This window comes from Ranitomeya imitator, chromosome 3 (genome assembly GCF_032444005.1).
Source record: "Ranitomeya imitator isolate aRanImi1 chromosome 3, aRanImi1.pri, whole genome shotgun sequence".
In the NCBI taxonomy this organism is placed as follows: Eukaryota; Metazoa; Chordata; class Amphibia; order Anura; family Dendrobatidae; genus Ranitomeya; species Ranitomeya imitator.
Window position 1 is genome coordinate 26812520 of NC_091284.1, and position 113079 is coordinate 26925598.

A 113079-nucleotide genomic window follows, 5' to 3' on the forward strand; every position below is an offset into this window, starting at 1 on the left:
ACATACAGGGTTATAGATATCATTTACAGTAAACAAATTTACGATCAGACTGGTACAGAGGAGAGAGGAGATATGGTTCCAAAAAAAAAAAAAAATCCAATTTAAAAAATGATTGTTAGAAAATTCTTTCAAATGCAAACTAATTATATCCTGCACGCCCCGCCAAAAAAAAAAAACCATCACTGCTGCCCCCTACTGTCCAGACACCGTATCTGTCCTGCTCAGTGCAGACGGTGCTCGGTACACGGATCGTCTTGGCATGTCTCTGCGGCTCCTTCTGCTCCATATGTCGCTCTTCCTACAAGTCGGGGACGGTCAGCGTGAGTGACCCCCGTGGGTTCTACCCCGTAGTCGTTGTCTTATTTTCTCGGCTTCTTTGCTGTCTGCTCTCTGCTGTTTTTGCCGTGTACATATGTATGTAGCAGAGCCGAACACTTCTTTCACCTGTTGGCTCGGATCACGTCTCTTCCACTTATGTAAAGTTATGTGATAATAACTTAGCATTTACTTTATTTAATTTTCTATTTTTTTTTTATTTTTTGGCTTTCTGAATCTTTCTGAATCACTCAGGCTACATTCACACCAGGAGTTTATTTATTTATTTATTTTTTTTAAAATGCAAGTTACCTATTTTATTTAATGGGTGCCGAAAATCTGCAACATCAAAAGCTCATTGTGGGGACGTAGCCTTGATACTGTTCCTTTTTTTTAATAAATGCATTTGATCCTATATTTTTTTTGTGGTTTTTACTGCAATATTGGAGTCATTTGCGCCATGGTCGCCTGTTTATTGGGCGATACCTGCGTGTTTCGTGACTGTCGAAGAGCCGCGGGGATTTGTAAACAATTTTCGAGCACGGCGAAGACGCTCGGTTAGCATCGGAGCATGCTCATATAACACCTTATCCGAGCCCATTCGCTCATCACTATGAAATAAACTTTGCACATTTCTGCTCACATAGTAAAATGGAGCAATGGTTTTCACTAGTCCGTGGAATCAAATTAGTGTGATGATGGAAAGAAGCGATGACAAGGTGTTTATATTCCCTACATTTTGCTTCACTCATTCTTATTTCATCTCGTTACTTAATTATTATTATTTATTATTATAGCGAAATTTATTCCATGGTGCTTTACATGTGAGGAGGGGTGTACATAATAAAACAATTAATTCAATTCTATTCATAGTTCTCGGAATGAGCTCACTGACAGATCTCTGGTAACTCCTCCGGTAGACTCCTGTGTATGGTGACATAGAGGCAGTGGAAGCTAAAGGGGGTCACCATTATTTTTTTTTTAAGGAAGCCCAATTGCGAAATTACTTTTAGGCTATGTGCACACGTTCAGGATTTCTCGCAGAAAATTCCTGAGAAAAACCGGACATTTTCTGCAAGAAATCCGCAAGAAAACCGCATGCGTTTTTGCTGCGATTTTACCGTGGTTTTGACGCATTTTTGCTGCGGTTTTGCCGCGTTTTTTTCCGGATACTTCCCAATGCATTTTGTAGTGGGAAATCCGCAAAAAAAACCCCCGCAAAATTAATGAACATGCTGGTTTTTTACCGCGATGCGTTTTTTTTCACGTAAAAAAACGCATCATGTGCACAAAACATGCGGAATTCATTCTAAATGATGGGATGCTTATTGTATGCGGGGTTTTTTGCGATTTTATAGCGTTTTTATCGGAAAAAACACACAAAAAAAAACGCAACGTGTGCACACAGCCTTAGCAAATTAAAAAAAAACCTCCAGTCTCTCTGGTGCCACCTTGTGGTGACGGTGTGTAACTGCATGCGTTGTGCAGATCGGTGGCCCGGTCTCTGCTGTTCCTGCTGCTCATTTTGTCCCTTTTACTACGAGTCGGGTCCTACCCGGGTGAGCGATCTGAAAATGAACTCTGTAGTTTCTGCCTCTCTGTTTGATCCCTTCTCCATGTCCTCTGCCATTTTCCATATGTACTGAATGATCTATCGGCTCAGATCCCATCTGCCCGTTACTTTACCGTATGGTAATGCATTTAGCGCTTACTATCGAGGTTTTGGCTTTTTGAGCTCTGTATTTCGTCACTTGTAGAAACGGCTTTACAATGTAATTGCTCCTATTTTTTGGCACATTTGGCTTCGAAATGCAGGTGCAGGTGCTGAGCCCGATCCATACACAGAAGTGTCGGCTGTGTTATACAGCCGCCACCTGCCTCTAATACAATGTCTTTTTTTTTCAAGGGGATTTCATATGGAATCCACCTGAAAAATGTGCGGCAAAATGGTAGCGAAAAATTGAAATAAGGCAGAACGCCATGTTCCAGCTTGTGTCACTTCAGAGTTCGGAAACCCTCGAGAGGTTAAAGAAGCCCCATGTTCATTGTCCAGGTGCCGTCATTTATTGTACAAGAGACAGGGAAAAAAAAAAGACTGCAAAACCGCGGATGGCTTTTTTTTTTAACGCAGCTTTGTGAAAATTCTGGCAGGTCCATGGTCAGATTCCAAATGTTGCGTGCATATACACAAAGACCGTGTTTACTTAAAGTTTTGTTTTTAAAGAGATTTTGGGACAGATCAGATCCAATACCTCCTCAAAAAAAAAAAACACGGAAAAATTTTCCAATTTTATTTATTTATTTTTTTGAAAGTGATTGTTTGTATAAATGAGTACATGGTGGCAGAAAAAGAGAACACACACACGTATTAAAATACAGAACACAGAACCCAAAAAGGGTTCTAAATAAGATGAATCTAGCTGCCGGACAAGAGCCAGGAAAAAAGGTGATGTAAAGAATATCAGTAATCACCCCAATCGATGTATATGATCAATATTGTAAGAGATACTACGACTGGGATGAATTGGAAGTCCGGCCTATAGTTAGTATTAAAAGTATAGATACGGTATCACACATGCCCTATATAAAGTATATACAGTCCATCACCTCTTGGCACACAGGATGCATAGATTTATAAATGTATACAAAAATGTAAAAAAAAAAAATTTGGGGTATGATTTATACTTGGATCAAGAAAGGTCCTGCAGTCAGGGTGGAGCTCACCCCGACGCGCGTTTCGGTGCATCCATCAAGTGGTAGCATCAAACTCGAATGAGAGGGAGTCAGGTGGACGCTGACGCATGTAACCTTGGGAAAACTCCGGAAGTCCGTCAGCACACTGTGTCATGCAGTCAAAGGCAGGCCGCTCAAGGGTTAATTATTATTTTTTGTTTGTTTACTTTTTACTTTTTTTTTTTTTCTAGAAATGGAACTCATCATCAATCAGCAATTGTATCACCCCCCCCAAAAAAAAATGACCCACTGGTATCCCACCACTTAAGAGAATCTGTCAGCAGGGTGTTGCTACCTAATCTGAGAGCAGCATAGAGACAGAAACCCAGATTCCAGTAATGAGTCACTTACTAGGCTGCTTGCTATAGTTTTTAGAGTTTCACTGGAGGACTAGTATACCCTACTGCCATGTAGTCCTCCATATTCATGGGCACTACGGTATATAGCTTATTGCCTGTGCATAGCGTACAATCAGTGATGTGGGCGGGGTTATACAGTGCACAGCATTCAGAGCACTGCTAGAGCTACAGCAGATAAAACAGTGATTTTATCAAAACTACAACAAGCAGCGCAGTAAGTAATACATCGCTGGAATCAGGGTCTCTGCACCTACATTACGCTGCTTTCAGATGGGGTGTCAAAAACCCTATGACAGATTCCCTTTAAATGCAGCTGTCAGCGAATTAGATAGGCTTCTGTATGGACATAACCTATAACCATGTGCTATGAGGCTATGTACATACAAAGATTTTTGATAGATTAAAAAATCTTTTTTTTTTTCCAAGTTAAAAATGCTAAAGAAAAAAAACCCTCTCTTTTTTTGTTAAGTTTTGAACAGTGATTCGCTGGATTCCCCAAGTTTTAGAAATTAGGGAAAATTGAACTGAACTTTCCAAAGATGTCACAAACCACAGCTAATTTATGTTTTAATTGCGTGGGGGCAATAAGTTTTTCGCACAGGGCCCTGTGGTTTGGGATTTATTTTTCCCTTAATAATAAAGACCTTCATTTATATTGGAAAGGATCACCAAACCAGGGATTCAAGCTTGAGGAGGCTAATTTGCATATTCCAGGTGCCTTCTGGGAAAAGCGAAGAGTCTCCCTAAGCTAGAAGATCGTTGGGTACAGCCGGGACCAGCTGCTTGGAAAGCATCACCAGCGAAGAATTTTTGCCTGTAGCTACATGTTCACAGATCGACCAGAAGAACAATCCAATTTCACCTGTCAGAAGTGTAGACTAGTGGCCCTTTTAGAAGAAAAGGTGCGGGGTCTGGAAGAAAGAATAGCAACTTTGAAACTCATCAAAGAGAATGAAGACTTTCTAGACAGAACAGAAGCATCTCTACTGGTCACAGAAGGTGCAAAAAGTGTCAGAGAACCTCCAAAAGCAGATGAGTGGAAGCATGTGACCAAAAGAAGCAAGAAGACCATGGAGAAATCACCAACCACACAACTGAAGAACCGATATCAAATCTTTGTAGAGGATGAAGATGGCACACCTAAGGATGAAGCAATACCAGCAAGCAAAAAAGAAAAGGGCACACAGCAACAAGTGACAGCAAAAAGTACAGCCAAGAAGCAACGAAGAGTGGTGGTGGTGGGAGACTCACTACTGAGAGGCACAGAAGCAGCCATCTGCAGACCGGACATAACTGCAAGAGAAGTATGCTGCCTTCCAGGTGCGATGATCAAGGATGTGACCGATAGGATACCAAAGCTCTTCAGCTCCAAGGACGTCCACCCATTTCTTCTGATACATGTTGGCACCAATGACACGGCAAGGAAGGACCTACCGACAATCTGCAAGGACTTTGAAGAGTTGGGGAAGAAAGTAAAGGAACTGGATGCACAGGTAGTTTTTTCTTCTATCCTTCCAGTAGACGGGCATGGCACCAGGAGATGGAACAGGATCCTTGATGCGAACAACTGGCTAAGACGATGGTGCAGACAACAAGGATTCGGATTCCTGGACCACGGTGTGAATTACTCGTACGATGAACTCCTCGCCAGAGATGGACTACACATCAACAAACCTGGGAAACACACATTCGCCAGAAGACTCCCTACACTCATCAGGAGGGCGTTAAACTAGAAGAAGAGGGCACGGGAAGAAAAACATTAGACTCGAACAAAGAAGATCCAGGAAAACATACTCAGAAGGGAGGTAAGAACATTTCTAAAACAATCCACAGCGAGGAGATTGGAACAAAACAAAATCCTCTAAACTGCATGCTCGCAAACGCCAGAAGCCTGACAAACAAGATGGAAGAACTAGAAGCAGAAATATCTACAGGTAACTTTGACATAGTGGGAATAACCGAGACATGGTTAGATGAAAGCTATGACTGGGCAGTTAACTTACAGGGTTACAGTCTGTTTAGAAAGGATCGTAAAAATCGGAGAGGAGGAGGGGTTTGTCTCTATGTAAAGTCTTGTCTAAAGTCCACTTTAAGGGAGGATATTAGCGAAGGAAATGAGGATGTCGAGTCCATATGGGTCGAAATTTATGGAGGGAAAAATGGTAACAAAATTCTCATTGGGGTCTGTTACAAACCCCCAAATATAAAAGAAACCATGGAAAGTCTACTTCTAAAGCAGATAGATGAAGCTGCAACCCATAATGAAGTCCTGGTTGTGGGGGACTTTAACTACCCGGATATTAACTGGGAAACAGAAACCTGTGAAACCCATAAAGGCAACAGGTTTCTGCTAATAACCAAGAAAAATTATCTTTCACAATTGGTGCAGAATCCAACCAGAGGAGCAGCACTTTTAGACCTAATACTATCTAATAGACCTGACAGAATAACAAATCTGCAGGTGGTTGGGCATTTAGGAAATAGCGACCACAATATTGTGCAGTTTCACCTGTCTTTCACTAGGGGGACTTGTCAGGGAGTCACAAAAACATTGAACTTTAGGAAGGCAAAGTTTGAACAGCTTAGAGATGCCCTTAATCTGGTAGACTGGGACAATATCCTCAGAAATGAGAATACAGATAATAAATGGGAAATGTTTAAGAACATCCTAAATAGACAGTGTAAGCGGTTTATACCTTGTGGGAATAAAAGGACTAGAAATAGGAAAAACCCAATGTGGCTAAACAAAGAAGTAAGACAGGCAATTAACAGTAAAAAGAAAGCATTTGCACTACTAAAGCAGGATGGCACCATTGAAGCTCTAAAAAACTATAGGGAGAAAAATACTTTATCTAAAAAACTAATTAAAGCTGCCAAAAAGGAAACAGAGAAGCACATTGCTAAGGAGAGTAAAACTAATCCCAAACTGTTCTTCAACTATATCAATAGTAAAAGAATAAAAACTGAAAATGTAGGCCCCTTAAAAAATAGTGAGGAAAGAATGGTTGTAGATGACGAGGAAAAAGCTAACATATTAAACACCTTCTTCTCCACGGTATTCACGGTGGAAAATGAAATGCTAGGTGAAATCCCAAGAAACAATGAAAACCCTATATTAAGGGTCACCAATCTAACCCAAGAAGAGGTGCGAAACCGGCTAAATAAGATAGATAAACCATTATTTCTTATTTTTAGTGACTCTATAGCGACAGGGTCTGTTCCGCAGGACTGGCGCATAGCAAATGTGGTGCCAATATTCAAAAAGGGCTCTAAAAGTGAACCTGGAAATTATAGGCCAGTAAGTCTAACCTCTATTGTTGGTAAAATATTTGAAGGGTTTCTGAAGGATGTTATTCTGGATTATCTCAATGAGAATAACTGTTTAACTCCATATCAGCATGGGTTTATGAGAAATCGCTCCTGTCAAACCAATCTAATCAGTTTTTATGAAGAGGTAAGCTATAGGCTGGACCACGGTGAGTCATTGGACGTGGTAGATCTCGATTTTTCCAAAGCGTTTGATACCGTGCCGCACAAGAGGTTGGTACACAAAATGAGAATGCTTGGTCTGGGGGAAATTGTGTGTAAATGGGTTAGTAACTGGCTTAGTGATAGAAAGCAGAGGGTGGTTATAAATGGTATAGTCTCTAACTGGGTCGCTGTGACCAGTGGGGTACCGCAGGGGTCGGTATTGGGACCTGTTCTCTTCAACATATTCATTAATGATCTGGTAGAAGGTTTACACTGTAAAATATCGATATTTGCAGATGATACAAAACTATGTAAAGCAGTTAATACAAGAGAAGATAGTATTCTGCTACAGATGGATCTGGATAAGTTGGAAACTTGGGCTGAAAGGTGGCAGATGAGGTTTAACAATGATAAATGTAAGGTTATACACATGGGAAGAAGGAACCAATATCACCATTACACACTGAATGGGAAACCACTGGTAAATCTGACAGGGAGAAGGACTTGGGGATCCTAGTTAATGATAAACTTACCTGGAGCAGCCAGTGCCAGGCAGCAGCTGCCATGGCAAACAGGATCATGGGGTGCATTAAAAGAGGTCTGGATACACATGATGAGAGCATTATACTGCCTCTGTACAAATCCCTAGTTAGACCGCACATGGAGTACTGTGTCCAGTTTTGGGCACCGGTGCTCAGGAAGGATATAATGGAACTAGAGAGAGTACAAAGGAGGGCAACAAAATTAATAAAGGGGATGGGAGAACTACAATACCCAGATAGATTAGCGAAATTAGGATTATTTAGTCTAGAAAAAAGACGACTGAGGGGCGATCTAATAACCATGTATAAGTATATAAGGGGACAATACAAATATCTCGCTGAGGATCTGTTTATACCAAGGAAGGTGACGGGCACAAGGGGGCATTCTTTGCGTCTGGAGGAGAGAAGGTTTTTCCACCAACATAGAAGAGGATTCTTTACTGTTAGGGCAGTGAGAATCTGGAATTGCTTGCCTGAGGAGGTGGTGATGGCGAACTCAGTCGAGGGGTTCAAGAGAGGCCTGGATGTCTTCCTGGAGCAGAACAATATTGTATCATACAATTATTAGGTTCTGTAGAAGGACGTAGATCTGGGGATTTATTATGATGGAATATAGGCTGAACTGGATGGACAAATGTCTTTTTTCGGCCTTACTAACTATGTTACTATGTTACTATGTTACTATAATCTGCATTTTGTGATTTCTTGTGTTTTATCTTTCTCTAATATTTACTTTTGCTTTGTGATCTGAAACATTTCAGTGCGACAAACGTGCAAAAGAAATCCGGGAGGGATCAGGGAGGGGGCAAACACTTCTCACACCTCTGTATGTTGTATATCACCAGCCATCAGCATTTTTGACTTCATGAAGGTGGATGCCGGAGACTAGCCAAGATCCCAATCTACACATGCGCTTGTCCGGCGGCCATTTTACTGAAGCCCATTGCCAGTAAATCAATGCGCAGAGCGGGGACTCCACCCGTGCCTCACTGCCAACATGCCTCCTTCCAGCCCAGGGCCTGGAGCATTGCCCCACTTCTACCACCACTGCCGGCTTCCTGCAGCAGGGACCCTGCCTCTTGTGAGTCTCACTCCATCACCGCCGCCCCCTCGGTAAGCTACATTCAGACTATAAGAAGCACCCCCATTTTCTTCCCAAAGTGCGTCTTATAGTCTGAAAAAATACGATAATCTGTCTTAATGATGCACTTAGAGCTCCCCTGTTGGAAGGAAATGGGCTTTGTCCTTCCTGGCAGCCTCGGGCTTTCAATCATAGGGGTGCGGCCGGAGCTGCTTCAGTCACCGCTCAGTGTATAGAGCACGGCGGCTGTAACCAAGAACCTGGCACCGACTGACAGCTAGCTCAGCAGTGCATCAGAGTGAGATGTGTCAAAAACTTCCAATATTTGTAAAAATCTTATTTAACCCCTTAACGACCGCCGATATGCCTTTTAACGGCGGCAGTTAAGGGCACTTAAACCACAGCGCCGTTAATTAACGGCGCTGTGGAAAAAGTAAATAGCGCCCCCCCAGAGTCCGATTTTCTCCGGGGTCTCGGCTGCCGGGGGTAGCCGAGACCCCAGAGAACATGATTCGGGTCGGTTTTTACCGACCCAGCTTTTGCGATCGCCGGTAATTAACCGTTTACCGGCGATCGAAAAAAAACAAAAACGCGATTTCCCTTTTAATTTCTCTGTCCTCCGATGTGATTGCACATCAGAGGACAGAGAAAAGGGGTCCCAAATAGCCCCCCGATACTCACCTGTCTCCAACGGTGCTCCTCATGGCTCCCGATGGGCGCCGCCATCTTTTTCCGGGGGTAGCCGAGACCCCAAAGAACATAATCGGGGTCGGTTTTACCGACCTGTTATGACCTGGTGGTCAGGACAACAATGGACCTGGTGGTTATGAGAACACGGAATGACCTGATAGTTACTGATAATAAAGGACGAGCTCTGGGACGTGGGAACTCTGCTGACCGCAATCCCTAATCCTATCAAACACACTAGAAATAGCCGTGGATTGCCCCTAACGCTCCCTATGCAACTCGGCACAGCCTAAGGAACTAGCTAGCCCTGAAGATAGAAAAATAAAGCCTACCTTGCCTCAGAGAAATTCCCCAAAGGAAAAGGCAGCCCCCCACATATAATGACTGTGAGTAAAGATGAAAATACAAACACAGAGATGAAATAGATTTAGCAAAGTGAGGCCCGACTTACTGAACAGACCAAGGATAGGAAAGGTTACTTTGCGGTCAGCACAAAAACCTACAAAAAGACCACGCAGAGGGCGCAAAAAGACCCTCCGCACCGACTCACGGTGCGGAGGCGCTCCCTCTGCGTCCCAGAGCTTCCAGCAAGCAAGAAAACAATAAAAATAGCAAGCTGGACAGAAAAATAGCAAACAAAAGAAATACAAGCTGGAACTTAGCTTCTGCTAGGAAGACAGGTCACAAGAACGATCCAGGAGTGAACAAGACCAATACTGGAACATTGACAGGTGGCATGGAGCAAAGATCTAAGTGGAGTTAAATAGATCAGCCAGCTAACGAATAAACCTCGTCACCTGTGGAAGGAAACTCAGAAACACCCACCAGAGGAAGTCCATGGACAGAACCAGCCGAAGTACCATTCATGACCACAGGAGGGAGCCCGACAACAGAATTCACAACACCGACCCCTGTTTTGCGATCGCCGGTAATTAACTGTTTACCAGCGACCGCAAAAAAAAACAAAAAAAAAACGATGTGTAATTCTCTGTGCTCTGATGTGATCGCACATCAGAGGACAGAGAAATATGGGGTTCGGGGACCCTATTATACTCACCGTCTCACTCATCTGTCGCCATCTGCCGGCCGGCAGGAGAAAGCAGTTGGGGCTAAAATTAGGGTTAGGGCTAGGGTTAGGGTTGGGGCTAAATATAGGGTTAGGGTTGGGGCTAAGTTTAGGGTTAGGGTTGGGGCTAAATTTAGGGTTAGGGTTGGGGCTAAATTTAGGGTTAGGGTTGGGGCTAAATTTAGGGTTAGGGTTGGGGCTAAATTTAGGGTTAGGCTTCTTTCACACTTACGTCAGTACGGGGCCGTCGCAATGCGTCGGCCCGACATACCGACGCACGTTGTGAAAATTGTGCACAACGTGGGCAGCGGATGTAGTTTTTCAACGCATTCACTGCCCAATCTATGTCCTGGGGAGGAGGGGGCAGCGTTACGGCCACGCATGCGCGGTCGGAAATGGCGGACGCGACGTACAAAAAAACATTGAACATTTTTTTGTGCCAACGGTCCGCCAAAACACAACTGATCCAGTGCACGACGGACGCGACGTGTGGCCATCACGTTAAGGTTAGGGTTGGGATTAGGGGTGTATTGGGATTAGGGTTAGGTTTGAGGTTAGGGTTGAGATTAGGATTAGGGGTGTGTTGGATTTAGGGTTTTGATTAGGGTGATGGTTAGGGTTGACATTAGGGTTGTTTTGGGGTAAGGGTTGTGATTATCGTTAGGGTTGTGATTAGGATTATGGATCGGGTTTGGATTAGGGTTAGGGGTGTGTTTGGGTTAGGGTTGGAGCTAGAATTGGGGGGTTTCCACTGTTTAGGTACATCAGGGGGTCTCCAAACACGACAGCCAATTTTGCGCTAAAAAAGTCAAATGGTGCTCCCTCCCTTGTGAGCTCTGCCGTGCGCCCAAACAGTGGGTTACCCCCACATATGGGGCATCAGCGTACTCAGGATAAATTGGACAACAACTTTTGGGTCTAATTTCTCCTGTTACCCTTGTGAAAATAAAAACTTGGGGGCTACAAAATCTTTTGTAGAAAAAAAAATATTTTTTATTTTCATGACTCTGCATTATAAACTTCTGTGAAGCACTTGGGCATTCAAAGTTCTCACCACACATCTATATAAGTTCCTTTGGGGGTCTAGTTTCCAAAATGGGGTTACTTGTGGGGGGTTTCTACTGTTTAGGTACATCAGGGGCTCTGCAAACGCAACATAATGCCCACAGACAATTCTATCTAAGTCTGCATTCCAAAACGGCGCTCCTTCCCTTCCGAGCTCTGCCGTGCACCCAAACAGTGGTTTACCCCCACATATGGGGCATCAGCGTACTCGGGATCAATTGGACAACAATTTTTGGGGTCCAATTTCTCTTGTTACCCTTGTGAAAATAAAAACTTGGGGGCTAAAAAATCTTTTTTGTGTAAAAAAAAAAAAAAATTTATTTTCACGACTCTGCATTATAAACTTCTGTGAAGCACTTGGGCATTCAAAGTTCACACCACACATCTAGATAAGTTCCATGGAGGGTATAGTTTCCAAAATGTGGTCACTTGTGGAGGGTTTCTACTGATTAGGCACACCAGGGGCTCTGCAAATGCAACATGGCGTCCGATAATTTCAGCCAATTCTACATTGAAAAAGTAAAACGGCACTCCTTCTCTTCCAAGCTCTGCCATGCGCCCAAACAGTGGTTTACTCCCACATATGGAGTATTGACGTACTCAGGAGAAATTGCACAACAACTTTTGTGGTCTAATTTCTCCTGTTACCCTTGTGAAAATAAAAATTTGGGGCAAAAAGATCATTTTTGTAGAAAAAATGTGATTTTTTATTTTCACGGCTCTACGTTATAAACTTCTGTGAAGCACCTGGGGGTTTAAAGTGCTCACCACACATCTAAATAAGATCCTTAAGGGGTCTAGTTTCCAAAATGGTGTCACTTGTGGGGGGTTTCCACTGTTTAGGCACATCAGGGGCTCTCTAAACGTGACATGGTGTCCGATCTCAATTCCTGCCAATTCTACATTGAAAAAGTAAAACGGCGCTCCTTCACTTCCAAGTTCTGCGGTGCGCCCAAAAAGTGGTTTACCCCCACATATGGGGTATTGTCGTATTCAGGAGAAATTGCATAACAAAATTTATGGTTACATTTCTGTTTTTACACATGTGAAAATAAAAAAAATGGTTCTGAATTACAATGTTTGCAAAAAAAAGTTAAATGTTCATTTTTTCCTTCCACATTGTTTCAGTTCCTGTGAAGCACGTAAAGGGTTAATAAACTTCTTGAATGTGGTTTTGAGAACCTTGAGGGGTGCAGGTTTTAGAATGGTGTCACACTTCATTATTTTCTATCATATAGACCCCTCAAAATGACTTCAAATGTGATGTGGTCCCTAAAAAAAAATGGTGTTGTAAAAATGAGAAATTGCTGGTCAACTTTTAACCCTTATAACTCCCTAACAAAAAAAATTTTGTTTCCATAATTGTGCTGATGTAAAGTAGACATGTGGGAAATGTTATTTATTAACTATTTTTTGTGACATATCTCTCTGATTTAAGGGCATAAAAATACAAAGTTTGAAAATCGCAAAATTTTAAAAATTTTCGCCATATTTCCGTTTTTTTCATAAATAATCGCAAGTTAATATCGAAGAAATGTTACCACTAACATGATGTACAATATGTCAGAAAAAAACAATCTCAGAATCAGCGGGATCCGTTGAAGCGTTCCACAGTTATAACCTCATAAAGGGACACTGGTCAGAATTGTAAAAATTGGCCCGGTCATTAAGTACCAAATTGGCTCTGTCACTAAGGGGTTAAGGGATCTGTATAAAACATCTGGATAAGCAAAGTTGTTGAGGAAAAATAATAATAAAAAAGACTTGGAGAACTTAAAAATGACACAAAACAAATATACAATAAGGTGCATACTTTAAGTCTACCACAAAGACCACATACAGTGGGGCAAAAAAGTATTTAGTCAGTCAGCAATAGTGCAAGTTCCACCACTTAAAAAGATGAGAGGCGTCTGTAATTTACATCATAGGTAGACCTCAACTATGGGAGACAAACTGAGGAAAAAAAATCCAGAAAATCACATTGTCTGTTTTTTTATCATTTTTTTTGCATATTATGGTGGAAAATAAGTATTTGGTCAGAAATAAACAATCAAGATTTCTGGCTCTCACAGACCTGTAACTTCTTCTTTAAGAGTCTCCTCTTTCCTCCACTCATTACCTGTAGTAATGACACCTGTTTAAACTTGTTATCAGTATAAAAAGACACCTGTGCACACCCTCAAACAGTCTGACTCCAAACTCCACTATGGTGAAGACCAAAGAGCTGTCAAAGGACACCAGAAACAAAATTGTAGCCCTGCACCAGGCTGGGAAGACTGAATCTGCAATAGCCAACCAGCTTGGAGTAAAGAAATCAACAGTGGGAGCAATAATTAGAAAATGGAAGACATACAAGACCACTGATAATCTCCCTCGATCTGGGGCTCCACGCAAAATCCCACCCCGTGGGGTCAGAATGATCACAAGAACTGTGAGCAAAAATCCCAGAACCACGCGTGGGGACCTAGTGAATGAACTGCAGAGAGCTGGGACCAATGTAACAAGGCCTACCATAAGTAACACACTACGCCACCATGGACTCAGATCCTGCAGTGCCAGACGTGTCCCACTGCTTAAGCCAGTACATGTCCGGGCCCGTCTGAAGTTTGCTAGAGAGCATTTGGATGATCCAGAGGAGTTTTGGGAGAATGTCCTATGGTCTGATGAAACCAAACTGGAACTGTTTGGTAGAAACACAACTTGTCGTGTTTGGAGGAAAAAGAATACTAAGTTGCATCCATCAAACACCATACCTACTGTAAAGCATGGTGGTGGAAACATCATGCTTTGGGGCTGTTTCTCTGCAAAGGGGCCAGGACGACTGATCCGGGTACATGAAAGAATGAATGGGGCCATGTATCGTGAGATTTTGAGTGCAAACCTCCTTCCATCAGCAAGGGCATTGAAGATGAAACGTGTCTGGGTCTTTCAACATGACAATGATCCAAAGCACACCGCCAGGGCAATGAAGGAGTGGCTTCGTAAGAAGCATTTCAAGGTCCTGGAGTGGCCTAGCCAGTCTCCAGATCTCAACCCTATAGAAAACCTTTGGAGGGAGTTGAAAGTCTGTGTTGCCAAGCGAAAAGCCAAAAACATCACTGCTCTAGAGGAGATCTGCATGGAGGAATGGGCCAACATACCAACAACAGTGTGTGGCAACCTTGTGAAGACTTACAGAAAACGTTTGACCTCTGTCATTGCCAACAAAGGATATATTACAAAGTATTGAGATGAAATTTTGTTTCTGACCAAATACTTATTTTCCACCATAATATGCAAATAAAATGTTAAAAAAACAGACAATGTGATTTTCTGGTTTTTTTTTTCTCAGTTTGTTTCCCATAGTTGAGGTCTACCTATGATGTAAATTACAGACGCCTCTCATCTTTTTAAGTGGTGGAACTTGCACTATTGCTGATTGACTAAATACTTTTTTGCCCCACTGTACATCCGGGAAACTGGAGAAACAACAACGATGAATCAGCCTATAAATCTATTCTTCCCCAGGTTACCTGCTTAGCTTCAGCTGTTGTTTTCCATTATTTGTACTCCGTTTCTATGTTCTTTCTTAAGGTACTTTCTTATCTTGAACATAAGTGTTAAAAAAGCAAACAGAGGTTAGTAACTCTTTAAAAATTGTTTGAAAATTATTTTATTGAGAATTTAATAGTTTTTCTAATACAAAAATCAGTAAAAAAAAAAACTAAACTACTTGATATTGCCACATCCACAAAAATCAGTTCAATAAAAACCTAAAATTAATTAAGCAGACCCCAATGTGGAGGGCTAGCCAATGTATGAAGAAAGCAACATAAAGTACCAAAAAAGAAACTCATATACTTAAAGAGAACCTGTTGTTATCAGGAGTTTGCTAAAGGCCCCTTCACACTAAGCGATGCTGCAGCGATACCGACAACGATCCGGATCGCTGCAGCGTCGCTGTTTGGTCGCTGGAGAGCTGTCACACAGACAGCTCTCCAGCGACCAACAATGCCGGTAACCAGGGCGGCGCTTAGTAACCCGATGTTTACCCTGGTTACCATCCTAAAAGTAAAAAAAACAAACACTACATACTTACCTACCGCTGTCTGTCCCCGGCGCTCTGCTTCTCTGCACTCCTCCTGTACTGTCTGTGTGAGCACAGCGGCTGGAAAGCAGAGCGGTGACGTCACCGCTCTGCTTTCCGGCTGACCGACGCTCACAGCCAGTGCAGGAGGAGTGCAGAGCACAGCGCCGGGGACAGACAGCGGTAGGTAAGTATGTAGTGTTTGTTTTTTTTACTTTTAGGATGGTAACCAGGGTAAACATCGGGTTACTAAGCGCGGCCCTGCGCTTAGTTACCCGATGTTTACCCTGGTTACCAGTGAAGACATCGCTGGATCGGTGTCACACACGCCGATCCAGCGATGTCCACGGGAGATCCAGCGACGAAATAAAGTTCTGGACTTTGTTCAGCGACCAATGATCTCCAAGCAGGGGCCTGATCGTTGGTCGCTGTCACACATAACGATTTCATTAACGATATCGTTGCTACGTCACAAAATGCAACAATATCGTTAACAATATCGTTATGTGTGAAGGTACCTTAAGTAAACTACAGGCATTGTCAGATTGGCACCGTTACACTGATTAAAATGATACCTGGTTTGAAGAAATCCATCCTGTGGTTGTTATTAGGGATGACCGAGCAAGAAAATGATCAAGGCTCATTGTTCGAACCGAGCAATTCCTAATGCTCGCATGCTCATTTTGAGTAACAAGTATAATGGGAATCAACGGGAAAGCCGAGCTTTTTTCCAGTAGACCCTAGAAAAAGTTCTGGGGGCAGTGAAAATGTTCAAATGGATGGGAAAAATATTAAGAATTGATAGTCCTCAGTGGTTGATACCTTTTAATGGTTAACTGAAAAGATGGTAACAAGTCGCAGCTTTAAAGAAAACTCGGGTCCCTTCCTCAGGCATAGATTAATACAAAATCTGAAGAATCATATTTATACACAAGAGGACATCGAAATAATGCAATAGATAAGACAAGTGACGTGAAGCAGAACAATCATTATGGGAGAGGGATAAACAGTTGTGGTCGTAAATATTGGAACAGTTCATAGATAAGGAGTGTGAAAGTTTTCTTGTCCTGTGATTGAGGACCGGAGTCCATGGTCTAAGATCTGAGGAGCACATTCTTTAGCTGATGTAAAAAGACTTAAATCCATGTGACACATTCATTCCTGCACTGAGTGTGTCAAAGGTTGTCATGAGTTTATACTCCCAGACTTATATCTGTATTCTCTGAGATTTGAAGTTACCTTTTAATAGCAGTAATTTCATGTCCATGGTGCTGTGATGAGGGATACAAAAAAGTTTGGCCAAAGGTAGAGCCATTCTTTTTTCTCTTACTGTGTGGCGGTGAGAATTCATCCTTGTTCTCAGTTTCTGCCCTGTCTCCCCCACATACAGACCCCCAGTTGGACATTTGGTACATATAATTAAGTACACCACATTAGAAGTGACGCAGCTGAAAGTGCCTGGTATCTTGTAGTCCTGATGTGAATTGGGGATCTTTATCTTGTCCGTGGTCATTATAAATGGACAGGTTTTACATTTTTTCTGATTGCAAGGAAAGGTTCCTGCAGCTGTTGGAGAGGACAGGGAGCTTCTGACAATGATGCTTCTTAGATTTGGGGGCTGCCTAAAACACAGTAGTGGGGGGTCTGGAAATATGGATTGTAAGCGGGCATCTTTTTGTAGTAAAGGTTGTAATTTCCGTGCAGTTCCCTTAGCACCTCCAGATTTGGAGGTGACTACTGGAGGCACCCGGTTATTTTCTTCTTTAGCTTTGTAATGTAGCAGGTGATTTCAATACAAAATCTTGGACTGTATAGTCGGTTTCTCTTCTTCCTTCTTTTTATCATATCTACAGGGTGGGCCATTTATATGGATACGCCTAAATAAAATGGGAATGGTTGGTGATATCAACTTCCTGTTTGTGGCACATTAGTATATGGGAGGGGGAAAACTTTTCAAGATGACCATCAAGATGGTGTTGCCCTCTTTATGCACTGAAGATGGCACATTCCCTGAGTTTTTCCAGCAAGATCGTGCACCACCACATTATGGGTGTCAGGTCCGAGCATTCCTACATGAATAGTTTTCCTGGAAAGTGGATTGGTCGTTGTGGGCTAGTTGAATGGCCACCAAGGTCTCCCGATCTGACCCCCTTAGACTTTTATCTTTGGGGTCATCTGAAGGCAATTGTCTATGCTGTGAAGATACGAGAGGTGCAGCATCTGAAACAACGGATACTGGAAGCCTGTGCTAGCATTTCTTCTGCGGTCTTGCTATCAGTGTGTCAAGAGTGGGAGAAGATGGTTGCATTGACAATCCAACACAATGGGCAGCACTTTTAACACATTTTATAAGTGGTCATAAACTTGTAAATAACTCATGAAAGAATAAAGCTACGCTAAAACCAAGCACACCATTGTTTTTCTTGTGAAATTCTCAATAAGTTTGATGTGTCCCATGACCCTCTTCCCATGGGAAAAAATAAAGTTGGATCTGAAATTGCCGACTTCAAAATGGCCGCCATGGGCACCACCCATCTTGAAAAGTTTTCCCCCTCCCATATACTAATGTACCACAAACAGGAAAATGATATCACCAAACATTCCCATTTTATTTAGGTGCATCCATATAAGTGGCTCAACCTGTATAAGAAGTGATGAGCGAACGTGCTCGCCACTGCTCGTTACTCGCCCGAGTATCACTATGCTCGGCGTACTCGGCGAGCAGCGAGCGTTTCCGGGATTATTCGGCGGTAACTGGTGTCTCCACCCAGTGTTTTTGGTGGACTTTAGAGACCCAATCACGGTGCAGGGATTGTCTGCCAGGCCATGAAACGCTGCAGCCATCTTTGTTGTGGTTGTGCAGTGATTGGCTTGGCTGCACAGCATCATCCCGACTATAAGAGACCTGGCGCCGCCCTGCTTGCCGCATTCATCTCCGGATTCAGCGAGAGTAGGGAGAGCTGGTGCCGAGATCGGGTCAGAATCGTGGTTTTTAGAGTTATTGTAGGTCTGCAACTGTTACATCCACAACTCCTCAGAAACCAACAGTCCTTTTTAGGGCTAATTCGTGGGTCCTGAGATTGCAGCGCTAGGCAGACACGGCATATCCACATCGGTGCAAGGCCTGCAGGCACCGTATGTGCATCCATTGCTCCCACTGCATCCTTTCCAAAGCTCCATAACTGTCTGCTGCTGCTTATTTACTATATACCTAGTTGCAGTTTTCATTTAACAAAAAAGAGCTCATTTATCTGCGTGCCCCAAGTTTGGGCATTTTAGGCCAGTTTTCCAGAGTTGTTGCTGTCCGTTACTCTGCTTATATACAGCACTATTTAGCATTTTTTAAAAAAGGCCACATACTTGTCTGTGGTATTTACGTGACAGCCCTCATATATTTGCGTGCTCCAAGTTTGGGCATTTTAGACCAGTTTTTCACAGTTTTTGGTGTCCATTACTCTACTTATATACAGCACTATTTAGCATTTTTACAAAAAAAAGGCCACATATTTGCCAGTGTGTTATTTTCGTGACAGCCCTCATATATCTGCGTCTTCCAAGTTTGGGTATTTTAGCCCGGTTTTCGACTATTTTTGCTGTCTGTTACTCTACTTATATACAGCACTATTTTGCAGACCAACCCAAAAGTACAGGCCTTATTGTTATGAACTGGTGATTCAGAACCACAACAGACCTGGTGGTTAAGAGCACACAAAGTGACCTGATAGTTACTATTAACATAGGACGAGCTCTGAGACGTGGGAACTCTGCTGACCGCAATCCCTAATCCTATCACACCACACTAGAGGTAGCCGTGGAGTGCTCCTGACCAGACCTAGGCGCCTCGGGCACAGCCTGAGAAACTAGCTAGCCCTGAAGATAGAAAAATAAGCCTACCTTGCCTCAGAGAAATTCCCCAAAGGAAAAGGCAGCCCCCCACATATAATGACTGTGAGTAAAGATGAAAATACAAACACAGAGATGAAATAGATTTTAGCAAAGTGAGGCCCGACTTACTGAATAGACCGAGGATAGGAAAGATAGCTTTGCCACGCAGAGGGCGCATAAAGACCCTCCGCACCGACTAACGGTACGGAGGTGCTCCCTCTGCGTCCCAGAGCTTCCAGCAAACAAAAGTAACACAAGCAGAACTTAGCTTATGTTAGTGAAGACAGGCCACGAGAACGATCCAGGAGAAAGCAAGATCAATACTGGAACATTGACTGGAGGCCAGGAACAAAGAACTAGGTGGAGTTAAATAGAGCAGCACCTAACGACTTAACCTCGTTACCTGAGGAAGGAAACTCAGAAGCCGCAGCCCCACTCACATCCACCAAAGGAAGCTCATAGACAGAACCAGCCGCAGTACCACTCATGACCACAGGAGGGAGCTTGACCACAGAATTCACAACAGTATCCCCCCCTTGAGGAGTGGTCACCGAACCCTCACCAGAGCCCCCAGGCCGACCAGGATGAGCCAAATGAAAGGCACGAACCAGATCGGCAGCATGAACATCAGAGGCAAAGACCCAAGAATTATCTTCCTGACCATAACCCTTCCACTTAACCAGGTACTGGAGTTTCCGTCTCGAAATACGAGAATCCAAAATCTTCTCCACTATATACTCCAACTCCCCCTCAACCAAAACCGGGGCAGGAGGATCAACGGATGGAACCACAGGTGCCACGTATCTCTGCAACAATGACCTATGGAATACATTATGGATGGAAAAAGAAGCTGGAAGGGTCAAACGAAAAGACACAGGATTAAGAACCTCAGAAATCCTATACGGACCAATGAAACGAGGCTTAAACTTAGGAGAGGAAACTTTCATAGGAATATAACGAGACGACAACCAAACCAAATCCCCAACACGAAGTCGGGGACCCACACAGCGCCTGCGGTTAGCGAAACGTTGAGCCTTCTCCTGGGACAATGTCAAATTGTCCACTACATGAGTCCAAATCTGCTGCAACCTATCCACCACAGTATCCACACCAGGACAGTCTGAAGACTCAACCTGCCCTGAAGAGAAACGAGGATGGAAACCAGAATTGCAGAAAAACAGCGAAACCAAAGTAGCCGAGCTGGCCCGATTATTAAGGGCGAACTCAGCCAAAGGCAAAAAGGACACCCAATCATCCTGATCAGTAGAAACAAAACATCTCAGATATGTTTCCAAGGTCTGATTGGTCCGTTCAGTTTGGCCATTTGTCTGAGGATGGAAAGCCGAGGAAAAAGACAAATCAATGCCCATCCTAGCACAAAAGGCTCGCCAAAACCTTGAAACAAACTGGGAACCTCTGTCAGAAACGATGTTCTCCGGAATGCCATGTAAACGAACCACATGCTGGAAAAACAATGGCAGCAAATCAGAGGAGGAAGGCAATTTAGACAAGGGTACCAAATGGACCATCTTAGAGAAGCGATCACAAACCACCCAAATGACCGACATCTTTTGAGAGACGGGAAGATCCGAAATAAAATCCATAGAGATATGTGTCCAGGGCATCTTCGGGACCGGCAAGGGCAAAAGCAACCCACTGGCACGAGAACAGCAGGGCTTAGCCCGAGCACAAATCCCACAGGACTGCACAAACGAATGCACATCCCGCGACAGAGACGGCCACCAAAAGGATCTAACCACCAAATCTCTGGTACCAAAGATTCCAGGATGACCAGCCAACACCGAACAATGAACCTCAGAGATAACTCTACTCGTCCATTTATCAGGGACAAACAGTTTCTCCGCTGGGCAACGGTCAGGTCTATTAGCCTGAAATTTTTGCAGCACCCGCCGCAAATCAGGGGAGATGGCAGACAAAATTACCCCCTCTTTGAGAATACCAGCCGGCTCAGGCAAACCCAGAGAGTCGGGCAGGCCCGACTTACTGAATAGACCGAGGATAGGAAAGATAGCTTTGCGGTCAGCACAAAAACCTACAAACAACCACGCAGAGGGCGCATAAAGACCCTCCGCACCGACTAACGGTACGGAGGTGCTCCCTCTGCGTCCCAGAGCTTTCAGCAAGCAAGAAAAACCAATATAGCAAGCTGGACAGAAAAAATAGCAAACAAAAGTAACACAAGCAGAACTTAGCTTATGCAGTGAAGACAGGCCACGAGAACGATCCAGGAGAAAGCAAGATCAATACTGGAACATTGACTGGAGGCCAGGAACAAAGAACTAGGTGGAGTTAAATAGAGCAGCACCTAACGACTTAACCTCATCACCTGAGGAAGGAAACTCAGAAGCCGCAGCCCCACTCACATCCACCAAAGGAAGCTCATAGACAGAACCAGCCGCAGTACCACTCATGACCACAGGAGGGAGCTTGACCACAGAATTCACAACAGTACCCCCCCCTTGAGGAGGGGTCACCGAACCCTCACCAGAGCCCCCAGGCCGACCAGGATGAGCCAAATAAAAGGCACGAACCAGATCGGCAGCATGAACATCAGAGGCAAAGACCCAGGAATTATCTTCCTGACCATAACCCTTCCACTTAACCAGGTACTGGAGTTTCCGTCTCGAAATACGAGAATCCAAAATCTTCTCCACTATATACTCCAACTCCCCCTCAACCAAAACCGGGGCAGGAGGATCAACGGATGGAACCACAGGTGCCACGTATCTCCGCAACAATGACCTATGGAATACATTATGGATGGAAAAAGAAGCTGGAAGGGTCAAACGAAAAGACACAGGATTAAGAACCTCAGAAATCCTATACGGACCAATGAAACGAGGCTTAAACTTAGGAGAGGAAACTTTCATAGGAATATAACGAGACGACAACCAAACCAAATCCCCAACACGAAGTCGGGGACCCACACAGCGCCTGCGGTTAGCGAAACGTTGAGCCTTCTCCTGGGACAATGTCAAATTGTCCACTACATGAGTCCAAATCTGCTGCAACCTATCCACCACAGTATCCACACCAGGACAGTCTGAAGACTCAACCTGCCCTGAAGAGAAACGAGGATGGAAACCAGAATTGCAGAAAAACAGCGAAACCAAAGTAGCCGAGCTGGCCCGATTATTAAGGGCGAACTCAGCCAAAGGCAAAAAGGACACCCAATCATCCTGATCAGTAGAAACAAAACATCTCAGATATGTTTCCAAGGTCTGATTGGTCCGTTCAGTTTGGCCATTTGTCTGAGGATGGAAAGCCGAGGAAAAAGACAAATCAATGCCCATCCTAGCACAAAAGGCTCGCCAAAACCTTGAAACAAACTGGGAACCTCTGTCAGAAACGATGTTCTCCGGAATGCCATGTAAACGAACCACATGCTGGAAAAACAATGGCAGCAAATCAGAGGAGGAAGGCAATTTAGACAAGGGTACCAAATGGACCATCTTAGAGAAGCGATCACAAACCACCCAAATGACCGACATCTTTTGAGAGACGGGAAGATCCGAAATAAAATCCATAGAGATATGTGTCCAGGGCATCTTCGGGACCGGCAAGGGCAAAAGCAACCCACTGGCACGAGAACAGCAGGGCTTAGCCCGAGCACAAATCCCACAGGACTGCACAAACGAACGCACATCCCGCGACAGAGACGGCCACCAAAAGGATCTAACCACCAAATCTCTGGTACCAAAGATTCCAGGATGACCAGCCAACACCGAACAATGAACCTCAGAGATAACTCTACTCGTCCATTTATCAGGGACAAACAGTTTCTCCGCTGGGCAACGGTCAGGTCTATTAGCCTGAAATTTTTGCAGCACCCGCCGCAAATCAGGGGAGATGGCAGACAAAATTACCCCCTCTTTGAGAATACCAGCCGGCTCAGGCAAACCCAGAGAGTCGGGCAGGCCCGACTTACTGAATAGACCGAGGATAGGAAAGATAGCTTTGCGGTCAGCACAAAAACCTACAAACAACCACGCAGAGGGCGCATAAAGACCCTCCGCACCGACTAACGGTACGGAGGTGCTCCCTCTGCGTCCCAGAGCTTTCAGCAAGCAAGAAAAACCAATATAGCAAGCTGGACAGAAAAAATAGCAAACAAAAGTAACACAAGCAGAACTTAGCTTATGCAGTGAAGACAGGCCACGAGAACGATCCAGGAGAAAGCAAGATCAATACTGGAACATTGACTGGAGGCCAGGAACAAAGAACTAGGTGGAGTTAAATAGAGCAGCACCTAACGACTTAACCTCATCACCTGAGGAAGGAAACTCAGAAGCCGCAGCCCCACTCACATCCACCAAAGGAAGCTCATAGACAGAACCAGCCGCAGTACCACTCATGACCACAGGAGGGAGCTTGACCACAGAATTCACAACAGTACCCCCCCCTTGAGGAGGGGTCACCGAACCCTCACCAGAGCCCCCAGGCCGACCAGGATGAGCCAAATAAAAGGCACGAACCAGATCGGCAGCATGAACATCAGAGGCAAAGACCCAGGAATTATCTTCCTGACCATAACCCTTCCACTTAACCAGGTACTGGAGTTTCCGTCTCGAAATACGAGAATCCAAAATCTTCTCCACTATATACTCCAACTCCCCCTCAACCAAAACCGGGGCAGGAGGATCAACGGATGGAACCACAGGTGCCACGTATCTCCGCAACAATGACCTATGGAATACATTATGGATGGAAAAAGAAGCTGGAAGGGTCAAACGAAAAGACACAGGATTAAGAACCTCAGAAATCCTATACGGACCAATGAAACGAGGCTTAAACTTAGGAGAGGAAACTTTCATAGGAATATAACGAGACGACAACCAAACCAAATCCCCAACACGAAGTCGGGGACCCACACAGCGCCTGCGGTTAGCGAAACGTTGAGCCTTCTCCTGGGACAATGTCAAATTGTCCACTGCATTAGTCCAAATCTGCTGCAACCTATCCACCACAGTATCCACACCAGGACAGTCTGAAGACTCAACCTGCCCTGAAGCGAAACGAGGATGGAAACCAGAATTGCAGAAAAACGGCGAAACCAAAGTAGCCGAGCTGGCCCGATTATAAAGGGCGAACTCAGCCAAAGGCAAAAAGGACACCCAATCATCCTGATCAGCAGAAACAAAACATCTCAGATATGTTTCCAAGGTCTGATTGGTTCGTTCAGTTTGGCCATTTGTCTGAGGATGGAAAGCAGAATTCACAACAGTAGCGAACCGCTTAGTGCGCTTAGGACAATCGGAGATAGCATGAGTGGAATCACCACAGTAAAAACACAGCCTATTCCGACATCTGTGTTCTTGCCGTTCAGCTCTGGTCAAAGTCCTATCACATTGCATAGGCTCAGGTTTATGCTCAGATAATACCGCCAAATGGTGCACAGTTTTACGCTCACGCAAGCGTCGATCGATCTGAATGGCCATAGACATAGACTCATTAAGACCAGCAGGTATAGGAAATCCCACCATGACATCCTTAAGGGCTTCAGAGAGACCCTTTCTGAAAATTGCTGCCAGCGCACATTCATTCCATTGAGTGAGCACAGACCACTTCCTAAACTTCTGACAATATATCTCTACCTCATCCTGACCCTGACACAGAGCCAGCAAATTTTTCTCTGCCTGATCCACTGAATTAGGTTCATCATAAAGCAATCCGAGCGCCAGAAAAAACGCATCAATATTACATAATGCAGGATCTCCTGGCGCAAGGGAAAATGCCCAGTCTTGAGGGTCGCCACGTAATAAAGAAATAATGATCTTAACTTGTTGAACTGGGTCACCAGAGGAGCGGGGTTTCAAAGCCAGAAACAGTTTACAATTATTTTTAAAACTCAAACTTAGCTCTATCTCCAGAAAACAAATCAGGAATAGGAATTCTTGGTTCTAACATAGAATTCTGAACCACAAAGTCTTGAATATTTTGTACTCTTGCAGTGAGATGATCCACACAAGAAGACAGACCTTTAATGTCCATCACTACACCTGTCTGAGGAGCAGAGTGTGAAGGCTTGGGCGGTGTTGTACTCTGTCTCTGTATTATGAAGGTGTTTTCTCCTGCCAATAAAAGCGGTGCTGCCATAAAGCGAGGAGCCATGTGCCCAATGACCACCAGAGAGCGAGGCACCGTGCGCTCCATGAACGTGAGTACAGCGCACGTGCGCAGTAGAGAGAGACAGTTCATGCTCTATGTTCAGCTTTGCTAAACAATAATTAAAGGGCACAGAGGATGTTGGTATGGTCAGCAAGTTACTCCCTCTGCATTTTCCCAAACTTTGCACTCCTTGTGAGAGTTCACCATGCCTCAGGGCAAGAGCGATGGGAGGGTCTGAGAAAACTCTCCCCGAACTTTGCCAGTGTTCCACTGCCTCTGCTGGATTGGAGTTGTGTCTCTCTCATCTGTACTCCTTACTTGGCCACTAAACTGTGACCTCTTCTGCATGCGTTTTCAGATGAGAATTTTTTAAATAATTCAGCAAGAAGGGCCCTATGGTCCTCCAACATTGTAGTACACCTGTCTGCCTCTGGAAAAGGAGATCTAAAGTTCTCCTTGTAGCGTGGGTCTAGAAGTGTCAACATTGTTAACAACAATCAGTATTGCCTGTCAGCCAAAATTTTGAGAACGCAAGGGTGACGGGAAAGGCAGCGTAACATAAACTCAGCCATGCGTGCAAGACCGCAAACAGTCGATACTTCCATGTCCTCACCAAGAGGACAACTGACCATGGTCTCCCCCTTCTCCTTGTCCTCTGGCCTCCACGACTTTATTTAATTCTCAGTAATCTCATTGTAAATACTTCATTGTAAATACATTCCCTTGTAGTTTTTATTTCCCCCCACCTCATTGTAGATTGTATGTTGTCACAAGCAGGATGTTTTTTTTGGTTTTAATTATTGTTATCGTTATTACTTAGTGTAGATTGTAAGCTGTCACGAGCAGGGTATTTTTAGTTCTGTTTAATTATTGTATTATTGTTATCGTTGTTACTTAGGACTGTTGTGTTTGAAACTATAAATATGTTGATGCTATATAAATAAGGATAAATATTAATATTAGAACACAGAAGCAGGACGGAGATGTTAATTATGGCGTCAGTGCCACTCACCATCTTGGTGAATTCAACAAAGTTTTGGAGGATGGTACATATGTCTGACATCCATGTTCACTCCTGAGATTTTATGTGTAAAGTCAGAACTGAACACCGATGGCCTTGTCGATGCCGATAGTCAACAACTGCCCTCTTCTGCTCACAAATGCTTTCCAAGATATGCAGTGTAGAGTTCCAATGCATGGGGAGGATATCACACACCAGTCGGTGAGACAGAAGCTGCAAGTGCTGCAGAAGCACGTCAAGGGCGGATGAAGCTCTAGCTGACTTTCTAAAATAGGTATGCAGAGCCTCGTACTTTTCCTAGCAGATTTGCCACCTCCGTGTAGCTTTTCAGAAAATGTCAAACAATGAGATTAAGCACATGGACCAGGCATGGCACTTGTGTGAGCTCGCCTCAACACAGAGCAGCCACCAGGTTCCAGCCATGGTCACACGGGACCATGGCTGGCAGTAGGTTCAGCGGTGTCAGCCACAGATGTGCCTGCTCTTTCAGGGATGTCCAGAAATCTTCATCATTTTGCGGCTTGTCACCTAAGCATATTAGCTTCAGTATAGCCTGTTGCCGCTTGGCTGAGGCAGTGCTGCAGTGCTTCCAGCTTGTGACTGATGTGCTACTTGCGGAGATGGAGGCTGAAGAGGAGGAGGTGCAGGAGCTGAAGACTGTGGGGGCAACCCAGATTTACGTACAGCCTGCAATACTTGGGGTTGGTCGGACGCGCACCATACCAAGGTTGGACTGGGTCCCTGCTTCCACTATGTTAACCCAGTGTGCTGTTAGTGTGACATACCATCCCTGACCACAAGCACTTGTCCATGTGTCTGTGGGTAGGTTGACTTTATCAATAACAGCATCTTGGAGGGCATGGGTAATGTTTTGGGACACGTGCCTGTGTAATGCCGGGACACCACACCGGTGCAAAAAGTCCCGCATGTTCGGGGCTTCGGGGTGATCCTCGACTCTGCCCTCTCTTTCAATATACATATCCAACCCCTTGCCTCCTCCTGCCCAATACAACTCAAAAACAGTTATAGGATCCGTACATTCCAAGAAACTGCAAAAATGTTTGTGCATGCCCTCGTGATCTCCCGCCTCCACTATTGCAACCTTCTACTATCTGGCCTCCCCTCTAGCACTCTTGCACCACTCCAATCTATCCTAAAGCCTGATGCCCGAGTAATCCAACTGTCGCTCTGTTATTCCCTGGCCTCTCCTCTCTGCTAGGCCCTTCACTGAGTTCCAATTGCCCAGAGGCTACAGTTCAAAAGCAAAACCCTAACTATGACATGCAAAGCCTTCCACTACCTGTCTCCATACATCTGTAACATGGTCTCCCAATGTCCGACTGGGTCATGGCTTCCTCTACGCTAACCCAGCGTGCCATCAGCGAGATATACCATTCCTGCCCACAAGCACTTGTTCACATGTCCGTGGTTAGGTGCACTTTCCTTGTAACAGCATTGTTGAGGACCCGGGTAATGTTGGGGGACATGCCCTTGCTTGTGTAATGTACTTGTGACGGCAGACTGGGCAAAATTGTGGCGGATGGGTAACGAGTACCTTGTGATGGTCACCGCCATCAGGTTGCTGAAAGCTTAGGTCTCACACGGACCTAAAATGCAACTTTTCGAGTGCAATCAGATGAGAAATGTGTGAATTAAGTACTGTGGCGTTGGTTGCGTATTTCCGCTTGCATTCCAAGGACTAGGGTATGGACAATTGAACGGTGCGCTGGGACAAGGACGTGGACATGCTTGTTGATGGTGCTAGTTGAGTATGTGTGTAACTGCAGATACAGGGCATGAGGCATCTTTGCATGCAGCATGGACAGGGGATTGGCGTGCACGCCCAACATCGGAAGAAGCAGTGGTATCACCCGCAGACATTGTTCATGGAGCCTTGTGTTCAACCAGCAAAATCGGGTGCTTTGCTGCCTTGTGCCTGGTCATGCTTGTGGTGGTTAGGATGGGAGTTTTGCTACCCCTGCTGATGTGGGCATGGCTGGTGGTGCAAATTGCCTTTTTGGGGTTATCGGCACAATCTTTAAAAAACAACCAGGCTGTTACGGGGACATTCAGTGTCTCCCTCTCCCACACCACCTCCTCACCTCGACCCCGGTCTTTCGGTGTTCCCCAAGGCTCAGTGCTAGGACCTCTACTCTTCTCCATCTACACCTGTAGCCTGGGCCAGCTGATGCAATGGCACAGTTTGCAATATCATCAGTACGCGGATGACACGCAGATTTACCTATCTGTACCTGACATCACCTCCTTAGGCCGGGATCACACATGTGAGAAACATGTCCGTGTCTCGCATGTGAAATCCAAGCTGTGGCGCCGGCACTCCAGAGCGGAGCATGCGGCTCCATGTATTTGGTATGCGGCCGCACGCTCCGCGCCCAAGTGCCGGCGCCACAGCTTGGTTTTCACATGCGAGACACGGATGTGTTTCTCGCATGTGTGATCCCGGCCTTACTGACCAAAATCACATGTCTTTCATCCTTCTTTTCTGCTCGCTTTCAAAAAGTGGACATGTGCAAAACAGAATACATCATCTTTCAACCATCTCAGGCTAAATAGACATGAGAGCTGTGTATGCATCAATCGATACCACTTTAGTTAGAGGGAAAGTTTGCTCAAGAGAAAATTATTTTCCAGACATTCACAGCCTTTTTTGCACATTTTTGCAGCTGTGATCTTCATGTTCTTGGTGTGGATGTGGTAAATTTGAAAGTGGTCATCAATACCATCATTGTCCATATCTCGTAAAGAGGAAATCTGGTGTTTCCCAGGGTCGTGGTTATCTACATTTTGTGACATTCCTTTAACAGTGTTCGTTACACTAGAATAAATAATTGTTGACTGTGACATTTGGATATTATTGGCAATATGTATGGGTGAAGATGAAGAAGCTTGTGCCACGGGTGTGTTTATAGTTACGGACGGTGCACTGCTCTTTAGTTTCAATAGATTTTTATTTAGAAACTTTTATTTAGGACTATTACCAGGACTTACCAGGCAGGCACTACTCCTAATAGCCAGTTTCCTACTCCACACTGATGAGGGGCAAATACCCCGAAACAGTTATCTGTGGATGGATACCATGTTTTGGCATAGGTGGTTTTCCTTTTTGGATGCTGCCCTTCCCGTGGTTGTTCCTTCCCGGTGAAAGACCTGGCTATTTATTGCTTGTGTTGAGAAACACGTGATGGTGTCTCCGCGGCTTTTCTACATGCATAAGGGATGGGGGCAGAGTTCTGGATCACTGCGTTGAGAAACACGTGATGGTGTCTCTGCGGTGTTGGATGTTTTGATCTCCCCGAGGTCATTCATCCTTATGTTTATACTTCTTAACTCTGTCTCATGCAATGTCTCCTGTTTAACTGCCACTAGATGGCCAGGGTGAGCGTGCTCTGTACTGTTATAGGCCGATGAAGTTTGGGCAAGGGTCCTGCGATGGCACTAGTAGATTTTTAAAAAAGGTACCCCATTGGGATATTGTTTGGCAGCTCATGCACTCCATTTTATGAAGTCTCAATGACCCACACCACTACATTGGGCCAACTTCTTAACTCTGTCTCCTGCAATGTCTCTTGTTTAACTGCCACTAGATTACCTGGGTGAACGTTCTCAGTGCTGTTATAGGCCGATGAAGTTTGGACAAGGGTCCTGCGATGGCACTAGTAGATATTTAAAAAATGTACCCCCATTGGGGAATTGTTTGTCAGCTCATGCACTGCATTACAAGTCTCAGAGACCCACACCACTACATTGGGCCTAATTCTTAACTCTGTCTCCTGCAATGTCTCCTGTTTAATTGCCACTAGATGACCAGCGTGAACATGTTCTGTGCTGATATAAGCCGGTGAATGTTGAGCAAGAGGGGCTGGGATGGCAATAGTATATTTTTAAAAAAGGTACCCCCCATTGGTGAAACCATATCCTTGTTGGCAAAGACTTCATAACATTTGTGTACCTTAAACAGCTCACTTGAAAAGCTCCTTTTTGTGTTGCCTGGTTGCTCTCATTGGACACAATACACTTCATATAAATTTGATAAAGCAATGCTGTTAATTTGGCTCAGTAGTTCATTACAAATATTTCTTTGTCGGCTATATTAGTTTCTCTCCTTGAGAGCCATAACTTTGGCTGCATCAAATGTACAAATGGCGAATATACAAATGGCAATTTGGAATCCAGATTAAAATACTGTATACCGAATGCATTCAGACAATTACATAGCTGCATTTCTTGTAAAAAATTTACAGATGTGACAGACAATGCTCATAGTGACACAATCTTGACAAATGTTTGTTTGGTCACTTCACAAAAAATTCTAAGCCTCTATATGTTTGCTGTTTGTCATTATAAAACATTAAAGTTTACTGTAACTCTGCCTGTGGTGGTTTGATCTAAATCCTTGTGGCTTTCATATTCTAGGGGTTTATGGCCCCTCGTCTGATGACTCCATGATATCTCAGTTTCATACAACCTTGAAAGCTGGCCACTTGAAGGGCTGGGTGAAACTAGAGTTACTACATAGTGTAAATCACTATATAAGACCAGAGGAACATGACTAAGACAGATGCCAAAACTGGGGTACCTGTACATGTACAGTGTGCTGATACCTGCATATTTGGGGATGCCCATGTAGTGTAGGTAATCTCCCAGGGGTTCTCTGTCTTGGGGTTGCTTCTCTGATATTCCAGGCGGATGATGTTTAAAAGCCTCTTGTTCATGATCTAAGTATACTGTATGTACTTAATCTTCATATATACGTAATCCTTATATGTATTTATTAACCTTTGTATGTTAATAACTACATATACAAAAGTGTACGCACTCACACTATTGAATCATACTATTCCTTGAATTTTGGACTTTGCAATAAAATTGCGTAGTATTGCAAGTATTAGCCTTCTTTAAAGCCGTATCTGAACCTTTGTGTTAAAAACATGGCAAATAAAATTGCCAAATTCTCCTGTAAATAATTCTGCAAAGAGGGAACCATCATACCATAAAAAAATACAAGTGGATTTTCATGGGCCCATCCAGTATGTGGGTTCAAAGGCATAATGGGGAGCATTTGACTATGCAGCAAGGCTGGCCTTGCTGCTAATCTGTAAAACAAAGGAGTACGGAGTACAAAATGCATATTGGGAAGTGGATTTTCATGGGCCCATCCAGAATGTGGGTTCCAAGGCCTAATGGGGTGCATATCACTGACTATACAGCAGGGCTGGCCTTGCCGCCAATGTATAAAACAAAGGAGTATGGAATACAAAATGCATATTGTGAAGTGGATTTTCCTGGGCCCATCCAGTATGTGGATTCAAATGCTTATTGGGGTCCATATGAATTGGTAGCAGGGCAAGCCTTGAATTCAATGCAACATTTTTCAGGAGTCCCCCCTGGACATCTTATGACCGGGGTATTGTGGTGCGTCGTAGTTCTTGGCATCCCATCCACTCACAGCATAGGCTACAACTACAACAGCTTAGGAGACCCACTGTTTAATAATGGCCCTTTAAGAAGATTAATGCCGCCTGATGCACCAGTAAAAATAGGCTCTGTGACTTTGAGAGTCCCTCCTTCGTAAATGAAACAAGATGGGTCTGATTGTGTGTCACACACCACATGGCCAGCTAGGGGTGCTACATATTATAATGACATTTCCCAGTGAATGCATTTGTAGTGGTTGAAAGCAATGTTAAAGTTGAAAAACGCTTCAAAAACGCAGCGTCTGAACTAAGCCCAAGTGGGGAAGGAAATTTTCGGTCTGGGGTGAAATATTTGGCCTTACAGGCAAGTCATTAACCTGCAAAGGATGGACCTTGACATATTTCCAAGCAAAACCCGTTTTGGTTTCGTTTTCATGTGTTTTTTTGTGGCACCCGGAAAAATGGCGTGAATCTCGGAAAACAATGATTAAGGCTGTGAACTAGGAGTCAGGAAGGCTTCCAGGGGCGATCCCCATGAGGTCCCTGTGTCATTTCAGCAGTGTTTTCATCATTATCAGATGCTTTTAGACCTTAAAAGGACCCCCGGGGGATCGCGGTAAAAATACTTGAGTCTTCCATAGACTTGCATTGGGCTCATTGTTCTGGCCGAGTACCGGAGTATTCCAATCTGCTCGACCCGAGCAACGAGCACCCGAGCATTTTAGTGCTCGCTCATCACTATGTATAAGGTATAGAAATCCATATTAAGTTATTAAGCAGTGTTGATGAGGAGTAGTACTCCTATAGGCTAAATGGCTTTCTGAAAGGCTATGTGCGCACAATACGTTTTTGATGCATTTTCGTGGCTTTTTTTACGCTCGTAAATGGTCTAAAAACGCAACGAAATACTAAGGGTAAGTTCACACTGGGCGTTTTTGCGGCTTTTATTGCTGCTTTTTATTATGCTAATTTTCAGCTGCTTTTTACAGTACCAGCATTTTTGTGCTTTGCTAAGGTTTTTTGACAGAGCATTTCACTTCTTTCAGCGTTTTTGCAACGTTTTTCACCCATTGACTTTAATGGATGGTGAAAAAACGCTGCAAATACTCAGGTTGACATTTTTGGCAGCGTATTTGCTGCAAAAAAAAAAGTCAAGGACAGCAGGATGTGACCTCACACTCGGCTCTGCTACCTCTAGATGGCAGGTTGCATGATGCGTCCATACAGCCTGTGTCATCTAGCAGAGCGGACCTGAACCCCATTCACTTAAATGAGGGGCCCGACTATACAAATTCTCCCCGTGAACCCGCCTCTGACCCGTGCGACTTTCTCACGGTGCTAGTGGGGCACTGAGGTCACCGCAGTTCAGCCCGGCTGGGAACGCAGCCTCAGTGACGTAATTGCTAGTCACTGAAGCTGCTCGCAGCAGCTCATCCACCAGTGTTTCTCAGCCTGGATGGTCGCATCTTGTCACGGTCCAAGTTGAAAACTATTTCTCACCCAGACATGGATTATGGCGTGGGACAGAACGATGGAGAGGTGAGGGATATAGTTGTTTTATTATTTTTGGTTTATTACAGTAGATTGAGGGCTTCAGTGGAATTAGGTGAGGTCGTAAGTATGGTTTAATTGAGATTATTAAAGGAGTCTGTCATTTTTTCAATCAAAGGACTTTTTCTGGGTGTCTGTGTTTTCAAACAATGTGACTATGAGGTTAGTAATGGGGCCTCTCCATTACTAATCTCTGGGCTTGATGTTACCTGACAATACAAAGGTGACATCAACCCCCCCAACTATCACCCCTCTTCAACCGCTACAGGGAAAGTGGGAAGAGCGAGGCTAAGTGCCAGAATTGGCGCATCTTAGAGATGCGCCTTTTCTGGGACGGCTGAGAGCTGATGTTTTTAGCATTGGGGGCCAGTATCCATGGCCCCTTCCTAGGCTATTAATATCAGCCCGCAGCTGTCTGCATAGCCTTTGCTGGTTCTTAATTATAGGGGGACCGTACATCATTTTTTGGGGGGGTCCCCCATTTTAATAGCCAGTAAAGGCTAATTATACAGCTGTGAGCTGATATTAATAGCCTGGGAAGCTCTATGGGTATTACCCCCTTAACAGGCTATAAACATCTGCCCCAGTCGACGGCTTTCCCTCTGCTGGTTACTAAAATTGTGCGGGAGCCTACGCCATTTTTTTCCTAAAAATAATCTTTTATTAATTAGATATATGTACAGTAAGCTGCACACACACTGCACTAATTGTATTTGTCACTGATTTCTTTATATCTACCTATTCTACTTGTATGTATTTACTATGTGTGTAATCCATCTATTTTATCCTGTCGGCTCCTGCAGTGATTATACAGAACCTGCTGTATTGCCGGCTTTTCTTCTCTCTATCTATGTAATATAAATACATATATATGTGTGTGTCACTGACATCTATATATATATGTATTCTATATCTGTAGATCTATTCTATCTATTCTAACCTGTCAGTGTGATTTTACTGTAGCGGCAGATGAATGGCCGGCTTTTCAAAGGATCTAGAGGTACGGATCTACAGGAAGTAGTTTTTTTTCTCTGGGGGACTCAATTTTATTAGCATACACAAAGAGACACACGTTAGCCCCAAAAACGCATGAAAAAATGCGCCAAAACTGCAACAAAAACGCAAACAAAAATGCACCATAAAACGCACCAAAACATGCGTTTTTGTCGGAACTTCTTTCCAGCCAAGAAATCAGGTTTTGCTGCAGAAAAAAACGCAGCAAAAATGCCTAGTCCGTATTTGCAGCGTATTTCCCCGCCGATCAGAAGCGGTGTTTGCGGCCCTGTCATGCATATGACAGCGTGTCAAACACTAATGTCGGGCCCCCCATTCAAGTGAATGAGGGAGTCCGCTGCTGGATGACGGGCTGTATGGAAGCATCATGCAGCCTGCCATCTAGATGTAGCAGAGTCGAGTGTGACGTCACATCCGGCTGTCCTTGACTTTTCTGTAGCAAATACGCTGCAAGAAAAGTCAACCTGCGTATTTGCAGCGTTTTGTCACCATCCATCCAAGTCAAAACCGCCGCAAAACGCTAAAAAAAACCACGAAAAATCCTGAACTTGGGCACATAGCCTTATGGCTCGCAGCGCCTCCTGAAGATTAAGGGCATAGTCCCGTATACTGTCCTGCACCCTTTGTTTGCACCCAAAGAATCTCATTGTTATCTCTGCTGCAGTGCGGGTATCAAATGTGTCCTTCAGCCTGGCTAAGATTTGCTTGACAGTTCTTTTATCAGTGTCCAGCCAGGAATTTACATCTACCTGGGCCGCACCAGTTAACTGGCCAGTGAGGATGCTGACTTTCTGACTCTCAGACAAGTGATACCCTTTAAACAAGCTACATAGTCTCTCTTTGAAATCGCTCAGGGTGTGCGACTCACCTGAGTATTGCGGTAACCAGGTCGCTCCCAGTATGTACGGCATTGATAGGCAGTATGGGGGCTGCAGCTGTGGCCGCCGTGGGATCTACACCTGGGTTGGACATGTTCATCCCTCCTAGTGAACCTCAGCCAGGCTCTGGATATCATTACCGTAATAGGCGGCTGTTCCACACTCGGGATCAATTGAGCTCCTGAGGGTTTCCAAGTCGGGGCCTTCTGCTTCCCACCGGCTCATGTCCGAGCGCGCGGCAGGGCTTCTCTCTGCGCCTTTTCTCCTTCGCCTCATTGGGGGACACAGGACTGTGGGTGTATGCTTCTGCCGCCAGGAGGCTGACACTAAGTAAACGTGAAAAAAAAGTTAGCTCCTCCTCCGTCGTATACACCCTGACACTGGCTACTGGAGACTCCAGTACATGCTTAGTGTCTCAAGGAGGCACACCTCTGGGATCCCTCACCGGACTTGGCCCTGACCACCCTGAGGTATTTATACCCTGGGCTGTACAGGTGCCCGTTTGATGTCCGTGTGACCCCTCTATTTCTACACCTCTGCTCCGCTGCGGTGATAGATGGAGTGATAGACGGTCCCTCTCCTTATCCTGGGCAGATAATGGAGCTAGGGTGCCTGCACCGTTGTTTGCCTCCTCCCGCTGGATTTACGCCGGTGGTACTGGGGAGAGTGGCAAAAAAGGGGGCTCCTGACAAGGCGCACAATGCATCTTTAAAGATGCTGATTTACCTGGCGCTCCTCCGGGCGTTTTTTCTGCATTAATTACGGCGCCGCAGTCCCTAGGCTCTGCGGCGGTACGGTGTTCCGGTGTCTCGGCAGCGCTGTGCAGCAGCTCCTGCTGTATTTGTCCTGTGCCGCGGCAGTGCGGTGCACCCGGCGCCATGGTACCTCCGGCGCCGCTTCACCGGCGCTGCGGTCGGTACTGCCGGCGGTGCCTTCCAGAGGCTTCAGGTTCCGGCCTGGCCTCCAGCAAGCACTTCCAGGTCGCTCTGACCCGGGCTTCCGCCCAGCAGACCGTGCCGTGAGGCCCCGCCCCCTCAGGCGCATCTACTTCCGGTTTTGTTTTTCCTTTTTTATCAAAGGAGAAATTGAGGCCCCGGCTTCTGGCCTACTACAGGCCGCACCGCATGATGGCGGTCCCGCCCCCTGAGGTCTGCTGGGGATAAAGGTGAGCTCTTTTTGGCTCCGCATCGTGCGTTCGTTTTCATCGCTGTATTCGTGGGGACACAGGACTAGGGTAAGTGCTTCCAGCTGGCAGAAGCATTATTTTTTTCCCAGTCTCAGACCCTTAATTTTGAGAATCCTGGGTTTCGGGAGTCTGTATATAGCCTGATTGAGGCTGTCAATCAGTCCCTGGAGATAGAGGACGAGCTCGCCTCATCCTCAGATCATAAAATCTCATTTAAACGGGCCAAACGGGCTCATAGGGTTTTTTCCGCTCACCCTGAGTTTGAGGACTTGATTCGGCATAATCGGGAGCACCCGGACAAGCGTTTTTCAGGGCAAAAAGCCTTGAAGGTTAGGTACCCATTTGCTACTGAGCTGTGTAGTAAATGGGCAGAAAATCCTTCTATAGATCCTCCGGTGTCCCGTTTAGCCTCTAACACATTGCTATCTCTCCCTAATGGCTCATCGATTAAGGACCCTACGGATCGTCTTATAGAGAGCTTGGCTCGTTCCGTTTTTGAGGCTTCAAGTTCGGCACTTTTCCTTCTTTTGCGGCAACCTGGGTCTTTAACAAAGGCTCTTCAAGAAGGTGATTTGCCAGCAGAGTTGGCGGAAATGTCATCTAAGATAGCTCTTGCTGGTAGCTATCTGATCATGCATCCTTAGATGCTACAGACTGTGCCTCTTCGGCTGCGGCTAACGCTATCACTATCAGAAGGGCTCTCTGGTTAAGAACATGGCGGGCAGACTCTACCTCTAAAAAGTCTCTTACAACCCTACCGTATCAGGGGGTCGCTTATTCGGAGAGAAGCTGGATCAGCTTATCTCTGACTCCACAGGAGGGAAGAGTAAAGGTACCTTCACACATAGTAACATAGTAACATAGTAACATAGTTAGTAAGGCCGAAAAAAGACATTTGTCCATCCAGTTCAGCCTATATTCCATCATAATAAATCCCCAGATCTACGTCCTTCTACAGAACCTAATTGTATGATACAATATTGTTCTGCTCCAGGAAGACATCCAGGCCTCTCTTGAACCCCTCGACTGAGTTCGCCATCACCACCTCCTCAGGCAAGCAATTCCAGATTCTCACTGCCCTAACAGTAAAGAATCCTCTTCTATGTTGGTGGAAAAACCTTCTCTCCTCCAGACGCAAAGAATGCCCCCTTGTGCCCGTCACCTTCCTTGGTATAAACAGATCCTCAGCGAGATATTTGTATTGTCCCCTTATATACTTATACATGGTTATTAGATCGCCCCTCAGTCGTCTTTTTTCTAGACTAAATAATCCTAATTTCGCTAATCTATCTGGGTATTGTAGTTCTCCCATCCCCTTTATTAATTTTGTTGCCCTCCTTTGTACTCTCTCTAGTTCCATTATATCCTTCCTGAGCACCGGTGCCCAAAACTGGACACAGTACTCCATGTGCGGTCTAACTAGGGATTTGTACAGAGGCAGTATAATGCTCTCATCATGTGTATCCAGACCTCTTTTAATGCACCCCATGATCCTGTTTGCCTTGGCAGCTGCTGCCTGGCACTGGCTGCTCCAGGTAAGTTTATCATTAACTAGGATCCCCAAGTCCTTCTCCCTGTCAGATTTACCCAGTGGTTTCCCATTCAGTGTGTAATGGTGATATTGATTCCTTCTTCCCATGTGTATAACCTTACATTTATCATTGTTAAACCTCATCTGCCACCTTTCAGCCCAAGTTTCCAACTTATCCAGATCCATCTGTAGCAGAATACTATCTTCTCTTGTATTAACTGCTTTACATAGTTTTGTATCATCTGCAAATATCGATATTTTACTGTGTAAACCTTCTACCAGATCATTAATGAATATGTTGAAGAGAACAGGTCCCAATATAACGATATCGTTAACGATATTGTTGCTTTTTGTGACGTAGCAACTATATCGTTAAGGAAATCGTTATGTGTGACAGCGACCAACGATCAGGCCCCTGCTGGGAGATCGTTGGTCGCTGAACAAAGTCCAGAACTTTATTTCGTCGCTGGATCTCCCGTGGACATCGCTAGATCGGCGTGTGTGACACCGATCCAGCGATGTCTTCACTGGTAACCAGGGTAAACATCGGGTTACTAAGCGCAGGGCCGTGCTTAGTAACCCGATGTTTACCCTGGTTACCAGCGTAAAAGTAAAAAAAAAAAAACACTACATACTTACCTACCGCTGTCTGTCCCCCGCGCTGTGCTCTGCACTCCTCCTGTACTGGCTGTGAGCGTCGGTCAGCCGGAAAGCAGAGCGGTGACGTCACCGCTCTGCTTTCCGGCCGCTGTGCTCACAGCCAGTACAGGAGGAGTGCAGAGAAGCTGAGCGCCGGGGACAGACAGCGGTAGGTAAGTATGTATTGTTTGTTTTTTTTTACTTTTACGCTGGTAACCAGGGTAAACATCGGGTTACTAAACGCGGCCCTGCGCACCGGCATCGTTGGTCGCTGGAGAGCTGTCTGTGTGACAGCTCTCCAGCGACCAAACAGCGACGCTGCAGCGATCCGGATCGTTGTCGGTATCGCTGCAGCGTCGCTTAATGTGAAGGGGCCTTAAGTTCCTTCCTCAGCAGAGGATTAGACAGCCTTTTCGTCGCCAATTTCAGGCCCGTTTCAGACCCTTTCGCAATGCTAGGTGGGCCACAGCATCAGGCTCTGCTGCGCAGGGTCGATCCAATCAGGACCGAGACGTTCAGGTCTCTTATATGGCCAATCAGGGGGGAAGAATGCGTTCCCAATCAACTAGGTCCAGAGGAGCTAGGACTCAAAGGTTTTCGGCCAAGTGACTGGAGGCCTCCTTGGAGTGCCTCCAAAAGAGTAGGCGGGCATCTTTTTTTTTTCTTTCGCCAGGTCTGGCTTCAAGTAATCCACGACCAGTGGGTGGGAGAGCTCATAACTTCAGGATACAAGATAGAGCTGGTCTGTCAGCCTCCTCCCCGGTTCTTCCCATCCCGTCTTCCCAGGTCCGAGTCCCACCGACAAGACCTGTTCAATTCCATAGAGTCTCTTCATCTCAGCAGAGTCATTTCTCCTGTTCCATGGGAGGAAAGGTTTCAAGGGTTTTATTCCAATTTTTTTGTAATACCCAAAAAGGACGGAACAGTAAGGCCTATCCTAGATCTGAAACTCTTAAACAGGTTTGTCCGCGTTCGTCACTTTCGGATGGAATCTCTCCGGTTAGTGATTGCTTCAATGGAAAAGGGAGAGTTCTTGGCCTCAATAGACATTCAGGATGCCTACCTACATATTCCCATTTTTCCTCCTCATCAAAGGTTTCTCAGGTTTGCTTTAAACAACATTTCCAGTTCACAGCTTTACCCTTCGGGCTGGCTTCCGCCCCCAGGGTGTTCACGAACGTCATGTCAACTGTGGTGTCCATTCTGCACTCCCGAGCCATAGTAGTCTTGCCATATCTGGACGATCTCCTGATCAAGGGGCCGACTTTTCAAGCTTGTGTGATGCAGTGACCCCTGTAACAGGTAGGGGGCGCTGCATGGTCTCTCCACTGTGCACACAGAGCTGTATTGAGGCCATGAGAGTGCATGGCAGTTGCATGCATGGCTGTGGTCATAAGAGAAAGTCCGGCATTGTGATGAATGGACGATATGTGTGTCGCAGAGGAGAAGACTCTGCGCTGCCAGCCTGAAGTGATGTGGTGTTCTGGGACCCATAGTCCCACGAGTAAGTATGTTGCATGTTGTGTAATAGTCATGGGAGGTTTGGCAGGGCTAGTTAAGTGAGATGGGTGGGACAAACTAGCCACACACACCCACACTTCTACCCAGGGGAGTGGTTAAGGATATATAATGTGACCAGGGTGTGGGTCCCATGTCCCTGTGTATGGTTGCTGTGAGTTTCCTGTTTGAAGCCTGTGTTGGAAGACCTGGGAGGAGGCTTCCTAAAGAGCACATGGTGAGGCTTCAGACCTGGTGGCCTGGGTATTGGACGGTCCCAGCCGGGGATGGACGTCCTGAATAGTAGCCGGACTGGCCACCAGTGTGATCCTGAGTAACCTGGGTGTTGGGAGGTCCTGGGAGTAGGACCGGATCCCTGAACAGCATGAGGTGAGGACAGGGATCTGCAAAGCCAGTGACAGCTACTGTGTGGGGAAGCTACAGTCCTTCAGTGGGTCTGGACTGACTAATGTGTGCCGACCAGGCAAGTTGGTGATCCCCGTAAGGCAGTTTCCCAAGAGAGAGGACTGACAAGGAGTCAGCAGGTGGAGCAGGAGCTCCTAGAAGGTACCATAGACTGTTGGTGCTTGTGTTGTGATATGAACTGTGTGGTAACCCACGGCAACTGGTCAGAGGAGGACCAGCGTGATTACTTGCTGCAACCTGTTAATGTGAAGATAATGAGTTAACCATATCTTGCTGTGTTAGAGAATGGACTACATGTAAGTCAGTGAAATGCAACTTGGCTTATGATGCAGTTTGTGCTCTATATAATAAACCATATGGACTGATTTGTGTGAAAAACCGTGCCCATGTGCCTGAATCTCGTGCCAAGCGAGTGTCCCCCAATACACTTAGTGAGAGCAATCTTACACTTGCAAGGAAAATGTCAGCATTACTCTGGACACCCTTGCTCGTTTGGGTTGGCTAGTAAATCTAAGAAAGTCATTCCTACAACCTTCTCGGAGGATCTCATTTCTAGGCATGATTTTCGATACCTCTCAAGCCCTATCAATCCTTCCCCAGGACAAGGTCCTAGCCCTTCAGCGGGAAGTGAGGAACCTTCATCAACCGTACCCTCATACGATCCAGTATTGCATGAGGGTGTTAGGAAGGATGGTTGCAACTATAGAAGCAGTACCATTCGCACAGCTTCATCTTCGACCTCTCCAACAGGCAATCCTAGCAGTATGGAACAGGAATCCTCTCTCCCTCAACCGCAGATTTCGGTTGTCTCCCCAGGTCAGACAGGTTCTCTCATGGTGGCTAAACAGCTCATTCCTACTCGGGGGGAAGCCCTTTCCCCCAACCAATTGGCTGATGGTCACAACAGATGCCAGTTCCCTGGGTTGGGGAGCAGTGTTTTTTCACCACACAGCTCAGGGGCGCTGGTCTCCTCTGGAATCAGATCTCCCCATCAATCTCTTAGAGATTCGGGCGGTTCGACTAGCCTTGCAGCATTTTCACCATCTTCTGGTGGGTTGCCCTGTCCGAATTCAATCGGACAACGCCACAGCCGTGGCATACATAAATTATCAAGGGGGCACCCGCAGCAAGGCAGCCATGCATGAGGTAAAACAAATACTGTTTTGGGCTGAGAGAAATCACTCTGTGATTTCAGCAGTCCACATTCCGGGCGTAGAAAACTGGGTGGCAGATTTCCTAAGCCGTCAGGGTCTAGCGTCCGGGGAATGGTCTCTCCATCCCGAAGTATTTCAGCAGATATGCCATCTATGGGGGACCCCGGACGTGGATCTAATAGCGTCCAGGGGGAATGCCAAGGTACCCAGGTTTGTCTCCCGACTCACAGGCAATTGCCGTGGATGTGCTAGTACTAACGTGGAACCAGTTCCATCTCTCTTATCTGTTCCCTCCTCTGGCACTACTCCCGAGGGTTATCAAGAAGATCAAGTCAGAAGGAGTACCTACTATTCTGATCATCCCAGATTGGCCATGTCGGACCTGGTATGCGAACCTAGTACAGCTTCTCACTGGGGTTCCATGGTGGCTCCCCGATCGGCCGGATCTATCTCAAGGGCCGATCTACCACCAGAACTCAGGGGTCCTACGTTTGACGGCCTGGCCGTTGAATCTTGGGTTTTAACTCAGGCAGGGTTCTCCCAAGAGGTAGCAGATACCATGATCAGTGCACGTAAACCCGTTTTGGCCAGAATTTATCATCACCACACTTGGAAAGTTTTCCTCTCTTGGTGTAGAGAGCACGGGCTGCCTCCTTTGCGTTTCTCCGTCCTAAATATTCTAGCTTTCCTCCAAGCGGGCCTGGATTCAGGGCTTGCTCCAAGTACTCTTAAGAGGAAGATTTCGGCCCTATCGGTCCTTTTTCAGTGCAGGATTGCTACTAACCGTCAGGTCAGGACTTTTTTCCAGGGAGTCGCTCATAAGGTCCCTCCTTATAAGACTCCTTTGGAAACTTGGGACCTTAATTTGGTCTTAAAGGCATTGCAGGAAGCTCCTTTTGAGCCTCTTCAAGATATTTCCTTGAACTTCCTTTCTTGGAAAGTCGTATTTTTAGTGGCCATAACTTCCATAAGGCAAGTATCAGAGCTGGCAGCCCTCTCCTGTCGTACTCCCTTTCTACGTTTTCATCAGGACAAGGTAGTGCTCAGACCAGCACCTTCCTTTCTTCCGAAGGTTGTTTCCTCTTTCCACATTAATGAGGATATAGTTCTTCCCTTTTTTTGTCCAGCGCCTACCCACCGTGTAAAAAAAGCTCTCCATACGTTGGACCTAGTGAGAGCTCTGAGGAGATACATTTCCCAAACGGCTCCTTTCCGCCAGACGGATGCTCTGTTTGTCCTTTTGGAAGGTCGCAGGAAGGGATGCACGGCCTCAAAATCTACCCTGGCCAGGTGGATACGTGTGGCCATTCAGGAAGCCTATCGCACCAATGGCATGATGATTTGATGGAATCAAAGCTCACTCCACTAGAGCAGTGGGGGCTTCCTGGGCGATTTGGCACCAGGCCTCAGCAGAACAGGTTTGCAAAGCTGCAACCTGGTCTAGTTTGCATACTTTTGTCAAACATTATAATGTCCACTCCCAGATCTCTGCAGATGCAAGTCTGGGTAGAAGGATTCTTCAAGCGGCGGTGACGCACTTATAAGACAACCATTATCTGGAATTTTTTTTTACTGGTGAGTTAATTTCCCTCCCAGGGACTGCTTTGGGACATCCCACAGTCCTGTGTCCCCCAATGAGGTGAAGGAGAAATAGGGATTTTTGTGTTACTCACCGTAAAATCCTTTTCTCCGAGACGCTCCCTGGTAGCCTGATGGCTGCTTTGGCTATATCTGATTTTGTCAGTCAGTAGGACTTTTTCTAGACATAAGTTTTCTGTATTTATGCTGTTATATTATTTCTCATGTTTTTTGTTCTCCTACTGCTTTTGCACCGAACTGGAGTCTCCAGTAGCCAGTGTCAGGGTGTATACGATGGAGGAGGAGCTAACTTTTTTCTTACTTTACTTTACTTACTTTACTTAGTGTCAGCCTCCTGGCGGCAGAAGCATACACCCACAGTCCTGTGTCCCCCAATGAGCGTCTCGAAGAAAAGGATTTTACGGTGAGTAACACAAAAATCCCTATTTCTTGGGTTCCGCCCATGACAACACACCCCTTCTGCTTCTTGCTTGCCAAGCAGCGTGAGAATGGCTGTTACCTTACAGTTCTATAAAGTTTATGGTACACAGGCCCGGTGGGACCAGGCTACGAATCCTGTTTGTGATGCCAAAATGGAGCGCCCACTAGGGCTGCGGGGTACTCGGGCCGGGACCGACGGTTCTTAAGGGGATGGTCACGCAGCAGTGACATGGTCAGTGGCCCTGGGTGTCCAATTAAAAGTGATGTGAAGGGGAAAAAATAAAGTTTATAGGGGATTTGTTCGTGACGTCACCTGTGATGTTTGGCAGTGGATGGCCGATGCTGCTTAAGGGGACCGCTGGGACTGATGGTGATGCAGCTGGGATGGTTTTGCTCCCCACAGGTGAAGTGGGGCCCCAGGGCGACTAGTATAGTTGGTAAGGGATTGTAGATAATGAGGTGCAGGACTGAGGGTGCGGGTAATGACTGAGGGACAAAAGGACTGCAGTTTCCTTTTACTTAGTTGCAGGTGCAGTCTGGGGCATGAGTAACAGGTGATGATGGGGTCTGGGCAGCCTGGAAGCAACTTGGGATCCACCTAGCCAGGTGGGTTTGGAGGCCTTCCTCCTGCGCTATTCTGGTAGGTCCTTGCTGCCTGAAGCTCTGCACAAGATCCTCTCACTGTCTATCAGTTTGTGTAACACGTTACCCGCATGGCAGGCTGCTTGAGCCTATTCTAGGTGTCGCTCTTCAGTTGCAGCTCCGGGCTCTGAAGTGCTGCTGTGCCGCAGGGTGTTAGATGGGCCTGGAGACCTGCAGTCCCCTGCCCTCTGGATTTAGCTGCCAGGATTTCTGTACCTGAGCAACCATGGACTCTGGTGTCCGGTTTCTGGGCGCTTGGCTCTGGGGTGAGCTTGCTACCACTCCTATCTCCAGGATCTAGTTGACTTGCTTCCTTTCTCCTCTTCCTCCTCAGACTGACTAACTCCGCCTCCAGGCCAGAACTTATAGGGAAGCTCCCCTGAAATCAGGTGTTAGAGCTCCCCCTTCTGGTCTGGAGTAGGAAAGCGTTGGATGCTGGTGTTACCTGCCAAGAGGATCCCTCCTTGCTTCCAGGCATGACATCATCCCCTGTGAGGGTGGCCATTGCCACTGTGGCAACCGGACTCCTGGGGTGCCACACTGACCCAGGTTACTCACCCGTAATCGTTGTGCCTCTGTGCGTGTGAGCTTTTGCAGTGAATGACCTGGTTTGTCCCCTGACTTTTGCCTCTGTATCCTGCATTGTACTGCCCTGTCCTTCCTGGTTATCTGATTCCTCGGCTTGTCTTGGTTTACTCTCTGTCCTATCCCTTGGTTCCACGCTCTCGTCTGGCTTTTGACCCTCGGCTCTCCTTTGACTACATTTACGTAATGTGCCCAGTACTCCGTGCTCACAGATGCCTTCCCTGGCAAAGAAAATGAAAAGCATGCCCATAAAGTGGGAACACCCAGACTGAATAAAAGTGTTCAGCAATTTGTATTATCAATGTCAAACAGTGATTGCACACAAGACACAACAATAATTAAAAACATTTAAAAACATAATGTTGACCGCTCTATAGTCATGCTGTACAACATAGGCAATGACTGACCACAACAGTTTCCTCAAACTGAATGTCCTATATGCTGGCTAAAGGTACACATGTTTGAACAAGTGAAGAAAAATTATGTGTATATATATATATATATATATATATATATACCAAATAAAAAAAAAGAAGGCAGCACTCCAAATCCTTTCAAGGTGAAACATGTGTAGTTTGTTCAAACCCACATCTCTGTGCAATGTTTTGGCTCACACTGAGCCTTTCTCAAGCAGTGGGTGTAACTCACAATTGTGTTTATATAGGCATAATCTGCAATCATTTGCATATTAAAACAGATAGCCATTAATATACATACATAGTCTTTCAAATTTGTATTGGGATTTTGTCTATTATCCTAAACTTGAGATCTTTCTCTGTATGTTTCAATTCTACGAAGTGTTTAGAGACCGGGAGGTCTAGTCTTTTCTTCCTAATTGAGTGACGGTGGTTATTCATACGTACTTTCAACTCACATGTTGTTTCCCCTACATACCATAGTTTGCAGGGGCATTCCAGTAAATATATCACATGATCAGAATTGCAGGTTAGGAACTGTTTGATTGTATATTCTTTGTTCGTGTCCGGGTGTTTGAAAGTGGAACCCTTTATCATGTATGTGCACTTGACGCAACTTAGGCATGGGAAACAACCTTTTTGGCTCACTCCGGTAATTGTGGTCAGACAAGGATTTTTAAAGGGGCCAATATCTGATTTTACTACATAGTCTTTAATGTTTTTGCCCCTACGGTATGAGAATAATGGGGGTTCCCTGAATTCTTTTATTCTTGGTAAACAGTTACTCAGCATTCCCCAGTGTTTTCTAATAATTCCCGCTATACTACTACTCTCCTCCGTGTATGTCATCACACATGGTATTCTGGTTAGTATCTTTTTCTTACCACTCCTTCCAAGTAGTTCTTTTCTATCTTTCTTTAGAGCTGTACATTTAGCCATATTTAGTGTTCCCTGTGGGTACCCTCTATCTGAGAATTTTTTCACTAAGGTATCCACCACTCCTATTACCAACCTTTCATCCTTCACAATCCTACGTACCCTCAACAGTTGGCTGAGGGGTATTGACCTCACCATACTGCGAGGGTGCTGGCTGTCATAGGTTAAGAGGTTATTTTTATCCATTTCTTTGACAAAAAGAGTAGTTGTCAATTCTCCATTCTCTTGTCTAATGGAGTCATCTAAGAATTGTATGTTGGATTTAGATGAGATCAACGTGAATTTGATGGTCTCATCTATTACATTTATATACTGGTGAAAATCCTCTAATTCTTTCTCTGTGCCTCTTCTTAGGAGGAAGACATCGTCTATGTATCTCCACCACACCTGCACATGCCTGAAGTGGTGGGACACATAGACGAGGTCTTCCTCCAGCACACTCATGACAAGATTTGCATATGCGGGGCCATGTTGGCCCCCATTGCCGTACCACGTTGTTGTGAGCAGAAGGTATCTCCAAATAAGAAGCAGCTCCGCCTTAAAATTATTTCCAACAGTTTTATCAAAAATCGTTTGCCTGCCACAGATATCTTAGTTGTACTCAACTTTTTATCAACCGCTCATATTCCAGAGCTGTGTTCTATCGATGTATAAAGTGAGATCGCATCAAATGATGCTAAGATCACTTCCCCCTCTAACTGTATTGCTTCTAATTTGTTTAAGAAATCGGTGGTGTCTTTTATGTATGATTTTGAATTTCTAGCAATGGGATTGAGGATTTTATCTAAAAAGATACCTATTCTACTGAATACCGAATCCACCTCTGACACTATTGGTCACCCAGGGGGGTCGATTAGTGATTTGTGGATCTTCGGGGTTATGTATAATACCGGGGTTCTGGGGAATTCTATGGACAGATAATGTATTAGTTCTTGATCTATTATTTCAGTTTGTAATGCTTCTTGTAGACAATTGTTAATTTCACCCATTATTTTGAATTTAGGGTCACCCTCTAATTTTCGATAAACTTTCTCATCTCTCAATTGCCGGTCTATTTCTGCAATGTATTTTGACCTGTCCATGATGACGACAGCACCACCCTTGTCCGCGGGTTTTATTATGATGTCGTCATCATGGACAAGTTCCTGCAATGCTACAAATTCCTCCCTTATTACATTAGGGTGTTGAAATTCCCCTGGAGCCCCATCTGTAATTTCCTCAATATCCCTTCTCACTACTTTTTCAAAGGCATCTATCATTGTGGAATTTGCAGCAGGTGGTATGAAATCACTGTTTTTTCTCAATTCCATATTCTTACAGTCAAATTCACTACTTCTTACTTTACTTATTATATTCTTGTCCTGAAACCATTCTTTTAATTTAATTGACCTAAAAAAATCTCTCCAAATCCATTTCTAGGTCAAACCAATTTGTATGTGAACAGGGGGCAAAAGACAGTCCTCTACTTAGAATTGAAACCTGTGAAGGGGTTAATACCTTGTCAGAAATGTTAATTACGAGTTCTGATCCTTCTTCTTGGACGCTGTTTGTCGCTGCGGTTGTGACCTGTTTTTCTCTGGTTTTCTTTTGATTCCGGTGGTGGCGTTTGCCTCCTCTCCTCTTGCGCTTGATTGTCCTTCCATTACATCGTCCTGGTCTATAAGAAACAATATTGTTATTAATCAGTCTCTCATAACCCCCACTTTTTTGGTTATTCCATAGACCACCTTTCTTCTTCCATATAGGTTTACTATTTTCTTTTTGCCGTGTGTATATATGTCCTGTTTCACAGTCTTCCAGATCTCCATTCCACCTCCTCCTTTTAATCTCTTCCAAGTCATTGCGCAATTTCACTCTCTCCTCATCAACCTTTTCTTTAAAAAATATTCCACTCTTCAACCGTTAGTAATGTTTGTATTTTACACTCAGATTCTCCAATATTCAATTGTAACCTTTTGATTTCAGTTTTCAAAAAGTCAATATTAAGCAGAATTGTGTCCATAGCATATTTATTTGATATCATGATGAAGCGTGCACAATATGCTGCATTGCTTTGAAACAGATTTGGGCGTATACCCGATCTCAATCCTCTAGGAATTTTACCTTCTTTATAGTATTGCCCCAAAGTCATCATATGTAGCTGTAAATTCACTAGACGTTTCACATCACTTTCATACTTGCGTTTCAATTCCAGTGTGGAGGGTGTCTTAAGAAAAACTGCTTCTCCATCAATGCCCCCAAGGATACGTTCCTCCTCCTCAGGTGTATACTTCAAGACTCCTAGTTCCATGGTGCTTCCATCCATGGGACAAAAAAACTGGCTTGTAAGCAAATTGTTGTAGATTATACACAATACTTAAAATACAAACATTACTAACGGTTGAAGAGTGGAATATTTTTTAAAGAAAAGGTTGATGAGGAGAGTGTGAAATTGCACAATGACTTGGAAGAGATTAAAAGGAGGAGGTGGAATGGAGATCTGGAGGACTATGAAACAGGACATATATACACACGGCAAAAAGAAAATAGTAAACCAATATGGAAGAAGAAAGGTGGTCTATGGAATAGCCAAAAAAGTGGGGTTTATGAGAGACTGATTAATAACAATATTGTTTCTTATAGACCAGGACAATGTAATGGAAGGACAATCAAACGCAAGAGGAGAGGAGGCAAACGCCACCACCGGAATCAAAAGAAAGCCAGAGAAAAACAGGTCAAAACCGCAGAGATAAGCAGCGTCCAAGAAGAAGGATCAGAACTCGTAATTAACATTTCTGACAAGGTATTAACCCCTTCACAGGTTTCAATTCTAAGTAGAGGACTGTCTTTTGCCTCCTGTTCACATACAAATTGGTTTGACCTACAAATGGATTTGGAGAGATTTTTTAGGTCAATTAAATTAAAAGAATGGTTTCAGGGCAAGAATATAATAAGTAAAGTAAGAAGTAGTGAATTTGACTGTAAGAATATGGAATTGAGAAAAAAACAATGATTTCATACCACCTCCAAATTCCACAATAATAGATGCCTTTGAAAAAGTAGTGAGAAGGGATATTGAGGAAATTACAAATGGGGCTCCAGGGGAATTTCAACACCCTAATGTAATAAGGGAGGAATTTGTAGCATTGCAGGAACTTGTCCAGGATGACGACATCATAATAAAAGCCACGGACAAGGGTGGTGCTGTCGTCATCATGGACAGGTCAAAATACATTGCAGAAATAGACCGGCAAGTGAGAGATGAGAAAGTTTATCGAAAATTAGAGGGTGACCCTAAATTCAAAATAATGGGTGAAATTAACAATTGTCTACAAGAAGCAATAAACAGACAAAAAAATACCGCGCTATAAACTGCCCCACTACAGAGGCTACTAAAGTATAAATACCCTATTGGTGTATATACAAACTAGCTGGCTGCGGACCAAAGGTAAAAGTAAAAGTACAAGGCACGCTCACATTAAGCACCCATTAGAGCCTGGTATTACAATACAATCCAGTTCCAACTATGATTGCTCACGCCTACCTTCTTAGGAGTAAAGGATTATCTGCCGCAGGGTGGATGTGGCCGGCGTGCAGGGTTCTCGTGTCGCTCTTACACAGCGGGTAGGACGGAGGAGATGCTTTTGGCCGCAGGGTAGATGTGACCGGCGTGCAGGGTTCCTGTGCCGCTCTTACACGGCGGGTAGGATGGAGGAGATGCTTTGGCCGCAGGATGGATAGGGTCGGCGTGCAGGATTCCCGAGCCGCTCTAGTGCAGCGGATAGGACGGAGGAGATGTGGGCAGTGCAGAGCCAGAGGCGCCCCGGCCGGTAGCGTCCCTGGATGCACGCGAGAAACAGGAAGATGGCCGATACCAATCGGCCGCTTGACCTGGCAGTGACGTCACTAGTGCTACGGGAGCAACGAAGGGTCAGAATAAACCAACGCGTTTCGAGGTGGGACACACCTCTTAGTCAGGGTTACGGACCCTTCCATGTGAAGCCACATATATTGGTGTAAACTAATTACCTCCGCCCCCTAACGTTAACCCCTTGCATGCCCGATTAACCTGTCGGTGCAGTATTGGCCATACTCCGTAGATACTTATCCCCTATTAATGGGGTCAATCGGTCCTTTTGTTAATTATAATTATATATAAAAAAGAGAACTCAATTTTATTTCCATACATTTAAAACTAGGAATAGACAAAAATAAATAAATAATAAATAGTAAATGGATAACTATACATACTATAAATGCTATAAATACTATAAAAATGCACTTGCATGCAATTAGTTAAATTAACAGTTACTCATTAAAAAGACAACAACCTACTGTGATGTTGGTAGGAAAAAATAAATTAAAAATAAAAATAAAAATAAAACTAAACATACAGAGAGGTAGGAGAACTGGAGTGCGTAAATCACTGTGACTTAATGTGCGCACATCCGTAAATATATATATTTTCCATCAGATGTGCACCACATGGATATCAGATCTACGTACTTAAATGTAATTAAAAGGCATATAGCTCTAACTCATGATTGAGGCCGTTGGGGGCCAAACTTTCCAACATAAAAATCCATTCGGATTCCCTCCTGGACATCTGTATAATAAAATCCCCCCCCCTCCAATTGGGATGGACTATCTGAATGCCACAAAACACATGTTTTTAAGAGACTGATTGTGCTTTTCTTTGAAGTGGCGTGAGAGTGGATGCCACATAAAACCTTTTAAAATGTTCTTACAGTGCTCCTTTAAACGGATACTGAGATGCCGTTTTGTGCGACCTACATACAGTTTGTTGCATGCACATTGTATGATGTAAATTACCCCCTTTGAATTGCACGATATATCGTCTCTAATAGTAAACAACCTTGTTCCATAAGCATTGGAAAAGGTGGACTGCTTATCTTTCTTAAAGGTGGTATGCGTGCAGGCGAAACACGTCCCACAGGGAGAAAATCCTGTTTTAGTTGTTGCTAGACTAGTGTGGTTACGTTGTCTATTTGAACCAATCATTTTGGTTGTAGGGGCTATAAGCTGACCTAGTGATTGGGATTTTTTGTATATAAACTTGGGGATAGTTGGCAAGAAATCTCCTATTATCTTGTCTTGCCTCAAAATTGCCCAGTGTTTCCGTATAATTCCCACAAATTTCTTATGATTAGCATGGTATTGTGTAATAATTGGTAAATTAAAAATCTGGTCCTTCAGATCCACCTCCTTAATATTGTTTATGTTACTGTTATTTGCCTTTTTCAACAGAGATTCCCTTGGTAGAAGAGCTACATCATATTGTGCTTTTTCTAGCAGGGGTTTCGAATAGCCCTTATCCATGAATTGCTGAGTTAGATGGTTGGCTTCTCTATCGTAGTCTACCATATTGGAGCAATTCCGTCTGATTCTGGTATATTGACTCTTCGGTACATTAGCTAGCCACACTGGTAGATGACAACTAGTGATGTGAATAAAGCTGTTAGAGTCTACCTCTTTTCGGTGACATTTAGTGTGCAATTGATTGTTATCCACATAGATATTTAAATCCAAAAAATTTATGCTAGTTGTGCTGATATTTGGGGTAAATTCCAGGCCATACTGGTTACTATTAAGGCCAGCGATGAATCTGTCCAGATCGGATCGCGGGCCATCCCAAATAAAAAGAATATCATCTATAAAGCGGCGCCATGTAACTAGGCCCGGATGTAGTCGACCTTCTGATATAATATAGGACTCCTCCCATTTGGCAACGTATATATTTGCATAACTTGGCGCGAAGCGCGTCCCCATGGCGGTCCCCCATGTTTGTAGATAGTGTTGGTCCTCATACACAAAGTAGTTGTGTTGCAATATAAACTTAATGCAGTCCAGGATGTATTGAATTTGGGTTTGGGTGTAAGTGCCTAAGGAGCCAAGAAAATATTCCGCTGCCTCGCAGCCCTTCTCCTGATTGATAACTGTATACAGAGATTTGATGTCCAGGGTTCCCAGTATATACTTCTTGTTCCATTTAATTTCCTTCAAAATTTCCAAAGTATGTCCTGTGTCTTTTAGGTATGCTGGAATGAGTTGCATACATTTTTGTAAATGTACATCCACATATCGGGATAGATTGGCGGTTAAGTTGTTAATACCAGATATAATCGGCCTGCCGGGTGGATGTGTTTGGTCCTTGTGTATCTTTGGAATATGGTAGAACACCGCCTTACTGGGATTTTTATTTAAAATATAATGATATTCTTTTGTGTCCAGAATGCCTTTTGATTTACCTTTATACGCTAATGCACTTAGTTTAATGATATACTGGGTGGTTGGGTCATACCTTAACTTCTTATATGTGATGGGATCACTTAGGAGTCGTATCGACTCCTGATGGTAAATTTGAGTGATCCAAAATTACGATGCCCCCACCCTTGTCAGCTGGTCTGACAACAATGTTATGATTCGTTTGTAGATCTTTTATTGCTTTTCTTTCCTGTGTGTTCAAGTTATTTGGTAGATATTGCATGTTTTTGGTATTGTATTTCCTTATATCTCTTGAAACTAACATGTCAAAGGAATGAAACGCTTTAGAGTACTCCTGTATCGGGTGAAAAGTTGATGCATTGGCCAGAGACGTATGTACATATTCAGTGGTATTACATAGTCTAATGTTCGTAGATATGTGCTCTTTTTTCAGGAAGTACTTTTTGAGGGCCAGATTGCGAAGGTATTTTTTCATGCTAATATATAGCTCAAAGGGTTTGGCCTGTTTAGTTGGGGCAAATTTTAGTCCCTTCTGCAGCAGTGAAATCTCATTCCCAGATAGTTGGTGCGAGCTGAGATTATACACCTGCTGGGGATTATTAGTTACTTTGTTTGTTTTCTTTTTGGAGAGTTTGCCCCCTCTTTTCCCTCTTTTTGTCTTTGTTTTGGAAATTTGGCCTGGAAAAAATCCCAGTTGATTTGTGATTGAGTAAATGTAGTTTTATTTTTCTTATAAGTTACGCCAGTTTTGGCTGTACTTATATTCTTGCTTGTTATTTTATTTAGGCGTCCTTGGTTGGACTTTGTATTTTGGCCCGTATCAGTTATGATGGCAGAAGGTTCATCGGTAGCTCCTTTCCTTGCTGTGGGGATGTGTTTTCTATTTGGATTCTGTCCATTATCCACCCTTATATTAATTGGTGCCCTTTTAGCTGGAATCTGCTCACTAGATTCTGTGTTTTCCATACATAGTAAAGGTGAAAACCGATTATTAGAACAAGTGGGGGTGTTATCACATGGGGTATATGAGCATCCCGGGGATTCTCCTCCAGTATTGATAGTCAAGTTGGGAGAGTTATTATTTAATCGACTGATATTCCTGTTTATGGGAACCGGTGTATATTGCGTAGAATTGGACTCGGCATAAATAGAGAATTCCATTGAAATATTGCTAGTTTGACTAGGTGACAGAATATATTCATCCACCGTTATAAGTCTGTCCTCATTACATGCAATACTGTCATTATTCGCTGGTGCGGGGGGATTTGGGATCCAACTCTGGGGGACATTATCTCTGCGGAATTTGGACATTTTTTTATTTATGATTTCCTTTTCTTTAACCCTTAATCTTTGGAGAATATTATCAGCAAGCTCCTCATCATCCTGTGTGAAATTACAGGATTCCAATTCTTTAAAAATGCTATAAATTTGAGACCCAATCTTGGTCATATTTTGGGTACGCTTGGTTATGATAAACTCTAGGGCCTGACGCGAAAAGCCCTGAAACATCAGATCCCATTCATCCCGTATAACGGGATCCCCGAAGTCACCTGCGAGACTTTTATATATTACCAGGCCCTTGGGGATAATATGGGCCTGTAGATATTTTTCCAGTGAGGCTATCTCCCACATGTCCCTCATTTCAGCATTAAGCATTTTTTCTAAATTTTTTAATAGGTCTCTGCTATAGTAAAGGTCAGGGCGTGTAGGGTTCTTAGTGGTGAACTGCTCTTTAATGAATGCAAGTCGTTGATTTCTATCTTTAGCTAAGATGTTAATAGTCATAGTGCAGCTGCCTAAGTGTGGAGGCACAAAACAACAATAAAATATACTCAACAAATGACCACACTGGCGCTGCACTTATATGAATCCAGGAGGGGGAAGGGGAAGAAAAATGAAAAGCTAAAAGAAAGCAGCTGGTATTTAGACAGGGGTTGTGCCAACCTCTGTCAATAGAATAAATAGCAATAAACAGACAAAAAAATACCGCGCTATAAACTGCCCCACTACAGAGGCTACTAAAGTATAAATACCCTATTGGTGTATATACAGTTAGGTCCATATATATTTGGACAGAGACAACATTTTTCTAATTTTGGTTATAGACATTACCACAATGAATTTTAAACAAAACAATTCAGATGCAGTTGAAGTTCAGACTTTCAGCTTTCATTTGAGGGGATCCACATTAAAATTGGATGAAGGGTTTAGGAGTTTCAGCTCCTTATCATGTGCCACCCTGTTTTTAAAGGGACCAAAAGTAATTGGACAATTGACTCCAAGGCTATTTCATGTACAGGTGTGGGCGATCCCTTCGTTATGTCATTCTCAATTAAGCAGATAAAAGGCCTGGAGTTGATTTGAGGTGCGGTGCTGCATTTGGAAGGTTTTGCTGTGAAGTAAACATGCGGTTAAAGGAGCTCTCCATGCAGGTGAAACAAGCCATCCTTAAGCTGCGAAAACAGAAAAAACCCATCCGAGAAATTGCTGCAATATTAGGAGTGGCAAAATCTACAGTTTGGTACTTTCTGAGAAAGAAAGAAAGCTCTGGTGAACTCATCAATGCAAAAAGACCTGGGCGCCCACGGAAGACAACAGTGGTGGATGATCGCAGAATAATCTCCATGGTGAAGAGAAACCCCTTCACAACAGCCAACTAAGTGACCAACACTCTCCAGGAGGTCGGCGTATCAATATCCAAATCTACCATAAAGAGAAGACTGCATGAAAGTAACTACAGAGGGTTCACTGCACGGTGCAAGCCACTCATAAGCATCAAGAATTAGAAGGCTAGACTGGACTTTGCTAAAAAACATCTAAAAAAGTCGCACAGTTCTGGAAGAACATTTTTTGGACAGATGAAACCAACATCAACCTCTACCAGAATGATGGAAAGAGAAAAGTAGGGCGAAGGCGTGGTACAGCTCCTGATCCAAAGCATACCACATCATCTGTAAAACACGGCGGAGGCAGTGTGATGGCGCGGGCATGCATGGCTGCCAGTGGCACTGGGTCACTAGTGTTTATTGATGATGTGACACAGGACAGAAGCAGTCGAATGAATTCTGAGGTATTCAGAGCCGCCATACTGTGTGCTCAGATCCAGCCAAATGCAGCCAAACTGATTTGTCGTCATTTCATACTACAGATGGACAATGACCCAAAACATAAAGCCAAAGCAACCCAGGAGTTTATTAAAGCAAAGAAGTGGAATATTCTTGAATGGCCAAGTCAGTCACCTGATCTCAACCCAATTGAGCAGCATTTCACTTGTTAAAGACTAAACTTCAGACAGAAAGGCCACAAACAAACAGCAACTGAAAACCACCGCAGTGAAGGTCTGGCAGAGCATCAAAAAGGAGGAAACACAGCGTCTGGTGATGTCCTTGTGTTCAAGACTTCAGGCAGTCATTGCCAACAAAGGGTTTTCAACCCAAGTACTAAAAATGAACATTTAATTTAAAATTATTGAATCTGTCCAATTACTTTTAGTCCCTTTAAAAACAGGGTGGCACATGTTAAGGAGCTGAAACTCCTAAACCCTTCATCCAATTTTAATGTGGATACCCTCAAATGAAAGCTGAGAGTCTGAACTTCAACTGCATCTGAATTGTTTTGTTTAAAATTCATTGTGGTAATGTCTATAACCAAAATTAGAAAAATGTTGTCTCTGTCCAAATATATATGGACCTAACTGTACAAACTAGTTGGCTGCGGACCAAAGATAAAAGTAAAAGTACAAGGCACGCTCACATTAAGCACCCATTAGAGCCTGGTATTACAATACAATCCAGTTCCAACTATGATTGCTCACGCCTACCTTCTTAGGAGTAAAGGATTATCTGCCGCAGGGTGGATGTGGCCGGCGTGCAGGGTTCCCGTGTCGCTCTTACACAGCGGGTAGGACGGAGGAGATGCTTTTGGCCGCAGGGTAGATGTGACCGGCGTGCAGGGTTCCTGTGCCGCTCTTACACGGCGGGTAGGATGGAGGAGATGCTTTGGCCGCAGGATGGATAGGGTCGGCGTGCAGGATTCCCGAGCCGCTCTAGTGCAGCGGATAGGACGGAGGAGATGTGGGCAGTGCAGAGCCAGAGGCGCCCCGGCCGGTAGCGTCCCTGGATGCACGCGAGAAACAGGAAGATAGCCGATACCAATCGGCCGCTCGACCTGGCAGTGACGTCACTAGTGCTACGGGAGCAACGAAGGGTCAGAATAAACCAACGCGTTTCGAGGTGGGACGCACCTCTTCGTCAGGGTTACGGACCCTTCCATGTGAAGCCACATATATTGGTGTAAACTAATTACCTCCGCCCCCTCACGTTAACCCCTTGCATGCCCGATTAACCTGTCGGTGCAGTATTGGCCATACTCGGTAGATACTTATCCCCTATTAATGGGGTCAATCGGTCCTTTTGTTAATTATAATAATATATAAAAAAGAGAACTCAATTTTATTTCCATACATTTAAAACTAGGAATAGACAAAAATAAATAAATAATAAATAGTAAATGGATAACTATACATACTATAAATGCTATAAATACTATAAAAGTGCACTTGCATGCAATTAGTTAAATTAACAGTTACTCATTAAAAAGACAACAACCTACTGTGATGTTGGTAGGAAAAAATAAATTAAAAATAAAAATAAAAATAAAACTAAACATACAGAGAGGTAGGAGAACTGGAGTGCGTAAATCACTGTGACTTAATGTGCGCACATCCGTAAATATATAGATTTTCCATCGGATGTGCACCACAGGGATATCAGATCTACGTACTTAAATGTAATTAAAAGGCATATAACTCATGATTGAGGCCGTTGGGGGCCAAACTTTCCAACATAAAAATCCATTCGGATTCCCTCCTGGACATCTGTTTAATAAAATCCCCCCCCACCAATTGGGATGGACTATCTGAATGCCACAGAAACACATGTTTTTAAGAGACTGATTGTGCTTTTCTTTGAAGTGGCGTGAGAGTGGATGCCACATAAAACCTTTTAAAATGTTCTTACAGTGCTCCTTTAAACGGATACTGAGATGCCGTTTTGTGCGACCTACATACAGTTTGTTGCATGCACATTGTATGATGTAAATTACCCCCTTTGAATTGCACGATATATCGTCTCTAATAGTGAACAACCTTGTTCCATAAGCATTGGAAAAGGTGGACTGCTTATCTTTCTTAAAGGTGGTATGCGTGCAGGCGAAACACGTCCCACAGGGAGAAAATCCTGTTTTAGTTGTTGCTAGACTAGTGTGGTTACGTTGTCTATTTGAACCAATCATTTTGGTTGTAGGGGCTATAAGCTGACCTAGTGATTGGGATTTTTTGTATATAAACTTGGGGATAGTTGGCAAGAAATCTCCTATTATCTTGTCTTGCCTCAAAATTGCCCAGTGTTTCCGTATAATTCCCACAAATTTCTTTGTCCAGATCGGATCGCGGGCCATCCCAAATAAAAAGAATATCATCTATAAAGCGGCGCCATGTAACTAGGCCCGGATGTAGTCGACCTTCTGATATAATATAGGACTCCTCCCATTTGGCAACGTATATATTTGCATAACTTGGCGCGAAGCGCGTCCCCATGGCGGTCCCCCATGTTTGTAGATAGTGTTGGTCCTCATACACAAAGTAGTTGTGTTGCAATATAAACTTAATGCAGTCCAGGATGTATTGAATTTGGGTTTGGGTGTAAGTGCCTAAGGAGCCAAGAAAATATTCCGCTGCCTCGCAGCCCTTCTCCTGATTGATAACTGTATACAGAGATTTGATGTCCAGGGTTCCCAGTATATACTTCTTGTTCCATTTAATTTCCTTCAAAATTTCCAAAGTATGTCCTGTGTCTTTTAGGTATGCTGGAATGAGTTGCATACATTTTTGTAAATGTACATCCACATATCGGGATAGATTGGCGGTTAAGTTGTTAATACCAGATATAATCGGCCTGCCGGGTGGATGTGTTTGGTCCTTGTGTATCTTTGGAATATGGTAGAACACCGCCTTACTGGGATTTTTATTTAAAATATAATGATATTCTTTTGTATCCAGAATGCCTTTTGATTTACCTTTATACGCTAATGCACTTAGTTTAATGATATACTGGGTGGTTGGGTCATACCTTAACTTCTTATATGTGATGGGATCACTTAGGAGTCGTATCGACTCCTGATGGTACATTGAGTGATCCAAAATTACGATGCCCCCACCCTTGTCAGCTGGTCTGACAACAATGTTATGATTCGTTTGTAGATCTTTTATTGCTTTTCTTTCCTGTGTGTTCAAGTTATTTGGTAGATATTGCATGTTTTTGGTATTGTATTTCCTTATATCTCTTGAAACTAACATGTCAAAGGAATGAAACGCTTTAGAGTACTCCTGTATCGGGTGAAAAGTTGATGCATTGGCCAGAGACGTATGTACATATTCAGTGGTATTACATAGTCTAATGTTCGTAGATATGTGCTCTTTTTTCAGGAAGTACTTTTTGAGGGCCAGATTGCGAAGGTATTTTTTCATGCTAATATATAGCTCAAAGGGTTTGGCCTGTTTAGTTGGGGCAAATTTTAGTCCCTTCTGCAGCAGTGAAATCTCATTCCCAGATAGTTGGTGCGAGCTGAGATTATACACCTGCTGGGGATTATTAGTTACTTTGTTTGTTTTCTTTTTGGAGAGTTTGCCCCCTCTTTTCCCTCTTTTTGTCTTTGTTTTGGAAATTTGGCCTGGAAAAAATCCCGGTTGATTTGTGATTGAGTAAATGTAGTTTTATTTTTCTTATAAGTTACGCCAGTTTTGGCTGTACTTATATTCTTGCTTGTTATTTTATTTAGGCGTCCTTGGTTGGACTTTGTATTTGGGCCCGTATCAGTTATGATGGCAGAAGGTTCATCGGTAGCTCCTTTCCTTGCTGTGGGGATGTGTTTTCTATTTGGATTCTGTCCATTATCCACCCTTATATTAATTGGTGCCCTTTTAGCTGGAATCTGCTCACTAGATTCTGTGTTTTCCATACATAGTAAAGGTGAAAACCGATTATTAGAACAAGTGGGGGTGTTATCACATGGGGTATATGAGCATCCCGGGGATTCTCCTCCAGTATTGATAGTCAAGTTGGGAGAGTTATTATTTAATCGACTGATATTCCTGTTTATGGGAACCAGTGTATATTGCGTAGAATTGGACTCGGCATAAATAGAGAATTCCATTGAAATATTGCTAGTTTGACTAGGTGACAGAATATATTCATCCACCGTTATAAGTCTGTCCTCATTAGATGCAATACTGTCATTATTCGCTGGTGCGGGGGGATTTGGGATCCAACTCTGGGGGACATTATCTCTGCGGAATTTGGACATTTTTTTATTTATGATTTCCTTTTCTTTAACCCTTAATCTTTGGAGAATATTATCAGCAAGCTCCTCATCATCCTGTGTGAAATTACAGGATTCCAATTCTTTAAAAATGATATTAATTTGAGACCCAATCTTGGTCATATTTTGGGTACGCTTGCTTATGATAAACTCTAGGGCCTGACGCGAAAAGCCCTGAAACATCAGATCCCATTCATCCCGTATAACAGGATCCCCGAAGTCACCTGCGAGACTTTTATATATTACCAGGCCCTTGGGGATAATATGGGCCTGTAGATATTTTTCCAGTGAGGCTATCTCCCACATGTCCCTCATTTCAGCATTAAGCATTTTTTCTAAATTTTTTAATAGGTCTTTGCTATAGTAAAGGTCAGGGCGTGTAGGGTTCTTAGTGGTGAACTGCTCTTTAATGAATGCAAGTCGTTGATTTCTATCTTTAGCTAAGATGTTAATAGTCATAGTGCAGCTGCCTAAGTGTGGAGGCACAAAACAACAATAAAATATACTCAACAAATGACCACACTGGCGCTGCACTTATATGAATCCAGGAGGGGGAAAAGGAAGAAAAATGAAAAGCTAAAAGAAAGCAGCTGGTATTTAGACAGGGGTTGTGCCAACCTCTGTCAATAGAATAAATAGCAATAAACAGACAAAAAAATACCGCGCTATAAACTGCCCCACTACAGAGGCTACTAAAGTATAAATACCCTATTGTTGTATATACAAACTAGCTGGCTGCGGACCAAAGGTAAAAGTAAAAGTACAAGGCACGCTCACATTAAGCACCCATTAGAGCCTGGTATTATAATACAATCCAGTTCCAACTATGATTGCTCACGCCTACCTTCTTAGGAGTAAAGGATTATCTGCCGCAGGGTGGATGTGGCCGGCGTGCAGGGTTCCCGTGTCGCTCTTACACAGCGGGTAGGACGGAGGAGATGCTTTTGGCCGCAGGGTGGATGTGGCCGGCGTGCAGGGTTCCCGTGTCGCTCTTACACAGCGGGTAGGACGGAGGAGATGCTTTTGGCCGCAGGGTAGATGTGACCGGCGTGCAGGGTTCCCGAGCCGCTCTAGTGCAGCAGATAGGACGGAGGAGATGTGGGCAGTGCAGAGCCAGAGGCGCCCCGGCCGGTAGCGTCCCTGGATGCACGCGAGAAACAGGAAGATGGCCGATACCAATCGGCCGCTCGACCTGGCAGTGACGTCACTAGTGCTACGGGAGCAACGAAGGGTCAGAATAAACCAACGCGTTTCGAGGTGGGACGCACCTCTTCGTCAGGGTTACGGACCCTTCCATGTGAAGCCACATATATTGGTGTAAACTAATTACCTCCGCCCCCTCATATTAACCCCTTGCATGCCCGATTAACCTGTCGGTGCACTATTGGCCATACTCGGTAGATACTTATCCCCTATTAATGGGGTCAATCGGTCCTTTTGTTAATTATAATAATATATAAAAAAGAGAACTCAATTTTATTTCCATACATTTAAAACTAGGAATAGACAAAAATAAATAAATAATAAATAGTAAATGGATAACTATACATACTATAAATGCTATAAATACTATAAAAATGCACTTGCATGCAATTAGTTAAATTAACAGTTACTCATTAAAAAGACAACAACCTACTGTGATGTTGGTAGGAAAAAATAAATTAAAAATAAAAATAAAACTAAACATACAGAGAGGTAGGAGAACTGGAGTGCGTAAATCACTGTGACTTAATGTGCGCACATCCGTAAATATATATATTTTCCATCGGGTGTGCACCACAGGGATATCAGATCTACGTACTTAAATGTAATTAAAAGGCATATAGCTCTAACTCATGATTGAGGCTGTTGGGGGCCAAACTTTCCAACATAAAAATCCATTCGGATTCCCTCCTGGACATCTGTTTAATAAAATCCCCCCCCCCCTCCAATTGGGATGGACTATCTGAATGCCACAGGAACACATGTTTTTAAGAGACTGATTGTGCTTTTCTTTGAAGTGGCGTGAGAGTGGATGCCCCATAAAACCTTTTAAAATGTTCTTACAGTGCTCCTTTAAAGCGTTTCATTCCTTTGACATGTTAGTTTCAAGAGATATAAGGAAATACAATACCAAAAACATGCAATATCTACCAAATAACTTGAACACACAGGAAAGAAAAGCAATAAAAGATCTACAAACGAATCATAACATTGTTGTCAGACCAGCTGACAAGGGTGGGGGCATCGTAATTTTGGATCACTCAATGTACCATCAGGAGTCGATACGACTCCTAAGTGATCCCATCACATATAAGAAGTTAAGGTATGACCCAACCACCCAGTATATCATTAAACTAAGTGCATTAGCGTATAAAGGTAAATCAAAAGGCATTCTGGACACAAAAGAATATCATTATATTTTAAATAAAAATCCCAGTAAGGCGGTGTTCTACCATATTCCAAAGATACACAAGGACCAAACACATCCACCCGGCAGGCCGATTATATCTGGTATTAACAACTTAACCGCCAATCTATCCCGATATGTGGATGTACATTTACAAAAATGTATGCAACTCATTCCAGCATACCTAAAAGACACAGGACATACTTTGGAAATTTTGAAGGAAATTAAATGGAACAAGAAGTATATACTGGGAACCCTGGACATCAAATCTCTGTACACAGTTATCAATCAGGAGAAGGGCTGCGAGGCAGCGGAATATTTTCTTGGCTCCTTAGGCACTTACACCCAAACCCAAATTCAATACATCCTGGACTGCATTAAGTTTATATTGCAACACAACTACTTTGTGTATGAGGACCAACACTATCTACAAACATGGGGGACCGCCATGGGGACGCGCTTCGCGCCAAGTTATGCAAATATATACGTTGCCAAATGGGAGGAGTCCTATATTATATCAGAAGGTCGACTACATCCGGGCCTAGTTACATGGCGCCGCTTTATAGATGATATTCTTTTTATTTGGGATGGCCCGCGATCCGATCTGGACAGATTCATCGCTGGCCCTAATAGTAACCAGTATGGCCTGGAATTTACCCCAAATATCAGCACAACAAGCATAAATTTTTTGGATTTAAATATCTATGTGGATAACAATCAATTGCACACTAAATGTCACCGAAAAGAGGTAGACTCTAACAGCTTTATTCACATCACTAGTTGTCATCTACCAGTGTGGCTAGCTAATGTACCGAAGAGTCAATATACCAGAATCAGACGGAATTGCTCCAATATGGTAGACTACGATAGAGAAGCCAACCATCTAACTCAGCAATTCATGGATAAGGGCTATTCGAAACCCCTGCTAGAAAAAGCACAATATGATGTAGCTCTTCTACCAAGGGAATCTCTGTTGAAAAAGGCAAATAACAGTAACATAAACAATATTAAGGAGGTGGATCTGAAGGACCAGATTTTTAATTTACCAATTATTACACAATACCATGCTAATCATAAGAAATTTGTGGGAATTATACGGAAACACTGGGCAATTTTGAGGCAAGACAAGATAATAGGAGATTTCTTGCCAACTATCCCCAAGTTTATATACAAAAAATCCCAATCACTAGGTCAGCTTATAGCCCCTACAACCAAAATGATTGGTTCAAATAGACAACGTAACCACACTAGTCTAGCAACAACTAAAACAGGATTTTCTCCCTGTGGGACGTGTTTCGCCTGCACGCATACCACCTTTAAGAAAGATAAGCAGTCCACCTTTTCCAATGCTTATGGAACAAGGTTGTTTACTATTAGAGACGATATATCGTGCAATTCAAAGGGGGTAATTTACATCATACAATGTGCATGCAACAAACTGTATGTAGGTCGCACAAAACGGCATCTCAGTATCCGTTTAAAGGAGCACTGTAAGAACATTTTAAAAGGTTTTATGGGGCATCCACTCTCACGCCACTTCAAAGAAAAGCACAATCAGTCTCTTAAAAACATGTGTTTCTGTGGCATTCAGATAGTCCATCCCAATTGGAGGGGGGGGGATTTTATTAAACAGATGTCCAGGAGGGAATCCGAATGGATTTTTATGTTGGAAAGTTTGGCCCCCAACGGCCTCAATCATGAATTAGAGCTATATGCCTTTTAATTACATTTAAGTGCGTAGATCTGATATCCCTGTGGTGCACATCCGATGGAAAATATATATATTTACGGATGTGCGCACATTAAGTCACAGTGATTTACGCACTCCAGTTCTCCTACCTCTCTGTATGTTTATTTTTATTTTTATTTTTAATTTATTTTTTCCTACCAACATCACAGTAGGTTGTTGTCTTTTTAATGAGTAACTGTTAATTTAACTAATTGCATGCAAGTGCATTTTTATAGCATTTATCCATTTACTATTTATTATTTATTTATTTTTGTCTATTCCTAGTTTTAAATGTATGGAAATAAAATTGAGTTCTCTTTTTTATATATTATTATAATTAACAAAAGGACCGATTGACCCCATTAATAGGGGATAAGTATCTACCGAGTATGGCCAATACTGCACCGATAGGTTAATCAGGCATGCAAGGGGTTAAAGTGAGGGGCGGAGGTAATTAGTTTACACCAATATATGTGGCTTCACATGGAAGGGTCCGTAACCCTGACGAAGAGGTGCGTCCCACCTCGAAACGCGTTGGTTTATTCTGACCCTTCGTTGCTCCCGTAGCACTAGTGACGTCACTGCCAGGTCGAGTGGCCGATTGGTATCGGCCATCTTCCTGTTTCTCGCATGCATCCAGGGACGCTACCGGCCGGGGCGCCTCTGGCTCTGCACTGCCCACATCTCCTCCGTCCTATCCGCTGCACTAGAGCGGCTCGGGAATCCTGCACGCCGACCCTATCCATCCTGCGGCCAAAGCATCTCCTCCATCCTACCCGCCGTGTAAGAGCGGCACGGGAACCCTGCACGCCGGTCACATCTATCCTGCGGCCAAAAGCATCTCCTCCGTCCTACCCGCTGTGTAAGAGCGACACGGGAACCCTGCACGCCGGCCACATCCACCCTGCGGCAGATAATCCTTTACTCCTAAGAAGGTAGGCGTAAGCAATCATAGTTGGAACTGGATTGTATTGTAATACCAGGCTCTAATGGGTGCTTAATGTGAGCGTGCCTTGTACTTTTACTTTTACCTTTGGTCCGCAGCCAGCTAGTTTGTATATACACCAATAGGGTATTTATACTTTAGTAGCCTCTGTAGTGGGGCAGTTTATAGCGCGGTATTTTTTTGTCTGTTTATTGCTATTTATTCTATTGACAGAGGTTGGCACAACCCCTGTCTAAATACCAGCTGCTTTCTTTTAGCTTTTCATTTTTCTTCCCCTTCCCCCTCCTGGATTCATATAAGTGCAGCGCCAGTGTGGTCATTTGTTGAGTATATGTCTACAAGAAGCATTACAAACTGAAATAATAGATCAAGAACTAATGGATTATCTGTCCATAGAATTCCCCAGAACCCTGGTATTATACATAACACCGAAGATCCACAAATCACTAATCGACCCCCCTGGGTGACCAATAGTGTCAGAGGTGGATTCGGTATTCAGTAGAATAGATATCTTTTTAGATAAAATCCTCAATCCCATTGCTAGAAATTCAAAATCATACATAAAAGACACCACCGATTTCTTAAACAAATTAGAAGCAATACAATTAGAGGGGGAAGTGAGCTTAGCATCATTTGATGTGATCTCACTTTATACATCGATAGAACACAGCTCTGGAATACGAGCGGTTGATAAAAAGTTGAGTACAACTAAGATATCTGTGGCAGGCAAAGGATTTTTGATAAAACTGTTGGAAATAACTTTAAGGCGGAGCTACTTCTTATTTGGAGATACCTTCTACTCACAACAACGTGGTACGGCAATGGGGGCCAACATGGCCCCGCATATGCAAATCTTGTCATGAGTGTACTGGAGGAAGACCTCGTCTATGTGTCCCACCACTTCAGGCATGTGCAGGTGTGGTGGAGATACATAGATGATGTCTTCCTCCTAAGAAGAGGCACAGAGAAAGAATTAGAGGATTTTCACCAGTATTTAAATGAAATAGATGAGACCATCAAATTCACGTTGATCTCCTCTAAATCCAACATACAATTCTTAGATTTCTCCATTAGACAAGAGAATGGAGAATTGACAACTACTCTTTTGTCAAAGAAACGGATAAAAATAACCTCTTAACCTATGACAGCCAGCACCCTCGCAGTATGGTGAGGTCAATACCCCTCAGCCAACTGTTGAGGGTACGTAGGATTGTGAAGGATGAAAGGGAGGTAATAGGATTGGTGGATACCTTAGTGAAAAAAATCTCAGATAGAGGGTACCCACAGGGAACACTAAATATGGCTAATTGTACAGCTCTAAAGAAAGATAGAAAAGAACTACTTGGAAGGAGTGGTAAGAAAAAGATACTAACCAGAATACCATGTGTGATGACACACACGGAGGAGAGTAGTAGTATAGCGGGAATTATTAGAAAACACTAGGGAATGCTGAGTAACTGTTTACCAAGAATAAAAGAATTCAGGGAACCCCCATTATTCTCATACCGTAGGGGCAAAAACATTAAAGACTATGTAGTAAAATCAGATATTGGCCCCTTTAAAAATCCTTGTCAGACCACAATTACCGGAGTGAGCCAAAAAGGTTGTTTCTCATGCCTAAGTTGCGTTAATTGCACATACATGATAAAGGGTTCCACTATCAAACACCCGGACACAAAGAATATACAATCAAACAGTTCCTAACCTGCAATTCTGATCATGTGATATGTTTACTGGAATGCCCCTGCAAACTATGGTATGTAGGGGAAACAACATGTGAGTTGAAAGTACGTATGAATAACCACCGTCACTCAATTAGGAAGAAAAGACTAGACCTCCCGGTCTCTAAACACTTCGTAGAATTGAAACATACAGAGAAAGATCTCAAGTTTAGGATAATAGACAAAATCCCTATACAAAGGAGAGGGGGGGAACAGAGTATGCCTTCTAAAAAGACAAGAACTTAGATGGATTTATGAACTAAATACTTTGAAGCCGAAAGGACTTAATGTGGAATTTAAAATCCATCCTAACATGTACTAGCCCCATAGGGATACACTTAGGAATCAGATGTATATGGACTCCGGTTTAGAAACTTTTGGGCACGATGCATAATTGCATTCTGTTATAGTGCTCCAATTTTAATTTTGTTTTATTCTTGATTATTCTTAGTGATATCTTCACGTCTTGCAACTTGCATGTGACTTTCAGCCTGCGAGAGGATGGGATATAACCATATGGAGGATGGAACATTTATAGTAAAACATTTTTTCCTTTTTTTTCCCCCCTCCCCCCCTTTTTTGTTTTTGGAATAACATGTCATGAATAGACTGTCGGCCAGTTTCAATAATTTGCTCCACTAATAAAATAAGTGCCTAGTAAAAGCCAGCTGTGTATGAAAGTTTATTATAAAAAATAAAAAAAATAAGTAAATATTAGGTAAGAAATGTGTCCACTTATATGGATTCTCCAATACCGATGCTGCGGTCTGGAAAGGCTACACATTGATATGGAGGTTCATTGGCCACCGGAGACAGCCTGAGTAAGGTGCCGTCCGGTATGTCAGAGTGGAAAGCAAACTATAGGTGCTAGCCTATCTACAGTATAAGGAAGGCACGGCTGACCCATTACATTTAAGAGTAAATCCGCTTTGCAATTTATAAAATCTAAATTGTAAAACATATATATAAGCTGGGCGCACAAGAAAGCATTAGAGCCACATCCAAGATGGCGTCCGGACGCGGACAAAACCACAATGCACATGTGCACATTTGAACTAGTCGACCAATTCACCGTATCATATTAGCCATTGGTTAGAACAAAAAGTATTTGATGGAACGGTGGATCTTGCAGCTGACGAATCAGTTGAGAGGTATCCTGTATATAGGGTCCTAAAAGAGGAACAAATGGCTGTAAAAAGTAATCTAAATAAATACAGGGCCTTTCAAAAAGGCTGCCAATGCCGGCCACGATTGGCCTACCTGGACTTATGTATTTTTGGGAGTAAATACAAGGGAGGCACAACTGGGAGTTGTGTAGTCAAAAAGGTGATTTTTTTTTTTTTGTCAGAATATTGTTGCTTTGTACAAAAAGAAAAAAAAAAAAAGAGCATGAACCGCACATCCCAAAATCATACGTTGATCTAAAGCCGCTAGGCAAAAATCTATATACTGAACATGAGATTTTCAGTTTAACATTCTGATCAGACTGTGTGAAGCCCACTGCCACTTCACGGCAAACCTCGTAGTGGGTCCTATCGCCCTAACGGAGCGGAGCCGTGCGGCGCCCACCGCCACAGCGGCCATGCACCAGCAGGGCGGACGGCCTGTTGCCCCACAGCACCCATGCTGCAAGACTGAGTCCCCAAGACTCCAGACCGCGCCGCCCCACCAGCACAAAGCCACAGCAACAATGGCCGCCACACCGCACCAGCACCAAAATGAAAGGAGCATTGAAACTCACCTTCCTCCAGCTCTTCAGTGAGAGCCAAAATGGGCTAGACCCCTTACTTTGCAGTCTCCTGCTAATTAAAATCACCTGTGCCAAATGGGAGGAGTGCTGGTCCAAGGAAGAGACAAGAACATGCTTTGTACAAAAAGAAAAAAAAAAAAAGAGCATGAACCGCACATCCCAAAATCATACGTTGATCTAAAGCCGCTAGGCAAAAATCTATATACTGAACATGAGGTTTTCAGTTTAACATTCTGATCAGACTGTATGAATCCCACTGCCACTTCACGGCAAACCTCGTAGTGGGTGCTATCGCCCTAACGGAGCGGAGCCGTGCGGCGACCACCGCCACAGCGGCCACGCACCAGCAGGGCAGACGGCCTGTTGCCCCACAGCACCCATGCTGCGAGACTGAGCCCCCATGACTCCAGACCGCGCCGCCCCACCAGCACAAAGCCACAGCAGCAATGGCCGCCACACCGTACCAGCACCAAAATGAAAGGAGCATTGAAACTCACCTTCCTCCAGCTCTTCAGTGAGAGCCAAAATGGGCTAGACCCCTTACTTTGCAGTCTCCTGCTAATTAAAATCACCTGTGCCAAATGGGAGGAGTGCTGGTCCAAGGTGATTTTAATTAGCAGGAGACTGCAAAGTAAGGGGTCTAGCCCATTTTGGCTCTCACTGAAGAGCTGGAGGAAGGTGAGTTTAAGTGCTCCTTTCATTTTGGTGTTGGTGCTGTGTGGCGGCCATTGTTGCTGTGGCTTTGTGCTGGTGGGGCGGCGTGGTCTGGAGTCTTGGGGACTCAGTCTTGCAGCATGGGTGCTGTGGGGCAACAGGCCGTCCGCCCTGCTGGTGCATGGCCGCTGTGGCGGTGGGCGCCGCACGGCTCCGCTCCGTTAGGGCGATAGGACCCACTACGAGGTTTGCCGTGAAGTGGCAGTGGGCTTCATACAGTCTGATCAGAATGTTAAACTGAAAACCTCATATTCAGTTATATTAATTTTTGCCTAGCGGCTTTAGATCAACGTATGATTTTGGGATGTGCGGTTCATGCTTTTTTTTTTTTCTTTTTCTTTTTTGCAAAGAATATTGTTGCATTTGGCCTTGACAAGTAATCGATTAAATTTTTTTTTTAAAGTAACTGTTGGATCAGATGGCAATACTTGATAACAATCGACACTGTTCAACTGGCGTTTGGCATCCTTTGTATACATATCAATGGGCCATAAGACGATATTACCGCCTTTATCCGCCTCTTTGATAATAAAAGACGGATTGTTTCGTAACCTAGACACAATTTTTCTCTCTCTCGGTCCCAAATTTTCCCCTTGATGATTATTTGGTTTTAATTTGGCAATCTCTTTGCTGACTGCATCATAGACTATTTGAACTGTGGGGAAAAGTGAAAAAGAAGGCGTAGATTGCGATGGTAAACGCCATAAATGGCTGGCGGCGCTATTGGTAGCACCATTACCTGAACCTTCATTTTCCTCCAATAATTCAACAAGGTCATTAAATGCCTGCCTTTCATCCCGTGGTAAAGTGTCAATAATAGACGACTGGTGGTAGAGAAGCTTAAACGTCAGCCGTCTGCAGAAAAGATACAGGTCTTTGGTTAGGGTAAATGTTTCCAATTGGTTCTTCGGTACAAATGACAATCCTTTTGATAACAACGATATCTCCAGATCAGATAGTACATAATCAGATAAATTCACAACTTGAAGATTACCTGAATTCTGAGTGCCATTCATGGGATTTATTTCTTCCTGTTGCGTCTCAAATCCCTCCTGTATGTTGGAGACCAAGCCTGGTATCGTCGACCCTTTTTCTTTGAATTTATTCTGTTGACGACGTCCTCTCCTGTTGTGCTTTCTTGATCGCTTGGTCCTGATAATAAAAAATCACTCGTGGATGAACCCCCAGCAATAATGGGGGATACCGGATTTGATGCATTTATCCCATTGTATCTGGTGAATCTTTTGTTACCATGATGTGTCCATTTAAATATCTGACGATTATCAAAATCTCTCTTGTCACTGGTATATTTCCATCTCTTTTTCTCTATAATATCCTTTTCGAAAATGTCAATAGTTTCTTAAAACCGTTTTTGGAACATCAAAACAGTATTTTGTGTATCAAAAGTAGTGAGTTTGGCCTCCCTCTCCTTCATCCTTTCCCTTAGTTTCTTCTTAAGATTACGATCGTGGTCTATCAATAAATTAATCAAGATAGAAGAACATTTCAGAAGACCAGCCTCCCATGTGTGCTTAAAGTCCATATCCGCCTCCCATGCGGGAAAAATCTGGATTCTCAAACCCCTGGGGACAATGCCTAGTTTCTTGTGCTCCTCTAGGCTCTTAATGTTCCATCAGGTTTTGGTGAGAGACTGATGAAGATTGATAATTTCAGATGACAAACCTGAAAAATCATTATCCTGTATGACTCCTTCATTACTTGTACTAAAAACACCCGCAACTTGATCCTTCCAGGCTAGCTCCCTAGATTCCAGATTCCTAATGATATAAATACCAAATGACAAACAGATTATAAACAGCCAGATATGCAATATACACCTCTAAATTATGGCTTCTATCTGATAAAAGGCGTGCCAGCGCTCCATAGAGAAACTGATGGAGAAAGACCACCAATGTGTCTGAGCAAAAAAAAGGAAACGCGTGGAGGGCACCACCATATAATGCTACAAGGGGTTCATAATGGGCAAATATGGAAACATGGCAGAAAAGAAGAAACGCATGCCCATAAAGTGGGAACACCCAGACTGAATAAAAGTGTTCAGCAATTTTTATTATCAATATCAATGTCAAACAGTGATTGCACACAAGACACAACAATAATTAAAAACATTTAAAAACATAATGTTGACCGCTCTATAGTCATGCTGTACAACATAGGCAATGACTGACCACAACAGTTTCCTCAGACTGAATGTTATATATGCTGGCTAAAGGTACACATGTTTAAACAAGTGAAGAAAAATGATATGTGTATGTATATATATATATATATATATATATATATAAACACTGCACATGTGCACATTTGAACTAGTCAACCACACGCGCAGTGAGTCCGCCCCCTGTCATCACGTGACTGCCTTGTTCCAGGTCCTGTGCTCACTGCTTGGTCTCAGGTCCTTGTGCACTGCTTGCCTTGTTCCCCCACTCCCTGCGTTCGTTCCCATGCCCTCTGATAGTGCCCCCTAGGCTGCGCCAGTGACACCATCGGTGTCATTACATTATCAACAACCTGCTTACATTTTTCAGGGGGTTTGTGTGTTTGGGTGTTAATGCAGCACCCCAGGTAACCGGCTGCTGCAGTGATGTTGCCTTCCCTTCATGGAGGGTAATATCATGGTTTGAGGCAATGGGATTCTTTCTGTCAGGTAAGGCACTCGCATTCAACATGTCCAAATCCAGGTCAGGAGGGGGAGCTCAGGGGAGCTCCCCTGAGCTATGAGCATCCTAGTCTGGAGGAGGAGTCAGTTAGTCTGAGAGAAACAGTGGAAGGAGACAGTTGGTCTCCAGGAGAGCAGAAGGACGTCTGGAGCAGACGTGGGGGTCGTGCAGCCATGAGGGAGCTGCTACTCCTGGAAAGAGTGAGAAGCAGAAGGAGAGTTGAATTGTGGAGGAGCTTAGAGGAAAGAAGCACAGAGGAGGAAAGGGCTCAGGAGGAGAACACCGGAAGGCCACCCTCAGAGTCACAGCGCAAAAGCCGGGTACCGGGAGCACGAGGTTGTGTTGTTCTCCAGGACGTGCGACAGAACCGGAGGGTACTGTACTGCCTTTATCTGGCACTGTGGAGGGTACTGTATCTGATATTTCCCTATCCCCTCCTGAACCCTCTGTCAAACTTCCGGATACCTTTTCTGGGGATAAGAGAAAATTCGGGGTGTTTAGAGAGAGCGGTAAATTACTTTTTTTCCTGCGTCCTTGCTCCTTGGGTGATGAGAGTCAAAGGATGGGGATACTTATTTCCCTGTTATGTGAGGGGCCCCAGTCCCGGGCTTTCTCCTTATCCCCTACCTCGCGTGAGAGAGCGTCTGTTGATCGGTTCTTCGAGGCCTTGGGTCTAATTTACGATGAACCTGATCGAGTGAGATTGGCAGAGGACACGATTATGAGCCTTACCCAGGGAAAGTTCTCTGCTGAGTGGTACTGTTCCTAGTACAGGCGATGGGCACCAGAAGTATCCTGGAACGATTTGACACTCAGAGGGCTATTCTGCAGGGGTCTGTCTAAGCATTTAAAGGATGCTTTGGCCCTGCATCCACTGCCCGATTGTCTGAAGGAGGCCATGGACCGCAGGCTGAGAGAGAAAGGAGTCGTGCAACGTGAAGCTCCTCTGTTGCCTATGAAACCAGAGCCTTCGTTGTCAGTTGAGCCCATGGAGGTGGGGGCTGTCTTCATGAAGGAAAATGGAGAGGAGAAGTCATGGAGAGAAAAAACTCTGCTTCTATTGTGGAGCCCCAGGTCATTGGATAAATGACTGTCCCTCCTGCTCCCCTGGCTCCAAGGCCTTGGTAAATGACTAGGTCTGAGTAACTGCTGAGGAAGTTACCCAGACTCACAGATATTTGTTTCTCCTCAGTCTTCAAACTATTGTTAAAAGTGGAAGTTGTCGTGGACAATTGTTTTTTTTTTTTTTTTCTCAAGGTTGGTGTCCCATAGTGAGATAGGGACAGTCAGGTTGGACAAACCCATGAGAGTGGTGGCTATTGAGTCGACCCCTTTCACCAAGGATGGGATCCGTTCCATTACCAAAAAATTCATCCTTAAGGTGGGTTCTGTTCATCTGGAGCATATAGCCTGTTTCATTTTGGACAACCACCCTGCAGATTTGGTTTTGGGGTTTCCTTGGCTACAATGTCATAATCCAGTCATTGACTGGGAGGCCCAGAAGATTGTTAAATGGAGATCCAACTGTGAAAACAAGTGTCTGAATTCTGTGCCTATGTCGTCTGTCGGTCTGGAGGGTATTCCGGAGTACATGAAAGACTTCGAGGATGTGTTCTTCCGAAAGTCAGGCTGAGGGGTTTGCACTGCACCGCCCTTTTGATTGTGCCATCGACCTGATTCCTGGGGCTAAACAGTTTAAGGCCCAATTGTTTAACCTTTCTGGTCCCGAGCGGGCTGCTATGAAGTACATATCTGAGAGTCTCCGCAAGGGGCATATCTGCCCTTCCATGTCTCCTGTTGCTGCAGGTTTCTTTTTTTGCAACGAAAAAAACGGTGGTCTCCGCCCATGCCTTGACTTTCGGGAACTTAACAAGATTACTGTAAGAAATACATATCCCCTCTCACTCATTATCGATTTGTGTAATCAATTGTCCGGGGCCAAATGGTTTTCAAAAATAGACTTGCGGGGGGTGTGGGAGGGGGGGGGGGGGGGGCATATAACCTTATCCGGGTGCAGGAGGGGATGAGTGGAAATCTGCAATTCTCACCTCAGAAGGACTGTTTGAAAACTTAATTATGCTGTTTGGTTTCACCAATGCTCCTGCAGTCTTCCAAAACTTCATCAATCACATGTTCTCTGATTTTATTGGGCGGTTTGTGGTTATATAATTAGATGACATTCTGGTTTATTCATTTGATAAGCAAACACATATTGGTCACCTTCAGGCGGTTCTTCAAAGACTCAGGGAGAGCCAACTTTTCGCTAAGCTAGAGAAATGCTTGTTTTTTGTCCAGGAACTGCCTTTCTCGGAGTTCATTGTCTCTAGTCAGGGGTTTCGTATGGATCCCAAAAAGGTGCAGGCCATTATCGATTGGGTGCGGCCCCGGGACCTGAAAGGCCTTCAGCGCTTCTTGGGATTTACCAATTATTACAGGAGGTTTATTAAAGGGTTTTCTTGGGTGGTCAAGCCTCTCACCGATTTTGACGCAGAAAGGGGGCTGACGTTAAGAACTGGTCTGCCTCAGCAGTAGTGTCGTTTCAGACCCTGAAAAAATGCTTCATGACTGCCCCAGTTCTGGTTCATCCAGATCCATCTGAACCCTTTGTTGTGGAGGCTGATGCCGTGGGGGTGGGGGCAGTGTTGTTCCAGGGGCCCACCACTTTGACCAATCTTAAGGTACCGTCACACTGAACGATATCGCTAGCGATCCGTGACGTTGCAGCGTCCTGGCTAGCGATATCGTTCAGTTTGACACGCAGCAGCAATCTGGATCCTGCTGTGCCATCGTTGGTCGGAGCAGAAAGTCCAGAACTTTATTTCGTCGCTGGACTCCCGCAGACGTATCCTTTTGTTTTGGTTTTCTACATGCTATCTATGGATGAGCTTTGATTTGGCCTAATGTATTGGTAAATAATAATGTATAAGGAAGATTATAAAAGAGAGAAAAAGGAGAAAGTAAAAGGCCATAAAAGGGGATAGTAGTGCCTATTTCAATGTGACCATTAATGTATGGAGGGAATGGTGTTTATGGTATATGTAATAATATATGTAGATGGAAGTTGTACATGCACATATGTACACAAAGAATTGCAAAAATAGTAAAGTGAGAAAAATATATAAATAAGTAACAATTTATTAAAACATGCTAGCCATATAGGTCAAGTACAGAGACACACATTTCCATCCTTAATGTTTCTATAGTCAGTTTAACTATAGTAGTATTATTCAGAACATATAAGACAAAGTCCATAAGTATAGCATGGAGATGCACGAGGAAGGTGAGAACGAGAGAGAGTTTGGATGGGATGGGCCACCAAAAAAATGATGACCCTCGAGATCTGCACACCGATGAAGAGATGACCCATAATCTTCACACCTGGAGTAAGGAAACCGCACCAACAGACGGATAAAATATGAACATGAAGACAGAAAACGGAAAAAAAACATAAGATAAAGAAGGACATTAAAAGACAATAAAAAGTTAAAACCTAACATTACTAAAACCAATAGAAACTATGTTTAAAGGAATGGGGCAAAGCTTAGAACTTCATTGAATCCATTAGGTTGAATAGAACCTATTTTGGAAGTCCACCGGGGCCAGATTCTTCCTCCAATTTCCGCCTCTCTGATCAATGTATACTCTATCAATTTCTGTTACCTTACGTAATCTAGCATTGCAGTCATGAAACAGTTTAACAAGTCTTGATACTACCCCAATGGTGTTAGAGGTAATGTGTTGGGTGATAGTAAATGTTTTTTCACCAGTGCTGGAATTGAATGTAGATGCACGCGACATATTAGGACATACAACGCTGCTATAGCAGGTAAAATATCTCCACCTCTGCCCCTTGGACCCAAAGGCTTTTTCTGGGTTGGGTCCGGCATAGTAACTGTGGACCAATTGGTCCTTGAGGTTGCTGGATCTTCTGTAGGTAATAGCTGGTTGGTTATTGATATGTTTTAACAGTGTCTGGTCTGTTTGTAGCAGGGCCAATACTTTTTGAGAGCATCTCTCACCTCTGACCATTTTTCATTATTGGTGGAAATAAGTCTCACCTTTTGTTCTGTTGTGACATTAGTTTTAGGTTGTAGTAGATCCGCCCATTTAGCTTTGGTGACTTTAATCAGGCCCCTTTTATACTCTGCCTGGAATAACCTCCATCTTTGAATCTGGAGGTGAGGACAACCGCCTGTTCAAAAAAAAGTTTTATTATTCCAGCATATCCTCCTTACTCTCAAGAATTGACCAGTAGGTATCCCGTTGATTAGTGGTTGAGGGTGCGATGAAGATACATGAAGTAGTGAGTGGACCGCCGTATCCTTGCAAAAGACATTAGTTTCCAGAAAGCCATTTTGTCCCCATGTGATTTGTGTATCCAAAAAGTCTATAGAAGTTTGACTATATTTGCAAGTCAATTTGATGTTGATTTTGTTGTCATTCAGAATGCCTAGGAAGCTGAGAAGGTCCTGTTCTGTGCCCTGCAAATCATAAGAATATGGTCAATGAAGCGGACTCAGAACAGGACCTTCTCGATGTAAGCTATGGGATTCACAAAAAAGATCTGCCTTTCCCACATGCCCAAAAACAGGTTTGCATATGTGGGGGCAAATGCTGCCCCCATGGCAGTACCCTGTTTCTGTAGATAGATTCTTTCCTTGAACATAAAAAAATTGTGTTTAAGCACAAACTCAAGGAGAATCAGAAGGAAGCCAGTGTCATAATCTGTCATCATTAGAACAATCCTAGTTGCTTGAATATCATCATCATGCTGGATCAATGTATACTACGACTCTACATCGAGGGTGACAAGCCACTTCGTTGTCCATCAGAATACCTTCCACCATATTTACAACGTCCCCTGTGTCTTTGATATGTGAAGGTAGATTACACACCAGTGGTTTTAAGTAAAAATCAAGATGTCTGGAGATTACCTCAAAGAGGCTTCTCTTGCCAGACACAATGGGGGTGCCATTAGGTTCTTGTGAATCTTGAAGGTGAAATAAATACAGGCCACCCTGGGATATGGAGGTATCAAATTATCCTTCAATTCCTTGGTTATGATACCATTGAGGAAGGCCTTCTCCAAGATTTATTCTATTTCACTCTGAAAAGCCAAAGTGGGGTTATACGTTAATCTTTGATAGCAGGTGGCATCTCTCAATTGTCTAAATGCTTCTTTTTCATATAGTTTAACTGGCCATATCACCACATTGCCTCCTTTGTCTGCTGGTTTTATTAGGATCTCTTCGAGATTCCTTACTTCTCTAAGTGCCTTTCTCTGGCTTAAGGAGAGATTGTCATTGGTTATTTTCTTGGAGATCTTTTCAAATTCATCAGTTACTAACTTAACAAAAAGTTCCACATTAACATAAAGATTAACAGGGGAGGAACTTTTTAGGGATCGGGGGCAAACACTTAACGCTGGTAGTAGGTCTCTCGTGTTGTTCACCTAATTCGTCCAGAGCAGAGATAGCCTCCGGTTCCCTCACAGTCCATTCTTCTCCGGTGCCGGGTTTCTCATATAGTTTCTTTAGTTAATTTTCGTGCAAATAGATGGAGGTCTTTTATAGCTAAAAAGGAATCGAATGAAGAGGTGGGTGAAAAAGACAGACCCAGGCTTAAAACATCTATCTGAGGTTGTGTGAGTTCAACCTCAGGTTTATTAACTGAAGTCTAGATGATGATGGAATATTTTCTCTTGTAGTTGTCATTTTGTCTTTTATTGTTCTTCCTTAAGTTGTAGAGCCGGTTTCCTATTGCATGATCATCCTCCTTGGATGACATTGAACGTAAAGAGGAGGTTCTGGTGGTATTGGCATCTTTATGCAGGGTGGACTGCCATCTGTTGATGGTGCCGCTCTTAAAATCATGAAGATCTCTCTGAAATGTCTTCGCTTTTGTATCTTTCATCTCTTTTTCCCAGGTAAGAAATTGGGCATCAATATCCTTATTTAGTGTTTCCATCTCACAACCAGATAGGTTTTCAAGCAGTTTCACTCGGGTGTTCTCTATATCTGCATCGAGTTTCTCTAGGCTCTTTCTATGGTTTCAATTAACAGTTCAATTAGTGATCTAGGACAGAGATTATATGTTTCTTCCCATCTTGTTCGAAAAGTAGTATCTTCAACTGGGTAGTATGGTATAATCCGTGCCAGTAACCCCCTAGGGATCAGCCCCTAAGCAAGATAATTTTCCAATGATGCTTTGAACCACCGTGTCAGTGTTCTTTTTTTTCAATAAGTATTTCATAGAATTTTTTAAGTCCGTTTTTTTGCCCGCTCTCCGTAGAACTATTATGTAACGTGTCTCCATTACAGACTGTGTACATGCGCGATAGCCAGTTTTGGTCTCTGACTTTAATATCCAAGCAATAACTATAATCAAAGTACAGAAACCATTAGATAAACCTACAAGAAGATGGCTTAGCTTATGGCACGTCCCTAATATTAACCAATCCAAACAAAACAAGGAAGGACAGGCCAAGGTAAAATACAATCATCTTTAGTCACAAATAAATCTAAATATCGAAGAGAAAAAAAAAACAGATAAAAAAAATGGAGACCCTATTACAAAGAAACTGCCTGCCAGAGAAATATACCAGTTCCTAATAAACCACAATCATCATAAAGGAAAATGCAAGGCCTATTCAGATATAAGATGTCTAAAGATGGTACAGGGGAACATTCCAGGTACACATCATATCTATAAGGTATATAAATCCAGATTAGGTTATTAAGGGAAATTGCTGAGGATAAGTACTAAATGGCTTTCTATAACACAGGATCCACCATCCTCAATAGGTGATGTCACAGCTCACCTCCTCCTCCTGTACAATGACTGATAACACCTCTATATACAGTAGATAATACAGGATCCATCATTCACAATAGGTGATGTCACAGCTCACCTCCTCCTCCTGTACAATGACTGATAGCACCTCTATATACAGTAGATAAAACAGGATCCACCATTCACAATAGGGGATGTCACAGCTCACCTCCTCCTCCTGTACAATGACTGATAACACCTCTATATACAGTAGATAACACAGGATCCACCATTCACAATAGATGATGTCACAGCTCACCTCCTCCTCCTCTACAATGACTGATAACACCTCTATATACAGTAGATAACACAGGATCCACCATTCACAATAGGGGATGTCACAGCTCACCTCCTCCTCCTTTTACAAAGGGGACATGATATCGTACTGATGGCTCAGGGTCTGACCTCCAGGACCTAAGAATGACAAACTATTGTATTTTTAATTAAATAGGGTTTTCTTTTTTATATCTCAGATGAGGTTAGGTTTTCACATATGACTTTATAGGGGTATTTCCATCTGGGAAATTTGTAATATATAACAACTCTCAGGAATAAACATGGGTTCCCTAGAAATCCAATTACTGTCTAATTGACTGAAAATCTAAACCCATATGTAAAAAGGACTAATGAATGTATACTCCTATACTACTATTCAACACAAAAAAGTGGAGTTCTATGCACATAGAAATGTAAAAATTGCATAAGCTTTATTCAAAAATACAAAATACATGATAATACATATAGACTATAAAAAAGACGAATACCCTAGTGAGGATGTAAAGCCTCAGCACAACTTAAATATATATGAGAATACTCACACCAAGCCCTGTAATACACTCTGCTCTATAGAAACCGTATAACATCCAGTTAGTACCTAGCAACAATATGTGTGCAGATCACTGGATATACATGTGCATCTGTATGCTCTAATACTGTGTCACAGTGACCAGCATACATAGAAAGAAAGGAAAGGATAGAGCAAAATTACTGAGTGAAATATAAAGTTGTCTTACCCATGGTGGAGGGAAATAAAGTGCCGAGGTACCAAGTCAACCCCCCTGACGCGCGTTTCGCGTATGCTTGTTCACAAGAGGGAAATATATTTCCCTCTTGTGAAAATTACTGAGTGAAATATAAAGTTGTCTTACCCATGGTGGAGGGAAATAAAGTGCCGAGGTACCAAGTCAACCCCCCTGACGCGCGTTTCGCGTATGCTTGTTCACAAGAGGGAAATATATTTCCCTCTTGTGAACAAGCATACGCGAAACGCGCGTCAGGGGGGTTGACTTGGTACCTCGGCACTTTATTTCCCTCCACCATGGGTAAGACAACTTTATATTTCACTCAGTAATTTTGCTCTATCCTTTCCTTTCTTTCTATGTATGCTGGTCACTGTGACACAGTATTAGAGCATACAGATGCACATGTATATCCAGTGATCTGCACACATATTGTTGCTAGGTACTAACTGGATGTTATACGGTTTCTATAGAGCAGAGTGTATTACAGGGCTTGGTGTGAGTATTCTCATATATATTTAAGTTGTGCTGAGGCTTTACATCCTCACTAGGGTATTCGTCTTTTTTATAGTCTATATGTATTATCATGTATTTTGTATTTTTGAATAAAGCTTATGCAATTTTTACATTTCTATGTGTATAGAACTCCACTTTTTTGTGTTGAACATCTGGGAAATTTTAATGCATTCCAGCATAAATCCCATAATCCATTGATGTATCAGGGATGGAGAGGAGGCCATGAATGCGAAGCTCTCGATTTCTATAGGGCATCTGTCATTTGCCATACAAGTGGGTTCTGCTCCCATATAAGTAAATGGTGAACTCTTCTATGTTTTTTTTTTTCCAAATAAACTTTATTGAGTTTTACAATTAACGGGGCAGGAAGAAAATAGGTATAAGGGGAATGAGGGGGGAGGAAGGCTGGGTAGGCAGGGGGGAGAAAAGGGGAAGAAGAGGGGATAGAAGACACATGTAGTGTGCGTCAACAGGTATTCACGATTGACAAATAGTAAAAATACATTTAAATGGTGAATAATCAAGATGCATTCAGTAACATACAAAAGGTAGACAATCGAGCCAGTCTAACATAACTAACACTTCTAATCAAACTCCAGATCACGAAGTAATAATTCCTGCTGCAAAATATTATGGGAAAACTTCTTCCCAACAAGCCCATTTTTCTGAAAATTTTTTGAGGTTGCCGTTAGCTAAGGCAAATTTTTGCTCACAAGATTTGTGGAGGGCAACACGTTCTTTGATCTCCTGGAAAGAAGGAGGTGACGTAGTTTTCCAATTGTAGGCGATGGCGTTTTTTGTGACCGAAAGTATGTGGATGATCAATGCCCTAAGAGAAAAATGAATGACGCTTAATCCCACAGAGAGCAATGCCATCTGTGGAGTCAAGATAATGTTTTTACCCAATAGGACACCAATTAGAGAAGAGATTCTGGTCCATAGTGATTTTAATTTAGGGCAGCTCCAAAAGATGTGGAGCAAGTTTCCCCCAAGGCCGCAAACCCTCCAGCAATTTGGGGAGATATGACCCCCAATCAGGGAAAGCCTTGCAGGGGTAAGGTACCAACGAGAGACCAGTTTAAAATAGGACTCTTGTAGAGACATAGATACAGTAGCGGAGTAAGTGTGGACCAAGGCTCTTTCCCAATCGTCTGAATCAATTGTTATCTGGAGCTCTTGCTCCCGTTTCAACATGGGTGAAGATTTAGCAAAGTCAGAGTCATGGTTAAACCAACCATAAACATATTTATAGCTCCAAAATATGCTGTGGTCGGGTTGCATATAAGGTTTTGAGCAGCTTCAGAGAAGAAGGGCCTGTTTGATAGGAATTTTTGGCATTGATCTTTGATGACCAGGTAATCACAAAACATGGAAGAGGAGATATTGTATGTACCTTTGAGGGTGTTAAAGGGTATAAAGTTTTTTTCCGTCAAAAATGTGTATTAGTTTCGTAATTTTATATTCAGACCATTTGGGGTTGACTACTTTATTATGTAGCTCGAAAATAAAGGAGATGGCCAGATTGCTCAGAGATTCAAATCTTCCTATACCTCTTTCAGGCCTAACTAATTTAGACCATGCTTTACTAGCAGCTATGAATATTGGGTGAGATTTGTCGCTTACATTTTTAATGTTCATTAGCTGTCTCAAAATCAGCTCCTTGGGTGCTCTATCTAAATTTAGAGTGGACTCAATCTCTAACCAAGCTGGGGATTCCTCTTTAGACCGCCAAGAGAAACTCTGACTAATCAAATTAGTATAGTAGTGTGCCAGAATGTTGGGTAGGCCCATTCCCCCCGATGTTTTGTTTTTGTAGAGTGTTTTCATAGCCACTCTCGCTTTTTTGTTGTTCCATAGGAACTTATTAATCAGAGATTGAATGTTAATTAAGTAAGGAATTGAGATAGGAATGGGGATGGACCTAAATATGTATAAGATTTTAGGGATTATGAAGGTTTTGTCTGACAAGTTTTTTCCCCACCAAGACAGGTCCTTCCCTGCAAAGTAATTTAGATCTAGTGAAATATTTCTGGTTAGGCAATCAAGATTAGTTGGAATGAGTGAGTCCAAATTTTTAGTGATCCTAATCCCTAGATAAATGAAATCTTTTGCCACCCAGCTCCACGAAGTTGCTTTTTTCATCTCTCTAATCTGATAGGACTCTAGATTAAATTGCAAAATTTGGGACTTGATTTTGTTAATTTTAAAATATGATAGCTGGGAAATTGCGTCTAGTAAATTTTGGGTTGCTGGAACAGATGTTAAAGGGTTTGTCAGAATAACATCGTCAGCAAAGAGACGGATTTTAAATTCTCTGTTTTTGTTTGAATGCCAGATATATTATTGTCCTCTCTTACTGATTGAGCCAAAGGCTCTATTGCCAAAGCGAACAGCAAAGGAGACAGGGGGCAACCCTGGCGCGTACCGTTCGTAATTGAAAAAGGTGATGAGAGGTGATTGTTGGAGAAGACCCTTGCAGTGGGACCTGAATAAAGAGCCATAATTGCGGAAATAGATTTTGGATTGAAGCCGAATTGTTGTAAAGTAAGTTTTAGGTATGACCAGTTTAGGCGGTCAAACGCCTTTTCCGCGTCCAATGAAGCAATGATCGCGGGGACTTTTTTTTGAGTTGATGAATTTTATCAGGTCTATAATCCTCCTTGTTCCATCGACCGATCGTCTGCCCCTGACAAACCCTATCTGGTCGTTAATTATCAGTTTGGGTAGAAAGTTGTTGATCCTATTTGCGAGAATCTTAGAGTACAGTTTAATGTCTGTATTCACTAAAGGAATTGGTCTGTAGTTTGGAAGCTGATCGGGGTCTCCTTTATCTTTGGGTATCACAATAACTGTGGCTTCCAACATTTCCTTCGGGAACTTGCCGGATAATGCTGCGGAGTTGAAAATTTTGGAAATATGTGGGACTAATAAAGTAAGGAATTCTGGAAGCAGATTGGTGCACATCCGAAAAATGGGTATACTCAATAGAAGTGGTGTTGAGACATCTGAAAATGTCATACATTTCGTTTTGGTGAAGCCAATTGTTTAGGGTCAGAGCTTTGTGTCTGTTTTGAGCTGAGGAGTCAAGATGGCCGTCAGGGACCACGTTGAAATCTCCTACCATTATTAGGTCCCCTTTTTTGATCTCCAACACTTTTCTCATAAGTTTGTTCAGGAATTTGATTTGGCCAATATTCGGGACGTAAACGTTAACAATTGTGAAAGGATGGCTATCAATGATGCAGATTAGAATATGGAAATTGCCTTTTGGGTCCTTATGCTCCTCAAGAAATTCGAATGAGATATTATGACTAATTAATGTCATAACACCTGCTTTTTTCTTGCTACCACAAGATTCAAAAGTTTGTGAAAACTTCTTGTCTGTGAGTTTTGGATGATCATTGGATTTAAACTTGGTCTCTTGTATGCAAATGATGTCGGATTTAGATTTGACCAGGTCGTCCCTGATTGTGAATCTCTTCCTCGGGCTATTCAGGCCCCTAACATTATACGACATTATTTTGAGAGACATTTTTGATTGCAGTTAGGGGAGGTGGAGATTAGTCACCTAGAGATACCTGTATGTAGAGTTGGTAACTGTAAAACAGTAATAAACTAACTAAAGAATTGAGGCTTTACTTTTAGAGTGCAGCAATGACAAGAAAAGAAAAATCAATGTAAGTCTGTGAACACAAAACAAAAATGAAAAGAAATAAAACAATACACTTGGATCACAGAAACTTTACTTGTCCTCTCCGAAGAATCCCTCCGGTGGGTTCTTCTCTGTTCGGGGGAAAGTTCGTGAGTGAGCTCAGGACAAAGCCTGAGGCATCCTCCATCGAAACCTTCAAAAAGAACCTGAAGACCCACCTCTTCCGACAAGCCTACAACCTGCAGCTACCACCGATCGACCAAACCTCTGCATGACCAGCTCTACCCTCACCTACTGTATCCTCACCCATCCCTTGCAGATTGTGAGCCCTCGCGGGCAGGGTCCTCTCTCCTCGTGTACCAGTCATGACTTGTATTGTTTAAGATTATTGTACTTGTTTTTATTATGTATACCCCTCCTCACATGTAAAGCGCCATGGAATAAATGGCGCTATAATAATAAATAATAATAATAATAATCCTCCGAGATATGAAAATATTGGACAAAGGATAACAAATTTCACATATTAATGAGAAAACATTTAACAGTTGTAACACTTAGAACCTGATAGGCTGTATATTAGCCATTTTAAATTATATATTGCTTCTTGTCCTACAGGGCAAAGAAACGAAAATTTTGGAACCCTGTACAAATATCCTTTTATAGGATACAAGTTGAGGCCGAATAAATTTAACAAAAAGACTACTCCTAAACTGACTCATGTAATAGAGGCAATGAACCTTTCTCCTTCTTCAGGAGTACCAATGGGAATTGTTTTGCCTTTAAATGATACCAAGAGTTTCAGCGGAAACCCCCATTTATAAGGGACTCCCATGTCTCTCAGAGGGCCTGTAACTTTTTTTAAAAGCCTTTCTGCCTTCTAGAGTCTCCCTAGATAGATCTGCATAAAGTTTTAGGTTATCATAAAGCACAGGGAATTTCTTCTCCCTTTTGATAAAATTTTGTAGCTGCTCCTTTACGTGATAAAAATGAATCCTGAGAATTGTATCTCTGGGGAGGTCAGCAGCTATACTTGAGGGCTTGGGCAGTCTATGGATCCTATCTATAGTAAGCTCCTGTGCTGATGGGGAAGGGATAGCTTTCTTGATTAAGGTTTGGGTGTAGTCAAGGAGTTTGTCAGGAGGAACATTTTCTGGTATGCCACGAATTTTGACGTTGTTACGCCTATTTCTGTCCTCAAAATCTGCCATTTTTAGCCTAAGACGGTCTATTTCCGATCTAAGTTCTTGATTTTCGGACGTGTGTTTAGCTAACGTTTTTTCTAACCCCTTGATTTTTTCCTCCTGCTTTCCTAGCTTTTCGGTAAACACCTCCATTGTTTTTTGTAGTTGGCTAGCCTATTTGTCAAAATTAAGATGCATTTCCTCTCTTACTTGCCTAGTTATCATTTTCATGTGAGCGTCCATCATGCTGAGTAATTGGGATGTTGAATCATCCGAGCCTGCTAGTACTTTTTTAGTTCTCCTTCTCACAGGGCTCACATTTGGGGAGCAATCTCCTGACTCATAACCCAAGTAATCAGACGCACCTCTGCTCTCCTTCCCCCCCATCCTCCGGGCCTAGCCTTTTCCTTGAAATGGAAGTATCCATTTCGCCAGGATTTATATATACCGTATATACTCGAGTATAAGCCGAGATTTTCAGCCCATTTTTTTGGGCTGAAAGTCCCCCTCTCGGCTTATACTCGAGTCATATACCCGGGTGTCAGCAGGGGAGGGGGAGCGGGGGCTGTGTAGTCATACTTACCTGCTGCGGCGCGGTCCCTGCAGTCCCTGGCTTCTCCGGCGCTGCAGATTCTTCCTGCACTGAGCGGTCACATGGCACCGCTCATTACAGAAATGAATAGGCAGCTCCACCCCCATAGGGGAAGAGCCGCATATTCATTGCTGTAAATGATCGGTGCCATGTGACCGCTCAATTACAGAAAGAAGCTGCAGCGCCGGAGAAGCCAGGGACTGCAGGGACCGCGCCGCAGCAGGTAAGGGGAGCGCAGCGCTATAATTACCTGCTCCTCGCTCCGGCTCCGTCTGCAGCGTCCTCTAGCAATGACGCTCAGGTTAGAGGGCGCTGTGACGTAGTCAGTGCGCGCCCTCTGCTGAGCGTCAGTGCTGGAGACGGAGCCGCAGAGGAGCAGGTAATTATTGAAAGCGCCGGCGTCCTGAGAAGAGAGGTGAGTATGTGATTTTTTTTTTTTTTTATGGCAGCACCAGCAGCATTCTAAGGAGCACCTATGGGGCCATAAAGGTGCAGAGCATATAAGGGGCACAGCATTATAAGGAGCACCTATGGGGCCATAAAGGTGCAGAGCATATAAGGGGCACAGCATTATAAGGAGCATCTATGGGGCCATAAAGGTGCAGAGCATATAAGGGGCACAGCATTATAAGGAGCATCTATGGGGCCATAAAGGTGCCGAGCATATATGGGGCACAGCATTATAAGGAGCACCTATGGGGCCATAAAGGTGCAGAGCATATATGGCACAGCATTATAAGGAGCACCTATGGGGCCATAAAGGTGCAGAGCATATATGGGGCACAGCATTATAAGGAGCACCTATGGGGCCATAAAGGTGCAGAGCATATAAGGGGCACAGCATTATAAGGAGCACCTATGGGGCCATAAAGGTGCAGAGCATATATGGGGCACAGCATTATAAGGAGCACCTATGGGGCCATAAAGGTGCAGAGCATATATGGGGCACAGCATTATAAGGAGCACCTATGGGGCCATAAAGGTGCAGAGCATATATGGGGCACAGCATTATAAGGAGCACCTATGGGGCCATAAAGGTGCAGAGCATATATGGGGCACAGCATTATAAGGAGCACCTATGGGGCCATAAAGGTGCAGAGCATATATGGGGCACAGCATTATAAGGAGCACCTATGGGGCCATAAAGGTGCAGAGCATATATGGGGCACAGCATTATAAGGAGCACCTATGGGGCCATAAAGGTGCAGAGCATATAAGGGGCACAGCATTATAAGGAGCACCTATGGGGCCATAAAGGTGCAGAGCATATAAGGGGCACAGCATTATAAGGAGCATCTATGGGGCCATAATCAAAGGTGCAGAGCATATATGGGGCACAGCATTATAAGGAGCACCTATGGGGCCATAAAGGTGCAGAGCATATATGGGGCACAGCATTATAAGGAGCACCTATGGGGCCATAAAGGTGCAGAGCATATATGGGGCACAGCATTATAAGGAGCACCTATGGGGTCATAATCAAAGGTGCAGAGCATATATGGGGCACAGCATTATAAGGAGCACCTATGGGGTCATAATCAAAGGTGCAGAGCATATATGGGGCACAGCATTATAAGGAGCACCTATGGGGTCATAATCAAAGGTGCAGAGCATATATGGGGCACAGCTTTATAAGGAGCATCTATGGGGCCATAATCAACGGTGCAGAGCATTCTATATAGCACAGTTGTATATGGAGCATCTATGGGGCAATAATGAACGGTATGGAGCATCTATTTTTATTTTTGAAATTCACCGGTAAATGCTGCATTTTCTACCCTAGGCTTATACTCGAGTCAATAAGTTTTCCCAGTTTTTTGTGGCAATATTAGGGGGGTCGGCTTATACTCGGGTCGGCTTATACTCGAGTATATACGGTAGTTCTCTTTTGAACTGTTGTGAGGAGGTTTAATTTTGAGGTTTGTTTTGTTGGCTAGTTAGGTAAAATTTCGGGTCTGATTTGTCGCCAAGACTTTTGGATGGTGTCCTTGGTGACCTTGACTTATCAGGGCTTAACAGGTTTACTGATTCCTGAGAGGGGTCACGGCGTGACATGTGTGATTTATTAGTATTGGATAGGGGAATTTTTGAGGCACAGTTTTTGTTATTGGAGCAACTCATTTTTTCCTGATCAGGCAGCTATTTATAAGAATATCTACCAAGGTATAACTCTTCTATGTTTTAATGATCACCACCCTCTGTCTCCACCATATAGTAATTGCGAATATCGATGTCTTTCCTCCACCGGAGCCGATCGTGGTTGGGTGTCTGGAGCAAACGGTGGCAATCTGTATTGTTACAGCAGCCGAGCCTGCCGCAATTAAGTGGAGGACTGGAGACCTACCCTACAGCGCAGAAGAAAGGAATATAAGACATGAAAACGGCACCGTCACCTCCAGGAGCGAGCTGAGAATGATCCCAAAGAGTAAACTAAACGGAATCAAAGTGACCTGCATCTTACAACAGACCGAGAGGACGCTCACAATACAGAATATTCACTGTAAGTATAGCCTGGGGAATATGGCCCAAAATACTCTTCTCTTTCAATATAGTCAGTATTGTTACACTGAAGCAGCCGATTTTACATGATAATGTCTGTTACTACAGATTAATCACTCAAACAATAACTACTATAATACTGCTCCTATGTACAAGAATATAACTACTATAATACTGCCCCTATGTACAAGACTATAACTACTATAATACTGCCCCCATGTACAAGAATATAACTACTATAATACTGCTCCTATGTGCAAGAATATAACTACTATAATACGGCCCCTATGTACAAGAATATAACTACTATAATACTGCCTCCTATGTACAAGAATATAACTACTATAATACTGCTCCTATGTACAAGAATATAACTACTATAATACTGCTCCTATGTACAAGAATATAACTACTATAATACTGCTCCTATGTACAAGAATATAACTACTATAATACTGCTCCTATGTACAAGAATATAACTACTATAATACTGCCCCTATGTACAAGAATATAACTACTATAATACTGCTCCTATGTACAAGAATATAACTACTATAATACTGCTCCTATGTACAAGAATATAACTACTATAATACTGCCCCTATGTACAAGAATATAACTACTATAATACTGCCTCCTATGTACAAGAATATAACTACTATAATACTGCCCCTATGTACAAGAATATAACTACTATAATACTGCTCCTATGTACAAGAATATAACTACTATAATACTGCTCCTATGTACAAGAATATAACTACTATAATACTGCTCCTATGTACAAGAATATAACTACTATAATACTGCCCCTATGTACAAGAATATAACTACTATAATACTGCTCCTATGTACAAGAATATAACTACTATAATACTGCCTCCTATGTACAAGAATATAACTACTATAATACTGCCCCTATGTACAAGAATATAACTATTATAATACTGCCCCTATGTACAAGAATATAACTACTATAATACTGCCCCTATGTACAAGAATATAACTACTATAATACTGTCCCCTATGTACAAGAATACAACTACTATAATACTGTCCCCTATGTACAAGAATATAACTACTATAATACTGCCCCTATGTACAAGAATATAACTACTATAATACTGCCCCTATGTACAAGAATATAACTACTATAATACTGCCCCTATGTACAAGAATATAACTACTATAATACTGTCCCCTATGTACCAGAATACAACTACTATAATACTGTCCCCTATGTACAAGAATATAACTGCTATAATACTGCTCCTATGTATTAGAATATAACTACTATAATGCTGCCCGTATGTACAAGAATATAACTACTATAATACTGCTCCTATGTACAAGAATATAACTACTATAATACTGCTCCTATGTACAAGAATATAACTACTATAATACTGCCCCCTATGTACAAGAATATAACTACTATAATACTGCCCCTATGTACAAGAATAAAACTACTATAATACTGCTCCTATGTACAAGAATATAACTACTATAATACTGCCCGTATGTACAAGAATATAACTACTATAATACTGCTCCTATGTACAAGAATATAACTACTATAATGCTGCCCCTATGTAGAAGAATATAACTACTATAATACTGCTCCTATGTACAAGAATATAACTACTATAATACTGCTCCTATGTACAAGAATATAACTACTATAATACTGCTCCTATGTACAAGAATATAACTACTATAATACTGCCCCTATGTACAAGAATATAATTACTATAATACTGCCCCTATGTACAAGAATATAACTACTATAATACAGCCCCTATGTAGAAGAATATAACTACTATAATACTGCTCCTATGTACAAGAATATAATTACTATAATACTGCCCCTATGTACAAGAATATAACTACTATAATACTGCCCCTATGTACAAGAATATAACTACTATAATACTGCCCCTATGTACAAGAATATAACTACTATAATACTGCCCCTATGTACAAGAATATAACTACTATAATACTGCTCCTATGTACAAGAATATAACTACTATAATACTGCCCCTATGTACAAGAATACAACTACTATAATACTGCTCCTATGTACAAGAATATAACTACTATAATACTGCCCCTATGTACAAGAATATAACTACTATAATACTGCCCCTATGTACAAGAATATAACTACTATAATACTGCCCCTATGTACAAGAATATAACTACTATAATACTGTCCCCTATGTACAAGAATACAACTACTATAATACTGTCCCCTATGTACAAGAATATAACTGCTATAATACTGCTCCTATGTACAAGAATATAACTACTATAATGCTGCCCGTATGTACAAGAATATAACTACTATAATACTGCTCCTATGTACAAGAATATAACTACTATAATGCTGCCCGTATGTACAAGAATATAACTACTATAATACTGCTCCTATGTACAAGAATATAACTACTATAATGCTGCCCGTATGTACAAGAATATAACTACTATAATACAGCCCCTATGTACAAGAATATAACTACTATAATACAGCCCCTATGTAGAAGAATATAACTACTATAATACTGCTCCTATGTAAAAGAATATAATTACTATAATACTGCCCCTATGTACAAGAATATAACTACTATAATACTGCCCCTATGTACAAGAATATAACTACTATAATACTGCCCCTATGTACAAGAATATAACTACTATAATACTGCCCCTATGTACAAGAATATAATTACTATAATACTGCCCCTATGTACAAGAATATAACTACTATAATACAGCCCCTATGTAGAAGAATATAACTATTATAATACTGCTCCTATGTACAAGAATATAATTACTATAATACTGCCCCTATGTACAAGAATATAACTACTATAATACTGCCCCTATGTACAAGAATATAACTACTATAATACTGCCCCTATGTACAAGAATAAAACTACTATAATACTGCCCCTATGTACAAGAATATAACTACTATAATACTGCTCCTATGTACAAGAATATAACTACTACTAGATTGTGGCCCGATTCTAATGCATCGGGTATTCTAGAATATGCATGTCCCCGTAGTATATGGACAATGATGATTCCAGAATTCGCGGCAGACTGTGCCCGTCGCTGATTGTTTGAGGCAACCTTTATGACATCATCGTCGCCATGGCAACCATTATGACATCTACGTCGATACTGTGCCCGTTGCTGATTGGTCGAGGCCGGCAGGCCTCGACCAGAGACGCGGGATTCTACGTCGATACTGTGCCCATCGCTGATTGGTCGAGGCCTGGCGGCCTAGACCAATCAGAGACGCGGGATTTCCAGGACAGACAGACAGACAGAAAGACAGACAGACGGAAAAACCCTTAGACAATTATATATATAGATAATACTGCCCCTATGTACAAGAATATAACTACTATAATACTGCACCTATGTACAAGAATAAAACTACTATAATACTGCTCCTATGTACAATAATATACATAACTACTATAATACTGCTCCTATGTACAAGAATATAATTACTATAATACTGCTCCTATGTACAAAAATATAACTACTATAATACTGCCCCTATGTCGAAGAATATAACTACTATAATACTGCCCCTATGTACAAGAATATAACTACTATAATACTGCTCCTATGTACAAGAATATAACTACTGTAATACTGCCCCTATGTACAAGAATATAACTACTATAATACTGCTCCTATGTACAAGAATATAACTACTATAATACTGCCCCTATGTACAAGAATATAACTACTATAATACTGCCCTCTATGTACAAGAATATAACTACTATAATACTGCCCCTATGTACAAGAATATAACTACTATAATACTGCCCCTATGTACAAGAATATAACTACTATAATACTGCCCCTATGTACAAGAATATAACTACTATAATACTGCCCCTATGTACAAGAATATAACTACTATAATACTGCTCCTATGTACAAGAATAAAACTACTATAATACTGCCCCTATGTACAAGAATATAACTACTATAATACTGCCCCTATGTACAAGAATATAACTACTATAATACTGCTCCTATGTACAAGAATATAACTACTATAATACTGCCTCTATGTACAAGAATATTACTACTATAATACTGCTCCTATGTACAAGAATAAAACTACTATAATACTGCCCCTATGTACAAGAATATAACTACTATAATACTACTCGTATGTACAAGGATACACAGCTCTGGTAAAAATTAAGAAACCACTGCAAAATGTTCAGTTTTTCCGATTTTTCTCTTTATAGGTATATTTTTGAGTAAAATGTAAATTGTTCTTTTATTCTGTAAACTACTGACAACATGTCTCCAAATTTACAAGCAATAAATTTTGTATTTTTTTTCTGAAAAGGATAAATGGTCAAAATTCAAAAAAACCCAGTGCTTTCAGACCTCAGTGCAAAGAAAACAAGTTAATAATCATTTAGGAACAACAATACTAATGGTTTATCTCAGGAAGAGTTCAGAAATCAATATTTTGTGGAATAACCATGATTTTTAATCACAGCTTTCATGCGTCTTGGCATGCTTTCCACCAGTCTTTCGCACTGTTCCTGGCACAAACATTTAGGCCGGTTTCACACGTCAGTGGCTCCGGTACATGAGGTGACAGTTTCCTCACGTACCGGAGACACTGACTTACGTAGACACATTAAAAACAATGTGTCTCTGCACATGTCAGCGTGTTTTCACGGACCGTGTGTCCGTTTGGAAAACACGGAGACATGTCAGTGTTCGTGGGAGCGCACGTATTAAAGTCAATGGGTCCGTGTAAAACACGTACCGTACACGGATGTTGTCCGTGTGCAGTCCGTGTGCCATGCAGGAGACAGCGCTACAGTAAGCGTTGTCCCCCCAGCGTGGTGCTGAAGCCGCCATTCATTTCTTCTCTCCAGCAGCGTTCGCTGGAGAGAAGATATGAAAATTTTTTTTTTTGGTGTTTAAAAAAAAGATCCGTGTCCCCCAACCCCCTCCCACCCCCTGTGCGCCCCCCCCCCCCGCTGTTAATAAAATACTTACCCGGCTCCCTCGCTGCGTCCTCTCCTGGCCGCAGTTTCTCCTGTATGAGCAGTCACGTGGTGCCGCACATTACAGTGATGAATATGCGGCTCCACCTCCCATAGGGGTGGAGCCGCATATTCATCACTGTAATGGGCGGCACCACGTGCCCGCACAAATAGGAGAAGCTGCGGCGAGAAGAAGCAGCGAGGGAGCCGGGTAAGTATTTTATTAACAGCGGGGAAGGGTGGGTGGGGGGGTGGGGAGGGGGGAGGGGGCACAGGGGGTGGGAGGGGGTTGGGGACACGGATCTTTTTTTTAAACACCAAAAAAAAAAAAAGATTTTTCATATCTTCTCTCCAGCGAACGCTGCTGGAGAGAAGAAATGAATGGCGGCTTCAGCACCAGATGCAGGGGACTGCGCTTAACTGTAGCACTGTCTCCTGCACGGTGCGTGTGGTACCCAGTCGGCACACGGGCGGCACACAAATGCCGCACGTGTGCCACACTGATGTGCCACGTGAGCACACGGACACAGGGACACGGATAATTCCGATACCGATTTTTCCGGTACCGGAATTATCTTGACGTGTGAGACTGGCCTTAGTTTGATGGCTTGTGACTATCCATCATCCTCCTGATTACATTCCAGAGGTGTTCAATGGGGTTCAGGTCTGGAGATTGGGCTGCCCATGACAGGGTTTTGATGTGGTGGTCTCTTAATCTTTGCCAGAGCTGTAGAGCAGGTGAAGAATTGAACACATCACCAATTTTATAAGTAAATATATTTCTTAAGGTGCTATTTACATGAAATTCTCACCAGATGTCCATAACAACTCATCCAAGCCACACAGACAAAGAAACCATGGATTAAACCATAGATGTCCAAAGATTAAGTTATGTGTAATAATTAGACATGACACAAGGGAAAAAGTATTGAACACATGAAGAAAGGAGGTGCAAAAAGCCCTGGAAAGTCATGACACCAGCAGAAATCTATCAATAACTCAAAAGCAATCCTGCCACTTTGTGAAAAATAATATGAGCTGGTGCTACTGATGGCCTATAAAAAGGTGTCTCATTACTGAGGTGCCACACAACAAACATCTCATGATGAGTATAACAAGTAAGCTGTCTCAAGGCCTTCACAACCTTATTGCTGCAAAACGTACTTATGGCATTCATTACAGCGGAATTTCTAAACCATTGAAGGTACCAGTGAGCACTTTTGGTGCTATAATCCAGAAGTCGTAAGAACAGTGTTTCACCATAAACCAGCCATGACCAGGTGATGCCTTCAAGATTTCACACAATGGAGTGAAAATAATTATCAGAAGAGTTGTCCAGAAGCCAAGGACCAACTCTGGAGAGCTACAGAAAGACCTGGAATCAGCATTTAAAATTGTTTCAATGAAAACTATAAGTAATGCACTCAACCTCTATGTCATGGATGCCGGCTCATCACGCGGCTGTTTTTCGGCATATGGCACTGGCAATAGCATATAATTGAAAGAAGAATGAATGGACAAATGTACTGAGACATCCTTGATGAAAATCCTCTACCATCTACCAGAATGATGAAGATGACACAAGGGCGGACATTTCAGAAAGACAATGATCCTAAAGACACATCCAAGGAAACTCTCAATTGGTTTCAGGGAAATAAAATAAAGCCTCTAGAATGGTCGAGCCAAGCACTGGACCTGAATCCAATAGAAAATGTATGAAAGGAACTATAGCTCATAGTTTATAGAAGGAACCCATGGGACCTTCAGGATCTGAAGAGTGTTTGTGTGGAAGAATGGGCCAAAATCACACCTGAGCAATGCCTGCGACTAGTTTCTCCATGTAGGATGCGTCTTGAAGCGGTCATCACCAACCAAAGGCTTTTTTATGAAGTATTAAATAAATTTTAGTAAGCATATGCAATACTTTTTCACTTAATTTATGGACATCTCAGGTTTCATTTCTTTGCCTGTGTGGATTGGATGGGTTGCTAAGGACATCTGATGAGAATTTCAGGTCAATAGCATCTTTAGAAATATATTCACTTAGAAAATTGGTGATGTGTTCAATACTTTTTTCACCCGCTGTACGTACTATAATACTGCCTCCTATATATAAATACTGTAATAAAGAGAAGAAAATCTAGTAAAAACCATTATCCTCTAGTGCTGTTATATTCCACAACTGCAACCTCTCTGGAGACCCCAAAAAGTTTTAAGCTCAAAGACAAGGTCGAGGTGAGGAGGCTGAAACCTGACCACCACTGTACAAGACGCAGATGGTGAACATGTCAAGCCTGGGCCAAGAAACATTCGAAGGCTGATTTTTCAATGGTTTTAGGAACTGATGAGATAACAGCGACTCTAAATGGACCAAGTAGATGAGTCCATAGCTAGATCAGTAACGAGCACATACCTCCACTTCAACTCAGACCCCAGGAGGTGGACACTGCTATGGGTCAGGATTATTGAAGATGACATTTGGAAATTTTCTGAAGATGGACTCAAGTCAAAACCAAGTCCCAAACCTACTGCTAGTTTTTAGAAGACACTTTCTTCAGGCAGTAGTATAGTAAGAAGTCTGCGACTGTCAAGAAACCCAGGATTGTCCTGCAGGACAATGCTCCATCACAGCATTGAAGTATCCACAGCTTGGGGCCAGGAAAGACCTTAAAGAAAGAGAATAATGACCCGGCCCTGTCCTGACCCAACCTCAACCCTAGTGAGAACTTGTGGCCCTTCTTACATGGGAGATTTAAGGTGAAGGAGAACAGTCCCCTGTCTGATCAATTTCTGGGACTGTGGTTGGTGTTGCCCCAAAAAATTATGAAAATTACAGGCTCCATGGATGGAGCTTATGACTGTTACTGAGAAGACAGGCGGCCATATTACTATATTGGTCACTGAGATTTTTTGGAAAGTGGCAGAAATTTATATTTTTACATTGAGGTGTTTGATTCTTATTCTCACTGTAACAGATGGAAAGAAAAAATTGAGATGGAAAATTTTACTTTTTCAGTTAGTTGCCCAATATTTCTACCTACAGAGACATTTTTTTGAGAAAGACAAATCCACACTTATACTTTCTTAATATTCAAGTTTCAGATTTATTAACCTTTGAATTGACGACAGTCATGGAAACGTTCAAAAATAAAAATAATCAAAGATACAAACTTCCTAATAATTCTGTACTTTTTGTTCTGCTTTGCCTTCAGTTGCTCCTGAGATGGTGGATATTCATGAACTTAGAAGTGGTGATGATTCACTGCAGTTTTCATGTCATTCGGAGGCGAACCCACCGGCTGAGTACACTTGGAAGCGGTAAGAGAAGGAACTTTAAATGTTTACTTTACAGTTATGCCCTTTCATTCGGACTTTGCAAAAAGAAAGATCTTTGATATTTTTTTGGCATTTGTCAGGCCAGTATTAATACCTCTGTCTGTAGCCGGTTTGGTGCAGTATGTGGCAGGTGGAATGTTGGAGGCGGTATGTGCCGGGTGGAATGTTGGAGGCAGAATGTGGCGGGTGGAATGTTGGAGGCGGTATGTGGCGGGTGGAATGTTGGAGGCAGTATGTGGCGGGTGGAATGTTGGAGGCGGTATGTGGCGGGTGGAATGTTGGAGGCGGTATGTGGCGGGTGGAATGTTGGAGGCAGTATGTGGCGGGTGGAATGTTGGAGGCGGTATGTGGCAGGTGGAATGTTGGAGGCAGTATGTGGCGGGTAGAATGTAGGAGGCAGTATGTGACGGGTGGAATGTTGGAGGCGGTATGTGGCGAGTGGAATGTTGGAGGCGGTATGTGGCGGGTGGAATGTTGGAGTCAGTACGGCTCATTAAGATGTCCCCCCCATTACTGCTGTCTCCCCTGAGCAAATATCAAAGCATAATCTTCCCCTGACACTGCAGGTATATTAAGGGTGGAGAGAAAGCAAATGGACAGGCGGCCCCTAAATTCCCAGGAACTAAGTCATACACCCCCCAAAATGCTAAGAACAAGAGGAGATTGTACACCCCATCGGCACTAGTACCCCATAAAGTCATATGAAGCCTGATTTGCAATAGTGACAATATTTTGTTAAAATCAGAATGAAGGATAAAGCCTAAAAACTTTTAAAAAGGCAAGACTGACTCGGACTCCTCAAAAATATAAAACTGTTGAGATCCAACCCTTATCCTTTACAAGCCAATATAAAGAAAAAAAAAGAAAAAAATATAAAGAAAAAATAAAGAAAATAGAGAATAAATAGCAAAGAAATAACAAATGAATAGTAAAAGCTATTTCATGGCTAAAAAAGCCAAACCAAAATATCACAACAAATAAATAAATGGAAGGAAATACAGATACCACATTCTAAAAGACACTGTGTGTGATGCTGAGTCACTAGTGGACAAGCCGTGAGACAGGGTAGTCATGAGGTCTGAAGTCATACACCAGGAGGGCTCATAGTACAAAGGGACAAGACAAGTGCATGGTCCAGTAACAGTCCAGGGTCAAATGCCAGGAGGGTATGTCGAGAAACGGATAGTCAAAGGCCAAGTCCGGGGTCAGGTCCCTGAGGTCAGAGAGCATCAAGAGCAAAAGGGATACACAAATAGTCAAGACAAATCCAATGCGTTTATGAGCTGCATGTGTACCAACTTAGGTCAAGCTCAATTTTTGTGTTTTTTATTTTCTGATTAATAGTCTAATTGTTCCAGTGTAACATACGTATGACATTGTGCCAGGCATACTAATCAGAATTGGTGCTAGGGAGGTAGGAGGAGAATCACAGGGCTCTAGTCTGGCGGTCACAGACCACCAACATGGTCAATGAATCAGGGTCTGACGGATCTTTTGTCCATCTCTATGGCACATGAATGATCATTGTAACAAAGTTAACAATGAGCAGTTGGGACCGCGGTATTGGTGGTGATGGGTCAGGAAGATAATTCACAGGTATTTCATATAATTCCTTACTGAGTGAAAAAAATTAAACCAGGGACAACCCCTCTAAGGCCACGTTCACACGTTCAGTATTTGGTCAGCATTTTACATCAGTATTTGTAAGCTGCACTCGGAAGAAGTGAAAGCTGTGTCTGCACTCTGACGTCCTCCGGTTGTCAGTTACGTCCAAAGTAAGTGAGAGGGAAGAGGCCGCTGATTCCATTTCTGGTGTAAACTATGTGATGAATCGGCCCCATGGTTTTATTTACATGTCGCGGTCATTTTTTATTTTTGCAAGATCACAACAAAAATCGCATCATGACCACAATGTGTGAATGTAGCCCAACACTTTCTATACATGAACCTCATTGTTAAAGTGGAAGCTCACTGCCTGTCCCTCATATGTTACTGTATTATAGGGGAGACCAAGTTATTGCCTCCGGGATGTCAACTGTGATTCTTCCAAGAGAAGCCGAATCGGGATTGTATAAGTGTGAGGCAAAGAACTATCTGGGAGTGAAAACCGGAAACCTGCAGATCATGAGAATTGTGGTAAGTTCCTGCTATAGTCTGAAAATCAGATAATTGTAATGCATCCCTGCAGCCCAACACTGTGATAATGACTGTGCTGGTATAACCTGGGTATCTTCTGTGTGTGCTTATATCCTGTGTGTAAATTATACCAGCTACTTACCAAAACAATCCCAGGTTATACAAGCTGTACATACATACAGTGCCTTGCGAAAGTGTTCGGCCCCCTGGAACTTTTCAACCTTTTCCCACATATCATGCTTCAAACATAAAGATACCAAATGTAAATTTTTGGTGAAGAATCAACAACAAGTGGAACACAATTGTGAAGTTGAACGAAATTTATTGGTTATTTTACATTTTTGTGGAAAATCAAAAACTGAAAAGTAGGGCGTGCAATATTATTCGGTCCCTTTACTTTCAGTGCAGCAAACTCACTCCAGAAGTTCATTGTGGATCTCTGAATGATCCAATGTTGTCCTAAATGCCTAATAATGATAAATATAATCCACCTGTGTGTAATCAAGTCTCCGTATAAATGCACCTGCTCTGTGATAGTCTCAGGGTTCTGTTTGAAGCACAGAGAGCATCATGAAGACCAAGGAACACAACAGGCAGGTCCGTGATACTGTTGTGGAGAAGTTTAAAGCCGGATTTGGATACAAAATGATTTCCAAAACTTTAAACATCCCAAGGAGCACTGTGCAAGCGATCATATTGAAATGGAAGGAGTATCATACCACTGCAAATCTACCAAGACCCGGCCGTCCCTCTAAACTTTCATCTCAAACAAGGAGAAGACTGATCAGAGATGCAGCCAAGAGGTCCATGATCACTGTGGATGAACTGCAGAGATCTACAGCTGAGGTGGGGCAGTCTGTCCATAGGACAACAATCAGTCGTACACTACACAAATCTGGCCTTTATGGAAGAGTGGCAAGAAGAAAGCCATTTCTCAAAAATATCCATAAAAAGTGTTGTTTAAAGTTTGCAACAAGCCACCTGGGAGACACCAAACATGTGGAAGAAGGTGCTCTGGTCAGATGAAACCAAAATCGAATTTTTTGGCAACAATCCCAAACAATATGTTTGGCGTAAAGGCAACACAGCTCATCACCCTGAACACACCATCCCCACTGGCAAACATGGTGGTGGCAGCATCATGGTTTGGGCCTGCTTTTTTTCAGCAGGGACAGGGAAGATGGTTAAAATTGATGAGAAGATGGATGGAGCCAAATACAGGACCATTCTTGAGGAAAACCTGTTGGAGTCTGCAAAAGACCTGAGACTGGGACGGAGATTAGTCTTCCAACAAGACAATGACCCCAAACATAAAGCAAAATCTACAATGGAATGGTTCACAAATAAACGTATCCAGGTGTTAGAATGGCCAAGTCACAGTCCAGACCTCAATCCAATCGAGAAACTGTGGAAAGAGCTGAAAACTGCTGTTCACAAACGATCTCCATCAACTTCACTGAGCTCGAGCTATTTGCCAAGGAAGAATGGGCAAGAATTTCAGTCTCTCGATGTACAAAACTGATAGAGACATACCCCAAGTGACTTGTAATCGCAGCAAAAGGTGGCACAACAAAGTATTAAAGTAAAGGGGCCCATTAATATTGCAAAATAACCAATAAATTTCGTTCAACTTCACAATTGTGTTCCACTTGTTGTTGATTCTTCACCAAAAATTTACATTTGGTATCTTTATGTTTGAAGCATGATATGTGGGAAAAGGTTAAAAAGTTCAAGGGGGCTGAATACTTTTGCAAGGCACTGTATGGTTATATACAGGAGATGCCCAGGTTATACCAGCTGTACGTATATAATCTACAGGAGATGCCCAGGTTATACCAGCTGTACATATATAATTATATACAGGAGATGCCCAGGTTATACCAGCTGTACATATATAATTATATACAGGAGATGCCCAGGTTATACCAGCTGTACATATAAAATTATATACAGGAGATATCAAGGTTACACCAGCTGTACATATATAATTATATACAGGAGATACTCAGGATATACCAGCTGTATGCTTATAATTATATACAGGAGATGCCCAGGTTATACCAGCTGTACATATATAATTATATACAGGAGATGCCCAGGTCATATCAGCTGTACATATATAATTATATACAGAAGATACCCAGGTTATAACAGCTGTACATATATAATTATATACAGGAGATGCCCAGGTCATACCAGTTGTACATATATAATTATATACAGGAGTTACACAGGTTATACCAGCTGTAAATATATGCCGTATTTGTCGGACTATAAGACGCACCAGACCATAAGACGCACCCCAAATTTTCAGAAGGAAAATAGGGGGAAAAAATGTGTCAAATGGGGGTCCGTCTTACAGTCTGAATTAAGCTTACCAGGGAGGGGTTTCGGCACAGCTCGAGGAGAGGAGGCATTTTGCGACAGGGGCTCTGTGGGGCTCCGGTGGCCTGTGGGGCTGCAGTGGTGGTGCTTTGTGGGTCGGCGCAGCAGTGGTCTGTGGGGCAGCGGTGGTCAGTGGGGCGGCGGGGCTCTGCCAGCATTTCTTGAATGCCCTGAGGCCCGCGCAGATCCATTCCTGCGATGCGGTGGCCTCCAGAAAAATGGCCGCCGGGGCAGCACATGCTCAGATTCAGATCTCGGCAACGAGATCTCATCCTGAGATCTCAGGGGAAGAGATCTGATTGTCGAGATCTGAATCTGAGCATGCACTGCCCTTGTCGGCCATTTACCCGGAGGCCACTGCATCGCAGGAATGGATCTGCGCGGGCCTCCGGGCAGTCACGAAATGCCAGAGGAGCCCCGCCGCCATACAGACCACCGCCACCGCCGTCCCATAGAGCACCGCCGCCCAACAGGCTACCGCTGCAACAGAGAGCTGCACCAGCCTGGAAAGGGAGGCTGCAACGTCGGACCGGTCCCTCTGCCACGGTATATACGGTATATTCCGACTATAAGACGCACCCCCATTTTTCCCAAAAATTTTTTTGTGAAAACAGTGGGTCTTATAGTCCAAAAAATACGGTAATTATATACAGGAGATACCCAGGATATACCAGCTGTACAGATATAATTATATACAGTAGACGCCCAGGTTATACAAGCTGTATGTATATAATTATATCCAGGATATACCAGCTGTACATATATAATTATATACAGGAGATACCCAGGATATACCAGTTGCACATATATAATTATATACAGGAGATATCCAGGATATACCAGCTGTACAGATATAATTATATACAGTAGACGCCCAGGATATACCAGCTGTACATACATAATTATATATAGGAGATGCCCAGGATATACCAGCTGTACATATATAATTATATACAGGAGATACCCAGGTTATACCAGCTGTACATATATAATTCTATACAGAAGATGCCCAGGTTATACCGGCTGTACATATATAATTATATACAGGAGATGCCCAGGTTATACCAGCTGTACATATATAATTATATACAGAAGATGCCCAGGTTATACCAGCTGTATATACACGGTAATTATATACATAGCGTTCCCAGGTTATACCCGTTGTATATATATATTATTATATACAGTGAGTCTTCATTCAGTGGTGCAATCTCTTCTAGGGCAATAGCCAATAAAGTCCTGTGTCTGTATAAAAGTCCCTGATTTGTCTGTGCACTGACCTGTATGGACTGTGGTGATGACTTTATAGCTTTGTGCTTTTTTATGTTATTCTAATGTTTTCTTTCTGTTTCCTTCTTTCACAGAAGAAACAAAAACAGTCCGATAGCACGATGGAAGTCTCACTAGCATGGACCATTATTTTGGGCGCTATTATTTTCTTCTTTTCACGTTATTTCTTTGGGTGACACATATTTACTTCTTATTTAGGTTACTCAGTAGACGCTCTCCTGCTACTTTAGTGTTAATAAGGAACAATACACGCTTCAGTGCGTTATATCTTTAGTGTTGCACCATTTTTCCTACATACATGTTTTACAGACCGGTTGTGCTTATGTTGATGGCTCACATTAGTAGAAATGCAGAGATGGGCTTTTTCTTCATATTTGTGACGTAATGCTTCTCTACAGCTGTCGTAGAGAAAAATTAAAAATCCATAAAGTCATCTCCAGAGAGGGGACATATTACCCTCTCATTGAACGTATTGGATTAATTATAACTGGGAAAGTGAGAAACTAATTATAATTGGGGAAGTGACAGAGAGCTGATACTTCAAATGCCATTGAAGTAGGGAACCCCCACGGTGATCAGGTAATTAAAGCAAGAGATCTGCACTGAAAGCAAGACACTAGAAAGGGGATTCGTGTACTCAGAGGCGGAGAAGTTCCGGGGCTTCCTCTGTTCAAAGGAGTTATTGCAAACCTATTGAAGCCAATAGGGGTATGCACTGATTCGTAATTTATGGGAGATATATTTTTGGCGTCATAGTGAAGGCACAAACAGAACACATTCACTCACATCACCGTACGGCCATTCTAACACCTGTCACTTAATAATCAGTCCTATGGATGATGCTATTCATATATTCATCATTGGTTGAATTGGCATCTTTATAAAGCCCAATTCTACCTTTTCTGCTATCAGAGGGGAAAATCTAAATGGCGCCCTCCTTCCCCCGACTTTCACCAACTTAAACCCCTATGAGCTGCACTTTCACGCCCCATTCTCACTTATTATCACAGTAAGGCTATGTGCACACGTTCAGGAATGTCTGTAGAATTTTCCTGAACAAAACTGGACTTTTTCAAACAAAACTGGACTTTTTCTGTAGGAAATCCGCATGTGTTTTTTTTTTCGCGTTTTTTGACCGTTTTTTTTTTTTGCGGATTTTCATGTTTTTTTTTCCGGATCGTCCCAATGCAATAATATAGCGGCAAAAACGTAAAAAATCCGCAAAATTAATGAACATGCTGCGTTTTTCACCACAATGCATTGTTTTTCCATACCGTTGGATTCTATGAGCTGTCCTAGGCCGAAGGTGTAGATGGAGAAGAGTAGGGGTCCTAGAACTGAGCCTTGAGGGACACCGACAGACAAGGGGCGAGGTGAGGAGGTGGTGTGGGGGAGGGAGACACTGAATGTCCGGTCTCTTAGATATGATGACATCCAGGATAGGGCCAAGTCTGTGATGCCAAGAGATGAGAGGATCTGAAGCAGGAGGGAATGGTCCACAGTGTCGAAAGCAGAGGACAGGTCCAGGAGGAGGAGGACAGAGGAGTGTCGCTTGATCTTGGCGGTTAGAAGGTCATTGGTGACTTTAGTCAGGGCAGTTTCAGTTGAGTGATGGGTTCGGAAGCCAGATTGTAACCGGTTAAAGAGGGAGCAGGAGGAGATGTGGGAGGACAGTTCAAGATGGACATGCTGTTCCAGTAGTTTTGAGGCATAAGGAGAAGAGATATCAGGCGATAGCTGGACTCAGAGGATGGGTCGAGGGAGGGCTCGCCAATTGTTTATTCAAGGCCTAGAAAACTTGGTGCTGTCCATAAAAATTATAAAAGCCATAAAATACTAGATGTAAGAGTTTTTGTTGTGGGGTGTACTCATTTTTGCATCAACAAATTATTTAGAGCAAAACTGAATATTTTTGTAATTACAGTTATAATTAGTAAACTTACTTTCATGTTATGGATTAAAAAATATTCTATAAAACTCAGAATTGTCAAAATTTGGGAAATAAATTTTTCTTGTGTTCACTGAGATATTAATTGAAATCCTACTTTTCAAATGGGGTGTACTCATTTATGCTGAGCAATGTACCGTATATACACATATATTCACAGTGTACATGGACTGCATATACAGTGTATATACACACAGAGTATATATATATATATATATATATATATATCACATACAGTATACACAGACATATGGATTATATATAAATATGCATATACAGCGGGTGAAATAAGTATTAAACACGCTACCAATTTTCGAAGTACCGGTAAATCTATTTCTAAAGGTGCTCTTGACATGAGATCTTGCCAGATGTCGATAACAACCCATCCAATCTACACATGCAAAGAAATCAAACCATGAATGTCCATACATTATGTTATGTGTAAGTTATGTACCTTTTAAATGAGACACCTTTTTATAGACCATGAGTATGTTTTGTAACAATAAGGTTGTGAAGGTCTTGAGACAGCATACTGGTTTTCCTAATCATAAGATGTTTCTTGGGTAACACCTTGGTAATGAGACGCCTTTTATCGGCCATCAGTTGAATCTGCTGATATTATTTGTCACTAAGTGGCAGGATTGCTTTCTAATTACTGATAGATTTCAGCTGGTGTCAGGACTTTCCAGGGTTTTTTGCTCCTCTCTTTCTTCATGAATTCAATACTTTTTCTGTGTGTAATTTCTCATCATTACATATAATTTATGGACGTCTATGGTTTGATTTCTTTGCCTGTGTGGATTGGATGGGTTGTTACCGACATCTGGTGAGAATTTCTTGTCAATAGCACCTTTAGGCATAGATTTACTTAGAAAATTGGTGATGTGTTCAATACTTATTTCACCCACTGAATATATTTTCTGGAACGAATTTAAGGTTGCCAACACTTTTGGCCATGACTGTATACCCAATATCACAGAGGAAGGAGGAGAAAAAAAAACTGAGTTTAAGGCTAAAAAAAAAATGTATTAATTACACATATAGGTAAACCATTAAGACATATATGAACAAGAAAGACAAACTGGTGACAAGGCAACAAGCAGAATATGGACCTATAGCAGCAATGAGTCAAATGGACGTATAAAAAAATGGGTATATATATTGCATATCAAAGACACAGTGGTCGTGAACCCAAACATTAGCATCCGATACTCATCTAGTATGGTTTAATGTAAAGCGAAAAATTCCTACCCATAATGTTAATATATACTGCAAATATTACCACATAGGAATAAATGAAGCCATTAACTCGTTAACACGCATGCGCGGGAGCGTGGATCCATCACCATGGCTCTCAGGTACGCGCACACTCATCCAATCTGTAAAGTGTAATACAAAATATAAAAACCATGGACAGTCTGTGCACTTGACACATATATCAGGAGAAAAGTGCATATAAATAGAATGTAAACATTGCTGACTCTTACTTTGTTCAAACAATATATGTAAAAAAAATATAAATACAGGGTCAAAACAAAAGCAATTATTAATACAGAAAGAGAGAGAGACCCAATGTAAAAAAAATGAAGATCCATTTGATGTACAGAGTCATTACAAACAGAGTGATGTATTTCATGTGTTTATTTCTGTTAATGTTGATGATTATGGCTTACAGCCAATGAAGACCCAGAAGTCATTATCTCCGTAAATTTCAATACATTATAACACCAGCTTGAAAAATGATTTTTAAATCCGAAATGTTGTCCTACTGAAATGTATGTTCAGTAAATGCACTCTATGCTTGGTCGGGTTCCTTCTGCATCAATTACTGCATCAATGCGGCGTGGCATGTAGGCGATCAGCCTGTGGCGCTGCTGAGGGGTTATGGAAGCCCAGGTTGCTTTGATAGCAGCCTTCAGCTCATTTGCATTTTTTGTTTTAAAACTGATTCTTTTTGTCTTTGTCTCCTGAAGACCCTTATTACAAGAGAGCTATTTTTTTTGTCTTTTGAATTAAACTACTGTATATCGGACAAATAGTGCTGAAAACGGAAGTACTACGGGACAATTGCTGAGGGGTTATGGAAGCCCAGGTTGCTTTGACAGCAGCCTTCAGCTCGTTTGCATTGTTGGGTCTGGTGTCTCATCTTCCTGTTGACAAATGTCATTCTCCAGCAGGACTTGGCACCTGTCCACACTGCCAAAAGTACCAATACCTGGTTTACAAACAGCAGTATCACTGGGCTTCATTGGCAGCAAACTCACCTGACCTTAACCCCGTAGAGAATCTATGGAGTATTGTCAAGAGGAAGATGAGAGACACCAGAACCAACAATGCAGACGAGCTGAAGGCTGCTATCAAAGCAACCTGGGCTTCCATAACCCCTCAGCAATTGTCCCGTAGTACTTCCGTTTTCAGCACTATTTGTCCGATATACAGTAGTTTAATTCAAAAGACCAAAAAAATATAGCTCTCTCGTAAGACAAAAAGAATCAGTTTTAAAACAAAAAATCAAAAACACGTAAGAATAAAAACAGTGGCGTTGGAAGCAAAATGTCTACAGAAAAGACACAACGCTAAGTGTTTAGTTTATTCCTTCCAGGGCCATTGTGGTCATGGAAACAATCCACTTAGTTTCCTGTTGAGTGAGGAGTTTTTTGAGGTTACCTCCAACGATACCACCATGAACCACATCAATGCTTTGAGGAATTGTTGTGGTTCATGGTTGTGTCAGAGGAGGGAACATCAAGAAACTTCTTGCTCAACAGGAAACTAAGTGGATGTACTCGAGGCATTGATGTGGTTCATGGTGGTAATTTTACATTATTAACATTGTGGCTGCTGACATTACTGATTAATCTTCCTGTTTACCTAGCTTTTGGCACGTGGGTGGCCTTTTTCTGGCACGTGGGTGGCCCTTTTCTGGCATATGGGTGACCAAAATCCATTAGCAGATTATTAGTGATGATCGAGCTCAAAAATGCTCTAGTGCTCGGTACTCAAATTGGACAGGCTCAACTCGAGCACCGAGTATAATGGAAGTCAATGGCAAACTAGAGCATTTTTCCAGAAGACCCTAACTGGAGGTCCGGGGGAGGGTGGGAATCGCTGAAATAGATGACAACAACGCTGAAATGGCATGTGAAGAGCATGGGGAAGATGCCTGGACACATCTCGGAATCCCAGGTCACTGCTGACAACAGTGTTGTCAGAATATTACTCCATTTTTACAGACTGAAAATAAAGCCAAAGATAAAATGGATTTTACAGGAAAAAATGTTAGGAAACATTCTTTCCTGTATAATAACTTGCACATAATGCCAAATTAAAAGTAAAAAAAAAACTCACCTCATCCACCCTTAATAGGCTGTCATCATAGTTCTACTTCACCTATGACTTGTCTACAGTATATGACATCAGGCCTTACTGTCGTTACTGGCATATAGAGCCCCTTGAGGAGAGGCCCTCGCTCTTCTGCTCACTGGGCCCCAGCAGCAGAATGGAGAGACATAGGTGCAATATGAAGAGACATGGCAGAATGGAGAGACATGGGGGCAGTATGAAGAGACATGGCAGAATGGAGAGACATAGGTGCAGTATGAAGAGACATGGCAGAATGGAGAGACATGGGGGCAGTATGGAGAGATATGGGGGCAGTATAGAGACATGGGAGCAAAATGGAGAGACATGGAGGGAAAACAGAGAGAGACAAGGGGCAGTATGAAGAGACATGGGGCAGAATGGAGAGACATGCAGGTAGTATGGAGAGACATGGGGGCAGAATGGAGATATGGGGGCTGAATGGAAAGACATAGGGGCAGTATGAAAAGACATACCAGCAGTATGAAGAGACTTGAGGGCAGAATGGAGAGACATGGGGCAGTATGGAGAGACATCGGGCAGAATCAAAAGACATGGGTGCACTATGGAGAGACATGGAGCAGAATGGAGAGATATGGGAGCAGGATAGGTTCACATGGGGGCAGAATGTGTATAATGTCACTGGTGATCACTGCATTACCTGTACACTAACACTATATACACAGCTTCTGTGTATATTGGCAGTGGTGAACACTGTATTATCTGTACACTGACACTATATACAGAGCTCCTGTATATAATGTCACTGGTGATCACTGTATTACCTGTACACTATATACAGAGCAACCGTGTATAATGTCACCGGTGATCACTGTACTACCTGTACACTGACACTATACACAGCGCTGTGATATGGTGTTCAATGGGAATTGTTAATTGGTAAGGAAGTGGTGCATAAGTGGAGTTTTTCTAAGTGTGGGTGGTGGGACTGTGGAAGATTAGAAGGGTGGAAGTGGAGCTGGGGTGGAGCTTGAGCGGAGTCTCAAGTGGAGCCGAAAATTTTGCCAGAATGGGGCAATGATATTCCTGGTGGCAGCCCTGTATGACATAGTAGAGGGGGCAATAAAACTACACCCACCGGTAGTCACTGGTAAATGTAATTTTAACATTTTACTACCTTATCTGGGCATGTGGTGAAGGAGGGAATCTGAAACTGAGAAAGCCTATGCTGACAATGCAAGAACTGCCAAAAATTAGAAGGAAGAGGGACTCTGATACATCCTGTATTAAACATAAAGGATGGCCTCACACACATTCTATTAAAATTGTTAGGTAGTTGAATTCCTAGACTCATAAAGGCTACGCACTAAGTGTAAGGTCTGCCAAAAATTAGGAGGAACCACAATGTACCATGGAAGACACAGAGGAGGGCCTCAGAAAACCTTTTCTTCCCCATTTTAAGGAGTGGGACTTTTTAGACTTGTAAAGCCTATGCACTAAGTGCAAGGGCTGAAAGACATTTACCCCTGGGGGTATACCCAGCCCGGGAGTGTAGCGCCCCCCCAGGGAAGGGCAATGGGGTACTCGGTGCCGGGTCCTTCAGTTCCCTCAGCTGGGATGTCACGGTGGCCCGACCCGGACCGTGGCCCTATGAGGGGCGTCCAATAAAAGGGGTTTAGAGTTCGTAGATAACGGTAGTGTTCGTGACGCCACCTGTGGTATTCGGTCAGGGTGACCGACGCTGCTTAGGGGTCCGCTGGGGTGATGGAATGGCACCTAGATGGTATACCTTCCCACAGGTGAAGTATATCCCCAGGGCTTCCCAGAAGTGTAGATGTTGATGGTGGATGGTGCGAAGCGTGGTGAATAACGAGGACACAATGGCTGCAGTCTCTTTACCTTTACTGAAGGCTTCAGCATCCACAGTCCAGGGTGCCGGATCACAGGGTAGGCAGAGTCCGGCCGGTCTGATGGCAATTCCAGAGTTTCCTTATCCAGGTGGAAATCAGTAGCCTTCCCCTTGCGCACAGTAACGTAGTAGGTCCCTACGTGCATTAGCTCCCATAGGGTCCTCACTCTTGTTACTCTTCTCTCGGTCCCCCAGATGGATAGGACCAACCCGCATGGCGGTGGTGGCCTGAGGCTATTTTATAGGGACCCTAGCGTCGCCCCTCCTCCGCGTTGCCACCTTGTCTGCTTAGGTTCTTAGATCGGGCAGCCAACTTGAAGATGACTGTCCTGCCGGTCTCTGAAGTAAAGCATAGAGTCTATTACTCCCTCGGTGTTCTGGCTACCGGATCTGCGCACAGTGGGAGGCAGCCTGCTTCTAGCTGGTCTCCCACTGGTGTTATACTCCTGTTGCTACGACTTCGGTGCTCACTCACTACGACACACTTCCTCTCTTGTCCTTTCCTTGGAGGCTGCCGCAATCAGGTGCAGGCGCAGCTCCGTGACCTTCTTTCCTTCCTGGGCCGAGCCCAGTCTGCTCCTCTCCTGCTGACTATCTCCTTTTCCCTCCAGTCAGCTTCTCCTTCTCCAACTGACCTCACTTCCTAACCAAACTCCCAGTTTTACCCAAGTGTGAGGAGTGGCCTAATAGATAGAACCCTTAGCTCCCCCTAGTGGCTGGCGTGTGAAGTGTGTGTGTGGCTGTGATACCTGGCAGGGTGAACTCCTTTGGTGCCATCAGACGTAACATCGCTCCCCCTGGTGGAAGAACGACATTACTGCAACGACCAGGACTCTAGGGCGCTGCATATGCATACACTGTTATATATGTAACAGAATTGTAGAGGTAGCCCTCATACACATCCTGTAAAAATTATGAAGGAGGGCATCATACACACCATGGAAAAATTAAGAATGATGGATGCATGATGAACCTTCTAAAAATAATGAGCTCAAATATTTGGGCATCACTACACATGATCTCCTCATGTCCCTCTTGAAACGTGCAGGGTGAAAGGCCAGAATCAATAAATGAAAATGTAAAGAGTTCCTCCAGGTGTCTGAGTGTGAGATCACTTGTCTCCATCTCCTGGGGCTCGACATGGTGGGAGGAAGGAGGATCAGGGTGAGGATTATGTGGTTCAGACTCTTGGCTAGTGAGACTGGACCGTATGGAAGACAGGGTGGTGCGGGGAAACAGACTGGAAGCATTATCTGCCTTCCAACCTACTATCTGTGCATGTTCCCTTGAGGAACAGATTGGAGGAGACACGAGGTCAGGTGATAGCAGTGGCCCAGTTAGTAATTATAAAAAGCCCAGGAAGGCATCAAAGAGGAGGTGTTGGCACCCGAACCTGTAACATGACAAACATGCAGTACAGCGAGCTGGGTTATAGCCTCCATTACGAGACCAGATCTAAGTAAAGGAGTCAAGAGATCAGATCCGAGTAAAGGAGCTGAGAGAACAAATCCAGGTAAAGGAGTTGAGAGACCAGATCTGAGTAAAGTAATCTAGGGACCAGATCTGAGTAAAGGAGCAGAGAGATAAGATCCAGCTAAAGCAGCCGAGAGTCCAGATCCGAGTAAAGGAGCAGAGAAACCAGATCTGAGTAAAGGAGCAGAGAGAACAGATCCAGGTAAAGGAGCCGAGAGACCAAATCCAGGTAAAGGAATCAAAAGACCAGATCCAGCTAAAGGAGCCGAGAGTCCAGATCTGAGTAAAGGAGCAGAGAAACCAGGTCTGAGTAAAGGAGCAGAGAGAACAGATCCAGGTAAAGGAGCCGAGAGACCAAATCCAGGTAAAGGAATCAAAAGACCAGATCCAGCTAAAGGAGCCGAGAGTCCAGATCTGAGTAAAGGAGCAGAGAAACCAGGTCTGAGTAATGGAGCTGAGAGACCAGATCCGGTAAAGTCGTTGAGACCAGATCTGAGTAAAGACCCCAGAGAAACCAGAGCTGGGAGAGCTGACCCAAGTGAGCAAAACCAGGGTGGAGAGAGAGACAATTAGGCCACAGTGGAGGGACATTTGTGTGAGCCGTCGCTTCAAGTGTAGATGTACAGTAGAAAGTGGGGACCGGACTGTCCTTCAGGGAATGAAGTGATGAGTGTACCAAGTAACTCACCAATCTGGGACTGGAGGCCTAGGTGGTACCATCGTTGACCCCAGAATGTCGTCATGAGGGAAGTAGCAGGAGACTGTGTGTTTGGCCCAACTGTAACCTCAAAGTCACCTGTCCTACGGAGAAGTCTTTAACCCCTTAACCCCCGGAGCTTTTTTTTTTTTTTCCGGCTCCCCTTCTTCCCAGAGCCATAACTTTTTTATTTTTTGTCAATATGGCCACGTGAGGGCTTATTTTTTGCAGGACGAGTTGTACTTTTGAACGAAGCCATTGGTTTTACCATGTCGTGTAACAGAAAACGGGAAACAAAATTCCAAGTGCGATGAAATTGCAAAAAAGTGCAATCCCACACTTGTTTTTCTTTTGCTTTTTTTCTAGGTTCACTAAATGCTAAAACTGACCTGCCATTATGATTCTCCGAGTCATTACAAGTTCATAGACACCAAACATGTCTAGGTTCTCTTTTATCTTAGTGGCAAATTTTTTTTCCAAAATTTGCTAAAAAAAAAAAAATTTTTTTAAAATTGTGCAATTTTCCAATACTGGTAGCGTCTCCATTTTTCATGATCTGGGGTCGGGTGAGGGCTTATTTTTTGCACTCCGAGCTGGCGGTTTTAATTATACCACTTTTGTGCAGATACGTTCTTTTGATCGCCCTTATTGCATTTTAACACAATGTCGCGGTGACCAAAAAAACGTAATTTTGGCGTTTTGATTCTTTCTCTCGCTACGCCGTTTAGCGATCAGGTTAATCCTTTTTATTGATAGATCGGGCGATTCTGACCACAGGGTGGCGCTCATAGCAATCTGTCATCAACAACCATAGAGGTCTTCAGGAGACCTCTGGTTGTGATGGCAACGCACCGATGACCCCCGATCACGTGACGGGGGATAAGCGGTGCGCGTACTTCCGGCAGCGCGGTTGGCAGCGCTTGCTAAATGCTGCTGTCAGAGTTTGTCAGTGGCATTTAACTTGTTAATGGGAGCGGGCGGATCACGATTCCGCTCGCGCCCATTGCAGGTATATGTCAGCTGTTGAAAACAGCTGACATGTCGCGGCTCACCGCTGGAGCCCACCTCAAAGCGGAGGATACTGACGTACTATTCTGTCAGCTGGCAGAAAGGGGTCAAAAACTATCACCATATAGAAGAATGAGGACTCCTGGAGGTGATGATCCGGCCCCCACAGAGCCCTGATCAAACATAATCCATTCTGTCTGAGATCCCATGGAGAGACAGAAGGATCCGCACAAGCCTCATACACAGAAGATCTGGGATCAAGTCTCCCAAGATATTTGGAACAATTTCCTGTTGAGATCCTCCGTAACTTGTGTTCAAGTGACCAAGAAGAAGTGATGGAGGCGACAGGCGGTCACCAGATACTGAAGATGGAGGTA

The 113079-nt window shown here is 43.2% G+C and overlaps 1 protein-coding gene across 1 annotated transcript; it reads left to right on the forward strand.

The window, feature by feature from the left end:
- Positions 1-216: 216 nt before the first annotated feature.
- On the forward strand, positions 217-104397 carry LOC138672540 (nectin-1-like). The gene is made up of 5 exons (XM_069760609.1): positions 217-320; positions 87871-88155; positions 96412-96517; positions 98539-98671; positions 102421-104397. Exons 1-5 carry the CDS (start codon positions 260-262, stop codon positions 102520-102522), a joined length of 687 nt encoding a protein of 228 aa, XP_069616710.1. The 5' UTR covers positions 217-259; the 3' UTR covers positions 102523-104397.
- Positions 104398-113079: the final 8682 nt, after the last annotated feature.

Coding starts and splice junctions, on each gene's coding strand:
- LOC138672540 (XM_069760609.1), top strand. CDS start 260: ATGTCTCTGCGGCTCCTTCTGCTCCATATGTCGCTCTTCCTACAAGTC. Junction 321..87,870: donor ACAAGTCGGGGACGGTCAGC/GTGAGTGACCCC, acceptor TCCACCATATAG/TAATTGCGAATATCGATGTC. Junction 88,156..96,411: donor CACAATACAGAATATTCACT/GTAAGTATAGCC, acceptor CTTTGCCTTCAG/TTGCTCCTGAGATGGTGGAT.